Source organism: Trachypithecus francoisi, unplaced genomic scaffold, assembly GCF_009764315.1.
Source record: "Trachypithecus francoisi isolate TF-2019V2 unplaced genomic scaffold, Tfra_2.0 Lachesis_group17, whole genome shotgun sequence".
NCBI lineage: Eukaryota > Metazoa > Chordata > Mammalia > Primates > Cercopithecidae > Trachypithecus > Trachypithecus francoisi.
Genome location: NW_022681462.1, coordinates 45,139,388 through 45,283,566, shown reverse-complemented (window position 1 = coordinate 45,283,566; position 144,179 = coordinate 45,139,388). Strand labels below are relative to the sequence as shown.

The window sequence follows — 144,179 nt, the reverse complement described above, 5'->3', positions numbered from 1 at the left end:
AGTGTTGTGTCTATTTAACCAAATAAGGCAAAATGTTAACAGTTTCTGAACTTTACTGGTATATACACAAGTGTCTGTTACATTTCTCACTATTCTTTTTGTATATGTGCCTTATTTCATAATTAATAATTGAAAATATAAAACATAAACCCATAATAATTTCATTCGTTTGTGCAGTGGGGACGGGGGGAAATGTGTGGAAACAGACATGCAAGTCAAATCCAGTATAACCTTCCATGGTGTCTCTGCTGGATGGGAGCCATTACCACAGATTTCCAATATTCATGTTAATATATGATTAATGCCCTTCCTGAATTTCCTTTTCTCAACGGAAGTTAGATGGGAAGTGAAGTAATTTTCTTCTCCATTGTCAGACACTTCAGCGTTGTTTGGACCAAATTATTTAAGGAGGAGGAAAGCAACTGGTCTACTTTTGGCTGCCCTGGCCACCAGAATCTAAAGTAGGTAGGAGGCCAGCTGGCCCAAGATTCACATCTAAAGAGAATATTCCTGCAATGATTAATCAAATCCACCAAGAACTTGAGAACAGCTGAATCCACTTTACGTAACGAGGACTACCTATTTCTAGCTCCAAACCACAAGGAGGAGTGTCACCACGTCCTCTGCACACAGGGTCTGACTGTATTGCAAGTCTGGTCTGGGTCTTGTCCCACCAGCTCCTTGTCACACTTTTGTCCACAGGGACCATCCATTCTATACTGCAAGTCTTACAGGTGCTTCAGGGATATTATCTCTACAATCTTAACTCTTTTACCAAGATGTGTTTCACGCAGTCTTGACTACAGTCCACGGTCACTTGCCGGAAAGCCCCGGGTTCAGACATTTCCAGGACTAGAGTGTATGGATGTAAGAAAGATGATAGGATAAGTGTATCACATATTATGCAATCTGGTAATTATTTGTTTATTTTATTTTATTTTATTTTTTTGACGGAGTCTTGCTCCGTTGCTCAGGCTGGAGTGCAGTGAAGCCATCTTGGCTCACTGCAATCTCTGCCTCCTGGGTTCATGACATCCTTCTGGCTCAGCCTCCTGAGTAACTGGGACTGCAGGCACCCACCACCACGCCCAGCTAATATTTTTGTATTTTTAGTAGAGATGGGGTTTCACCGTGTTAGTCAGGATGGCCTCGATCTCCTGACCTCGTGATCCACCCACCTCGGCCTCCCAAAGTGTTGCGATTACAGGTGTGAGCCACCGTGCCTGGCCAATTGTTTAATTTTTTAAAGTATCAATTGATTTTTTTTTAATCAGGGCAGAAACCTGGGATGGTTCATATATAATATTTTAAAGGGCTCAATTTGATTCTACTTTGGGGATTAATTTTAATATATAACAGGGAATCAGCAATGTCTTACCTCAAGTCAAAGTAGTTTTTAAAAACATTTTGGCAATTTTTAAAGTTTTTTTTGTCAATTGTGGTTATTAAGATGACAATCTAAAGGCTGTAGAAAGGTGTGAGTCATAGTTTCTCCTGATATCTTTGTAATTATCATAGTCTTTTTTGAATTAGGGAATAAACAGTTGTTAATTATAGACTATATGTCTCCCATATTTATAAGAAAGTTGGCTGAGCGCGGTGGCTCACACCTGTAATCCCAGCACTTTGGGAAGACAAGGAGGGTGGATCACCAGAGGTCAGGAGTTCAAGGCCAGCCTGGCCAATGTGGTGAAACCCAGTCTCTACTAAAAATACAAAAAATTAGCTGGGCGTGGTGGTGGGCGCCTGTAATCCCAGCTACTCGGGAGGCTGAGGTAGAAGAATCGCTTGAACCCAGGAGGCAAAGGTTGCAGTGAGCCAAGATTGTGCCACTGCACTCCAGCCTGAGCAATAAAAGCAAAACTCCATCAAAACAAAAACAAAGGAAGTTAATAAATGTGTTTCCCACTGTCAATTGTACATGGGGCTGTTATGGGGCTATGATGACAGGTTGGCTAAACCATATACATTTAACGAAGTATAGGAGGAGTTATAAATATTTATGAAGGTGTTTTGAAAAACATGTAGATAACATAATACTTACGCTTACATTAGGGTGGAGACCTAATATTTAAATATATTACAATTAGGCCCTATACGTAAAACGTTATTTTAGGATCCAAAGTCATGCAAATGTATGATTTTTATGAACCAACCAGAACTAGTCTATGGTTCATGGTCTTTTTATTAGGAGAAAGTTACTGAAATCAGTCTATTGTCTAATTAAAGCCATAGCTATGGCTGTTATAACAGAGGCTGGGGGTCAGTTAGTCAGTATCTGGTAAAGTTTTAGTTAAATTGCTTTAATATTGTTTATTTTGAGGCCTGTATTTGGCTGTTAGAAAAAAGAAAAATCTGTGGCAGGTGGAACATAGTTTACTTTGTAAGTGTAGGATTGTGTGACTTAATTCTTGCCTGGCATGGCCTTAGGTCTTGTTTATAATTTGGAATTTTATTGTTAGAAAGAGTCTGTTTTGTCAGTCTTATGATTTGTATTTAATATTAATATTGGTAAGTTGTTGTGTCTAAACCATAAAAGGAAGGGGGCATAGCAAGGCGTGTCTGACTTCCCATCCCATCACGGCTGGGGAACTAGGTTTTAAAGGTTTTTATTCCCCTGGAGTTCCGTTGGAGTTCCAAAGACAAGACTTTGGTTAACTTGAGTTGGTATCAGATACTGGTGTCAACATTTAAGATTTGGCAGCAATTGGTGATTTTTTTCTTTTTTTTTTTTTTTTGAGATGAAGTCTTGCTCTGCCACCCAAGTTGGAGTGCAGTGGCAAGATCTCAGCTCACTGTAACCTCTGCCTCCTGGGTTCAAGCAATTCTCCTGTGTAAGCCTCCTGAGTAGCTGGAATTACAGGCGCACGCCACCATGCCCAGCTAATTTTTGTATTTTTAGTAGAGACAGGATTTTACCATGTTGGCCACGGCTGGTCTCAAACTCCTGACCTTAAGTTATCCTCCTGCCTCGGCCTCCCAAAATGCTGGGATTACATGTGTAAGCCATCATGCCCAGCCAGTTGGTGACTTTTTTGATGAAATATGTCAACTCAGGAGTCAAAACCCCGTAACTTAACAGCACAAGGATTAGTTAATAGCACCTGATAAGGACACATCTAAGTGGCTGGAGGTGATGATACCAGAGTCTATGATCTGACTGGAAGTTGTAAAAAGATTTTACAAGCTTGCAGTGACTAATTTTTATAGCTTTGAAAAGTCCCCAGTAATAAGTCTAGGTCAGAGACTTAGTTTAGAATTTTGATTTTGAGGACATTTATTAAAGATGTTAAAAGGCTCAAACCATTTGGTTGAAACAGAATTACAGGTTATTATAAAATGACAGTCATTTCTCTAACAAAGAGTGATAATTAAAAGACCACAAAGGCATAGAGAAGGTTAAACAAATGTGAAAATCTTAATTATTTTAAATCTCAGGTTTTTAAGTCGTCAAAAACTTAATAAAGATAATATAAAAATTATCTTGATAAAACACAAAATTTTGCTTTTCAAGCCAGTTATCAAAGAGGCAAAGAAAAACCTTTTGAAGTGTTACTGTTCTATTTTATGGGAAGTTGATTTAGATAACTGGGAAGTCAAACCTGATGATAAAAAGTACTTGAGTTTAATCAGACTCAGGAAGAATGTGTTTAAAGTTATGAATATAGGAGGGTAATACATTACTCTTAGAAATTGCCTAAGAAGTTATTTGATTATATCGAAAAATGTAGACATATTAAGAAAAGCCAAGAGTATAGAATCATGTTCTACTGGAAGAAAATATTGGTGTTTTAGACCTTTAATTTTAAGATAAAATATTTTAGCATCAGGCCACAAGTTAGAACGAGAGGGAAAACTTACAGGAGCTGATGTTTAAACATATTTAAACATGTACGTACACACAAAGATTTACCAGCTTTTACCCTGGAACTCTTGCCATGAGACAGCATCACAAAAATCACTGGCCTGTAAAAGACAGCTAGATCCAAATTATTTTTGATAAAATTGGGATCTGTCAATAGGCAATTCAGTGAAGACTGTGAACAAAAATTCTGGCTAAAGTAGTTTTTATGGCAATTCGATTAAAAAAAAAAAGTTTTTACCCTTCTATTTTTGTTTAAAACAAGTGTTTATTGTCTACATTTTGTCTTAAATGAGTGTTTATTGTCTACAGAACTGGTCGAACTGTATAAGAAAAACAAAATCTCCAAATAACCTTGAATTGGTGGTACTATAAAAAGGGAGTTTTATCTCAACACCAGGAGTTTAATAGCAGTAGATTCAAAGCAGGAAGGAAAAAAATAAAGAAAGAAATAGAGAGTTTTAGAAGACTCTATTTAACTCTATAGTTGTAGGTTAACCATTTGAACTCTGAAGTTTTCTTGCTGTAATTTGTCCATCAGTTCAAAATGTGTATAAAAATGGGCCATAATATGTAACCAGCTGGAGTCTCAGACAACCTGGCTTGCCTTTGAACTTTCTCATGTTTTTAAATACGTAAGCAAGAGTGCATGAAGATAACTGGCAGATAAATGAAAACAAACCAGTTCTCAAATTGGGTAACAGTCCAGCAACTATTTCCCTATCCAACAGGGTATGCCAATCAAAGACAAAAACAAAGTGGCTTCTTCAGAGGAAAAGCCCACATGGAGGGGAAGGGAGTTCCTGGTTATACAAACTGGAGCAACTTACCCATTCTTGGAGTCCACTGACTCCCCAAGACACTGCTGCTCCTTGCACCAATGAAGCATTGTAGGTAGCTGATGTTACAACCAGGAGAGAAGAGAGGATCCCCAAGACAAAAATATTCTCAACAGTTGCTGGGACATCCTGGAATCCCGTCACAAGATCAGTTAGTCACAAGCAGATGGCACTCAACAAGTGGTTGTTGCTCTGCCTGGTAGTGTAGCTCTGCCAGGTAGCAGCCCTGCTGCGCTGCTACAGCCAATTGCTCCATCCCTTGGAAACCAGGAAGGATAGACCACCTGAGGCACACAGCCCCATGCTGGGCTCCATAGTTTTAACCAAACCCAGATTCAGCTGCCAGCCACTCGAAAGAGAAACATGAGAGACAAGAGCTGGTGGAAGGAAAAGCAGATTTTTTTAAGAGAGCAAACAAACCAAGAAGATGCCATACTAGCATCCTAAAGTACCATCTCAAGTCACTACAAATTTTAGGCTCTTTTTATGTTAAGGGCAGGGGGAAGAAGAGAGGGTATGGCAATAAAGAGGTGACTGACAATCCGAGAGCCAGCAAGGGTCTGAGGAGGTTAAGAACGTTTTTGTCTTTGGCTAGGTCACAATGTTTTACAAATGTTTCAAAAAACATAGTTGTTAACATAGCTTTTTTTTAATCCCAGAGTTAGTTTTTAAAACTTCATGATGATTTTTTATATATTATCTCAGTACTCCAAAATTATCTTAGCCTACATATAAAATGAGTTAAAGGCCCCTTCAACAACAATAGTTAGTTATATTAATTCTTTTGCTATTTCACTATTACATGACCTCCTGCCTTCCTCTTATAAGAACACTTCTGATCACACTGGGCTCACCCAGATAATCCAGGATAGTCTCCCCATCTCAAGATTTTTTCACTCAACCACATGTGCAAAGTCCCTTTTGCCATGAAAGGTGACACATTCACAGTTTCCAGGCATCAGGACATAGACACCTTTGGGAGACATTATCGTGTCTATTGCTCCATTCTTCCCAGTGCTGTGTGATTGCAGAGGAAGTTAGTGAAAGAGGCCTGTTCCTTCCTGTTCAGAGGCCTCTGAAGGTGAAGTGTGTCCCGCTGAACACACACAGATGTCTTGATACTCCCCAGCAACAGGATTCAGCTGCAGCTCCACATTCCCTCAACATAGCACTGGTGGCATCTGGCCTAGGTCACAGGAGCTCCAGGGGTCTGCTGAAGAAGGGGTGCTAGAAGTCCTATTTCTGGTCACACAGGCTCTGCCTAGTTCCATTCATAAAATACCACAAGGAAATATGGTTTGGTACCAAAGTGATGAACAAGTAATAGGTGTATACTTTCCAATTCATAGGATAAGCTCTTTATATATTCTGGGCTACCTCCCTGGAACAGATAACATCTATTTTACTTTTTTTTTTGAGCTAAATAAATGACTTAATCCTTTATCTTCAAGAACATAGTGTCTAAACTGGAAATAGAGATTTTTCCAAATGATAACCATGCATTAAACGACATATGGTCAAAGTTTAGTAGAGTTACATTTTAGAGTGTTTTAAAGAATGTTACATTTTAGAGTGTTTTAAAGAACGGGTTGAAGATTGATTACCTAGGAGCATGGGCATAAAGACACAAAACAGGGTCATGAAAAGTCTAAGGTTGTTCAGGAGATTGAAGTCAGTTCAACGTCGAGAAAACACAGGTCATGGGGGCAAGGGAGTGACAGGAGATGAAAAGGAATGCCCATCAAGGACCAGATTATCTCTTCTTTGAGGCTTCCTTTGGAATAGTTTATAGATCACACTTCTGCACACTTGGAAAATCATGCCATCTTTTTAATATCTCTAAAATCTACCCAAACTTAGAACAACTTCTAAAATAACTCATTAGAACATGTCTTCCATTTAGGAGGAAGCAGTAGCACTACCAGGTACAGTGTTAACACCTGCCGTGATTGACTCCATTGGCCTGCAGAAACTCTCCACCTTTGCAATTGCTCCTTTAAGACCTACATCTCCATGGCCCTATTAAAGCTATCCTACTAGGTACTGGAAACCCATTAATTTTGTTCTTAAATGAGATCATGAATGCCACAGAAAATATGTGTGCTGGAAGCACATTACATATTTCTGAAACGTCAATTTTTTTTTTCTTCTTTTGAGATGGAATCTCACTCTGTCACCCAGGCTGGAGTATAGTGGTGCAATCTTGAATCACTGCAACCTCTGCCTCCCGTGTTCAAGCAATTCTTCTGTCTCAGCCTCCCAAGTAGCTGGGATTACAGGTGCATATCACCAAGACTGGCTAATTTTTGTATATTTAGTAGAGACAGGGTTTCACCATATTGGCCAGGCTGGTCTCGAACTCCTGACCTTGTGATCCACCCACCTCGGCCTCCCATACAGGCATGAGCCACTGCACCTGGCCTGAAGCATCAATTGTACTTGCACCTTCTGGGTAGAAGGAAATTATTTTTATATGAAACATTAATAAGTATATACTAAGATTCACTATAGTGAACTAAAGTGAACTACTCTGGGGACAATGATGACATCCCAAGCTAGTTAGAGTTCCTCCCCCAGCAAAGTGAAGTCCTTCCATAGCTGCCATATTGCTCTTCCGCAGAGATTTGGGCAGGCTGTGAGATCCAGAGTTGTAAACGTGCAGGGAAATTTCTACGTAACCCAGACTGCCAGACTGAAACCTTCTGAAGATCACTGTCTTATAGAGACCCAACATGAGTTAATGAAGCCTGTTCTGTACCTTCTCCCAGCTCTGTAGTAGACTGGGTCAGATGCAATCTAGAGGGCCCACCCCCAGCCTGCTTCAGTACTGGTTTGCACCCAACCAGTCTAAGCACTGACTGCCTGAGAGCCTTCCTTTCCTTGCTCAAACTTGACAAGTCTGTGAACTGAGTGGCGTCTCTGTCCCTGGGCTCCACGCCGGGGCCTCTGCTTGTGGCTCAGACCTCAGGCATCGCTGGTGAGCTAACACAAACCAGTTCCTGGCTAAAAAATCTCCCAGGTTTGTGGTCCTCCCTAGCATCCATCCTCATCAGAGGTGCACTTATTTCTTTACCATCTTTCTTTACCCGGAAACAAAGCTATTTGTAATGCTCAGGCTCCCATGGTTTTTACTTCTCTCACTTAAATTAACATGAAACACAGTAATAAATTCCCACCAGATGTCTCTTCTGACTGACTCAGTCAATAATCTTTTTTTAAAAAAGGACTGACTGTTCTAAGTATTAGAAATGATACAGCACACCTTTGTTTTAAGCAGCTGTCAAGTCCTCCCAGTAAGATGTCCTTGGAAAAGATGAAAGAGCTTCAGCTGGAGGAAAAATTTCTACACCCAGAAACTAGAGAAGTGAATGGAATCCTCATGGCCAAAATGATTAGTGATAATTGGGACAAAATCTGGAATTTCCAAGCAAAACCTGATGATCTCCTCATTGCAACCTATGCAAAGGCAGGTGGGTATAAGGAAATGGCAGGAAAGGCAGATTTAGCAGAGCACTGACACCTGGGGTGAGTTTCCCAATTTAAAAATACAGGTTGTCACCAGTGCTGGCCCTGGAAAAAAATGAAAACTAGACTTGCTCATGATCTCCAATCCTCTACAGTCCAAGATCTTCCTTTTATTTGGTCCCTGTAAAAGAGACTGCCAGAATCCCAAATCCCCAAAGGACTGAAGGAATTACAAAGAGCACAGAGGTTCTTACAGTAAACTTGCCGGCCAGCCAGTCCCTGCTCCCATCTGCTAAGCCCTCCTGGAATTAACCACAGTTCTTGCCCTTAAGAAGCTCCTCCCAGTGGAGACAGATGTGGAACTGAATGCTTTCACCCCACTATAAAAAGCACTGATAGAGTTGGGGCCAAAATGTATGTGAGCATGATGGGGAAGATGTGAGAAAGGGAAGGTGGCATTTACCAGAATCTTACGAAAGGAAGAGGAGTTTGTGGGAAAAGCAAGAGTCAGAAATGGCAAAGAGTGTCCTAGGCTTGTGCAGGTTGGAGGAATGGGAACATCACCACCAGCAAGACTGTGAGGATGACTCATAATCCCCCATGTTATCTGAATATATAATTTCAGGCAGTGTGACCAAGTGAGGTAAAGGACTTTAATGAGTTTGGGAAAGTCAGTGGCCACTTGACTGAACATGAAGAACACTAGATATCCATAACCAGAAAGATTTCAGAAAAGGGTCCCTTCACCACAGTTCATGGAAATGTGTTTCTGTCCTCTTTGGCTCCAAACTCCCCTCCTTAGCCTCACTGCCTTCTTACTAACTCAGCATTGGCTGGCCAGGGCTTTCTTAATAAACTTAGGTAGGGGCTTGCTATTAAGTTAAGTTTCAGTTTCTCTAGAATCTCCTTTCTGTTTGATTTGCATTGGAGACTTCTCTTTGTCCAGATGTGAAGGTAAACCTGTATTACCTAAGGGCAGAAATTTTGTTTCAGTTTGCATGGGACCAAGGCCCTCCATCCCAAGGCCTCAGTGCTTCCCCAGTCTTACTCCCCCATCTCTCCCAGCACCTCTCAACTTCCTGCAAGCCCTCCTTCCTCCCCAGTGTGGAATATGCATGCCTTTGTCTTAGCTCCTGAGGCTCCTCACCTAGGATGCTGTGCCTCCTTTGTTAACATGGACATTCTATTCCCACTTCAGCCCTTCATTTCAGAGCTACCATTCCCTTCCTCCACTGAGCCCTACTGACCCTTTTCGCAGTGAGTCCGCCCTCCTGTGAACTCCTAGAGCACTTTACACATCTTTACAGCCCTTCCTGGAACAGTTTCTCTTTCGTTTATCTGCATGTGACTCATGCTTCAGTTAGCATCAGGTTTGGCTGCAAGCCACAGAACCATCAAAAGTAGCAAGAAGAAAATGGATATTTGGTGGACAATTAGCTCTCTCTGCTTCAGTCCATCTTTTTGCCTACCCACACGTCCATTTACAGGCCTCTTCTCTATCAGTTAAGATTCTATTTGACTACAAGTGTTAGAAAACCCAAAATAACACAAAGAGAAAAGCAGTCAGGAGGCTGGTAGCCTGGGGCTGAAATAGCGGCTGCCTTGGTCATGAGCCACCCTGGTTCCTTCTAGCTTTCTGCTCCACCATCCTCAGGTGTGGCTTTTGAGTTTATGGTCCAGTATGACTGCTGGGGCTCCAACCACCACAGGCACATTCCAAATACCAGCAAGGAGGTAGGAAGGAATGAATAAGGTCATGCCCTTTCCTTTCACGACAGGTTCCCAGAATTTACTGGCATGGCCACATTTATCTGCAAGAAATAGTAGAAAATATAACCTTTAAGCCCAACAGCTATATGCCAAGCTAAAAACTGAGAATCTATTAATTTGAAAGGGAAGGGAAGAATGCATACTAGCTATGGCAAGAAGCACTCTCTGTCACATCTTATCTCCTCCCAAAATATTGTAAGCTTGTTAAAGCAGATATAATGGCTAATTCATCTTTGTATCTCCCTACTTTCATTTGCTTCAATATTCAACCATGAAGCTATATTCATTAGGTGCAAAGCCCCATGGTATGTACTAGGAACAAAGGAAAAAAAATTGAGTCCTTACCTCCAAAGAGCTCTTAGTGGCAAGGAAGCAATATATAAGCAGACCATGACAATCAAAGAGCACAGACAGGGGCTGGTGCTCAGAGGAGAGCCCCCACCCACTCTGGGTGGTATGCGAAAGCCCCACTCACCTTGGGGTTCATGTGGAAGAGAGGGCGGGTGAGCTGATCCTGCTCAACACTCAGCAATTGGGAGATTAACTAAATACATGAGTAACCATGAAAATAGAATTAAATTGTGCCACGAATAGGTGAAGATGAGAATAACCAATGCTTCTAGGCACAACCTGGACACAGGAGATTGTGGACATGATCCAAAATGATGGGGATGTGCAGAAGTGCCAGAGGGCCAACACCTTTGACCGCCATCCTTTCATCGAGTGGACACTGCCCCCACCCCTCAACTCAGGTAAGTTTGCCCGAGTGAGACCTACGGGGTTGGAACCACTGTACTGGGTCAGTTTTCACCTAAGAGGAAAATCATTTCTGCAGTTAGCCTTTTAGAAACTATGTCCATAAGGAACTGGCAAGGAGTTCAAAGGGGGTTCATGTCAAAATACCTGGGGAGAAAAGTACTGCCATAAATGATTACACTTTACACCAAATATACTAAGAAATGCAAGATATAGAAGGCACCCTTGAAGAGTCTGTAATCAAGTTGGGAATAAAGGACATGTTTTTATAAAGCCAATTGTAATAAATAGTAGTTTTCACAGTAGAAGACAAGCCTTTGTTGAGAAGGCATAGACATTAAAATCATACAGTCGAGCTTCAAATGCTGGTATGGATTTTTTTATCTGGGTACCTTGAGCAAGTCATTAAGCATTTCAAAGCTTAATTTTTCTTCATTTGTAAAATAATAATACCTAATATGTATTGAAGCCCTATTATTGATTGGGACAATTATTTCAGCAACACTTATTGAAAAATATTTTTTAATCTTTCCCCCCATTGAATTGTCTTGACCCTTTTGCCAAAATTAATTAACTGTTTATGTATGGGTATATTTCTGGATTTTCTATTCTGCTTCTCTCCTTGATGTATCAGTCTTTATGCCAATATTACACTGTTTTATAATAATTCCTATAGTCTTATAATAAGTTTTGAAGTTAAGTAGAAATAAGACCTCCCATTTCTTTCTCTCTTTTTTTTTTTTTTGCTTTAGCTATTCTAGGATCTTTGCATTTTCATATAAATTCTATAATCAAGTTGTCAGTTGCTACTAAAACCAACAAACAGAACCAAAAACCTCCTCATGTTTTGGTTGGCATTGCATTAAATCTATACATCTGTTTGGAAAGAATTAATATCCTAACAAAATTGGCTTTTCTGGCCTATGAAAGTGCTTTATGTCTCCAATTATTTAGAACGTTTTAAATATCACTCAGTAATGATTTATAGCTTTCATTATATCTGTCACATCTTTAGTCAACTTTAATCATAAGCATTTTTTATTATTTTGTTAAAATATATTTTAATATTGTTATATTTTAATTTATATGTTGCTGATATGTTAAAATATACTGATTTTTTGTTTGCCCTTGTATCTTGCAACTTGACTTATTAGTTCTAGATTTTTTGTACTTTTCAATTGGATAGTGGATTTTCTACACAGACAATGATGTCTTCTTTGAATGAAGACAATTTTACTTCTTGCTTTCTAGTCTTGATTTCTATTATTTCTTTTTCTTGCCTTATTTCACTATCATCTGGAGTCTCCAGTGCAGTGTTCAATAGAAATAATTAGAGCAAAATTCTTGCCTTGTCTCTAATCGTAGTGGAAAAAGATTCATTCTTTCATCATTAAGTATAATATTAGATGCAGATTTTTTTAGATACCATTTATCAGACTGAAGAAGTTTCTTTTTATTCCTTGTTTTCTCAGAGTTTTTAATAATAAACCACGGTTGCAATTAGTCAAATATTTTTTTGACTTGGGAATTCAATTAATGTATTTAAACTCATTCTTTGTTTAGGGTTATCAATTTTTGTCTGATCATCATGTTAAATGTACTTGTTTTTAATATGTAGTGTTTTGTTACATTTAATTTCACTACATTTTTCAGAATTTTTGTAATTTTATACCAGAGGTGTTTAGTAGAAGTTTTTAATTTCCAGATGAAAGTGCTTCTTTGGTTTTTGTCTTTGTTTTTGATTTCTAGTTTTATTGCATTGGGATAAAATGTCAATGCTATGAAATCTACTGATGTTTTACTTGTGCCTTAATATATAATTATTTTGTGAATTTTCTATGTTTGCTTGAGAAGAAAGTATATTCTCTATTACCCAAAAGATTTAATATATTATGTTGTTTAAATTCTCTGTATTCTTCTCTTTTTTTCCAGTTAACTTATTTTGCACTGAAAGTTAAAATATCCTATTATTAATGTGTTATGTTTGCATCTGCTGTGGTTTCTGTTTTGTGTAAGTGGTTACTTGATTATGTGGTACATAGATATCCATGATTACTATATTTTATTAGTATAATGGAATCTTTCACATTATGAAGTTTCTTCTTTGTGTCATACATATTTGGGGTTGAATTCTAATTTATCTTATAGCATCACAATCCTTGCTTTCTTTTTTAATTTTTAACATTTGTAGGTTCATAGTAAATGTATGTATTTACAGGATACATAAGATGTCAATACAGGCATACAGTGCATAATAATTACATCATGGAGGATGGGCTATCCATCACTGCAGGCACTTATGCTTCGTTTTACAAACAATCCAACTATACTCTTTTAGTTATTTTTAAATTTATAATTAAATTATCATTGACTATAGTCACTCTGTTGTGCTAACAAATAGTAGGTCTTATTAATTCTTTCTAACTAATTTTTGTACCCGTTAACCATCCCCACATCCCTCACACACACCCACACTACCATTCCCAGCTTCTGGTAACCATCTCCATGAGTTCAATTGTTTAGATTTTTAGTGAGAACATGCAATGTTTGTCTTTTTGTGCCTAGCTTATTTCGCTTCATACAATGATCTCCAGTTCCATCCATGTTGTTGCAAATGACAGGATCTTTTTTTTATGGCTGAATAATACTCCCTTTAATACAGCAAATTCCCTTCTGGCCCAAAGTGTGTGTGTCCATTCATCTGATGGAGACTTAGCTTGCTTCCAAATCTTGGCTATTGTGAACAGTGCTACAACAAACATGAGACTGCAAATAATTCTTTGATATACTGATTTCCTTTCTTTTTTTTTTTTTTTAGACGGAGTCTCGCTCTGTCACCCAGGCTGGAGTGCTGTGGCCGGATCTCAGCTCACTGCAAGCTCCGCCTCCCGGGTTCAGGCCATTCTCCTGCCTCAGCCTCCCGAGTAGCTGGGACTACAGGCGCCGCCACCTCGCCGGCTAGTTTTTTTTTTTTTTTTTTTTTTTTTTTTGTAGTTTTTAGTAGAGATGGGGTTTCACCGTGTTAGCCAGGATGGTCTCGATCTCCTGACCTCGTGATCCGCCCGTCTCGGCCTCCCAAAGTGCTGGGATTACAGGCTTGAGCCACCGCGCCCGGCCCTGATTTCCTTTCTTTTGGGTATATACCCAGCAGTGGGATTGCTGGATCCTATGGTAGCTCTATATTTAGCTTTTTGAGGAATCTCCAAAGTGTTCTTTATAGTGGTTGTACTAATTTACATTGCCAACAACAGTGTAGAAAAGTTCCCTTTTTTCTGCATCCTCACCAGCATTGTTTATTGCCTTTTGGATATAAGCCATTTTTACTAGGATGAAATGATATTTCACTGTAGTTTCGATTTGGATTTCTCTGATGATCAACGATGTTGTGCACCTTTTCATATGCCTGTTTGCCATTTGTTTGTCTTCTTTTCAGAAATATCTATTCAAACCCATTTTTGATTGGATTATTGGATTTTTTCCCATGCAGTTGTTTAAGCTCCTTATATATTCTGGTTATTAATCCCTTGTCAAATGGGTAGTTTGCAAATATTTTCTCCCATTCTGTGGATTGTCTCTTCACTTTGTCGGTTGTATTGTTAGCATTGCAGGACCTTTTTACCTCGACGTGATCCCATTCGTCCATTTTGGCTTCTGTTGCCTGTGCTTGTGGGGTATTACTCAAGATATTTTTGCCCAGACCAATGTCCTGAAGAGTTTTCCCAGTGTTTTCTTATAGTAGTTTCATAGTTTGAGGTCTTAGGTTTAAGTCTTTAATTCATTTTTATTTCATTTTTGTATACAGTGAGAGATAGAGGTCTAGTTTCATTTTTCTGCTTACTGATACCCAGTTTTCCCAAGCACCATTTTTTGAAGAGACTGTCTTTTCCCCAGTGTATATTCTTGGCACCTTTGTCAAAAATGGTTCACTATAAGAGTGTGGATTTGTTTCTGGGTTCTCTATTCCATTCCATTGATCTGTGTGCCTGTTTTTCTGCTAGTACCATGGTGCTTTGGTTATTTGAAGTCAGGTAATGTGATTCCTCCAGTTTTGTTCATTTTGCTTAGGATAGCCTTGGCTATTCTCGGTCTTTTGTGGTTCCATGTAAATTTTAGGATTGTTTATTCTATTTCTGTGAAAAAAAAAGTCATCAGTATTTTGATAGAGATTACATTATATATATAGATTGCTTTGGGTAGTACGATCATTTTAACAATATTGATTCTTCCAGTTCAGGGACACAGAATATCTTTCCATTTTTTGGTGTCCTCTTCAACTTCTTTCATCAGTGTTTTATAGTTTTTATTATAAAGATCTTTCAGTTATTTGATAAAGTTAATTCCTAGGTATTTAATTTTATTTGTAGTTATTATAATCAGGAGTACTTTTAAAATTTCTTTTTCAGATCATTTACTGTTGTCATATAGAAATGCTACTTATTTTTGTATGTTAATTTTGTATCCTGCTGTGTTACCAAATTTTTTTTATCAGCTCTAATAGTTTTTCTGTGGAGTCTTTAGGATTTTCCAAATATAAGATTGTATCATCTGCAAACAAGGATAATTTAACTTCTTCCTTTCTAATTTGGATGTCTTTTATTTCCTTCTCTTCTCTGATTGTTCTAGCTGAGACTTCTAGTACTGTATTGAATAACCGTGGTGACAGTGGCATCCTTGTCATGTTCTAGATTTTAGAGCAAAGGCTTTCAGTTTTTCCCCATTCAGTATGATACTAGCTGTGGATCTGTCATATATGGCTTTTTTTATGTTGAGGTATGTTTCTTCTATAGCCTGTTTTTTGAGGATTTTCATCATGAGTTCCCACATGCTCCAGAGGTGCCATCTGGGAGCCAGAGACTACAGTCAAAAACCTCAGAAGTCAGCCTGGTATTCTACTGTACTGTGACTAAACCAGCATTCAAACCACAAGATGTAGTCCTGCCCACTCTTCCTTCTGCTTTCCAAAGGCAGAGGAGCCTCATCCCAGGGCCGCCACCACCACAGGCCCATAGGGAGTGCTGCCAGACTACCACTGATGTTCCCTTAAGGCCCAAGGGCTCTTCAGCTTGTGGTGAATGTTGCCTGGCCTGGGACACACCCATCAGGGAAGTGGTCTCCCCTCTGCCCCAGGAAAGGTTCAGAAATGTCATCCAAGAGCCAAGTTCTGGAATCAGAGTCTCCAAGAGCCTACTTGGTGCTGTGGCCCACTGTGGCCAACCTGGTACCTGAAGCCAGCATATCTCAAGGTCTCACTCAAGGCCCTCAACATAGTACCTGAATGTTGCTGTTGGTTATTCAGGACCCAAGGACTTTTCAGTTAGCAGGTGATGAATGCTGTCAGGACTCTTTTTTTTTTTTTTTTTTTTGAGACAGACTCTCACTCTGTCAACCAGTCTGGAGTGGTGCAAAGATGCAATCTTGTTTCACTGCAACCTCTGCCTCCCAGGTTCAAGTGATTCTCCTGCCTCAGCCTCCCAAGTAGCTGAGATTACATGTGCATGCCACCACGCCCAGTTAATTTTTGTATTTTTAGTAGAGATGGTGTTTCACTATATTGGCCAGGCTGGTCTCAAACTCCTGACCTTGTGATCCACTTGCCTCAGTCTCCCAAAGTGCTAGGATTACAGGCGTGAGCCACCATGCCTGGCCAGGACTCATTCTTAAAGATCCTTCCCTTTAAGACAGCGGATTCCCTTCTGGCCCAAAGTGTGTCTAGAAATGTCTGGGAGGTCTGTGTGTCTAGGTCCTGGAAATGTCTGTGTGTCTAGGTCCTGGAAGGGAAGCCTCAAAACTCTGACCTGTGCCTTATCCTGCTGTGACTGAGCTGGTATCCAAGATGCAAGACAAACTCCACCCCACTCTTCCCACTTCTCTCCTCAGATGGAAGTAACAGATCTCTTTTGGGCCTATGAGTTGTGCGGCCTGGAAATAGGGGAGGGATGATGCCAGGACTCCCTTAGCCACACCCGCTGGTGTCTCAGTAGGTCTTGAACCCTGACCAGTCCATTGTCTCTGAGCCCAGTTCAGCACTAGGACTGTCCTAGGAGTGGCAGTCCTTGTCGCCTAGACTGCCTTTTGAGTTTATTTATAGCCCCAAAGCACTTTGGACCTCAAAGCTTGCAAGAACTCAAATTCCAACCACTGGAATCAGTGATTCCCCTCTTATTAGGGCTGGTTTAAATGCCCCCTCCGTGGGCAGGCACCTGCTGAGCTTGGTCCAGTTTTGCTTTCTGCTGTAAGTAGACAGCACTGAGTTCAATGCCTCACAATTGCTGAGCTCTCCCTACCCCAGTGCACAGAAACGCTCTCAGCACCACGCTGCCACTTCATGGGGGAGAAGGAGGGGTGTTGTTGGCAATTCAAGAGTCATGTTTTTTTTTAACTTCTTCGGTGACTCTTTCAGGGATACAAAGTTAAAACCAAGTACTGTGAGTGCTCATCTGATTTTTGGTTCTTATGAAGGAGCTTCTTTGGTGTAGATAGTTATTAAGGTGGCATTCCTTGTACAGCAGAGTGGGCAGAGAGGTGGCATGATCAGTGGAGCCTTCTATTCATCATCTTGCTCTCCACAATCCTTGCTTTCTTATAGTTTTCATTGTGTTTTATATATCTTTATCCATTCTTTTATTTTTACCTTATATTAATTATTGTGTTTCCAGGTATTCACTTGTATAATGCATATAGTTAGGTTTTCCTTTACAAGCCAATTTGAAAAATATTAATAGGTTATTTAAGCCACTCACATTTATTGATATGACTGGTATGCTTGGTCACAATTATGTCATATCATCATTTGTTCAAATTACTGTGGTAATAAGTAATATTTACTGTGTTTCTTTCCCTATTTAATGTGTCCTTTTTATTTTCCTTTTTGTTTTTAAAAAAAAGTGGGGGATTGTTTGTTTTGAAGGTGTATTTGGTATTTAGAAAAGTTTTTACTTTCATCATAGTGGTTACTTGTGTATTATTACCCTTTACAAAACCTTAATTCCTCCTTTCTCTTACTTAACATTTTACTATCTGATCTGCTGGTTTCAAAGGAATCCTGTGACTCCTCCTATTAATTATACAATAGCAAATAATAATATTTCAAATATTAAGTTGTATTATTACTACTTTGTGGGAACCTATAAGGTTTACACATTATTCTTCTACTCTCGATCTACCCTCATTAATTTAGTTGTAATATTATATAATGTGAAATATTCACCATCGATCCTTTTTGCAAAGATTTCCAAATCATTTATTGATTGAATGGAACCTATTCTAGCTAATTCATCAGGAAAGGCACATGTGTATTGTATTCCCTAGTCCTTGCACATTTAAACCTTTTTTTGTCTATCCTTGATACTTGAAGCACAGCCTGCCTGGGGATAACAACTTTTGTTCACATTTTCTGTCCTTAATTTCTTTAAAATGCTGATCAACAGTTTCCTTGCTTTTGATGATGTTTTCAGGAGTCTGATGCCAATTTGGTTCTATTGACCTTAAGGATTATTTCTTCTTTTGCATGAGGCATGAATTTTTTTAATCATAAAATATAATAATTTTACCATATATTTCAGAGTTGATCATTATGAATCAACTTTCCCGATATCCCATGGTTAACACATAAATTCCAGTCTTTTTCTCCAGAAAACTGTTTCAGATTACAGGTTTAAATACTAGTGTTATTCCACTGTTTTCATTTTATTCTCAGGGACTCCAACTTCTACTAGTGTTAGACCTTCTTTACCTGTCTTCAATGTCAGCCACTTGCTCTCTGAACCTTTTTACTTCTTTCTTTCTCTTGTGTCATTGTCTTAATTGTTTTAGTGCTTTTCATCAACAGCATTTATATTTTCACTTAAGTCTATTCCACATTATCCACTTTATAATTTAATTTTTAATGTTATTTTGCCTTTTTCTTCTACTTCTTTGTTGAGTTCAATAAAATCTTTTTCACTTTCCTTTTTTGTCCATGTTCTTCCTTACTTTTTGTACTTCTGATTTCAGATTTTACTTTTGTATTCTCAAATGTTTGTTTCAAGATATTTAATTTAGTTTAAAATGTTGCATTTTCATTTTCAGCTTTGTAGTTGATTTTGTGGGGATTTGATTTATTTTTTTATTTGACTCAATCTTTGTAATAGCTTTGTGTCAGTGAAATCTGTGGGTTTTTTTCTATTTTTATATACTTCATGAACATAGTTTCTAGCTTGAAAACATCCTCTTCTGTCTGTTCTATTTTCTTCTGTGCAGTTTTGTTTATAAGTATTTAGTACTGGTTAGTGGGGAGGAGAAGAAATTGGCATGCTTTTTTTCTCTCTTTTATGCAAAATTTTTACTTTAATTTTCTTCCTCTTGCTTCCTTCTATCCCTTTACTGCTGTGCCACCAAGGAGAACCTCCCTTTCCTTACATATCTCATTCTCCACCAGAAGCTACCTTCTCCATTACTCACACTTATGCTTTACTTGCAAGCCTCTCCCCGGAGGCTGGTGCTGCACATGGCTACATCCAGCCTATATTCAGCATTTTAACAGTTAGTGTTGGATTTTCTATTTCCAGGAATGATTTTGTCTATACTTTATCTAAGTCTTTCTTGCCTCTCTACTGTTTGTCACAAAGTTTCTCTTCCTTGACTCTCCACACTCATAGACTCACTGATTTCTAATCCTGGCTTTCACATTTACTAACTTGGAAAAATGACTTGATCACTATAAGGTAGTTTTTCAACTAAAAATACTTCCCAGCACAATGCTTGCACATGTCTGATAGCTGTTGTGGTTCTTGTCCTTGAAAGTAAAAGTTGAAAGAAAATCTAGCATGCTTTAGAGCTACTGGGGCTATTATAGAGCTGTTCTCACCAACCTCAAACATCTTTATCTGCCCACACAAGTACGCACCAATGCCCAACAAGCAAGGGAAGTAATGTGCCTCCATAGTTTTCAATATTTCATCAGTGCTTTCCTCTACCAGAAGGAGCAGTAAAGTTGTCATCAAAAAGGAAACATAGGCATAAAAAGTATTATTTTAGAGAGCTGACTATTGGGTCAATCTGATTTCAAATGATTGGCACAGTAGTAATATTAAATCTATGCAGCTGATGAGAAATATTTGGCTGAATGGTGTGGCCTTATTTCCCAGGTCTGGATCTGGCTAACAAGATGCCTTCTCCTAGAACTCTGAAGACTCATCTGCCTGTTCAGATGCTACCACCTTCCTTCTGGAAAGAAAATTCAAAGGTAAGAAGAGCCAACTCTTCAAACTGAGTTTGATTGGCATGGCCAAATAATGTCTCCAAGTAGAAACAGTCAAAGATACTAAAAGAAAGACAGCCAGTGGAGCCATAGGGCAGATGATGGCATTACCCCACATTCCCACACACTCCATTCTGGATTCATCTTCCTTCAAAATACTATTTTGGGGTACATGTTGGGAAATTTTCAGACAAAATTATTCTGACCATCTGCCATCTAAGCCACATTCAAAGAAGGTGATCAATGAAACAAAGCAGGTATTTCCTGAGGAAGAGTGATCTCTTAGATTGTGTCCTCTAAGGAGCTGGCAGAGTCAGACCTGAAAGCGAACTATTTAGAGGAAAACCTGTGAAAAGAGGAGTAAGACAAACAAGTATGGACAGCAATAAGACCATGATGCAAGTCTGATCCCTATGAAGGAGAGGCAAGGAAGGAGAGTTGAAGACTCACACTACAGTCATGAGTCATGATTCATCCAAGCTGATGGGGAGTCATCCAGCCAAAGTCAACCATCAGAGAGTCCCATATCTCATAGACTAAGCCTGCCTTAGCATGCCTGCTGTGCTTACTCATTAGCCAAGAGTAGCCGTTTGGAAATGTGGTCTTATAAAGAACATGGTAGTGGATTCAGAATACAGCACCTGAGGTCATCCATCACTTACTTTCCATATCCAGAGATCTGAACAGCCCATGTTCATGGCCACCATTTGGCTGCCCTGATGAGATTATGTACACCTTGGTATCCAAAATCTGCTCCTCTTCTTTTCAGGATGAGAAATATGATTTTGTCTTATTTTGGTCTGGCCCACCCTTAATGCTAACTGAGAGATCAACAGACTCTCAGAAAGCATATCTCATGAAGCAAGATCCTAGGTACTGTTAGACCTTTATTTCCTTCATTTTCAAAAAATATTTTTTTATTTTGACACTTTCTAATTCAGATCCTATAAGTGCAGTGTACATTGAGTGTAGCAGGGTTTCCTTTTGATTTCTGCTTTATAAGTTAGTCTTAAATTAATGAAATGTGTAATATAAACAAAATATCAACTTATACATTTGCAATGAAAAGTATAGCCACTCAGCAGAACCAAATGCTTATATCAGCTAGACCAGCACATCATCTCCTGGTGGGCAAGCTGCTTTGTAAACACAGTTGTCTGAAGATTGTTGAGAAAGTGAGTTGATGTTAAAAAGTGTTTTTCAGCTATGACAGTTGCAGTCTTTCAACCTTCTAGACTAAATTTACCAAGGAAACCATAATGGTCAAGTCTAACCAAGACTATCTCTCCTTGGTGCAGTGCTCAGATACATGATGCGAGTGATTGCTTTTGACTTCCTATTTGTTCTGAGCTTCCATGACTCACTAGCTCTTCATTTTGTCCATCTCCTATCTCCAAATAAGGTACAATACAATTGAATAGTTTTCCAAGTATCTGCTTGCTTTGCTCCCCCAATTTGCTGATTTGCTTCCCTGAGATCATGCCCAGATCACCTGGATTTGTGAAAACTTCTTCGTTTATTCCCATAGATAAATACCTTCCCTTATTGTATGTTAATTTTATTCCTCAAGAACCAATATTATTTCCAAATCTTGTAGACTCATTGTCAGAAGACACACTAACACTTGGTTAGTCATCATACTAACATCTTCTTTTTGTAACATCGGGTCTTCTAAATAATGTAAACATCTTAGTGGCAGCACTTCCATTTATCCACTTAGACTTGGTGTGAATTATTTGAGTAGCAAAAGACTATAGGGAACTTAGTCCAAGTTTTTCATTTTATGATGGTATGGTACGCTGAATAATAGTCACTCCAAGATAGCTACATCCTAATCACCAGACCTGGGAGTATTACTATATACTGCAAAATGGACTACACAGAAGTGACTAAGTTAAGGATCTTGAGATGGGGAGATTATCTTGGATTGTTTTGGTCTTAAATATCAGCACAAGGGTATTTAAAAGATGGAGACAAGCATATCAGAGGAGAAAATAGGAGCTGTGACAACTGAAGCAAGAATTTGGAGTGATTCAAGGAAGGGGTCAAGAGCCACGGAGTACAGGTGGCCTCTAGATACTAAAAACAAGAAAATGAATTTCCCCAGAGCCATTAAAGGAACCAGCCTTGCTGACACTTTGACTTTAGCCCAGTGAAATCTGACCTTCAGAACAATGAGAGAATAAATCTACATTCTTTTAAGCCATTTGTGGTAATTTGTTACAGCAGCAATTGGAAATTAATACAGATGAATCAAGAGGTTCTCAGAAATTTTATTTGACATTGGATCCCACACCTAATGTACATTTGAATATGTTCCCTGTTTATCCTAGGACTTCCCATTTCCATTTAGGCCTAGAAGGCAATAAGCAACATAAGCGTTAAGGAATATTACACAAAATATACGTACATAATAATAAGACTTTGTACTTGCATCATACTTTTTGACACCATAAATGCTTTCATAAATGCTGGATAGAAAGCCAGCAGCAAGAAAGGGGGCAGAAAAACAGAGTCATGCTGGGACTGTGTTCATCTGAGTGAGCAAAGATGGAAAGCAAGAACCTAGGGCAATTCATTTAGAGTAAAATAGGGCTGGATGATTGGTTGTGTTGGACACAGAAGTTCCGTAGTGAGACACAGGACAAAAATTCTTGAAAAACCACTGAGAATGGTTCCTCCCAAGCCCTGCTAAGATTGCATACAGCAGGGTAGGATGGGATGGGAGCCAGAGTAACAAGGGGAGGAAGGGGTCACCAGGACAAGAAGTCAAGAAGTCAGCTCCTTCTCACCAGACCATGCCTGCCCTCTGAGAAGACCATCACACACAGTTCCAAAGATGGACTTAGCACTGCTTCAAGCGTCCTTCAACCTAATCAGCAAATGAATGTAGGAGTGATAATTTATCACTAAGGCTGGGATTCGTACCATGGAAATTAAACCAAATGGCTAGCTGCTTTAGCTCCTCCCAGCCTAGAACCTACTTTAGATTCCTTGCTTAGTGAAAGCCAAGGGGAACCTTCATACACTGAAAAATATACCATATGTTATCGTCTACATTTGTCCCTTCAAAATTCATATGTGAAATATTATCACCTCAACAGTGATAATATTAGGAGGTGGGACTTTTGAAAGGAGATTAGGCCATGAGTGGAGAGCCCTCATGAATGGTATTCATATTTGTAACATATGGCTGTCTCAAGGCAGCAGATTGTCACCATATACCAAATCTGCCAGCACCTTTATCTTGGATTCTCCAGCCTGTAGAACTGTGAGAAATAAGTTTTTGTTGTTTATGAACCACCCAGCATGTGGTATTTTGTTATAGAACCCTGAATGGATGAAGACAACATGGGTAGCCTCCTTAACCTCCAGAAATATCACAGTTAGGGTGAATGTATTATGCACCATGCAAACAGGACACTTCTATCAGAGAAAAGGGGTGCTCTTAATGATCATGCTAAGACCACAGCTATAAATTCGAACTGCACCTAGACAAACTGGAAGGGATAGTCACCTTTGATCATAGAAAATGCATGAATATGCAATTATTCAAATAGGATAGTCCAAGATTCTACAAAGAGGCTTTCTAAGATTATGGTCCTCTGCACTGAATAAGGATATTTCTCTGTCTTGTTTACTCTCTGCGTCTCATTCCTCTTCCCGGCTGATTCCAGATTATCTATGTGGCTAGAAATGCCAAGGACTGTCTGGTCTCCTACTATCATTTCTCAAGAATGAATAAAATGTTGCCTGACCCTGGTACATGGGAGGAATATGTTGAGACATTCAAAGCTGGAAAAGGTGAGTGGAAGAAAACTGTGAGTTCATATTTCCTTATTCATTCACCTGCTGACAACAGAAAGAAAGATAATTTTCACTGAATGGCTGTATCCACCAAGGTCTTGTGAGGAAGTAGATGGCACTCAAACTGCGTCATCTGGGAAGACTCTAACAAAGAGACTATTTACAAGGCTATAACAGAGTTTAAGGAAACTGACAAGGGCTAGTGCAGTATTCTGGGGAGAGTACCAGCAGGGAGCCATATCTCTCCAGAGACAGAAGAGGACCCCTTGACAGGAGTTAAAGCCTTTGGTGGGGGAAGCAGTAAGCCAACAGGAAGGGCATCAGGTAAATAAACACAATGTCCTCCTCTCCTTCTGCCTCTAAATGCCTTCCTACACCTCTTGCTGACACAGTCCATCTGTAATCCTGAGAACAAAGGAGGTCATTGACAAAGTCCATGCAGGTTGCTTTGCAGGGCACCAAGCAGAGCACAAGACGATGGAAAGTGGAGTTGGCAGAGACAACAGAAAATACCCAGTGAGCCTCTCTATTTACCATCAAAGAGAGTGAAGGTTCCCAAATATCCAGTACTTATAAATTTTTCACAGTAAAAGTCTTCTTTTTAAAATCAGCCTGTTCAGAAACAATATTTATTGTGTAATATTGACCAATGCACTATGTGATGATGCAAGGAAAATAAAGGTGTTGAATCCCCGGCCACAAGACAATCTTTCATGGAGTAATAAGTTCAAGGCTGGAAATATAAACCCAGGGATCCAGAATACTTTTTATCATCACCCTAATTTAAAAAAAAATCCCTCTCTTCTGCAAATAAGAATTCTGCTCAAGGTCTTTGTCTTCTGGTTGTATTTATTAAATGTCCCCTTTTATTTGAAATATTCATATTTGTTTTACAAGTTTCATGCTGGCATTGACATCTCATCTCTCTCCTTCCCCTCAGTGCTGTGGGGTTCCTGGTATGACCACATAAAGGGATGGTGGGATGCAAAAGACCAGCACCGCATTCTCTACCTCTTCTACGAGGACATGAAGGAGGTGAGGGCAGTGTCATCTCCATCAGATCCTCCCACATCCTAGGATACATCAATCCCTGTTTAGAACCCTAGTGCATGGGCTTTCCTGCAGAAGAGCCTTCAGTGCAAGTCCATGACACTGTTTGCAACTCAGTTTTATCCTCAAAAGCTCTAACTACTTTTTTGGCATTCTAAATTTGCTTTGCTTTAATTCACAGTTTTCAAAATATTCTTCTTCCTCAGCAAATAGCACACGCTTTATAGTTGAATCAATCTGTTGGATCCTGACACTTACAAGCCAGATATCTTTATCTGCAAAATGGTATCATGTCTATCTCATGAGATCATTGTAAAGATTTACACTATCATATTTGTAAAGCGTACATAGTTGTGTTCAAGAAATTTAGCTTCCTTCTCCCTCTTGCACACCTCAACCCATTATAAAGCAAAGTTTAATCTGTATAAACACTGGTAGGATTAGTCCCACGTATTGGGACAGTGGACTGATTTCTGAATTTCAAACCATTGTGTATGAGTGGCTGCACAAATTCGCTCTCATGACCCAGTGCATCAGCATCCTGGAATTACAAAACCAGCATCTAAAGTGTCCTCAGAAACTTAATCAAAAGCTATAGCTTTCTTTCTTTCTGTATCTCTTTGATCAAAAAGATTCAAGAAATAAGGATTCATATTTCTGGGTCGACTTGAGATTCCTTTTATTCCTCCTCTTAGTGACCTTCTGTTAAGTTCATAGGTTCTTTTTGCCATCTGTTGTAGTCCAAATACTAGAGTTAGTCATACTATGCTTCACCACCAACATTGTTCCTCCTTCACACAGCCTTCCCTGTTCTCCCCCAGGAGATATTGTTGCTCCTTCCCACCAAATCTCCTGGCACTCTGTCTGTACACAGGCAGCATGTACTTTCTCAGCCAGCCGTGCAGTTGTTTGTGTTTGTGTTTAATTCCTTTCCTTCAAGGTAAGCCTCTTGAGGGCAGGGACAGCCCTCATCTTTGTGTTGCTACAGTATCTGGGACAGTACAGTGCCTGGCAGTAGGAGTCACTTCAGAAATATTTTTAAAATGTGTTTGAATTGATCCTTTAACTCATTTCTCTCCAAATCCTGTCCAAATGGAACATCATCCCCAAGGGAGACCCAACATGATTTGTTTGGTGTGACTGTTCCACATACAGGACCCAAAGCGGGAAATTGAGAAGATACTGAAGTTCCTGGAGAAAGACGTATCAGAGGAAATTCTGAATAAAATCGTCTATCACACCTCCTTTGATGTAATGAAGCAAAACCCAATGGCCAACTATACCACTTGGCCCACCAGCATTATGGACCACTCCATCTCCCCTTTTATGAGGAAAGGTAGATAAGCTTTGTAGTCTAAGACATCAAATGGAACTCTGTGGTCCCCATGGTCTGCTTAGATTTTCCAGTAATGTTTCATGCTCCATTATTTATTCTTTCCAGCAGCACCACTGTACAACCTTTGAGAGGCAAGTTGCCTGTTTCTCCCCATTCTTGGTGGGGTCCTAAGGGTGCATGCTTACCTCTCCCTGTACTCCTGCAGCAATCACTGAGAGTTTGCCTTGTTTCAGGGATGCCTGGAGACTGGAAGAACCATTTTACTGTGGCCCAAAATGAAGAATTTGACAAGGACTACCAGAACAAGATGGCAGGAAGCACCCTAACCTTCCGCACAGAGATCTGAGAGCAGTCAGGGAGTCTGCCCTGAACTTTCTTACCAGATTTTTGCCATTTGAGCCTCATGATCAAGGATACTTAAAACAAAGACACCCTTCCTCCAGTCTGGAGCTGTTACACACTAGCTGTAGATCCTATGCCACTATGATAATACTTCATCAAAATGTAACCAAATCCTGGGTAGAGTTTTTAATTAAGATACATGATCTCTCATTTAGACACCAACCACATAATGTACTCACCTGTCCTAAGGCAAAATAAAGGCAACTTAGTTCCATCACTAGTTTACAACAGTGAAATAAATAAAAAGATAAATAAGAGTAGAATTTCTATGTAAGAGAAAGTGAGCAAGAGAAGAATGAGGATGAGAAGTGGGCACTAGGGAAAATGTGAGGGGGAACTGGTTTTTATTTTTAAAGGTCGGGAATGAGAGGCAGAGGATAGTCTTACTCTTGAAGATATTAGATTAGGAGGTGCAGAGCGTGGCATGAAGGATGGAATGCTGTGAGCTGGTTTTGACTTAGGTGGCTTCAAGCTGAAATGGTCCCCCCAAAAAAAACAAAGGCCACAGGAGAGTGATGAGGAACACAAGAGGAACAAGAAACTCAGCCTACTTCCGTGGTCAACACAAGGCTGGAAAGCAGAGAAAGATTTTATCTTTCAGATGGACTTCTGAGAGAGAGAGGAAGTCTTCAGTGAGCTCAAGAGAAAAATAAAATAAAATAATCAGTGACTCATGCACATTAAGAAAACCTTAAATTTGACATCTCTGTGGAAAATCGTTTTTTATACTTTTTTTAAAAAGGGCTCTTAGCGAAACTGTCAGCATTGCGAAGTTCTTCAGCTGTACTAATGATTATGTTCTTTTGCTTCTTTTTATTAAAACCTGTACCAAGAAAATATCAGCCATCATTTATATGAGTTATACAAAGATCCATGTATTATTATTTTTTTAATGTCAGGAAGGTACATTTTGTGGGGTAGGTGATTTCCTTATCATTAAACCATAAAACACAAAAAATTATCTACTCCACCCACTAACAAAGTATACCCCTTTGCATTTTTTCATCATTCCCTCTCTAGGGTAAGCATGCAAATCATTAACCACATGACAAATATCCCAGTATAGTATTTATGCAGAGTTCCAGCCTGCACTGAGGAAAGATATGGTGAACTGAACCAGCGTGATTCAATAGCAAATAAATTTTTATCAGGAACAACCACACCAAATGTCTTGGGTTCATGTTCTGAGAGCTGCCTAACAATTTAGATAGCAAGCACATAATCACATAATGACTCCCTTTGTGGCTATGATAGAAACTGGACACATGGGCAGTATTGATCAGAATATAGGCAATAGGTCTAGAGTTTACGACTAGACAAAACTTGCTTTTCTTCCTTTATAAACTAATTTTTTTACTTTAATTATAAAACTATATCCCATTCTTATATTCTCTATAAATTTCAGCCACAGAAAATACTTCTAGACTCCTCTTTTACAAAACTCTGCTGTGGCCTTTTAAACAATGCTAAAAGTACTATGAAGAAGAATTAATGATTTAATTCAATCTTAAAATATCTTTGGTCCAGCTGCATAAAATAAACATGATGAAGATGACCATCCATGTATCCTAGATAATCTTGTGTTCTGATCACTTATTACATACTTAGAGAGAAAGAGAGACTCTTAAATATACCACAGACATAGAAAATCAAATTGTAAATGTTCAATTTACTTTGGAACCCTTCACGTAGAAGAAAATGAAAAGCAGCAATGGGAAGTTAGACTCATAAAATTTTAGAGTGAGAATTGCAAGAGTCAGAAAGATCACATCATTCAACAATCTTACTTTTCAGATGAGAAGACTAAGAACCAGGGAGAGAGGGATGGTCCCCATAAACAAGTCACGCAGACACGCTTAAATCGGGATCCCCCAGCCCCTGGCTAGCTCCCCACACACTGCAGGAGTCACGCAGATTGCGAAAGTCTTCTCTGCAGACTTCATCTTGCACTCACTCACTTCCTCTTAGCACTTGGAACTGCTTGGGTGTTCTATGGATTCTTTCTGATTACATAAATTCCAAAACTTTTCTAATGACCTACTTAGATACACAACAAAGCCTGATGGGAATCCACTTAGAAAGGCAGCTCTTCCCAGACAGGGTCTCTGCATCAGAGTGTCTTGGAGATGTCTGTGAGCAGGAGGGAGCCCCCAGCAGAAACTGCCCTTCCCCAAAGCTGAGTAAAGCCCAGTTCTGCCCTCCACCCCCGTCACGAGGCTTCTGGGATTTCTTTGGCTTGTAGGTACCAGGCAGACACCCCCTGCATCCTGCCCAATCTCACCACATCTCCCACAGGACCTGCTCTCAGTGGAGTGGACCGAGCTCCCTATGCAATCCCAAAGGCTATGTTCCACTGCCCTTTTCCTCATTTTACCCTTAGTAATCTAGTGTGGGATTTGTTGTTAAGGGAACTTCAAAACATCTGAGGCAAATTTTAGTCCATATAAACTCAAATATGGGGAATTCCAGGAAACAAATGACAGAGAGGAGGGTTAGGGACTGGAATGAAAATCCTTAACCCTTTCTAGGCGTTGTTAAAATGATCACCTGGGAGGCCATCAGACCTGAGTGCCTCAAGTGTCCCAAGTTCTTATGGAAGCAAACCAAGACCCAACTCAGTTACACTGAGGACGCAACCAGTCAGAAACCACCAGTCAATCTTGGACTAGGGACTTTTCAATTATTGCTCCACTTTGACCAATTAAACATTTCCCCTACCCTGCTTCCCATTCACTCTATAAAAGTCCCCCCACATGCTCCTTCAAAGGAGGCCTGAATCATTCTGGCTTGGAGTGCCAGATTCATGAATCATTGCCTGCTCAGATAAACTCTTCAAAATGTTAACCGGTCAGAGTTTACCTCTTAACAGTTCCTATTCTATTTTTTTCCAGCTTGGTAGAATTAGAGTTCATACTTGAGGAGTCTAATGATCAGTCTTCTCCAAAGAGGTTTTTCATCAGTGGAAGATCCTCCCAGCCGTTCTCTGTTATCAGTGCCCTTTCTCTCTCTACATTCGTAGATTGTTGGTCTAGGTTCACAGAGGTTGATCTAGGCCACAGAGGTGTCCTGTGGGCCAAGAATTCCAGCCATTTGGTATGGCTGGGAGCTATGAATAAACTTTTTATACTTTTAAACAGTTGTTATAAAAACAACAGAAATGACAAAGAAGAATATGTGACCCACAATGCCTAAAATATTTCCTATCTGATCCTTTACAGAAACTATTTTCTGACCCCTAGTTTAGGAGAACCCCCCAGCAGGCCTGTTCTGTAGACAGAGGCCCTGGATGACCATCAACCCAGCCCTGCTGTAGGCACCACAGCCATGCAGGCACCACTGTTGCACACCTGCTCCATGGAGAGAGGGCAGAGGAGGAGAGAACGGAACAAAAATTGAGTAAAGCCAAATTTGGTTTTACAAATGAATAAATATTGACAAACACCCTAGGCCCAGCCGTGGCTGGAACAGAGCATGCCGCAAGACCACCATGCATGGCTGGCACAAACATCCAGGCCCTGGAGTCCTCTCTTCCCTCACAGCCTGCCCCGTCAGCAGTGCTTTCTCCAGTATGTACATCTGGGCTCTCTCGGCACATGGTAATGTCTTTACTCTCACTGGGTGCTTCAGAATCCCTCCTCAGGAAGAAGAGGCAGTGCTCCCCAGAGACCTCTTTTCATCAAGGAGGGCTAAGCATTGGGCTGAGGGCAGCAGGAATCAGGGACCCTCCGATGGGTCTAAGACAATCAGGGGTCCTCAGCTGTCTGCAGGCCACCCTGGAGTGCTGTCTTTGTTGGCAATGTGGACTGTTTCCAGCAGAGTTGTCTCCTTCAGGGTCATTGCTCTTGTCAGTCTCTGGGCACCACCTTCCACCCAGGGGGCACATTGGGAGAGTAGAGGTGAAGTGGTCGCACCTCCTTGGTGGTGCTGGTTCTCTTCCTTCTCGCCCTCCACCCAGCTGGCCCTGGCCCATGATCAGTCTCTGCATTTCAGTGACTCCCAAGCACGCTGTGGCTTCCACTTTCCTCATTCTGAAGACTCTTCATGAGAACAATCAACCATTCATGTTCCATCTTCACCATAAGCCAAGCAAGAAAGAGACCCCTTGCCTTTCATGAGATTCTTGGCAGTCCTCTGGGAAATCTCCCTCCCCACGCAGCTTCTCTGCATGTGCCCAGGGCCACCACATCTTCTTGGGGACACACTCACATGGCCAGGTCCTGGAATTGTCTTACATTGGGTTGGCAACTCGTTCTTGGAAACCCCATGGAATGTGTCACACCAACTTCCTCCAAACTCTACCAAGCAGAACTCAGGGATTTTAGCCCTTTCTGTAAATCTCTATCTGCCTTGGTTGACCATCCCTGAATTGACTCGTCTGTGCCTTAACTGGGGTTAAGTGAGGAAGGCCCAGTCAGAGCAGAGCATGATTTGAGTTCAGACAAACAGAAGATGTGTCCGACCTACCCCAGCTGACTAAGGCAGCTGGCCTCAGTCGGTTCAAGTTGAGTTTCTGGGTCGGCTTACACTGGGTCTTATGTGGATGAATGAGAAGGCTCCTGAGGATCCATATTTGTGAATATAGGTGTCCTGGGTGAGGATCGCATGGGAGTCCCAGAAATCCAGATGTCATCAGACCCTCGCAGCCTTCTTCCCAAAGTTCTGAGGCGCACTCCCAACAGCGGGAGCCTGTGCATGGTAAAGGGCCTGCCTCCCTTTGAAACTTGTAGGGGAAGTACGCCCAGCTCTCCAAGCCAAGAGAGGTCCCAGGCCACCACAGCTCTCATCCTCCTAAGGCAGGAGTTTTTCTTCCACCCACCTTCCCATCTGGAAGCACCTCCTTGGAAGTGGTGTACCTGTTGTGGTCCCAGGAATAAGCAGGTGGACATAGAAGGGACCAGTGGTTTATGTGGGCCATGATAGCAAGGACCGTCAAGTCAGTGCAGGTGCAGTTTTCAGATGGTGACCTGAACATGGCCTCCAGCTGGAAGGTGAGGATCAAGAAGGGCTATGCATGGCTGATGGACAGCTCTCCACATGTTAGGTCATCCTCAGTGTGCAGCTGGATTGCTGTGGGCTTGTGGGTCATCAGGCCTCCAGGAGCAGTCATTAGTGATGTCCACTCACAGAGTTCAGCCCTAGGTGCAAAGTTTAGCAGAAAAAGGTGGACTAACTGACTAGTGTTTGGTCCACCCCTAGGTTTAAAACTCTAGAGTCCAGCATGTCCCTAACCAGAAGGCCACTGGCTGCCCCTCTAAGCTCCAAACTGATGGAGAACATCCCCGACCACCACCAGCACCAATCATGGAAATTAGTGAATACAGGTGCAGGGAGAGGCAGACCAGGCTGGCTTCCGACACAAGACTCAGTGTAGAATCAGCTGCAACAGCCAAATAAAAGTTCAGATGCCCTCCCCAGAAATTCATGTGGACATGAGCCTAAGAAACTAGCACAAAATATCTCCAGTCATGCCCCTTGAGGTCCCAGGGAGCTGGAATTTGAGGGAATGTCAGGTCACATCCTGGTTGTAATCAAGCATGAAACTGCAATCAGTCACAGCACTTTGGCATAACTGCACCCCAGGCTGAATGTCCAAAGGCTGTTTGCACAGGCAAAACCTTAGGAGCATCCTGCTAGGGGCTGGTGTGCCAGGCAGACATTATTGTGAAATCCCACAGTGTGCAAGCAACCTGTGCCATCCTGTATTTGGGTTTGGGTTGCCAGAAGCAGATCCTGGTATGAGGGTTTCTGTGCAAGTGATTTATTTAAAAATCTTCCTAGAGAGAATTATCAGGGTGTTGTGAGGCAGGCTGGAAAGGAAGTAGCCAAGCAAGGGTATGGACTTAGCACAGTCCTAGGTGCAGCATGATCCTCAGGGAGGCAATGCAAGGACTGTCCTTACTTTAGGAAGGGAACTGGGCTTTCCTGGGGCATCTCACAGTCACTCCCTTTGAGATGCCCTAGAGCAATGTCAGCTCCCAGACCTGTCTTCTCTGAGCCTGCACTCTCTAAGCCTCTGGGCAAAGCCACTCAGTCCCCAAGGTCCAGGCTCATAGAAGAAAGAGTAGGGGGTGAGGCGAGGACTGGTGGTGGGGGTCCGAGGGCATCTGGGCAGAGCACTAGGAACTCAGCTTCATTACGAGGGAGCATCAGTGAGGATGAACCCACTTCTGAATCCCACATGAGAAATCCAGCACTATGTGAGTGCCACTGAGAACCTTGAGCTCTGTATGGTTGAAAAGCTTCCTTCTGAAGCTGGAGCTGAGTAGTCGCTGAATACAGGGTGCACATGGGGGTTGAGGATGGCGATGAACTACAGTGGTGGCACATGTGGGACTGACTGATCTGCCAGGTCAGCATTGATCTGTGAGCTCTGCCCTGGTCTTTGCCAGCCAAGCTGGGGGCCTTCAGCCTTAAGGGGAAGTCCCCCTTCTTATCCCACCACACCCTGCTGCCCTGATACGGAGTGTGGCTACTTAGGTAGGAAACACCTAGAATGTGAGATGCAACATTCTAGCCCCTTTCCATGGGGCAGGGGGTACAGGTCCAAGCCAGGGAGGTCCTAGGACAGGCTGTTTCCTATTCAGGGCAGCAGGCCCTCCTGTAATTGAGAGACCTGGAGTCGGAATCGAAAGTCACAGAAACGAAGATGGAACCTGAGACCAGGAAGCTGGAAAACACACTCTGGGGAGGGCCCGTGGCATGTCTCACGACTAAAACACAACACTGAAAGCACAGGGGATGTGGAAGGAACAGGAGGAACGGGGAAAGTAAACAATCAGAAAGGATCCCTGGGAAAATGCCTGACTGCTGGGCTATGATGATGACAAAACTCATAGGCAGACTTGCTCCACTTAAACTAAAGGGACAAAATAATGGTTTGTTTTTTGAGTATATTAAATGGATCTTTACTTAATTTCTGAAAGCAAGCTGAAAATATAAAACTACTATACTTTTCCAGTGACGTTGAATATTATAATGAAATCTGATTGCGATATATCGATGATAGCTAGATATAGAGATAGAGATAGAAAGAGATAGAGATAGAGATATATACAGACAGAGCAAGAACTGGTTTTCAGTGTATTTAGCCATGTGAGTACACCTTGATGCCCGCACGCCATGGGATTTCACAGACATGTCTGCCTGGCAATCAGTCCCCAGCAGGATGCTCCTGTCTTCCAAGGGTTTGCCTTGGCAAGAAGGCTTTGTACATTCAACCTGGTGTGCCATTATGCCAAAGTCAATCTAAAGCTGAAAAACTACTTGGAAATAATAAAGCCATCTGAACACAAGGCTTTACATAGTGTGCCTATGAAGGTCTGTGGTTAAAAGCCTTGAATTTCAGCCTCGTTTCTGGAACATTGTCATAAATGTTAGTCGACAATCTATAGAACTGAAAGTCTTTTATTTCTCAGGCACAGGGACCTGACTCATGCTTCTCAAGCACACTTATACCTCTGTCAACCCATCCAAGGGCATTTCACTTTAAATATATTTCTGATTAAGAGATGGGGATTCAGGCTGGGCGCAGTGGCTCACACCTGTAATCCTAGCACTTTGGGAGGCTGAGGCAAGCGGATCACTTGAGGCTAGGAATTCAAGACCAGCAATGGCCAACATGGTGAAATCTTGTCTCTACTAAAAGAAAAATACAAAAAATTAGCTGTCCTTGGTGGTGGGTACCTGTAATCCCAACTACTTGGGAGGCTGAGGCAAGAGAATCACTTGAACCTAGGAGGCAGAGGTTGCAGTGAGACAAAATAGCACCATTGCGCTCCAGCCTGGGCGACAGAGCAAGACTCCATCTCAAAAAAAAGAGAGAGAGAGAGAGAGACGGAACATTATGTTTCCAGCTGAGTGGGAGATGGAAATAAGAAAACACTCTAAGGATCCTTCCAACCTAGAGCCTATGAACTTGAAATTCAAATGTGAATAGATCATCTTCTCCCTTCAAAAGCTCCAAATGGCACCTCTATGTGATTTCCTCCCACATCTAATTCTCTAGTTCCAACTATTCTGCAGGATTATTATGTTTTCAACTGCCCAGTGGATCTTCCCATCTCCACATGTAATATCCCTCCACAGTACCTCAGTGTTGGAAATGTTTAAAATGACCCTCCTCCTGCTGCTGCTTCTCCTCCTTAACCATTTATTCCTTGTAATTTCTGATTTCCAATTGCTGTTTATGAAAGCAGTATTGTATTGGGTATCTTTCAACTTGATGTCCAGTAACTTAAATACTATGATATAAAAGTAATAATACTTAAGCATTATAATTTAAAATCAATACATCTTCTGTTACTTGATGGGGATAAGAGAAGGAAGAAAACAAAGACTTTGCTTAATATACATTTATATATACACATTCATAACAAAAAATACTCATGACAATTACAGCCCTCACTTCTGTAAATGGTCATGTGGTCATAGCTGATATTTACAACTACCTTCTTCCACTATCCATTCCATATTCCCATGCTTTCAAAAAACACCTCAGCTAGTCATGCACCATTACCTGGTAAGGTTACCCAAGCCTTCATCCTGAAGGGTCTGGACCATAAGTATTCCTGCCCGAATTCAGCTGTAGTTTTCCACTGAACTTAATCACAAGGCATGGTATACAAACACTCAAAGTTATCTCCTGGATTCCAGACAACTCTTGCTTATTTCTATTGTGGAGCATGGGGGCCATGGACATTTGGGATACTTCTTTATGTAACTTACTTGTGCCTTTATGGCCTGCTCAGGCCCAATCATATATACATCACTTCTATTTCATGGTGAGTTGCTGCTCTGCACGCCCAAGTTTATGACTTTGTGGATTAGATAATAGTTCATGATGGGCATCTCAGGTCACGTGGTAACTTGGGGGTCCATGGTTAAGCATTCAGTCTCTACCTCGGCCCAATAGCAGTCCAAGAGCTGTCTCTCAAAAGGAAAGTAGTTATCTGTGGAAGATAGCATTGGCTCACTCCAAAATCGTAAACACCTGTGCTGTGATTCACCTGCCAAAGATTCCACACAGCATCCCTGTCTGCCACTGACACCTCAAGCACTATTGGATCTGCTTGGTCATGTGGCACAAATGGCAGAACAGCTTGTGCAGCAGCCTGGACCTATTTGCAGAGACTTCTGCTCTTCTGGGTCCTTCTTATAATGAATTTTCAGACTGCTCAGCAAATGGCCTGATGTAAGACACACAAAGAGGAAGATGATGCCTCCAAAATCCCAAGAGGCCTACTGAGCATTGTGCCTCGTTTTTGGTAATGGAAGGGAAAAGATGCAAGAACTTACCCTTCACATGAGAAGGGTATTTCAACATGCGCCACACCACTGGACGCTTATAAATTTCATGGAGGCAGAAGGCCCCTGAATTTTAGTCAAATTTATTTCTTATCCTCTGACACTCAAATGCTGAACCAATAAGCCCAGAGTGGTTGCTACTTCTCGCTCACTAGGTCCAATCAGCATAATGTCATCAATAAACAGAACAGTGTAATATCTCATGGAAGAGAAAGGTGATCACATCTCTGTGAACTAAATTATAACACAGAGCTGGAGAACTGATAGAACCCCAAGGAACAATAGTGAGGCGTGATGTGACCTTGCAGGTAAAAGCAAACTGCTTCTTGTGAGCGTTATGGACAGGTATGGAGAAAAATGAATTTACCAGATGAATAGCTACACGTCAGTTCTCAGGGATGTGTTAATTTGCTCAAGCAATGAAACCACACCTGGGGTAGCAACTGTAATTAGTGTCACCATCTGGTTAAACTTATGATAATCCACTGTCATTCTTTAAGATCCGCTTGTCTTCCACTCAGGAGAGTTCCATGGGGATGTGATGGGAGTCACCATCCCTGCATCTTTCAAATCCTTGGTGGTGGCAACAATCTCTGCAGCCCCTCTAGAAATGTGGATTTGCTTTTGATTTACCATTTTCCTAGGAAAAGGCAGATCTAGTGGCTGCCACTTGGCTTTTTCCACCTTAAGAGCCCTCACTCCACAAGTCAAGGGAATAATGTGATAATTCTGCCAGCTGCTGAATTGTGCATTTCAGAACTGGGGAAATACCCACAGGACGGGTTCAGGAACACACTGGACCCACTGTGAGAAGGACCTGAGCTGAATTCCATTGGTCATCTGACCACCATAAGCCCCTACTCTGACTGTCGTGGGCCACAGTGGAATTCTGGATCTCTGGAACTTAGTGTCAGTTCACGGCCCATGTGTTTAGTAGTGTCCCAAGGGTCTGATTATTTTCTTTTCCTCAATGCATGTCACCCTGGTAAAAGATAATAAGTCCTTCTGAGGAAGGCTGGAAGAAAGATTGTAAATGTTGGTGGTGTACTGAGGCCCATCCTCAAAGAAAGCACAAACAAAATTTAAAAGTAAGTAAATGGAGCTTCATCAAAATTACAGACTTTGGACTTCAAAAGATACTATCAAGAAAGTTTAAAAAAAAAAAAAAAAACCTGTAGAATAGAAGAAAATATTCATTAATCCTGTATCTGACAAGGGACTTCAGCCTAAAATATATAAAGAACTCTTACGACTCAAAATAAAAATGGACAAACAGTCCAATTTTTAAATGGGCAAATTTATATCAATCCTTCATATTTCTTTGATTTATGAAAGAACAAATATTGCAACATACAGAAGATCAGAGGAAGGAAAGGAAGAAGCAGAAGCTAGAAAAATCTAGATTGTCCTCATGAGCCAGACAGAGGATGGCAGAAGCTGGCCCAAGTCTGGAGCTGGCTGAAGATGATGCCAATCTCTTTGCAGCAAAGTCCCCAAAGCAGGTGGATTGTGTGGATGGATCTTTTCACTTTCTGCCTTGTCATTTAGTCTGACAACTGAGACTCAGATAAGAGCTGAGTAAAAGGTCTCAGTCAGGCCACATGAACCACCTTCACCTCCACTAATTCAAGGAACAGGAGGTGCAAAACCCATGCCCACCTGCGTAAGTGCTGCTGCAGGTTTGATAGAAAATCATGCTCAGTCACCAGCTATAGGCAATACACGTCTCTGGGAGCTCCACCCCCACACCTCCTCTACCAACTCTTCCATCTCCCCTGTCAATGTCTTCATTAGGAGCTTCAGTGACTTCAACTGCTCTCCACCAAGACCTCTCCCACCTCCGCCTCCACCTCCAACCACTGCCTTGGGAACTCCAGCAATACCACTTCCTTCAGCTCCTTTCCACATTTTCCCCAGCCCTCTTCACCCGGCTCCTCCTCCAGCTGCTCCTCTACACAGTGCTCTCTGTTAGGAGCTAGTGCTGTCCCAGTTCAACCATCCCACAAGACATCCAAGGCTACCTCCACCCCCACCCTACCTTCTCTGTCTCCACTTGGTATTCAGCCATCATCATTTGTCATAGTTGCAGTCCTGCTCATCCTCCCTCTGGCAACATCCAGCTTCACCTACTGCTGTCCCAAGTCCCCAAGCTCCATGAATGACCCCATCTCCTCCAACACAAGTTACTTCATGAGCCAAAGTGTCATCTCCCAGCCATACCTATAGTCTGGGTTGCCAAGAGTGTACTTCTGCAAGCAGTAAGGAAAGGTGTCCAGTTACACAAAGTAGAAGAGCAGGGTGAAAAGAAAGCTCACCATGAAGACATTGAAAATGATGTTGCCACCATCCTGTCTTGCCATACTGCTGTGGAATCTAGTGATTCAGAAAATGTTTCCAAATATGATGAAGTAGCCTGATTGGAGAAAGAAATATGCATTGATAAATATTAAAAATTCAATGTAAGTGTCCTTTGTGGTGCTTGTTCTTTGAAAATGTTTGCTCATTCTAGGGTTTTACTTTATTTTCCTTATGATAAATAACTTTTCCTGCATAAATTTTTATTTCTAAGAAAAATATTAGCATCAATTTTAAACTAAATGCTTTACAGTGGTTCATTTTCTTCCCCTAATAAAATCCAATTTGGTCAGATAAACTACTAAGTGTTAAGCATGGACATCTGTTAGAGTAGTAGATTCAGTTTTTTGACACATTTTAATTGTGCACTTCGTGAATTTTAATTTACAGAAAGCCATCGAGATTGAAATCTTGAGGGCAGCTATATCTGTTAATGAGTATTTGTCCATTTCATGATGTTTGAAAAGAATAAACTGCCTTGATGACAGAATCATTCAAAAGTACATTTAACTTGTAGTGTTGAACTCTCATAAAGGAATCTTGAATTGTTTTAATATTATTTTGTTTTAAATGCTTAGCTCTTAGTTGAATGTTTCGTAGTACCCCCTTCCTCCTTATATACTGTGATGCTGCTAGCCCATAAGAGTTAAAAATTTTCCACATTAAATGCTCTGGCTTAAACATACATGTAATTATATAACTGTTAAAAAAGATTTTTGTAATGGGCAAAGGACTTGAATAGACATTTTTTCCAAGGAAGATACAAAAATGGCCAAAAGATACTCAGCTTAATGAGTCATTAAGGAAGACAAATTAAAACCACCATGAGATGCCATTTCCTACTCTTTGGGATGGCTATGATATAAAAGGAAGATGATAACAACAGTTGGTGGAGGATGTAGAGAAATTTTATCCCTCATACACTGGGGGTAGGAATGTAAAATGATGCAACTACTTGGGAAAATAGTCTGGCAGTTCCCCAAAAAGCTCAATAGAGTCACCATTTGACCCAGCAATTCCACTTCTAGGTATATACTCAAAAGAAATGAAAAGATCTGTCCACACAAAAACTTATACTGGATGTCTATAGTGGCATTACTCCCAAACCTAAAAGAAGGAAACAACCCAAATGTCCATCAACTGATGGAAGGATACACAAAATGTAGCATATTCTTAGAACAGAATACTATTCAGCCATAAAACGGAATGAAGTGCGAGACAGGATACAACATGGGTGAATCTTGAAAAGATAACGAAATTAAAATGTAAGATTGAGAATATTATGAAAGAAGCCTGTCATAAAAGGCCACATACTGTGTGATTCCATTTATATGAGATGTCCAGACCAGGGAAATCTACAGGGATATAAAGTAGAATTGAGATTGTGAGGGCTGGGAGCAGGAGGCTGGAGGATGGCATCTAAAGAGCGCAGCATTTTGGGAGGGTGATGAAAATGTTCTAAAATTGATTGCGGCACAACTCTGAATATGCTAAAAAAAAAAAAAAAAAAACACTGAATTGTACATTTTAGGTGAGTGGGTGAATTGTATAGTGTGTGAATTATATCTAAATAAAGTTGTTACAAAAAGAAAAAAAGATCAGCAATATGGGGCCTTCAGGATGACACTGGCAACTCACATGAGGAGAATGATCACAAAGAAGCCAGAGGTGCAGGGAGGAAAAAGTTTACTGAAAGTGACTTTTATGTCAAGTTCAAGAGTTTCCTCTTTATTCTATACAGCAGAGTGGGCAAGTCAAAGCTCACTGCCTGTTTTGGTAAATAAAGTTTTATTGGAACACAGCCCCAACCATCTGTGTAATGTTGTCCGTGGCTGCTGTCACAAATCAGCGGCCGACTTGAGTAGCTGCAACCGACACCATGTGATTGGCAAAGCCTAAAGCAGTCACCACTCGGCCTCTTAAAAAGAAAGCTTGCTGATCCCTGCTACGCACAAGGTGAAGCCTCTGGGATGTTTAGGAAGGTATCTCTGCTGGCTACTTGGAGGGTGGTTTGATGGAGAACAAGGAGAGCACACTTGCTCCAGTACCGTATTCTTTCTTCTCACAGGCCCCCAAAACTTCGTAAGTCTCTTTCTCTTCCCCAGAGCCGTCAGCTCCTGTTGGAACCTCCTGCCTCTCTCTCTGCTGGGGACTCCACGAAGGGAAGCATGGCCCAGCATTCTACTTCCCCCTGCCCCTAAGACTGGGGTTGCAGACTCTTTCATTTTGAGATTTTTGTGTCTCATCACTATAAGGAAATAAAGAGGGAAGTAGCAAAATCCACAAGTGCTAAATTCCATAAATCATATAAAGCTCTCATAAAGCTCTTATGTCTTTGTTTTCTCATTTCCTAACGCAGTGCCTGGTGATCAATGAATAGTGAATGAATGAATGAATGAATGAGTGAATGAATGAATGGTGATCCTTGCTAGTTTACTATGGAAATCTCAGTATCTCTGTATGCCTTCTCTTTTATTTCTGAGGGGAGAGTTCTTTGTGTCATTCTGTGTGTTTTTATAGAATTCCTAGGCTCCCTCCAAGTTTCTGGCTTTCTGTAACAGTATCATGATGCCAGCATCAACATTTAAACTAGTGCCAGCCCCATGAGAAGGAGATTTAAGGGCAGACCCCTTAAATCTCACAGGAACTGAGAGCACATGGCCCTCTCTCTGTGGCCTGATTTTCACAGAAGCTGTTCACTCAGTGATTTCCTCCCACTCTGGAGAATGAATTCACCCTTGGTGTGCTTATCCCCAGAGGACAAAAATCCAACTCTGATTTTGTACCTAGGTGTGGCCAGTGCTATCAAAGGTAAACTCATTAATCAACATCCTGATAAGGTTATCCCAGAAAATGAGTTATTGGAGAAGAAAGCTGTAGCAACATAGGAGCTGCAGCTCTGCCAGGATGTGGCCACACACCTCAATGGTGGGGCCAATGGCAATCGGGCCTTCATGCTGCCAGTTAACCCTGAGTCAGGGTTCTCAGATAGCCCATAAGCAGGACCTGACTAATGGCCCTTTCAGCAAAACCAGGACCTGAACCCTAACTTCCTCACCTTATGATACACTACTTGTCCCTAAATGCCGAGTGTAAGTAATCAGAGAGACAAAGAGACAGACGGAGAGAGAATGTATTTGTAACTTTTCGTTTTTTTCGTTTTGTTGGAAAAAAATATATATGCATTTTAATATATTCAATCAGATTACCAAAGGCCCTTCAAACTGTACCATTTTATCTCTTACTAATAGTATTTTTTTATATACTTTAAGTTCTGGTATACATGTGCAGAATGTGCAGGTTTGTTACATAGGTATACACGTGCCATGGTGGTTTGCTGCATCCATCAACGAGTCATCTACATTAGGTATTTCTCCTAATGTTATCTCTTCCCTAGCCGCCCACCCCCCAACAGGTTCTGGTGTGTGATGTTCCCCTCCCTTTGTCCATGTGTTCTCATTGTTCAACTCCCACTTATGAGCTTTTCTTTTAGTCCTTTAAAAGAAATGGATTAAAACATTAAATATAAAATATGCTATTAATTTGATACGTGTGTGGAATTCTTAGCCCTTTAAAAGACAAGAATACATTTCAGATGACCTTGACCTTGGCTAGTAAGAAAAATGTCTTCAAAAAGTGATATTGCTCCACACCTTCAACCATCAAATTACCCTTTGCACTTAACATGTGAGACCCCAAGGATGAGCGAACTTCCACAGAGGAGAGAGTGAGTTATACCTGTTTTAAACATGTGGCCAGAGCACCCTCAGGTATTTGGGGAGGGGATTCAGGGTTAAGCTCTGCTGTGAGAAAGTAGCTGAGGCCTTTTGCCTCCAGAAATCCAGCCTGGAGGCCTAGCCTTGAGAGAAATGACTCAGCAAGGAATACATCTCATGTTGGTGCCAATCCCACTACTCTACATTCACCAGGAAACAAAGCTAGATAGCAGGTGGCCTTAAAATGGAGAGTGATGTGGTATTCAAAAGCCTCAATTAGAGAAGCAGCCTGCTGGGGTTCAAATCCGCACTCTGCAGCTGTAATCTGGAGCAAGGTATTTACCCCTCACTGTCATCATGACAGGGAAATAATAATAGCAGCCACCTCACAGGGTTACTAGAGGTCTACGTGATGTAATAAAAATGTGAAATTCCCAGAATTGTACCAGTTATATAGTAAGACATATTATATCATTGTTAATATCATACAGAGATATTTTGACTTAAAGAAAAGCTTCTAAACAGTAAAATGCGGAAGTTTGTTTACCGAAACATGGATACCTTGAAGAACAATAACTATAGTGTCAAAATAACCCACTTGGATTGGCTGATATCTATATCTGGTACATAGACCTACAGATAAATATGGACTTTATAAGCCCGCTGTGTACTTGGATGGCCAAGAATTATAACAATTTCTGGAGAGAAGTGTATTAGATTAGGAAGTCCTGGAAGAACTGATGCAGAAGAAACAGGCTCAATCACCAAGACCCTGTCATTGGCCCCATAAGACTATTACAGTTCAGTGGGACAGTGAACTACCCAATGTCACAGTCATCTACACTCTACCTGCTGAGAGGCTGCAACCCAGAGTCTGTGCCTGCTGAAGTTCTTTTCAGAAGTCAAAAATTCTGCCCCTTCAATTACCCTCTACAACCTGGTTCTGTATTGCCCCATACCCTCTAAAGAACCAGTCTAAAACCCACCAGATTTATTTGGATATATCTTTCAGTTCCGCCCATCTTTTGGTTTTAGTTGCTGAGCTAGAAAGCATTAAGAAAACAGGAATCTGCTCTGGAGAAAAATATCATTATATTCTGATTGGAGAAGAACCTAAATTGAGTAGAAAACGTGGAAAACATAGAAAGACAGAAAGAAAAAGCAACTGTAATTGGATCCTAGCTTCTCATCATCACTAAAATTTTATATATCCTGACCTTTTGATTTTAGACATTCTGGTGGTTGGGTAGTAGTGATATAATTGTGATATAATTTTCCATTGAATTTATTTAAAATAGCATGAGCCGGATGCAGTGGCTCATGCCTGTAATCCCAGCACTTTGGGAGGCTGAGGCAAGTGGATCACTTGAGGCCAGGGGTTCGAGACCAGTCTGGCCAACATGGTGAAACCCCATCTCTACTTCTAATACAAAAAATTAGCCAGGTGTGGTGGTGTGCACCTGTAATCCCAGGTACTTGGGAGGCTGAGGAAGGAGAATCGCTTGAACCCAGGAGGTGGAGGTTGCAGTGAGCTGAGATTGCACCACTATACTCCAGCCTGGGTAACAGAGTGAAACTGTGTCTAAAAAATAACTAAATACATAAATAAAATAGCTTATTTAATTACTTGATTTGATGTATTTATCTGGTAATTACTGATGTTAGCATCTTCATGTATTTATTGGTCAGATCATCATTTGTGAAGTACCTGTTCAGGTCTCTTGCCCAGTTTTCTATTTAACTGTCAGTCTTTCTCTCATAGATTTGTAGGAGTTCTTTATATAATCTGGATATAAATTTTTTAACAACTTCTATGTTACAACTATCTTCTTCCACCTTGTAGCTTGCCTGGTGGGAGGTGGTTGAATCATCGGGGCAGGTTTTCCCCATGCTGTTCTTGTGGTAGTGAATAAGTCTCACGAGATCTGGTGATTTTATAAAGGGCATTTTCCCCTTCACAGGCTCTCTTGCCTGCTGCCATGTAAGATGTGCCTTTGCTCCTCCTTTACCTTCTGCCGTGATTTTGAGGCCCCCCCAGCAATGTGGAACTGTGAGTCCGTTAAATCTCTTTTTCTTTATAAATTACGCAGTCTCAGTTATTTCTTCTTAGCAGTATGAAAATGGATGAATGCAATCACATTCAACAAGCAATTCCCACATCCTTCCCCCATTCCCACCCCCAGTGACACATCCCATCCCAAGAGATGAGTACGGCTAACACAGGGATAGAGACTTTGGTGTGTCTTTTTCCATACAGTTGTTGATGGACAAAACATTTTTTACAAAGACAGACTCACACCGAACACATCATTTTGTAATATGCTGTTTCGCTCACTATATGATCAGTTATTCAGTGTCCTAACATATGTATAAAACATTATTTATTAATCTGAGAAAGCCTAAAAGTGTGTGGGACTATCATGGGTCTACTTTTCTATGTTTTTGAAAGGTTCAATTATCACACATCATAGACCCAGAAACTTGCACAGGAAGGCCCCAGTTAAAAATTGACTGTGCTCAAAGGATACTTTCAGTCTTTTGAAACTTGAAAGATATTTTCCCAAGAAACAATGCTGAAATGAGTACTAGGTTCTCAAGATTAGAGTAATATCTACAATGAACTCACAAGGTAGCTGAAATACCAGGCACTCCAAATGAAACATAAGTAAAAAGATAACACTACTGCAAAACTAGCTATCAAATAAAACAGATTACTGCATTTACTTGAATGTCTGTGCCTTAAAACAAAGTGCCAATTTAGGTAGAGAAAATGGTAAATGAAGTTGAAAAGTACTATGGAATTTTGAAAGAAACTTCTATTTTTTCAAAGCTCCAAAAACTGATATTAGTGTGGTATGGGTTGCATTGAGTCCCCCTCAAAAATGTTGAAGTCTTAACTCCCAGTGCTCGTGAATGTGACTTTATTTGGAAATATGGCATTTGCAGAGGAGATCATTAGGGTGAACCCTAATCCAATATGACTGATATCCTTATAAAAGGGGGAAATTTGGACACAGACACACACAACACATGAGGATGAAGACAGAGATTGGGGTGGCGCCTGCAAACCACCAGAAGCTGGGAAAGAGGCATGAAACAGAGCTCCCCCACAGCTCCAGAAGGAGCCCATACTACACCTTGATCATGGACGTTTACTTATCAGAGCTGTGAAACAAGAAGTTTCTGTACCTTAAGCCACTCAATTTGTACAGAAGCCCTAGGGAACTCATGCAATGTGATTCTTCATTATTTCTAACTTTGCGTCAATCACATCTCAGAATTTCTCTCTCCCTTAATACAAATGTGCCACATCCCCATGCCAACAGCCATCAGCCATGCCTGGAGTGGGGCCGAGGTCAGCAAATAGAAGGATGAGTAGGAGAATATGAAGGGAAGGAGACAGCAGAAAGTGAGGGAGAAAGAGATTTGTTCCATCTTTCCCTGGGTGACTGGACAAGAATTAGATAAGAAAAGGGAAAGGGAGAATTAAAGCCAATGAGCATTGCAAAGTGAGAAAAACAGCTTGAGAGACATGTAATTCTGTGAATTGTGGATGGTCAAAAACAGAAGCAACAATTTTAAACAACAAGGGAGCACAGGCCAGGAGAATGCTGAGCCAGTTTCCTGGATAATAAGTGAGATCCATGAAGTTACAAAGGAGTCTGAGTTTGCCCACCTAGTACTACAGGACCTGCAGGAAACAACTCATCTGCTCTCTTGCAGACTTGGTCAAAGGATCTGTGTGACTGAGGCAAGTGTTATAAAGCTTGCCCCAAGCAGTTGCAGCTGTAGGAGGTAGTGCACCCAGAAGGGATGGATATGTCCAGCGGGGAGACCTTTGCTCCCGCTGCTCCTCAAAGCCAGCCTGTTGGAACGCAGGCACCTTCCACTTCGTGCCAGTGACACAAAGCAGCTTGGCTACTTTTCCCAGTTGTAAATCGTGATCAGATCCCTCACAAAACTCTTCCAGGAGGCAATGGTGGCTTTGGTCTTTCTAGTGGACAGAGTATGCTTTGTAGACATTTCCCTAACTCCAAAGAGAGCACACTTTACCTGGTTCTCAGAAACAGCTTAGAAAGTTCCAGAGCTACATGAATCACAAATCAGTGAAAATCCATGTGGATGGATTACGTATAAAGCAGGGCAGGGACTAGGGGGAGGTAAGGGCACAGCATTGAAGGAGGCACTCATTGTCTTGCACAGCCTTGGAGTGAGTGTCTCCTTACATTTTGCCCCTTAGTTCCCTCATCCAAGTCCCAGTCCTGGTGAAAACCAAAGTTTTTGTTTCATTCATTTGTTTATTCATTCAATAAGTACATCAATCCAGTTGAATGAGTACATGGTGACAGACTATTCATTGAGCTCGTACTATAGCCCATTCTGGTTAAAATATGTTCATTAAAAAATGGTACAGGTGGTCTTAGAGACAGGCCCCAGTTGACACACTGGGAGGGTAGTTGATTTCCTCATTAAAGTAAAAAGAGAAAATTTGCTGTAAGAGAAGGGCAAATTAATCCTATTGACCACACACTGTTTGATCCAATTTATATAAAATGTCCACAATAGACAAGTCTATAGACACAAAGTAGATTTTTGTTTCTTAAAGCTGGACATGGGGGTAGGAAGAATGAGACATGACTATTAATAAATATGAGGTTTCATTTTGGGGTGATGAAAATATTACAAAATTGATTGTGATGATGGTTGCACAACTAAAAACACTGAACTGTACACTTGGGTGAAGTGCATGGTATGTGAATTTGATCTCAATAAAACTTATTTTTAAAAAAGCATATGGTAGTTCACAGTAGAGATTGCTTCCAGCTATATAACCTAAGGAGAGGCTTCAAGGAAAAGATGGGTTCAAAGCTGAAGAATTTGACTCTGTGGAATCAGAGTAAGAACATTTTTTTAGAGATGGGATCTCACTATGTTGCCCAGGCTGGACTCCAGTAACTGAGACTACAGGTGCACAGCAGTGTGCCAGGCTAAGAGTAACAGCCCTTTGGCAGGGAGAACAGCAAGAGTGAAGCAGGGAGGCAGGAATTCATAGGATGCATATAGGGGACAGTAAGTCATTCAGTTCACCTGGTGTGTGGGGTCCATGGTGAGGATGGTGTTGTATCCTCAAGAAGGCCTTGAGCCAGGCATTCAGGAGGTTTGAGGTGGGAGGATCACTTGAGCTCAGGAGGTCAAGGCTGCAGTGAGCTATGATCATGCCTCTTCACTGAAGCCTGAGCAAAAGAGTGAGACCCTGTCTTATAAAAAATAAGAATTAATGAATTTAGAAGGTCTTGAATTCCAAGTGGAAGTCCAGAATCTGAGCCATAAACAACCAAAAGATAGCCTGATCTGAGCTGAGCTTAATTTATATGCTGAAAATATGAGAGACTAGTAGGGAAGAGATGAGAAATAAGGAGACTGCTAGAAGATTGTGCAACATCCCAGTTCATCTGCCACAAATGCGGAGGAAGCAGATACTAGCAGTGGTTACTAACTGCAAATTGTAAAGACTGTGGCCCACGCAGACGGCAAAGGCAGGGAGATGCAGCATGCAGCGCAGTGTGGCACCGATACTGGCAGACACCTTAGCAGACTTAGGGAGTTTAACTGCAGAGAAAATGAGGTTGCACTAAGAACTGTAAATCAGCCCTATGGGGCTAAAAATTGACAGCATTGGGATAAGTGGAACTGGGAAGACAGCAGAAGTAGAAAAATGAAGTTCAATTTATTAAAAAAAATAAATTGGAAACGAGGAGGAAGAAGAAGTGTTGGCAAAAAGCATCATGAGGTACAGGGTCAAACAAGACAAGGAAAGCTTTGGCAAGAAGGGCAGATGGGGTGCAGAATTATGCTTCAATTCCAGAAAGGAAAGCACTGGGGTAGATACAAGGTTAGTGCTGGCAGAAGAGTAGCAGCTCAGAGATCATTAACACCTGATCCATTTAATTTCCTAGGTAACCAAAGACACCATGGAATATAATTTGCCTCTTCAAAAGTATACCTTTTATACAATATGGCAAGGTATAAATAAGTACACACCTAAGCTCTAGACTTTTGTTCTATCCTCTCTGCATTTCGGTGCGGATGAACACAGTTTGGGAAGAAAGGAAAGAAGAACCAGGAGTTTTAAGCACTTACTATGTGCTATGCAAAGTGTGTCCATTAACATTGTTGCTTTCAATCCTAAAGCATGGATTGAAGACAGGCAGTATTACCCACACTTCACAGATGCAGAAAGTAAATCTCAGGCTAAGGAGGGAGGAAAAGGGAGTTCACCAAATAAGCAGGAGCCTATCTGAAGCCTGATGCAGCTGGTCCTAGAGCCAGCTTTCCATTTCCCCCCAGCCTCTACCTGTTTAAGCTTCTAGACCAGCAGGAGGAGGGAGGGGTCAGAGCAGCTGAGGGCCAGGAGAGATGTGAAAAACTCTAGGTGGAGATCAAGGGGAGGAGCAGAGTGTGCCCTCAGTTCGCGTGCACTAGAGGGAGATGATATTTGCACAGCAGTCAGAGTCACATGAGTGATCATGGTACAGCGAGAAGTTCTCCCTCCCAGGGCCAGGTCACAGGGTTTGTTTCTGTCCAATCTGGATTCTTCCAGTAAAAGCTTCAACTTTCCACAGTGAAGCTGAGAGCCTCCCAAAGTGCTGGCTACCTGCTGAGCGCCCCTGTAACTTTGACACAGTAGTAATTTGAGCCTCTCCAACTGCCGTCTGCTTCCTGTGAAAGTCCTTTCCGTGCCCACTGACCCTTGAGTGGGCCTTTGAGCTGCTGACTTTCAGCTGGAACTTGAAGGTAAGAATACAGCTTAAAAGAAATTCTGTACCTAACTCGTTAATTGATTTTTTTTAACCTTTAGCCACATAGGTGTGACTTTATAGATGCATTTACTCAAACCAGAAAAGATCCTAAGAATCTGATAAAAGAATATAAAAGAGCTTTGTAAACAACAGCCTCCAGCCTAAAAATTCAGATCTAGATTCAGGACCCCAGGCAATCACCTCCAAAGGCTCTCTCCCCTCTAATACTATCTCTGTCTTCCACCCTGATCTTTTCCCAGATATCCTCCCTGTCCCATCCTCCTCCAGGGCCAGCTCAACTTCTCTGGCCAAGACTATTTCTTCTTCCATGAGAGTCCTTCTCTTATGCCAGTCATTGACTAAGACAAATGCTGGGCCTGCAAGGGGACTGAACCAGATCCTGTGCTCCAGGGGTCTAGACTTATAAGCAAGTAACTATAGGACATGGAATAAGAACTATAAAATTTTGCACACAAAATACTATAAGATCCCATGGAAAGGAGTGATTACTTCTGTTTACAGAGTCAGAGATGCCTTCAAAAAGGAGGCCACAGTGATCCGGCCTGATAGGGAAAAGGTTCCTGCTGGCTGCTCAAGGGAAAATGTGTGTGTCTAAATGCCTGACTCTTCAAGGGCAGGAACCATGTGCTGATGTGGCCCAGCAATGAGGGGCTTGGGGAGGGTGAGAAGGACTTGGGACTTCTCCTGTGGGAACTGGCAGATCCCTCTGCTCCCACTGCACTACCCAGCTGCCCCAATCTCTTGCTCCATCTCCTTCTCCCAGCTTTAGCCAGCTTCTATCACTCCCCGTGCAAGCCTCCAACAAGAGCAATACAGTGGGATCCATAGTACACTGGACAGCCAAGCCCTTAACTGCCCTGGTCCTCAGCAGCAGGTGCCCTTCTGCACACACTCACAGCCATGCCCACGCCCTCGGTCATCAGCTACCTGCCCAGAGCACAACGCCTACCACAGAGTTGGTCAATGTGTTACATGAATGATTCTCAAGACATTATTTCCAGGCCAGAGCCCTAAGCTCACATGTACACCTGCCTACAGGTGTACATTGGGAAGTCCCACAAATATATCCAACTCAACCCCAGAACTGGACTCACCATTTCCCTCACCCCCACCCTAAGAAGAACCTTCTCACTGTGTCCTTACATGGTCTTTCCTCTATGTGCACACATCCCTGGTGTTGCCTTGTGTGTCCTAATCTCCTCTCATTACAAGGATACCAAATTGGAATGAGTCTCATCCTAGTGGCCTCATTTTAACTTAATCACCTCCTCAAAGACATTATCTCCAAATACAGCCACGTGCAAACATACTATGGATTAAGACTTCAACATACGAACTTAGAGAGACACAATTCAAACCATGATAACATCCGTCTTAGACCATTTTGTGTTGCTATAACCAAATACCTGAAGCTGGGTAATTATAAGAGATTTATTTTGAATAAATATAAGTTTATTTTGAGGCTTATTTTGAATCATGATTCTGGTGGCTGAAAAGTCCAAGAGCATGGTGCTGGCATCTGCTCAACTTCTGGTGAGAGCCATGCTGCATCAAAACATGGTGAAGAAATAGAAAGGCAGCCGAGCATATGTGCAAAGGGACCAAACTCACCCACTTCTGGGAGATGGCATTAATCTGCTCATGTGGAATCCACCCTTAAGGCCCAAACACCTCTCACGAGACCCCATCTCCCAGCACTGCCATACTGGCAGTTAAACCTCAACAGAGAGTTTTGGCGGTGACTAACCACATCCAAACCACAGCAGTATCCAAAAAGTATAAAATTTTGTAATTTTACATTTTTATATATGTATACGTTTTGTTCATAACTATGTATAAATAGTTTTTTATAACTATGACTACCATAACAAATTATCAAAAATTTAGCAGCTTAAAACAACACAAGTTTATTATCTCACACCTCTGTAAGTCAGAAGTCCAAACAGGTGTCTCTGGGTAAAATCAAGGTGTTGGCAGGGTTGTGTTCCCTTCTGGAGGCTCTGAAGAAGAATCCCTTCCAAGCTCATTCTGGTTGTTGGCAGAATTCAGATTCATGTGGCTGTAGGACAGAGGTCCCTTTTGCCTGTTGATTGAGGTTCATTCTCAGCCTCTGGAGGCTATGCTTTGTCTTGTGTTCCCCTTTGTCTCTAAGACATCAATGGCAAGTTGAGTCCTTCTCATGCTTCCAAACTCTTCAGTCACTTCTTCTGCCACATGACTCTCTGACTGGCTCCTCTGCACCCTTGCCCACTTTTTTTTTTTTTTTTTTGAGGCGGAGTCTCGCTCTGTCGCCTGGACTGGAGTGCAGTGGCCGGATCTCAGCTCACTGCAAGCTCCATCTCCCAGGTTTACGCCATTCTCCTGCCTCAGCCTCCCGAGTAGCTGGGACTACAGGCGCCGCCACCTCGCCCGGCTAGTTTTTGTATTTTTAGTAGAGGCGGGGTTTCACCGTGTTAGCCAGGATGGTCTTGATCTCCTGACCTCGTGATCTGCCTGCCTCAGCCTCCAAAGTGCTGGGATTACAGGCTTGAGCCACCGCGCCCGGCCCTTGCCCACTTTTAAGTGCCCTTGTGGTCACATTAGGCGCACCTGGATATACAGTACGTGCTCATGGCCTTAAGGTTCTTCTCTTTTTTTTTTTTTGAGATGGAATCTCGCTCTGTCGCCCAGGCTGGAGTGCAACCTACACCTCCCGGGTTCATGCCATTCTCCTGCCTCAGCCTCCCAAGTAGCTGGGACTACAGGCATCTGCCACCACGCCCAGCTAATTTTTTTTTTTTTTTTTTTGTATTTTTAGTAGAGATGGGGTTTCACCATGTTAGCCAGGATGGTCTTGATCTCCTGACCTCGTGATCTGCCTGCCTCAGCCTCCCAAAGTGCTGGGATTACAGGCGTGAGCCACCACACCCGGCCCTCCTTAAGCTTCTTAACCTAAATTCCACATGCAAAGCCCTTTGCCACACAATATAATATATTAGGAATTAGGACATGGACATCTGTAGGGCCATTATTCTGCCTACAACAATATACATTTGAAAAAGACAGAAATACAACTCTGTGTGATAGATGTTTTCCTTGTACATTTGAACTGTTTCCAAATTTTCTGCAATGTATACCTTTAAATTCACAATAAAAAAAAAGAGGCAATTTTTAAAGAAGGAACATAGGATTTGTATACAGATGTTGGCTGTGATCCTGGGCAAGTTATGGATCATGTAACTCTCAGCTTCCTCACATTTATGAGGGTGATAATCATTCCTTCCTAACAAAATTGTCATATGAATTAAGAGAGAAAAAGAAAAGTCCATGAAGGACCTAATATAGAAGGCCTGCAAGAAATGTTTGTTCTTATCCCTCCTCTTCTGAATTTGATCACACCGTAATCTCAGGAGTATTGTCCAAACTCCACCTTCTTTGATGTATTATAAATACAGCTGCTTCTCATATTTGAAATTTTTCAGAAATAATTTGTCTTTCATTTTCCGAAAATTGTCTTCATCTTAAAGGGCTCAGCTCAATCTGGAAGCAGAAGCCACCATGAAAACTGGCCTCGCTAATCTGGGCACCTGGTTTTCTCATCTATTCCATGAAGCGGCTGGGCCAGAATATTTTATTCAACCTCTAGCAAGCATGTACTGTTACATTTTCTGTAAGGACCCTTTCAGTTCTGAAGTTCTATCATTCATATTCAGCAAAAGTTAAAATAAATTAATGTATACAAGGCACTCAGCCCAGAGATGGTAAATTGAAGTGTTTGATAAATGTTAGCTTTTAACTACTATTTCATTAGTAGTAGGAGTAAGAAATGTCTTCTGGAACCCCAGTAGCCAGTTATCCTTAAGTAATAGTGGCTTACTTCTTCAGCTTTCTCCTTTTGGTGCATTTAAAAGTCTTCCCTCAATATAACAATGACAAAATCATACACACACACACACACACACATACACACACACACACACACAATGCAAAACTGGGCAAAGGAGATATTTCTCCTACAAATGGCCAATAAGCACATGAGAAGATGTTCAACATCATTAATCATTAGAGAAATGCGAATCAAAACCCCAATGAGCTATTTATCACCCTACACCCATTAGGATGGCTATTATCAAAAACAAACAAACAAACAACACAGGAAACAACAAGTGTTAATGACAATTTGGAAAAACTGGAACACTTATACACTGCTTGTAAAAATGTAAAATGGTGCAGCTGCTGTGGAAGATGCTGTAACATTTTCTCAAAATATTAAACATAGAATTACCAGATGATCTAGCAATCTCACTTCTGAGTATATACCAAAAAGAATTGAAAGCAATAATTCAAACAGATATTTGTACATCGATGTTCACAGAGACCTAATTCACGACAGCGAAAAGTTTCCATCAATAGATGAACAGATAAACAGAATATAGGCTGGGCATGGTGGCTCATGCCTGTAATCCCAACACTTTGGGAAGTCAAGGTGGGTGGATCACACTTGAAGTCAGAAGTTCACGACCAGCCTGGCCAACATGGCAAAACTCTGTCTCTACTAAAATTATAAAAATTAGCCAGATATGGTGGTGGGCACCTGTAATCCCAGCCACTCAGGAGGCTGAGGCATGAGAATCGCTTGAACCCTGGAGGTGGAGGTTGCAGTGAGCCAAGATCATGCCATTGCACTCCAGCCTGGGCAACAGAGTGAGACTCTGTCTCAAAAAATAAAAATGGTATATACCTACAGTGAACTAAGCAAGGAAATCCTATCACATGCTATAACACAGATGAACCTTGAAGAGGTTAAGCTTTAGATCAAGTTTTCAATTAAGCATAAGATTAAGCTTAATTAATAAGACATTCACAAAAGGACAGATATTATGTGATTTCCACCTAAATAAGGTATATAGAGTCCATAGAGAAATAGAGTAAAACGGTGGTTGCCAGGAGCTGAGGGAGGGGGAATGGGAAGTTATTGTTTAATGGATACAGAGTTTCTGTCTGGGAAGATGAAAAAATTCCAGAAAAGGATGGTTATAATGATTGCACAACAATGTGAATGTACTTAATGCCTCTGAACTGTACGCCTAAAGACAGTTAAAATGATCAATTTTGTATTAAGTGTATTTTACCACAACTTCTTTAAAAATCTCCTCTATTCTTTTCCCATAGGGACCCCCAACGCTGAGACACCATGGCCCTGACCTCAGAGTTGGGGAAACAGATAAAACTGAAAGAGGTGGAGGGGACCCTCCTGCAGCCTGCAACTGTGGACAACTGGAGCCAAATCCAGAGCTTCGAGGCCAAACCAGATGATCTCCTCATCTGCACCTACCCTAAAGCAGGTGACTGTAGGGCAGGAGGGACAGCAAAGACCTGCTGAGCCAGCACCGGCTTGTCACTTAAGTTAGATTTCCCCTTGATAGGAACCTGCTCCTTCTTATTGTTCCACAGTGGGGTTCAGAGCTCAGGACTCATGCAGGATGCCTGACATCCCTGGGTTTTCCAGGAAAGCTGCTGTGCTCTGCCATGCACTGGTCCTGGGCTGGGGGAGCCTTGCCTGTGCTGCTCCACTCCCTACAGAGATCCAAAGTCCATCCCTCATGGACTTCCATCACTCATGGTTAACAGGATCCTGACTCGAGGGGAGGTTGATGCAAACACCAAGCTCTACATCCCCTTTGTTTGCTCGGGACTCTTCAGGGAAGATTGTCCAGCAGGTTTCTCCTTCTCACCCTTCCTTTCTGAGCCTCAGGGACAACATGGATTCAGGAAATTGTGGATATGATTGAACAGAATGGGGACGTGGAGAAGGGCCAGCGAGCCATCATCCAACACCGCCATCCTTTCATTGAGTGGGCTCGGCCACCCCAACCTTCTGGTGAGAGCACCTCCCTCTTTCTTTCTTCCTGCTTTCTTTCACTCTCTCTTCTGTTTTCCCGTCTTTTCTCACTTTTCTCTTCTCTCCTCTCTCTCTCTCTCTCTCTCTGCCCCCTCTGTCCTTCCTCTTCTCTCTCCCTCCCTCTCTCCTTACTCTTCTCTTTCTCTTTCTCTCTCATTTTCACTGTCATATGTTTCTTCCTTTTATCTTCCTCTCATCTTCTGTCTACATATTATTTAAGATTTTTTGCCAAAAGTGAATCACCAAGTGAAAAGGGTGTGCGCTAGGGTCAGATTCTGCCTTATTTTCTTCTTAAGCCCTCCCTCTGATCATGTGCAACTGTAGGACATACTGAAGATGTGAGAAACTGTAAGCCATTTATTTCTTCTTCTCTCTGTACCCCAACCTGATAAAGCCCAGTGCAGCCAGGAGAGTATCCAAGAATCAATAATTCACACACACAAACACACAAATACACACCCCATTGCATTTGGAACCAACTATTTCTATTCAACAGAGAAGACTTTTCAGGTAATGCTCAATCTGGAAGTGTTTCTCTTCACATCAAAAAATAAAGGAAGCTAAAAAATATAACCAGAAGGCTATATTTCAGGTAGCTAGAGCTGCTGGAACTATTTTGCAAAATAAGGATAGGAGGAAGGCCTACTTCCCTAAGTTGCAGCACTGCAGAGATCCATGTGATAGAAAACTGGAAGCACAGTAGCTGAAGCTATGAAAATGTAGTCAATGCAGCTCTAGCATGAAGTCTAGACTTGGGGCAACTATAGACAGAGGTCCGAAAAATCCCTAAAAATGTCCTGAGATAGAAAGTCCCCGACCTGATGCATACAAGACACTTGTAACCTGTACAAGGAGGTGTCTCCAAGTCAGACTAGCCTTAAAGGATTTTGCTCTCCCCTATGATCCTACCATCCAGCCCCTGTGGCTCCTCTGGCTCTCAAAGAGGAGAGAATGGTCACTAGGTAGGTAACCACTGGCTTTGTAACCCAGTGTCCTGCTCTGAACTACCTGTGGGACTCTGACCCCATAAACAGGCCAGACTCTGCCTGCTTAACCACGGTCTCACTCCATGTGCCATCAGGGCTTGCTGTTTTGTGTGTGTCTGGTCTTCTGCTCCTTGAGCAGCAGGATGGTATAATAGTTAAGGACTACCAGGGTTTAAATCCTGACTCCATCACTCACCTCACGACGTTTGAATCTTGACTCTGTCACTCACCTCACAATGTTTACATCACCTCTCTGTGTTACAGTTTCCTTAGCTGCAAAGTGTGGATAGAATCAAGGCCTATCTCAAAGAGTTGTTGTGAGCATTAACAAATCCAATACAGGTAAAAAGCCTGAAGCATTGCCTGACACTCAGAGGATACTATCTATGTGTTAGGTATCTTTACTAACCATCTCTCTAGGCCCCATGACCGCATGTGTTCCCTAATTATCTAAGACCAGCATTTTTTGTTTATTTAAAGAAGGAGGCTAGCTCTGTCACCCAGACCAGAGTGCAGTGGTGCCATCATAGGTCACTGCAACCTAGAACTCCTGGGCTTAGGCAATCTTCCTACCTCAGACTCCTGAGTAGCTGGGACTACAGGTGAACACTGCCACACCTGGCAAATTTTTTAATTGTTTGTAGAGATAGGGTTTCATTATGTTTCCTAGATTGGTCTCAAACACCTGGCTTCAAGCAATCCTCCTGCCTTGGCCTTCCAAGCCACTGGGATCACAAACATGAGCCACCAGACCCAGCCCAAGAACAGCTTTTGATCTTTGTTCTATCTCCTGCCCCTCCTGCTGCCCAATGTCTTACCTCTGACAGTGTGAGAGATTAAAGAAAGAGGAGAGGCCTAAGCAAGATTTCTAATGAAGTATTCTTAGCAGTAGAGAGCAGAGTGTTCAATCACTAAATCAGTATAAAAACCAGGATAGAGCTATATAATCTGGAGAAAGAATGGTAATCAAACAGCCAGCTTGGCATGTTCTACAGAGGAACCCTGGCCTCTTTATGAACGAGGGTGCCCTGTATGAGAGTAACAAACAGTCTCAGCCTTTATGATCTGCCAGGCCACAGACAGCTGAATGCTGGCTGGAGACTCAGCTGTGCAGTGGTTGTTTGTTTGTTTGTTTGTTTGAGACAAAGTCTGGCTCAATTGCCCAGGCTGGAGTGCAATGGCGTGGTCTCGGCTCACTGCAACCTCTGCCTTTTGGGTTCAAGCAATTCTCCTGCCTCAGCCTCCCAAGTAGCTACAATTACAGGCACCTGCCAGCGCGCCTCGCTAATTTTTGGTATTTTTAGTAGAGTCGGGGGGGGTTTCACCATGTTGGCCAGGCTGGTCTCGAACTCCTAACCTTGTGGTCCACCCGCCTCGGCCTCCCAAAGCACTGAGATTATAGGCGTGAGCCACCACGCCCAGCCAGTGGTTTTCTTTCAGAGCAGATAATCCCTGCCAGCCAAGGTGAGGAGCACCACTGGGAGGAGACCAGGTGCTGACATAGACTCATGGCTGTTGGCCAAAGGTCTCAACCACCCTTGGAGCATTCTGGAGTGGTCAGGCACTACTGGACAATGGACGAGCTTGTGCTCTACATGGTCAGTCTCCCTTCCAGGCCCCCCTTCCACTCCTCCATCAACTCCTAGCCTCATAGACATTCTGTGACAAAAGGGATTACATCTGTGACCCACAAAGAATTGGTTTGGAAAGACTTTGAAAAGACCTGTGTGCATGTGTGTGCATGCATGCATGTGTGTGAACTGTATATAGGTGAAATCTAGGAATGATCCACTCTATTTCAGCAAACATCTATGCTCAAGGGCCTGTGCTGCTCATAAGACTTCACACCTACTTGCCCTCAATAAGTTATGGTCCCATGGAAGAAACCAATGCAGATGATGTAACAACAAGCATGAAGCGCTATTGGCAGGGTGAGGGGAACATGGCCAAAGAACAGTTTCTGGAGGTGACACCTGAAATGATAAAACTGCTGTCATTACTAATTTTCTGCCTCTGTCTCCTGCCAGACCACAAACTCTAATGGCAAGAAACAAGTTCTGTTTGACTTTGTACTCCCATGGGGCTGTTTCTACAGTATTAACTGAACTGATTTATCCCACACAGTCACATGCAATTTGGCTCAAATCCCAAGGCTAAAATCTTAGTGCAGCTGATGATGGCCAAAAATGACCTCGTTTGCCCCCTTCTTCTCTGCTAGTGGGCTTGGGAATGGGCCCCGCAGCCTGGGCTGTGTCATGCACACTCTCCATGCACACTCTCCACCCTGAGTCTGAGCAACCATCATGGTGTTCCTGGTGGGTGAGGCAACCCCATGGGGCTTTTCTGAATCACTGATGAGAGAGAGGTGGGGCAAGGGTGTGGTAGGACAGAATGTACAATGTACCTATGTTCGTAAAAGAAAACACTGGTCAACTGCTTTATGTAAAGCCCCAGCTCCACAGGAGAGAGTATCTCTCTCCTGTAGGGGTTTTTTGGCAGAAAAATTTGGAGCTGGAGCTGGGCTGAGTCCACCAACAGGGCTGGATCAGGAGTAGGAGCGGGCCTTCTTACTTGTCATAGGCAGGAAGGATGACTGTGAGCCATCAGAGGACCATAATGACTGAGTACAGATTTCCCAATTAGAAGACTGGGTCTCTTTTAGGCATTAAGTGGTTACTGCCCACAGGGCATTAAATCAGGTGTAACAGGAAAGAGAAGAGCCACGAGTGCCAGGAAGGAAATCAACCGGCCTGCAGATCTCACTTTCTGGCAGATTCCCTGAATTTGCTCCCCAGCTTGGGACTGACAGTCCAACTCCACCCATAACCTTCCCTTCTGTCCTCTATGTCTGCTAAGGTTTCTTATAGTTTTCATCTCTGTGTTTCTCTACATTGTGCTTCTTTAGCTCTGCTACTGTTTTTCTTTTCAGCTATGTATGTTCTGCTATTTAACCCTACTCATTGTAGGTTTTCTTTTTTTTTTTTTTTTTTTGAGACGGAGTCTCGCTCTGTCGCCCAGGCTGGAGTGCAGTGGCCGGATCTCAGCTCACTGCAAGCTCCGCCTCCCGGGTTCCCGCCATTCTCCTGCCTCAGCCTCCTGAGTAGCTGGGACTACAGGCGCCCGCCACCTCGCCCGGCTAGTTTTTTGTATTTTTTAGTAGAGACGGGGTTTCACCGTGTTAGCCAGGATGGTCTCGATCTCCTGACCTCGTGATCCGCCCGTCACGGCCTCCCAAAGTGCTGGGATTACAGGCTTGAGCCACCGCGCCAGGCCATTGTAGGTTTTCATGTCCAAACACTTTATAAATCTTCCCAGTCTTTTTAGTAGTCTCTTGTTTCCTTGATCATGTTTTCAACTTTCTCTTGCATTCCTCTGCACTTTTTTTTGAGACAGGGTCTTACTCTGTCACCCAGGCTAGAGTGCAGTCGTGCAATCACAGCTCACTGCAGCCTCAATCTCTCGAGCTCAAACAATCCTCCCATCTCAGCCTCCTGAGTAAGTAGCTGGGACTACAGGTGTGTATCACGGTGCCCAGCTAATTTTGGTATTTTTTTTTTTTAAGAGAAAGGATTTCACCATGTTGCCCAGGTTGGTCTCGAACTCCTGAGCTCAAGCAATCCACCTGCCTCAACCTCCCAAAGCGCCAAAATTACAGACGTGAGCCACTGCACCTGGTCTTCTTTGCATATTTTAAACATAGTTATTTATATTCTCTATTAGGTACCCAATAACGGAGGTCACTAAGCATTTAGTTCTTCCACCTGTTTTTTTCTGGCTCTTGTTCATAAGGCTTTTCCCTCATTTGTTTTGTAATTTTGTATAAAAAGCTCTTTTCTCCCTCTCTTGATCTCACACCTACATTGGAATATTTCCAATCTACAATAGTTTAAGTTAACTTCTGGTCCAAGCAGGTAGTATGATTTCATATCCATGCATGTAGTATGTAAACAGGATTGTGGTTATGAGTTCTCAAGAAAGCCTTTTTTTCTGCACCCAGAGGTGAGGCAAGGAAATTACTTTACCTCTCTTTGTCAGTAGGTGCTGTTTTTCTCTCTCACCTTTCACTGAGGTAGCAGGCATTTGAGTTTCTCCTGCCAATGCATGGGTCTCTGTTCCTAATCTGTGCCTCATTAAATCCCAGGCCTACCAGCCTCCTCCCTGAGCAGGGGTCACTGAACTGAGGACTGGGTGTCCGGTGGGTGAACCCACTCCGGGCAGCTGTCATCAAAGCCTTTGCCCACTTCTCCATCTTGCAGCGCTTCACTTTGGTCCCTGGAGGCTCCCCTTATTTTCTTATGAGCCTGATTCTGCACTTAAATAGTGTTCGGTGTTTTAATCAGAATCTGCAGGTGCGTGATTAACAGGAAAGATCTTCATAATGTTCAGCCCACCATGTCACCAGCACTGAAAGTACTGGAGAGACCCTTGAAGAGTGAGCAGGATTGACCAGATGTGTAGAGATGAGGACTGGAGGGAGGCACAGGGGCCTGGGGCAGCAGGACCAGATGTGTAGAGATGAGGGTTGGAAGGAGGCACAGGGGCCTGGGGCAGCAGGACCAGGGCACGTGAAAGGACCGAGTGTGAGCTGGCGTAGAGGTGGAGCTGAGGAAAGAGACTAGAGGCAGGACAGCTTTGCAGGTCTTCTAAGGAATACGGACTTCAAAAACAGCTAAAGGTGGTTTTCCAACTTTTCTTTTTAGTGCCCAAACACTTTTTTATTTAACAAAAATTACCATGACTACATGATCCAGCAATTCCACTTCTGGGCATATATCCCAAAGAAATAAAAACATGGTCTCAAACAGATACCTGCACACCCACATTCAAAATAACATTATTCACAATAGCCCAAAGGTGGAAACAAGCCAAGTGGCCACCGATGGATGAATTGATAAACAAGATGTGGATACACATACAATGGAACATTATTCGGTCTTAAAGAGGAAGGAGATCCTCAGCACTAGCTTAACCCAGCTCCTCTGACATGATTTGCATGAGCCTCTGATTCCCACACCAGAGTGGAAGCTCCTTAGGGAGAAGGTCTGTGTTTTTCTCGTCTTTGTTGCCTTTTCCCCCAACCTCTCAGCTTAACACAGCGATTGCACAAAGTGCTCATTAAGGCTTTTAAATGAGAGAGTAGAAATCATGACTCACAGGCCAGCAAGTATATATGTTTTTAGAAATGAAACAAGTGACTGCAAACAGGCCAGGTACACGAGAGAGCCTGCTGCAGGCACGTGGGGGTCATCTCTGGCTGGCAGGAAGGTGAGGGAGGCCTCTGCTGTCTGGTCCTGGCTGACTGTGCCTCAGCAAGACATCACCTGCCCTTTCTCAGCTTCATCCTTAAAGTGACAGAGTAAATTAACTCTAAGGCCCCATCCAGGATTCAAGCTGTGTGATTCCACTAAAATGAAAATTATATCAATAATCCCATTGTACAATCCCAAAAGAAAGTCAAGAGACTAGCAGAAAGATAGGTGGGTGATGGGATATCCTGGACAGAGCCGGGATCATGAGGTCCCCGGGTAGTGCTTGTACTACACAGATGTTTCCTCTTGAACTATTTTAAAGGTGTGGAAAAAGCCAAAGCAATGCCCTCTCCACGGATACTAAAGACTCACCTTTCCACTCAGCTGCTGCCGCCATCTTTCTGGGAAAACAACTGCAAGGTAAGATATCAACAGCTCCCTGTGACAGAAGGGAGAGTAAGCCAACCAAAGTGAGTCCTGCAGACCCCAACGCAGAACATTCGTCGTCACCTTTGCCTCTCCACTGTCTCTGATGCTTACCAGCAAAGAGAAAAAGTAAAGTTCTACACTTAGCAGGACATTCACCTGAACAGTTTCAAATAGGACATGAAGGCAGGAGCCAGACTAAATATTTGGAGGAAACTAGAGAAATGAGGAGGCAGTGAGTACAGTAAGTGTAGCTGTGAAATGAAGGGGAGAAGATGGTGATCCCAGGCTGCAGGCCATGGGGAGGCTCTCTAACAGACCAGGGAGGGAAGAATGAGAGGAAAAGAGCTAAAGATCTCACCAAATTGTAAACAGATGAACAGACAGAGCAATGCTCTTGAGGACACCCCACCTCAGCCTCTGGTAGACTCTGAGTTCCTTGTTTTATTTATTCTGCGACTTTATTTGTATGCACCGCAGTGCCTAATAAGCTCCTGCCATGTAGAGGGCATTAGACACGTACTTTCTGAGTAAATACAAAAGCAGCTGTAGAGCAAGTAGAGTCAAGGGTGCAAACTGAGATGCCAGCCTTGGTGAGAAAGTGGGGCACTGTTTCCTTAAAGGCAGGAAGGAAGGGGAAAGAAGGTCTAAGAAAGATACATTCTGGGGGACTGGAGTGAAGTCAGAGGACTCACATCAAATGACTTCAGTCCTTTCAGTAATGTTGGATAACGGGACAAAAACTTCCATTTCCAGAACTATGGCAAACTAGGTATTCTGAACCCCTGAAGCACTTATATGTAAAACATTCAGGATTACTGCTTTAAAAAAATCACAAACTTCCTTTTAAATGCATAACTGAGATCAAAATAAAGTCCCTAGGTTTATAAACTGCAGAGGGAACTGAAACTCAGAGAGGCAAGTTGAGACTGGGACTCTCCTGGGGAAATTTGATGACCTGGATAATCCAACAACTTGAGTTTTAATGGCTGCACAGGGTCAGGGTCAAAGACCAGGGCACAAGGAAGCAGAAGAATGAGGAGCCAAAGCTGGGACCAATGAAGGGCTACATCCTCAATAGATGGGTGGAGGAGGCAGAGGAAGACCTTGGGGAACCGCTCTGCCTTGACCTAGGCTCTCAGCTCCCTTGAGAATGTGTAGCCACAGGTTTCCTCTCTCAGGGTTTGAAATTCAAAATTGCACTCCTTGCATTGTGCAAGAAACTACAGGCAGAGAAGTTACACAAGGTAGTCCCCACAGCCAGTGTTTCCAGGTCCTCTCTGGAGGGACACAGCTGCAACTCAGACCCACCATAGGATCCCCACTTGAGCTCACCATCCCACATTACAAAATACACAAAAGAACAAGTCACCATGAGACACAGTCTTCAGAAAGAACCCGTGGAAAAGTCAGACCTCAGGAACTTCAGACAATATAATTATCAGCTGTAGAAATAAAAGAAGGTTCAAGCTGTGTGAATAAATGAAAGAGTGAATCAAAAATAAAAAAGAAATAAGATGCTACTTTTAGACACAGAATTATTAAGTGAATAAATGGAATTTCTATAACAAAAAATATAAAATCATGGAAATTAAAAACTCAAGCATAGGTTAAAGTGCAGAACAGCTGCATAGAGAATTAGTGAACTCAGACAGGAAGGTTTGAGGAGAGAGGACAGACCTGTGGCTAGAGCTAAAAGCCAAGAGATGGAGAACGGGAGGGATTAATACAAGGATTACCAAGCAGCAATGAAGAGGAAGAAAACTGAGGATAAAAAATTTAGAAACTTGGGGAATTTTTTAAATCAACATTTCTTGAAACCTTCTTTACTGATGCTTGGCAGCTTGGTAAGTTGGAGAAGAGAAGATGGGCAGTAGGACTTAGTAGACACTAATAGAGTCAGCACTTTCAGGAGCAGTGTTTCTCAACCTTAGCACTTGCTCTAAAGGGCCTGGGACTTGATATAATCAGGCATGGCAAGACACACAGGTACAGTGGTGACTGTCATAAGGAAAAAGTGTATCCTCACAGATCCCTAGAACGGGAGGCATGGCATGTCACACGGAGCCTCACAAGGAAGCAATGGGATAGGTCAGGAGGCAGAGAGAGTGAGTAGGAGACATGGGCAAGAGCCTTGATGTGGTTTATTTGGGAAGCAACAGATGAGACAGGGTAAGGAGGCTTGGGATTGGCCAGTTTGAACCATTGCAGCAGGCTTTCAGCCACAGGGGCTGGGCCTAGTCATCTGGTATTTGACCCTGGGGTGATCAGGGCAGGTGAATAGTGGCCCAGTGTGTAAGAGCCCAACAGTGGAGGTGTTGGGGGAGTAGGCTCTGGGGTGTTGTAGGCAGTTCCTCCAGAGTCAGCAAAGCCCTAGGATGTCAAAGCATCAGATACAGAATATAAAAGACATAATTAATACAGCACTCCTCACATTTGGGGCAGATTTTTCTTTCTTGTGGGTGGGAGCAGGGGGACTCTTCTGTGTATTGTAGAATGTTGAACAGCATCCTTGGCCCCTGCATGGATGCCGGTAGCACCACCACTCCAAGTTGTGAAACCAAAACTGTCTCCAGACAACCATCCCACCATCCCCAGTTGAGAACCACTTAAAAGCGAATGAATGAAAAAGCACAGCATTGAAATAGCTGCTCATAGATCTGAGATGTGTAGTCAAGAGGCCCATTTGGGATTGGTGCTGTTAAAATGTGAACTGAGTACTGGGAAAAAAAAGTCAGATTTGGTAAAATGAAAGGTTGGGAGGGTGGAGGGATGTGAAGTTGTGGGCAAAGTGGAACTTGAAGGAATGTTTGTAGGGGCAGAGCTGAAATGATTAGAGATGGAAATCAGTCAAGCTGAGGAGGCCAGGAGAAAAATAGGAGCTATTTTCTTGCTCTGTGACTCAAACTCTTAAACATGAAGCTTCTGTGAATCTTTGGGAGAGTGCACGAGGAGTCATCAGTTTACGCTGATACTGTGGAAGTCTCCTGTTCACGTGTCAGGTCATAGTTTATAGAGAAAGATTTTGCTCCTGATACCAAAGGGGCAATCGGGCAATCTAATCCTCAACAATCCCTAATTGATTAGCTAATTAAAAGGACTGAGTTTGAAGTAGAGAGCAGACTGGTGACAAAGCAAAGACAGAAAGAAGAGAGAGGTCACAAGGCCAAGTCATAGACCAGCACCACAGAACTGAGCCAGAGTGCACAGCAACACACAGGATGGCTCTGCCTAAGGGAACTCTGTGAAAGTCCACTTTTTATACCATCTTTTACCCACCTCTTTTCTTACCCTAAAGTTCCTTTATGTAGCTCGAAATGCCAAAGACTGTATGGTTTCCTACTACCATTTCCAAAGGATGAACCACACGCTTCCTGACCCTGGTACCTGGGAAGAATATTTTGAAACCTTCATCAGTGGAAAAGGTACAGGAACATCCTTCACACCCTTGCATTCTCACTTCAGCTAGGCTGGGTCTAGGGAACCACAGGTAGCCTTTTATCCCCTAGAATGCCTGCACCTCATCAGGTGTGTCCTACCACAGACTGGGACTGGGCAGGGCAAGCTGGCCACTTTCTAAGTATATGCCCACAGCCCTCAGCAAACATCTTCCACCTAATTCAAAGCTTTTAATTAGAGTCATCCTCTTCCAAAGGGTGTCCTTGTCCCTATGTGATTGCACATAATAGGAAGCCACTTTAGGGAAGATGCTGGGGCAAGTAACTCCAAGGCTGTCCCCATCTACATCACCCTCAAAACCAAACAGATCAGAATCCTTAGGACATATCTAACCCAGAATTTGGGTTTTCTCTCTCTAACTCACAGGAACATCCCTAACACTCAGAAGGCTTTGTTCGATGCCTATATAGACCATTCTGTTTCTTGTGTCTATTTCAGTGGTTTGGGGTTCCTGGTTTGACCATGTGAAAGGATGGTGGGAGATGAAAGACAGATACCAGATTCTCTTCCTCTTCTATGAAGACATAAAGAGGGTGAGTGAAGGCTCTGCAGGAGAACCATTTTAAAGTGGTTCTTCAGGGGCAGAGAAACTCAAAGTTGTTTCAAAGGACATCCCAGAGAATTGTAGTATTTCTTTCTGATACTCTCATTCATTCCAGTCCAATGTTACCCTTGCCACAGGACCCAAAGCATGAAATTCGGAAGGTGATGCAGTTCATGGGAAAGAACTTGGATGAAACAGTGCTAGATAAAATTGTCCAGGAGACGTCGTTTGAGAAAATGAAAGAAAATCCCATGACAAATCGTTCTACAGTTTCCAAATCTATCATGGACCAGTCAATTTCCTCCTTCATGAGAAAAGGTGTGTGGGGCCTCTTTATCACACACTCAGATTGTCTGATAACATCCTGCCTGCCTCTTAGCATACAATATTGAGTTTTATTAATTCCAAGACAATGCACTTCAACTATTCCTAATATGTGTTTCTAATAAAAGCAGGGATTTGATCCTGCTGTAAAAGAGAGCTTTCTAGGGTATTGCTCCATTATTTGGTTGCAAGGAACAGAGTCCCTCAAGCCAGCCCCAATGAAAGGGGCTTACTGTGAGGATTCACACTGGACAATAAAGGAAATGCAATCACATAGAAAACTAGGAAGACGAGCCACCACTGGTCCAGACCTCCCAGGGGCCCCTGGGTCTCAGGGTCCAGGAATCAGCAGCAGGAGGGATGGGTCTTTGCTCCAATGCTCCACCACTTACAGGACTCGGCTGCTTTTCACGTATCTATCAGGCATGGCTTCCTCTGCTGACCAGCTTCCCGTCTCTCCACCCATCACGACTTTCTCCCTCTTTATAACTTCTGATGACTCAGTTTCTGCTCATAACTTGGTCTTGACCCTTGCCCAAACCTGCTCTACTTCATGAGTTTCAACAACTACTCTTGAGAACTGCCTCATCCTCAGTATTTCTTAGTTCCAATTCCCAAAAGAGGAATTCTAATTGGCCCATCTAATATTTTTTAAGAAAAAATCTTTATCACTTTCTAATTTAAAAAGTAAAACATGTCATTGTTAAATATTAAATTGGGCTGGGCAGATTGGTTCATGCCCATAATCCCACATCTTGGAAGGCTGAGGCATGAGGATTGCTTGAGGCTAGGAGTTCGAAAGTAGCCTGGGCAACAGAGCAAGACCCCATCTCTACAAAAAAAAATTAACTAGCTGGGTGTAGTGATGAATCCCTGTATTCCCAGCTTCTCAGGAGGCTGAGGTGGGAGGATCACTTGAGCTCAGGAGTTTGAGAATGCAGTGAGCTAGGACCTTGCCACTGTACTGCAGCCTGGGTGACAGAGCAAGACACCAGCTCTTCTTAAAAACTAAATTAAATTGGCTGGGCATGGTGGCTCATGCCTATAATCCCAGCACTTTGGGAAGCCCAGGCAGGCGGATCATGAGGTCAAGAGATCGAGACCATCCTGGCCAACATGATGAAACCCTGTCTTTACTAAAAATACAAAAATTAGCTAGGCATGGTGGTGCACACCCGTAGTCCCAGCTGTTCGGGAGACTCAGGAAGGAGAATCACTTGAACCCAGGAGGCAGAGGTTGCAGTGAGCCAAGATCACACCACTATACTCCAGCCTGGCAACAGAGCGAGACCTGTCTCAATAAATAAATAAATAAAATCAATATAAAATTATATTTTTTAAAAGTCTCTCCACCAAAACTCCACCTCCAAGAAGTAACTACCAACAGTATGGAAGTCCCTTTCTCTCTCATTTATAACGTACACATTTTTTATTCACAACAGTGAAATCATGGTATACACACCACTTTGAAACATCTTTTCTTCTTCCTCTTTGATTTTGCATGTGCTTGAATTTATGTTGTTGCATTTTCCAATCTACAACAGTGTTCCATACCAAACCAAACAAACCAAAAAAAATCTACCCCTTTTCTCTTTGGATAATCAGTGGTAATGATTTGTCAAGGTGCCCTTCTTCAGGCTCATACATAACCATCTTTCTATACACCCTACTTCTTCAGACTCATACAGACATAAAGATATGTAACCATAACGAAAGCTTGCTCCCTAAAATGCAGAATGGGGTCATATTTTATACCTTTACTTATCAGGATATGAGAAACCCCTCTAGGACAAGGCATATAGACTCATACACCTCATTGATTTTTTGGTCCAATGTTATACCAAGCTAAGGATACATCATAATTCATCCAACTATTCCCTTAATGATAGACACTATAATTATTATTGTTTTCAATGTTTGTTTTTATGCATAATGTTAAAGTAAATATCTTTGTGCATAAATTATTATTTCCTGATGCTTTTATTTCTGTTGCATAATTTTCTAGAAGAGGCATTGTGGGGAAAAGAGTATTTCCCCTATTTAAAATTAGTTTAAGTTGTTGTTTGGTGAAAAATAGTATCTCATTCATGTTTTTCCAAAATTGTTTTTTATCGAGATATAATCAAAATACCAAAAATGCACAGATCTTAAGTATACGGTTCAACCCATTTTGATAAATGTATACACCCACACTACCAGCACCCCAATCAAGATATGAAACATTTTCATCACCCCAGAAAGTTCCCTCTTCTGCCCCTTTTCAGTCAATGTCTACCTCCAGAGACAACCATTTTTCCTATTTCTATTACTCTAGATTGATTTTGCCTGTTGCTGGACTTCACATAAATAGAATCTCACAGTATTTACTTTCTTGTGTCTGGTGTCTTTTGCTCAACATAATGTTTTGAGATTCCTCCATGTGGTTGTGTGTCTGTAGTTCATCCTTCTTTTATGTCTATGTAGTAATCCATCGGGTAAATACACTACAGGTAGGGCCAGGTCATGCAGGCCACTAGCTGCCTTGGGTCAGTTGTCCAGCTGACTTAGAAGTCCATCCCCTGCACAGAGTCCCCTAGGACTGCTTCTTATTGAAGAGCTGCTCATGGACAGGTGTCCACTGAAGGGGGAGTTGGGTGAGTCAGGTACGTGGACAGGCCAGATTCAGTATGGGCACTACACCACTTTACTCAGGGACACCACATCTTTCAATCAGAGAGTGACATTCCTGTCTTGGCTTCCTTTTTCTAGGAACTGTGGGGGATTGGAAAAACCACTTCACTGTTGCCCAGAATGAGAGGTTTGATGAAATCTATAGAAAAAAGATGGAAGGAGCCTCCATAAACTTCTGCATGGAACTCTGAGCAAGATGTAAATACAATTAAAAGGTGGATGGCAAGAGTGCAAATCCTATCTTCAATCCTTCAGTCCCAGCCAGAAGAATCTCTGAAAGCATATTGTGAATGTATATGATGTAGTACAAATGATCTCTGTGATGATTAACAGTGTGTCACTCCTTCATTTTTACAAAGGGATCATGTCTAATGCCCATTTTCCCAACGATTCTTTCCAAGTAAGATATAAGATAGCTTAATAAACTAAGTAAAACATATGACTTGAATACAAAAAGGATTGTTTTAATTTTCATTATTCTGGAAAGTGTGTCCTAGTCTCCCAGTCTATAATATCATGCTACCTTGAGTGTAAGTCCAAATATTAGGTTATATCTATATTGATAACAAAATTTCTGGCATCTGTCCTGACAATTCAGGCACCTCCAGCCTGGTTTCAATCCTGGAGTTCTGTCTGGTCACTATCAGAAGGAACACTACACTTTGAGGGCAACCCTGGTGCAGCCAGCCCTGAGGAAACATGGCCTGAGTGCCCTCACGGGTGGGTGGGAATAAAATGGAAGTGCCCAGAGGAGATGTCAGAAGACCAAAACCTGACTAATAGTTCTAGTGGTAGGTCATATAGGAAACAGAAAGCATGATGGTGGCCTTTTGGGAACCCAAGTTGTGTCCTGGTGAAAGCAGAAAGGTGGAGACAGGATGGCTGTCAACAATGTCAGCATGGGCATGGCTCCCAGGCATGAAGGTAATTGGGTCTTGGCTTCAATGCCACCCTTTTGGGAAACCCTAAACCAAATGAGGTGTTCTTTTCCTCGCTTCCCATATTTGTCCCAGTTGCAGCCCTGTTGTTATGTATTTACTCATCAATTTCTTATCTATACCTCTCACTTAATTATTAATTTTGGGGGGTTCAGTCTCATGCAGTATTTACTCCTAGTATCTAATGCAGTGCCTGGCACACAGCAAGTGCCCTTGAGAACTTGTAGAGGGAGTAAAAAAATGCATGGATAAATGACTGTGACAAATCACAGATTTTCAACTTTGACCCTTTTAGTCCCAAATAGTGGCATTCCATAGCTGAGGGTAGTAGAAGCAGTTCACCCTGGGAGCAGGCAATAAGAGGAATAAATGAAGCCAACTAAAATTCTGACTGCTGGTTGTTGGATTTCGTAGGGCATTTTTTTTTTGAAATTGGGTCTTGCTATGTTGCCCAGGCTGGTCTCAACTGACTGCTTTTTATTTTTACCATGCACTGGCAATTCCAAACAATGTCAGTGTTAAAACACTTCTCCCTGAAAAAAAAAGAAAAGAAAAGAAAAAAAAAGAAAAGAAAAGTGAAAAGAAAAGAAAAACTCCTATTGGCCTAAGTTCTAAATAATAGCTAGGTTACTACTGAGTTTTAACTATAAGCATGTGAGCTTCAAATAAGCATCTTTTTATTATGTAAATAAATAAAAGTGATCTGTATCCCCACTAGATTGTAAAATTTTTGTTGTTTGTTTTCATGTCTTATTCACCTGTGTATGGAAATTAATTCAGAAACCCAAGGCATAGAGTCTACCTCTATAATTCCGGCAGGCAGATGTAGTTCTGCCTGCTTCCTTCCAAGGTTAAGTTCATAACAATTCAGAATCCTTGAAGCTCATTTCAGGTATAACCTGTGTCTCCAACCCTGCAGTATTTGGATATTGCTGTTTAAACAGCAGATTTGGCATAGATGATGGTGGCACAATGGTTGTAAAGGAAAAGAAGCAGAACACCTGAGTTTGTTCAATTCTCTCATTCTCTGAAATGACTTGGGGTTTTCAGTCATATCCAGAATTTAAAACAGTAAAATTTAAGAGTGTGAACAGCAACATTCACACCTTTGTTTAGTAAGTACAAAGTTGTCCTCATACAGGAAGTTTACTGACTTTGAATAATAACTCTAAAAACAAAATTTACTCTTTTCTAAGTGTTATTTGTTTTACAATTTAAGAATGAATCAAGAAAATAAAACATTACACCAGTGGTATGATTTAGTAATTGTCTGACTTATACTTTTTGTAGACATTTTAGTTTTATTAAAATTGTCATTCTGATTTTTTTACTGATGTGAGTCTATACAAAAAGTTGAATACAAGTTTCACTGACTAAATGTCTTTACTATTATTATTATTTGTCTCTATTCATGATTAACACTAAAAACAATTTTGTTGTATAAAGAAGTAATGTTGATATGGTTTGGCTGTGTTCCTACCCAAATTTCATATTGAATTATAGTTCCTGTAATTCCCACATGTTGTGGGAGGTACCCTGTGGGAGATCATTGAATCATTGAGGCGGTTTTCCCCATACTGTTCTCATAATAGTGAATAAGATTGGATGATTTTATAAGGGGTTTCCCCTTTCACTTGGCTCTCATTCTCTCTTGCCTGTCACCAGGTAAGACATACCTTTTCACATTCTGCCATGATTGTGAGGCCTCCTCAGCCATGTGGAACTGAGTCCTTTAAGCCCCTTTTCCTTTATAATTTACCCAGTCTTGGGTATGTCATTATCAGCAGTGTGAAAAGAGACTAATAAAGTAAATTGGTACTGGTAGAGTGGGGCGCTATCATAAAGATATCCAAAAATGTGGAAGTTACTTTGGAACGGGTAACAGGCAGAGGTTGGAACAGTTTGGAGGGCTCAGAAGAAGACAGGAAAATGTGGAAAAGTTTGGAACTTCCTAGAGACTTGTTGAATGGCTTTGACCAAAGTGCTTATAATAATATGGACAATCAAATCCATGCTGAGGTGGTCTCAGGTGGAGATGAGGAACTTGTTGGGAAATGGAGTAAAGGTGACTCTTGCTATGTTTTAGGAAAGAAAGTGGTGGCATTTTGTCCATGCCCTAGAGATCTGTGGAACTTTGAACTTGAGGGAGACAATTTAGGGTATCTAGCAAAATAAATTTCTAAGCAGCAAAGCATTCAAGAGGTGACTTGGGTGCTGTTAAAAGTACTCCATTGTAAAAGAGAAACAGAGCATAAAAGTTCAGAAAATTTGCAGCCTGACAATGCAATAGAAAAGAAAAACCCATTTTCTAAGGAGAATTTCAAACCAGCTACAGAAATTTGCATAAGTAACAATGAGCCAAATGTTAATCACCAAGACAATGGGGAAAATATCTCCAGGCCATGACAGAGACCTTCCTGGCAGCCCCTCCCATCACAAGCCCAGAGGCCTAGGAGGAAAAGATGGTTCCACAGGCTGGGCCCAGGGTCTTCACTGCTGTGTGTACCTGAGGGACGTGGTGCCCTGTATCCCAGCCACTCCGGCCATGGCTGAAAGAGGCCAACATAGAGCTCAGGCCATGGCTTCAGAGGGTGCAAGACCCAAGCCTTGGCAACTTCCATGTGGCGTTGAGCCTGCAGGTGCACAGAAGTTGAGAACTGAGGTTTGGGAACCTCCACCTAGATTTCAGAGGATGTATGGAAATGCCTGGATATCCAGACAGAAGTTTGCTGCAGGGGAAGGGTCCTTATGGAGAACCTCCTCTAGGCCAGTGCAGAAGAGAAATGTGGGGTTGAAGCCCCCACAAAGAGTCCCTACTGGGGTACTGCCTAGTGGAGCCATGAGAAGAGGGCCACCATCCTCCAGACCCTAGAATGGTAGGTCCACTCACAGCTTGCGCAGTGCACCTGGAAAAACCACAGGAACTCAATGTCAACCTGTGAAAGCAGCCTGGAAGGAGGCTGTACCCTGCAAAACCAAAGGGATGGAGCTGCCCAAGACCACAGGAACCTATCTCTTGCATCAGAATGACCTGGATGTGAACATGTAGTCAAAGGAGACCATTTGGAGTTTTAAGATTTGACTGCCCCACCAAATTTCAGACTTGCATGCAGCCTGTAGCCCCTTTGCTTTAGCCAATTTCTCCCATTTGGAATAGCTGTATTTACCCAATGCCTATACCCCCACTGTAGCTAGGAAGTAACTAACTTGCTTTTGATTTTAAGGCTCATGGGTGAAAGGTACTTGGCTTGTCTTAGATGAGGCTTTGGACTGTGGACTTTTGAGTTAATGCTGAAATGAGTTAAGACTTTGGGGAACTGTTGGGAAGGCATGATTGGTTTTGAAATGTGAGGACATGAGATATGAGAGGGGGAAGGGGAGGAATGATATGGTTTGGCTGTGTCCTCACATATATCTCACCTTGAATTGTAGCTCCCATAATTCTCACATGTTGCGGGGAGGGGACTGGTGGGAGATAATTGAATCATGGTACAGTTTCCCCCATACCGTTCTCTTGGTAGTGAATATGTCTCACAAGATCTGATGATTTTAAAAGGGGTTTCCCCTTTCACTTGGCTCTCATTTTCTCTTGTCTGCTGCCATGTAAGACATGCCTTTCACCTTCCACCATGCTTGTGAATCCTCCCACTTCAGTTTCCCAAAGCACTGGGATTACAAGCACGAGCCACTGTGCCTGGTCTTTTCCATTTTAATTGCAGACACAGTTCTTTAGTACTTGCATACTTGTGAGGCCTCCCAAGCCACGTGGAAATGTGAGTCCATTAAACTCTTTTCTTTATAATTTACCCAGTCTTGTGCATGTCTTTATCAGCAGCATCAAAATGGACTAATACAAAGATGGTTAAAAAAAAGAAAAGCAGGCCGGGCGCGGTGGCTCAAGCCTGTAATCCCAGCACTTTGGGAGGCCGAGACGGGCGGATCACGAGGTCAGGAGATCGAGACCATCCTGGCTAACACGGTGAAACCCCGTCTCTACTAAAAAATACAAAAAACTAGCCGGGCGAGGTGGTGGGCGCCTGTAGTCCCAGCTACTCGGAGGCTGAGGCAGGAGAATGGCGGGAACCTGGGAGGCGGAGCTTGCAGTGAGCTGAGATCCGGCCACTGCACTCCAGCCTGGGCGACAGAGCGAGACTCCGCCTCAAAAAAAAAAAAAAAAAAAAAGAAAAGCATTCACCCCAGGGTGAGCTATGATCCCAAATGATAAAATGAGTTCTGACTTTTAATTGGTTGGTTGGTTGGTGGGTTGGTGGTTGGTTGATTGGTTGGTCCTGCTAAAGAAAAAATTATTCACTGACACTTATTAAAGCACGGTAGGCCAGATTTTAGTCAGGACCATCTCCATAGGTGTAGGGACCATGGCAATGGGGTCTTGCAGTGGAAGAGATTGTGTGCAACTCTTAATATAACATGGGCAAGTGGGAATTTATAGTCATGTAGAAGGGTGGAGAAGGAAGGATAGAAAATTCCTAAGAGGAAACATCATGGGTAAGGAAAGGGATGGGTTCTGGCTATAGTGATCCAACAGGATTCTTGCTAAAGATAGACCAGGGTGATTAGATATCACCTGGATGGTGATGGAGGATGAAGAATCTGATCAGATGTTGAGGGTAGGAAGTTCCTGCTACATTGACCTAATAGTTTTCTTGCAAAAACTGGATTTTTCAAGGGATTACACAGAGGGGTATAGGAGATACGTTAAGAGCCTTACTAAAGTTTCGTCAAGAAAATAATCTTTGTCATTTGATTTAAACTCTTTCTACTTCCTTTTTCTTCACTAGCTAGGATCTAAACATGCCGACTTTGAGGTTTAGTATTTCAAAGAGCTTTGAAGTTTAATGCTGTGAGATTACATGGGACTATGAGTTTTTCAAACACCCACAAATCACATTTAAATTCAGGCTTCCAACAACCAGTGGAAACTACGCAGCAACTGGAACACGTTAGAATCGGGGTCAAGAATGAAAAGCCACCACAGTGGTAAAGCACAGTGTTTTGCAACTCGACCAGCTGTCCACAGCTCAAGCAAGGAGGGACCAATCTAACAGGAACAGAGACGCAAGAAATAGAATCAGCCCCAGGAAATTCAGTATTCAAGCTAACATGCAGAAGGCCCTAGCACACCCTGTCCCCACATAGGCCTGCACCATAAGTATGCACTAACAGCTAAAAAGAAATGATTTTATGTTTCTTTCCTCCTAGAGTTACAGCCATCCTTCATTTATCCATTTATTCATTTGTTCATTCTCAATTGTACAAGTACTATGTGCCAGGTACTGTGTGAATGATGGGGATACAGCGGTGAGCAAAGCCCTTCCCCTGTGGATTTTATGGTCTAGCATGTGAAGCAAAAGTCCACTAACTCATGACACACGGTCACCAATCGAGGAGAGTGCCATGTGAGATGGTTTCAGGCTTCAAGAGGCCAGAACATATCAGCTGAGACTGGGGCCTGAGGCACAGCTTTCCTGAGAGGACATGGTCCTTCCCAGGTGTGAAGCATGTGCTGGCTTTAACTAGGCAAGAGATTGGGCAGAGAGAAATAGAGCCAGGAGCAGGCTTGGTGAAGGGGGCCTGTTTGAGGGCCAGGAGGAAGGGCTGTGAGGGCAGGAGCAGCAAGCTCAGGGAGAACTGACAAAATGAGGCCCCAAAGAAAGGCGGGCATGTCACATGGGGTCATGGCAGAATGTTAGACTTTATCCTAGGAGCATCAGGAAGCCCCTGCAGGCTCCAAGAAAAATGGTGAAACACTCAGACTACCATGTCAATCTGTCCACTGGGTCTATGCCAATACACACAGCACAAGGGTGGGAGTCACACTGATCCAGTTGAAAGGGCTGGGAATTGTTCATGGGTGTGGAGACTTTCAGGGTTAAGGTAAGAGGTAGGAAGCTGGCCTCCTCCCTCAGCCTCTCACACCTGGTTACAAAAGCCAGAAGTAGAATTTCAAGTTGACCAGCATTCCTTGAAAAAAAAAAACAAAAAACATATATATATATATGTAAGACAAGGTCTCACTCTGTTGCCCAGGCTGGAGGGTAGTGTCACAATCATGGCTCACTGTAGCCTGAACCTCCTGGGTTCAAGCAATCCTCCCAGCTCAGGATCCTGAGTTGCTAGGACTACAGATGTGTACCATCATAGCTGGCTAATTTTTATTTCTTACTTTTTGTAGAGACAGGATCTCACTATGTTGCCCACGCTGTTCTAAAACTCCTGGCCTCAAACAATCCTCCTACCTTGGTTTCCCAAAGCACTGGGATTACAGGCATGAGACACTGTGCCTGGTCTTTTTCATTTTAATTGCAGACACAGTTCTTTAGTACCTAGGATGCTAAGTACCACTGGTGACTCATGAGAAAAGAAAGAGTAATACGAAGAGATAAGGGTTACCAAGCCTCAGATCAGCAAGCAAACTATGAGAGAGTCACAGTTCTCTCTGAAAAGAAAAATATGGCCTGAGGTATTTAACAGATTCTCTATCAGGACCGTTTCTCATATGCAGCAATATGTCTGACCCAAAGGACACAATTTAGTTAATGTCTTAATAATACAGAACTAGACTCACCCAAGCAGGTTGTTGCAAGTCAGAGATCTCAGAGATTAGCCCAATGCTGGTCAGGTTGTCAAGTGCTTGTGAGAGTGACTGGTGTGGTATTCTCTGCCCTGCCTGTGGCAGGCCAGGTCTCATTAACAGCTGATAATAACAACTGTTTCAGCACTCACTGACTGGTTAAATATTAAAAGCTGAAAGAACCAGTGCCCTTATACAAAGGCTGGAATGTAACAAAAGCCCACAAAGAGTTTTGCCTGGGTCTTTCCTGAGCCTTGAAGCATGACAAATAATGAAGGAATTCTTAACAGGACCCATAAAGGATTAAACAAGTTTTTATTGGGGGCCTAAAGAAACTCCCCAGACCTCCACAAACAAGTTTTATTGGGGGTCTAAAGGAACTCCATAAACCTCCATGATTTAGCAGGAGACAAGATAAGGTTAATTACCCCAGCATCTGGACCCACCTAGATTAAGTAAATTTACTGAGGCTCCAGAGGAAAGTCTTCAAAACTCAGACCTTCATTATAGATTAGAAGATGTTAATCACTTATGTCTTTAGATGAATGTACACTTACATGTAGACATATAGCTTAGAAGGTATATAATCCCTGGAAAACTGTAATTTTGAGTTGGTCTGGCAATATTTTCCAGGCCTTCTCCTAGTACCCAGTTACAGAATTAAACTCTCTTCTTTCCTAGTTCATCTGCATCTCATTACTGGGCCGTGAGAATAAGCAGCCTGACCCTTGGTTTGGTCTGGGAACATGCCTAGTCAAGGGCATCAATAGGATACAGAATAGAGGTTGGTCCATGGCCATTCAGCCTTGCCCTTTCCTGCCTCTCTTCACCCAGCCACACCTTTCCCGCTCCTTCTTCCCACCTCTCCCACTCATCAAAGGATGAGCTGGCCAATCATTTCGAAATGGGGAATATTAAAAACACAGGGGAAGTGCAGTTAACTGTGCAGTTAACTTCTAGCATTTCCTGTCCCCTCAAGAGAATACTTAACGTAGATTTTCAACAAAAGACTACCATGGCCTAACTGTTTGAGATATTAACGGAGGTTAATGTATACAAAAGGAGGAGGAAAGCTGTGCTTGCTTTCTCAGCAGGGAAGCCTATGGACTGAGCCAGGTCTGAGTTCTGTGCACAGGCTGCCTGGATCTAAACTAGGCGCTGTGAGCAAGGTGCTGCAGGAGCGAGACTGATCTCACCAACTGCATGGGAGCTGGGTGAGGCCTCTCGCTACTGACTATCCCCCACTCCCCTGACGAATTCTACTGCACAGCAGAGACAGCCATACTCCCCTCTGGATCATAATCCCATTGGCCTGAGAACCACCCCTGCATCCCCCACAGTGGCCGCATCAAGCCCCGCCCAAAAGCTCAGACCCACCTAACCCTGCCCCTAACTGATGGTATTTCTCTACCCACCCTGCCAGCAAAATACAAAAGACATCAACTCTTGGGAGCTTTATGGTCCCACCCATCAGCTGAGAAACAAGAATACTCACCCTAGTCAACTTAGAGCAAGCTTATGTCCCACTACTAGTACTGCAGCAGGTGTTCTCTTGCAAATTCCACCTCCTGGCTGGAAGCCATCCAACTCAGACCATTACAGCAACTCTTGGCAGAAAACCACTGCTCCCAGGAAGAAAAAAACAACAGCTAACACCACTGTCTGTAACACCCTGGTCCTGAGTCTGCCCACATGACAACTTCACTGCTAGCATAACCAACACTTGAGAAAGCCAGCACACTAAACATACTCTACAACCAAGGAATCTCAGAGTCTACATCACTTCCCTGCCACTTCCACCCCTGCAGGTGCTGGCATCCACTGCTGGGAGACCTGAATATGGGTCGCATCTTTGTAGATGTTCCCCAGCACCAGACAAGAGCCTGGCAGCCCTGTTGAGTAGTTAGACCCAGAAGAGCAATAATCATCACTGAAGTCCAGCTCTCAGGAAGCCCCATTCTCAGGGGAAGGGGGAGAACACCACATCAGGTGATCACCTCATGGGACAAAAGAATCTGCAGAGCAGGCCTTGAGTTCCAGATCCTTCTGCTGGTGGGAAGTTTCTTACATCAGAGACACAGCTGCAGTGCTGGGCACAATAGGGAAAGTTTAGGTGAGCAAGATCAACAATATCACAAATATCAAGATGAAGAGAACTGAAAGAACTTCTCCCAGATTTGGCTTCCTGGCTGTCCCTTGTTCTCTCCCCCAGATCCCCTAATGACTACTTGTTGCCCTTCCCCCACCCCATAGAACCCAAAACATGAAGTTCAAAAGGATAATGGAATTTATGGGGAAGAAACTAGATGAAGAGACTGTCAAAAGAATTGCTCAGCACACATCATTTGAAAGGATGAAGAAAAACCAGATGACCAACTATGTAATGATAACCTGTGACATCACGGACCACTCCATCTCCCCGCTCATGAGGAAAGCTGCCTGCCAATCATCATGAATTTCTTTGAGAACAACATTATTACATAACTAGTATTTTGAGAAAGAATATTAACACGCCTGTTTCCTTTTGTATTTTATTTTATTTTTTTAAAAACAGGATCTCACTCTGTCACCCAGGCTAGAGTGCAGTGGTGCAATCACAGCTCACTGCAAACTTAAACTCTTGTGTTCAAGCAGTCCTCCCACCTCCAGCCTCCCAAGTAGCTGAGACCACAGGTACACACCACCATGCCCAGCTAATGTTTTTTATTTTTTGTATAGACAGGATCTCACTATGTTGCCCAGGCTGGTCTTGAACTTCTGGGCTCAAGCAACTCTCCCACCCTGGCCTCCAAAGTGCTGCGATTACAGGCATGAGCCACCATGGCTGGCCTTATTACCTTTTTAATTAACATGATGCTGCCAATAATTCTGAGGTTTTCTCAAAATATTAATGTCTTTGAAAGAAAATAGATTGTGATGTGTACCTGTAATAAGAATTCACACTTTTTAATTATCTCTAAAGTTTCACTTTATGGAAAAAACATTCAGAATAGACTTCCCATCCAATCTCTCAAGCACAACTGCATTGCTTTTCAGGGACCATTGGAGAGTGGAAGCAATACTTCTCAGTGGCACAGAATGAGAGATTTGATGAAGACGAAGGAGGAAAATGGCTGACTCTTCTCTTCCACATGGAGCTCTAAAGAGAGACAAAGTCTATACTACACAGGGCCAATTTTATTATCCTGTCTTCCAGTTTTTATTCCCCCTTATCACTGCTTTTCCCTAGAAATGACTTCCTGAGCTTGCTCAAATTGTTCAGGCAAGAACTATAAATTACCTTTTCCCCTCTGCATGCACCTAGAAAATAAAATCATTTTGTTAGCTAAGGAGCTGGGCTCAACATTCTTCACAAACTGACTGAATAGTTGTAACAGAAACTGTGGAACCTTTTTCAAAAGTCTGGTGGTTAAGTCTCCAAACAAAGTTTCGAGGTCCTCAGATCAGCTGGCCACGTTCTTCCACCCGTCACCGGGCCCTGTCCTTCCCAGGAGGGGCATCTTCTCTGATGAACGATTGGCAGGAGAACCCCCCGACAGCTTTGCTCAAGTTCTCTGAGAGCTAAACCAGTCTAAGACTTTGCCTACCCAGCCTTCCTTCCTTCCCTCTTTCCTGCCCTTCTCCACAGGGGTTACTACGACACCGGGCTCTGACAGCCCTGCTCATTTATCCCTCACAAGAATTGTCCCCCAATAAATCTCTTACTCTTACTCTTACTCTATCTCAGTGATAGGCCAGGCATCTTCCTGTCACTGAAAAGGGAGCAATATTCTCCCTTTGTTAGAGTGGCCATTATATTTATGATTTACTGTTAAACTCAGATGTGCAAGTACTAAGTTAAGTACTTTGAAAGTCATTAAGTTAAGGTTAAGTCATTTGAAACTGGTATCAAAAAAGAAAGCAAACATTCAGGTATCACAGAGGCAGCAACTTCAGAAACGTGAGAATTACCGAAACAGGATCTTGGAGGAGGAGCATGTGGAGAAAACCCCCACTCCTGGGCAAGGAGTGCAACTTGGCCAGGGCTCTGTCCCTGAGGACACTGTGAAGACGCTGACTCTGAAGTGATCTGCCCACTGGACTCTGCTGCTGCTACAGGAAGTGAATTATCTCGGGAGTATCGCTCGCTGGAGCAAGAAGGCAGCCAAGAGAGCGACTCCCTTCTCCTCCTCTCGTCTCTCAGTCTCTCTGTGAGCAGAGACTCAGAGAAGAGGCACCAGCTGGCCCAGTGGAAACACGGATGGCAGAGTCCCAGCCCAGCATCTCAAAGAAAACCTGAGACACGTGAACTAGGACATGAGAGGCAATAACTTTATAAGCAGGCCAGAACTTTTTAAGCTCAAAATGGCCATTTCAAATAGTTCAAGCTAATTTGTGTGTCTGTGTGTGTAAATATAAATGTATATATGCAAATAGATGTGTGTGTGTGTCTGTATATATATATTCTCATGTAAAGAAAAAAAAAACAAAACTCAGGCCAGGCACAGTGGCTCACGCCTGTAATCCCAGCACTTTGGAAAGCCGAGGTGGGAGGATCACCTGAGGGTGGGAGTTCGAGACCAGCCTGACCAACATGGAGAAACCTCATCTCTACTAAAAATACAAACTTAGCTGGGCATGGTAGCGCATGCCTGTCATCCCAGCTACCCGGCAAGCTGAGGAGAATCGCTTGAACCCGGGAGGTGGAGGTTGCAGTGAACCGAGATCATGCCATTGCACTCCAGCCTGGGCAAAAAGAGTGAAACTCCATCGCAAAAAAATAAAAATAAATTTAAAAAAAAATCTAAACTTACCTTAAATAAATAAATCAATAGACTTCCTATTGTTGGCAAACACTCCCTCTCCTCCTTCTGTTGGGGACTCCAGGTGGCAGGTCTTCTCTGAAGTCTCAACTCCCCTGCACGGGCTCTCCGGGGCAGTGGTAGTGCCTGCAGCTCAGGCTGTGAAATGACGGAGAGTGGGATGCAATCCCCTGCAAGGGCTCTCCGGGGCAGCGGTAGTGCCTGCAGCTCAGGCTGTGAAATGACGGAGAGTGGGATGCAATCCCCTGCAAGGGCTCTCTGGGGCAGCGGTAGTGCCTGCAGCTCAGGCTGTGAAATGACGGAGAGTGGGATGCAATCCCCTGCAAGGGCTCTCCGGAGCAGCGGTAGTGCCTGCAGCTGAGGCTGTGAAATGACTGACAGTGGGATGCCACAATGGCTGTTGTGAGCTTGGAAGAATTCTCTCCGTCTGACCAACTGAGGCAATGTTTCTCTGATGACCTTTATAATGGTTTGTTTGAAATGTGTGGTTAATGCCAATGCCCAGCATGCCAGATGACACATTCTAGAAAGTAAATGAACAGTATGAGCTCTAAAATCCCTCCAACGTGACGGAGGGAAGCACCCTTCCTTGGGTTGAGTCAATCTCAATGCTGAGAGAAATCCTGGCAGAGGTGGTCCCTAGAAAAGCTTGCCTCTCCAACACAGTGACAGGGGCCCATTTGTTCAGTGGCCCATTGTTCAGCGGCCACTCACTTCAAACTGAGTGGAACTTACAGCCCCGATAAGGCAGACACCTGGCTGAGCCAGCAGCTAAGTGATATAAATAAGGGGCTGCCAGTCCTCCCACACTACCAAGGAACCAGAATCTCAGAATTAGAAAAAGCACTTAGAGATCATTCAGACAGGTGGTCAGGTAGCTCTTTTGATGTCATTAACTGAAGTGTCACTGTCTATGTATGGAGAAACTGGAAGTTTCTACTATGGTTAAATATACCAGTGATCCGGCAATTCAAATCATAGTCATACACCCAAGAGAACAAGAGAGAATGCATCTGGCTCCCACCCCAAGAAAACAAAGTGTGAAAATCTCACAGAAAGCTCTATTCATAATTACGAAAAACTGGTATCAACCTGTATGTCCATCAAAAGAAGAATGGATTAAAAAATTCTGGTATATTCATTCAGTGATATAGTATATGGCAATAGAAATAAATGAACTACTGACACTTGCTGCTGATACTAGATGAATTTCAAAGACATTACGTTGAAAGACCAAAGCCAGACACAAAGGAGGACATAATGTATGATTCCATTAATATGAGGTTTAAGAATAGGCAAAACTAAACTATGGTGACAAAAGTCAGAACAGCCTCTGCCTTGAGTGTGGGGCATTGGTGCAGCATTGACTGGGAAGCAGCATGAGGGAATTGTCCGAAGCAATGGGAATGTCCTGTATCTCAATCTGGATGGTGGTTATGTGGGTGCATATAGAAGTATAAATTCATCAAGACATAAGCTTACACTTTGTGGGTTTGTCTGTATGTAAACTATGCCTCAATATAAAAAAACTCGTTGCAATAATGGTCCTCAAATATTGCAGTCTAACCTCTCACAGAACAGAAACAGACCTGAGATTTAGGTAACTCTCTAAGTCAGTCTTGGAAGTTGGGATGGAATTCCCAGCTGGACTGTCCCAGCTGGCAACATGTGCACCTAACATGGGCACCTAGCATGTGATACCTAGCATGTGATATGTCAATAGAAGCATGAGTCTCCTCGGGTCTGGGGAAGGTGTTTCTCCAAATCTCCATAGATAACCAAACCCAGAAGAGAGAATCACTTTCCTTTCTGTAGGAAGAGTAACTCCAGGTGAAGAGAAGGAAGAAGGAAAGGAATTCCTGGAGACTTGCTCTAGGCATTCCTTCAATATTTCCTCTCAATTCCCCATCTCTATGGGCATCCACAGGACCAGGAAGTGACCTCCTGGACTTGGGCAGACCCCTGGACTGGTGCCCCACTGCTGTTCTTCTTCCTGGCAGTACGGAGGTGCAACCCTGCCAGAATCTCACTGGTAGAAAGAGTAAGGCCTATTCTGGCACAATGCTGAAGATTTTGTTCCAGTTCTACCCAGGAGCCATGCAAATTGTCTCTTTGTTTGCCTGAGCATATTTACCTGTAATGAATTACCAGAGCTCTGTGCCTAAAACACTGAATACATAAAGCCCGAGTGAATCTCGACTTTCATTTACTTTTTACTTTCCCCTGCTGGTGCCCAAGACCATGGCAGAAGGAATAGCTAAGGATAAGGTGGAGGAGACAAGTGAGTTAGAATGGGGCTTGTTACCCCCAGAAGAATTTTCCCAAGTGAATGGAATCATTCTTCAAAAGAAAACATGCGATTCCTGGGAAAAGATCTGGAACTTCCAAGCCAAGCCTGATGACCTGCTCATTGCTTCTTACCCCAAAGCAGGTAGGTACATGGACATGAGAGGAGGGAAATAGAAGTTGGAGCATGTATCAGCACCTTATAGGGTCATGTAGTAAAGTCAAAGAGCAGAGGAAGGAAGTGTCCTTGTCTATATCAGACAGAATGGCAAAAGATCTAAGATTTTTCTATAAAACCATAGGGATTTTTTAGAGATAGAGTAATTGGTTTATCAAAAATATGTAACTAGTCAAAGCCGATTTTTCAGGTTAAAAAAATCCATGTTATTCATTTTTTTCTTTCAGTTAACAATCACGTATCAACAATCTTCTAAATGCCAGAGACTGGCACCGAGCATAGTGATGGGTAAATGTTCGTTATCTTTGCCTTGCAGGGATTTACAGTACAGTCGAGAGAAGAACATTAAATCATTAAACAAATCATTTCACAGATCTGTGATTACCTGTGATAAGACCTTAGAAAGAAATGTAGAGGGTATAATGAGAGAACACTGGGGGTCCTCATTTGGATTAAGGAAGTAGTACTCTGAAATTCTGAGCCACTGTGATTATTACAAAGGGAATGTATTATCAGTTTGCTATGGCTATGAAACAAAGTACCACTCGCTCAGTGGCTTAAACAATGATATTTATTGTCTCACAGTTTGGGAGGCCAGAAGTCCAAAATCAAGATACCCGCAGGCTTGGTTTCTTTCGAGGGCTGTGAGGAAAGGCACTGTTCCAGGCCTCTCTCTTTGGGAGGTATATGGCATCTTCACATTCACATTGCACTCTCCATGTGTGCACATCTACCTCCAAATTCTGCCTTTCTGTATAGACATCAGTCATACCGGGTTAGAGCCATCCTAATAACATCATTTCTATTTGATTACCTCTATAAAGATTCTATCTCCATAAGGTCACATTCTGTGGTACTGTGGGTTAGAACTTCAACATATGAATTTGGGGAGCACACAAGTTAGCCGGTAACAGGGAGCATGGAGAGGAAGTGTTTGCATATGCAGACAGGAGCAGTAGGACTTACTGATAGATGATAAATGGGGGGTGAGGGAAAGAGAGGAGAAAAGATTTGGGGCTAGAATGATGAGGTGGATGCCAGTGCCAAGCAGTGAGTCAGGAAAGTCCAGAGAGGAACAGTGCTGAGAGGGGCCAGGGCATCTATTAGGCAGTTGAATGGATTGGAGGGGGTCAAAAATGGACTGGGGAACACAATATGTGTGTGTTGCCATTTCCAGATGAGAAAGAAAGTAGCTTGGACTAAGGGGGCAAGAGTGCAAATGGAGAGTGAGAAAAAAAATTGAGATGTATTTTGGAGGTAAAATTACTTGAGATCCGAGAGGAAGGGATGACTCCTGGGTGACTCTCTTCTGGCTCTATCAATTGAGTGGCCCCTTGGGCTGGGATGGGAAAGCCTGGGGGAGGGAGAGGCATGGAGCCTGTGCAGGAGGTGGGCAGGTTAAACTACAGCTCAGTTTGGGACATGTTAAGTTTGAGATGACCTTTAGACCACGAAGTGTTGATGTCAGGGGGCTGTCAGATATAGAGCACAGAGGGAAGCCCACTCTGACTGGAGTTGCTGTAGATAGTGAAATCTCAGGTTAAATGCCCTAAGGCAGAGCCTGAGGCAAGGATTCAGGTACACATGATTTATTGGAAGGGTGCTCTTCAGGGGAAAAAAAAAAAAAAACAGTAAGGGTATGTACAGGATAGGGAAGGAGAAGGGGCCAAGCAAAGATGTGGCACTGAGTAAAGCCTTGCCCTGATGTGGTTAGGGCAGGAGGGGAAGGAGTGGAAGGATGGTCACTTTCTCCATTAGGAGCCCCGCTTCAGAGGAGGATACTTCTCTAGCAAAGCAGGGAGCTGAGAGACATGAGCGGCCAATGCTCACAGCAGTGGAGGAGATAGGGGGTGCAAGAGGCTGGTACAGAAGATCTGATGAAGTCACCAAAAGTGTCTACTAAAGATGATGTTTAAAGCAGTGGGAACGAATGGAATCACATGGGAAGAAAGCATAGAGGAAAAAGAGGGCACAGGACCAAACCCCAAGAAGCTTCCTCACTTAGACGTTGGACAGAGAGGAAGCCAGAAGTGAGTGGTGTCCTGGTGGCCAGTGGAGTGAATCTTCGAGCCAGAAAGATCTGAACTGAGTGCCTGTTGTGATCGAATTAATCATGTGGCTGTCAGATGGGCACTGCACTTGGTGCCTGTAAACAGCCCCAGCCACAGCCTGGAATGACTGCTGGGTTTTCTTTCCTCAAGTTGTCAGTTCTATCAACACGGATTGGATTCTACTTGAATCTCCTAGTGGCAAGATTATGCCCTGGAAACTTAAACTGCCTTTTTTACAAAGCAAGTCAAGTTATCCAGGGTCACACTCTTAGTAACTTCCCTCTAGGATAACACTTATCAATGTGGAACAAGAAATACTGTGCTACAAGTGGGAAATCATTATGAAAAGAGAACTTCATTTGAATGAGAAGTTTATCTCCCTGGGACTCATGAGAACTGAGCATTTTCCCAGCTCAAATCTGGAAAATGAGAAAGAACATTTTTTCTGAGACTAGCTACAGGGCATGACAGATACTTGAGACATGCAGGAAACAGCTGACCTTATACTGTAGTGACTTCATCATTTATCCTCCAAACTAAGTCATCTGAAATAGAAAGAGACACTGTTGATAATTAATCTGGGACAACAGAATCAACCTGTATAGACCTGGGCAAGTTGGAAGGTTACAGTAACCCTATAAATCACAACCCATCCCAGATGCTAAGTTCCAGGTCCCATCTACTACTTACCTAAGTCAGCGTGTCCTGACCTGAAATCATGATCCTCACTCCCAAACCAGCCCCTTTTCTTCCCAGGAAGCAGATACTGAGTTGAAGATAAGTATGTGAGATGTTTATTAGGGAGTGCTCCTGGGATCACTCCCCCTGGAAGTGAAGGGAAGAAAGTAGGATTGTCTAGAGGGAGAAGTTGAGCGTCAACTCAGTCCCAGCAAAAAGCCTCATATGGGACGATCTGAAGCTGGGATGGCCCTGCAAAGTTGGATCCATCCCAGTTGAAGAGAGGGGAACAGGGTGTCAGTCAGTCCCTGGATGGAAGATGTCCCAGGAAGGGAACTGGAGAGGGCTGAATAGCTGGGGGCCATCTGCCAGCAGCATCCCCAGCAGCTGGTGGAATAAACAATTCCATTCAGAAGTAAAATCTGGGCTGTGTATCCAGCACCTTTTACAATCTCCATGAATAGCTGTAGAGCACAGCCCTTGCCACAGCTTGCCTGAGCTATGCCATGGCTTGCTGAGTTGCCATTCAGGTCAACATCTGTGCCTGGAATTGCCACCTTGTAGGTGGAGTCCATGGAAAAGCAGACATCAGCACGTGCTGGAAACCAGGCCATAGTGGTGACTGAGAAGCACAATCTAGTGGAACTCAGCTCCCCAGGGGAAGAGGGGAACAGTTACTGGTGAGTACGAGTCATGATGCAAGGTGCCCTGTCTGCAGGCTGAGTTGGAAGCAAGTCTGGAATATGAGGCAAGGAGGTCTGACAGAAGCCCTTGCATAGTGTGGACCAACCACACAGGAATAGGGTCAGGGGCCACTGAGGGAGCCCAAGTTTCCTGAGATGCTCACAGCATCTACGACAGCAAAGTCAAGTACAAAGGTGGAGTCTGGAGGTAGAGGCACCCATGACTTCCTCTGAGAGGCTCCTGGCAACAAGGCCCAAATTCCATGCTCAGAGTTGAGGGGGAAAAGCAGAGCTAGCCTATGTGGAGAAGGGGGAGAAGGGCTCTCTGGAACTGTCAAAGTAGCCTGGATTCGGAATTAGGACAGCACATCATCAGGAGACAACAAGCTTTGAAGACCAAGCCAGTGCTGACCCCCGAAGGGCAGAAAGAGAAATTGGTTTTAGTGCGGAGTAGGATAGGAACTGACCAGGAGCTGAGCAGCTGGCACAAGGGCACAGTCTACAGGAGGAGCCAGAGCCATGGCACTGCACCCAGGTACCTCCATCAGACTACTAGGGAAAGGAGACCAAGATCACAGAAAATTGACATGGGGGAGCCACAAGGAGAATGGCACCGTCTTCCCCAGGGCTTCCCCAAGCACGGTGGTCCCATCTACTCTAGCTCCGGCCCTCAGGATGTACACCAACACCATCGAAACATGAAGACACCTACTACTTCTTTAGTGCCTGTGACAAGCTGAATTCTGCCTATTTTCTCTTCCAACTTGTGAAACCACATGAGAATCATTAATGTGCATCAGGTTTACATAATTCATCCAAAACCACCCGACTCATACATCATATATAGGAGTGGAGCCCATTTAATTCCACAGCCCCACACACATCAAATCCATGCTTCCCCCAGAAAAATAGGACCAGGTCAGCCAAGGGTCCCAGGAGCCAAACAAGGATGCACTTTCTGAGCACAAATACTGCAGAGGCCAGCGCCCAGTCCAAGGAAGCCCCAGAATCAGGAAGGAGATTGCAGACAAGACCGTGAAGAAAAACAAATTTAACCCTCAAATGCAGCAAAGGTCATTTTTTCATTTATAAGGAGTTCACCTTTCTTGTAGAAGCCACTGTTTAACTTTTCTTTTTTTTTGAAAGAGGAATTCATTTAATCTCATTTTTTCAGTTTGTGGATTATTTGAAATTCTTACTTTTCCTTCCTTTTCGTATTATCGACATTGTGTTAGTTCATTGGTTCTAAAAAAAAAAAAAAATTTTTTTAAAGTAATCAAAGGAAGAGAAACTAGACTACTTATTAGCAGCCAGAACTTTTAATGGCAAAAGTTAGGGTTTGGGAATTTCTGTGATTTTTTTCAAATGGAAATATTTTAAATAATCCCTGTTGTTACAAACAATACAATAGTTATTTGTATTATCATTTTATAGAAAAACCAATGTGTATTCAGATTTTTTAAGTACATCATTGGAGTACAAAAATAAAGAAGTCACATTTCTGTCCTTAACCTTTCTGGTGAGAAAAAGATAATCTTAATAGTTGGTTTTAAATCAATGTCATAGGCAACATAAGTGAGGTATTAACAGGCAAATTAATTTTTTATAGCATGTTTCTAAATTCTAAGTTGCAGAAAATCAATAATCAGTTCCTCAGATCTCTATTCTACTTTCTTTCAGGAACCACTTGGACACAGGAAATTGTAGATCTGATACAAAATGATGGAGATATTGAAAAAAGCAGGCGCGCTTCCATTCAACTTCGACACCCTTTCCTGGAATGGATACGAATGACACACTGTGGTAAGTCTTCCATTTACAAACTCATAGTCCTCGTATAAAGATGAACAATTCAAGAGTAAACAGTTTGAAAGTTGAACATATTCTGGTGGGGAAAACCTCCCATTAATCTCTAATTCTAAGTACTGGATGAAAAATAACTTTTCTTGTGCATGTGCAAATCTAGATAGATCCTTTCGCCTAACGTATTTCGCTTCAACACTTAACAATAGAGAGGTATGATCTCTCTATTAAACAAAGTGTTCAACCAGTTATAAGTGCCAAGCATTAGTTACACAGTTCTCACCCAACAGAGTCCCTGCTTGCTCATGTAGCACCCCCGTGTCAGTGCCAAAGACATCTGGCACTAAGAACCACAGATTCAAATTTGAGATGCACCATGCACTTCCCATGAAAAAATAATAAGTGTCATAGTCATAGCTAAGACTTTCATAGTACACATCAGGTGCCAAGCATTATTCTTTTTATATATATATATATACTTTAAGTTCTGGAGTACATGTGCAGAACGTGCAGGTTTGTTACATAGGTATACACGTGCCATGGTGATTTGCTGCACCCATCAACCCGCCATCTACATTAGGTATTTCTCCTAATGCTATCCCTCCCCTAGCCCCCCCACCCACTGACAGGCCCCAGTGTGTGATGTTCCCCTCCCTGTGTCTATATGTTCTCATTGTTCAACCCCCACTTATGAGAACATGCAGTGTTTTGTTCTCTGTTCTTGTGTTAGTTTGATGAGAATGATGGCTTCTAGCCTCATCCCTGTCCCTGCAAAGGACATAAACTCATCCTTTTTATGGCTGCATGGTATTCCATGGTGTATATGTGCCACATTTTCTTTATGCAGTCTATCATTGATGGGTATTTAAATGGCTGACATTATTCTAAAAACTTTTTGTATATTAACTCACTTATTCTTCACAACTTGTGAGGTAGCTGCTAGGTTATATGTGAAGAAATTGAGATACAGAGGGATTATGATTGCTCAAGGTCCACAATTAATAGGTAGTAGACCCAAGATTTGGACCTAGGAATTTTGTTTCCTAAGTCCATGCTCTCAACCACTAAGCTATGCAGTGTGCGTGAATGTGTGTGTGTCTCCTATGTGGACTCCAGGTATAGGTATCTGAGGGATAGAGTGGAATGAAATAGTCCCATGTTGGACCAGCATTGGTACGTGGTCATCTTTAATTAGATTTTTTCTACAGAAATCTATTCTAGTTCCATCTGAACAACTGACTTGTGACCTCATCTTGGGAAATACATGAACAAACTAATGGCCTAAAACCAAATCTTGCTCATTGTCTTCTCTCTCATTCCCTTTTTGTGGGAAGAGAGGTAGGGTGGGGGGAACTAGAAGAACATGTGCCAGTTTTCCCAAACCGCTCATTTGGTGTCATACCAGTGTGCTTGAGAAAAATCACCAAAATGAGGGTTAAACATAACGGGGAACAGGTTTTGAAAAGTGTTCTAGTCCATACTAAGTGATCTTGGTTTTACCCTGGAGGCCATCTGTGGACATATTTTTGAGAGTCCTAAAGACCTCTACAACAATTTCTTAATTATGATTTTATTTTCATGGTAATTAAAAAATATAAAGTAAGCACATTCTAGGTCACCTGGATGATCACCATGTAACCAGAATTCCACCAATGTAGTCTCATTGTTCTCATTTGCATTGATGCCAACAATCCCCTGTTGCCAAGTGGAACTGTGGTAATTTCTAAAGGCTAATGGGATGAGAAATGGAGAGGACACTTAACAGTAAATAATATACCAAATGAAGGCCAATGTAGCAAAGAATCAGAGGTACAAAAGGACATACAAAGTGCTAAGCACTAAAAAAAAAAATAGGGAGAAATGGTTTCTTATCATTTAGGAGTGAAGAAGGCAAAACATGGCACAAAACCCAGAAGCCATTAGGAAAAAAACTGATAAGATCAACTGCATAAAAATTAAAACTTTTTAAAAAATTAAAGAATAAGCCAGGAAAATTTTTGCAGGGATTGACCACGCTAACGCAATGCCTTCCCCAAGGACCCTGAAAACTCATCTTCCTGTACAACTACTGCCTCCATCCTTCTGGAAGGAAAACTGTAAGGTAAGCTTAAAACAAAGTATTCAGAGACAAATTTTCCTCATGAGAACATAGGGAGCAGTTTATTGTGTCATAACCATTGCCCAGCCATCCCTACAGTGTGTCTGCCAGAAGCAGATTATAGAACCTACTATCATCTTCTATGTTCTTAATCTCTCATTGATAAGGATGTGCTTAGCATACACCTATATCAAGAAGAGGGAGAGGATAAACATATACTAAGCTCATTTCTTAGCATCTTAGCCCCTTAATAATGCTATAAGGTGGAGGTATCTGAGCCATTGTAGCTCAGAGGTGTTACATAACTTGTCCAATGACAAACACATGGAATGTGGAAGAGATGGGCTGCAAATCCACCTCTTCATTACCCAACAGCCCATGCTCTTTCTGTTACTCTACACCACCTACTCTACGCCTCCTATAACCACAGAAGTCTTCCAAAGCTTCTATGTAGTTGGCCTCCCACCAGTCTTAAGGTAATGAGTATTTAAATGATCAGATAGTGGCACTGAAGGAATCTTAAAAACTATATGCTCTACTGTCCTCTCACTTTATCTCACTTGCAGCTCAACGGTCTCTTGCAAACATCTAAAGGTGCCTACAAGCTGCAAGACCTAGTCATTCTGAGACCTGATGAAAGTCAAATTTTTGTAAACATCAAATTTATTTTCCATATTGAAGCCTACAGGGGTGCAGATGCATTTTCATGTATGTCTTAAATTGGTCACTAAGGAATTTTTTTAACTCTTTCAGAGCACCAAGAGACCATTATTGCTTCCCTCTACAGGTAGGGTCTACAAATGGGCCTTGGCACTAAGCCAAAGCAGTCCCCACCTTCCCTTTCCATGTGGTGTTCTGTTCCCTCTGACAGCTTGTCAAGATCCACACCTTTACTGTCTCTGGTTCTCCAGAGTACATCCAGGGTCTTACTCTACCTTACTGACCCTATTGGATCTTCCTATGTAGATCTGGAGTTTGGGGGCAGGGGTGGCTGAATGACTGAAAGCAAATGGAAACATATTGTTAGCACAGATAGAGCCAGGTCTGGGCTAGGAGTATCAGTAAAATAAGAATAACTATAACAGCAATCTAGCAAGTACCAAAAGCATGCTCAGGTACCTCCACCTTATCGCATTATTAAGAGGCTTAGAGGTTTAGAACTGAGCTTAGTAGATGTTGGTCCTCTTTTCTCAAAGTGGGTATATATTGAGCCCACCCTTATCAATGAGAGCTTAAGAACCAGGAAAGGTGTCATGGGAGCAGTAAGTGGGGAGTACAAAACTTCTTGACAAGGAGGGTCAACAAAAGTGACAGAGGAGTCAGGGCATGAGGAACAGACATAAATTTGTTAAGTGATAAGAGAGGGAAGGACATTCCATGTTACTGAAAGAGCAGAAGCCAAGACTTAAGAAAATAGGTCCAAGGCCAGAAAAGAGGCATGAGAGGTGGAAAGGAGCCAGAGATGCCCTGTTGCACAGCTTTGCCTTCTAAGATGTTTGGACTTAACCTGTAGGCTACTTGGATCCCACTGAAGAATGTGAAGTGAACAAGAAGTGACATGATCTCATTTACATTTTAGAAAGCTCCCCTGGGGGATGTGGAGGGGTGAACAGAACTGAGGTAAGACTGAAAACAGGTATCAGTGAGGAGATGGTGGCAATAGTCCAGGAAAAGAATTTAAAAGGCTTGGGTTAAGGCAGAGGCAGTGAGAAAATGAATTCCAAATGTAACAACAGACAGAATTTACAAGATCTCTCAAGGACTGGCTATAGAAGACATGGAAAAAGAAGCATCTCATATGATTTTGTCATTGTAACTGTTGATGGTGGTACCATTAATGGAAAGAGATCATAAAAGAAAAGCAGTTAGTTTGCGTGAACATGGATTGAATTTTGAATTCATCGAGTCTAAAATGCATGCAGAACATTCAGGTAGGGATACAGATACATAAGTCTCTAGCTCAGGAGACAGACATGTACTAGAAACAAATTTGTGAGTCATAAACATATGAAATTTATCGCAATAGAAAAGAAAAAAAAACGGAAAAAATAAATACAGTGAAAATAAAAGTAGGCCCTAGGCAGAGCACTAAAGAAGGCCAACATTTAAAGATTTCAAACTTTTAGTGATCATAAGCTCCATCGAGAATCTACAGAAAGTTGTGACTCCACTCCTGACAAAGTGCACATCTATAAAAAAATTTTGCATACACTTTTAGAGAGAGGGACAGACCTCTTGAAGGTCATCATTTTAAGACACTCTGATTTAAGAGCAAAATGGCAGAGCAGGACACACTAAAGAAGGACAACCAGAAACACTGTAGGACAACCACGAAATCAGCACTACCACAGAAGAAGGGAAGGTAAGTGTGACTGGGGAAGAATGAGCAAAGGGAATCAGAGGGTGAGATTACACAGACCCTGACCACCAGGTTGAGAACTTTGAACTTAATCATAAGAACAATGTACAGAAATTGAGAAGTTTTGCACAAGGAAGCAACGTCCATCTGATTTGCATTTTTATAAGATCATTCTGGCTGCTGGATGATGAGTGGAAGAGAACAAAGATGCATTCATGACCTTTAGGACATGGGTACCAGAACACATACGCTCTGCATACTGAATGCCCGATTTCTAACTTGTCCTATTGTTTATTTTGTTTCTTCTCATCACTTTAGATCATCTATGTGGCCAGAAATGCCAAGGATAATCTGGTGTCCTACTACCATTTTCAAAGGATGAACAAAGCACTCCCTGACCCGGGAAGCTGGGATGAGTACTTCGAAACATTCCTGGCAGGCAACGGTGAGCCAAGTGCATGAAACCAGCCTTCACCTATGTCTGCAGAGGATAAGCTTTCCCCATCAAATTCTCCTTCTTGGGAAACAAAATTCACCCATAGAAGAAGCTCAGATTTTCTTGGAGGGAAGGACTAGAGGCAACATCCTGAGAGATGTGGCATAGCCCTGGCTGTAATCTGTGGTCAGTGGATTTGCTTCCAATTGCAATATATCCTCTGAATGAAGTCAAACCAGTATTACAGGCAAGCCAGCTATAAGAGAAGGTCCCAACTCTAAGCCTATGTTAAATGTTTTATATGCATTAACTTGTTTAATCTTTAGAACAACCTCATAAGCTTGGTAAGAATATTCATCATTTGTAGGTGATGAAACTGAGGCTCAGTGAGTTTGAGTAACTTGCCTATGATTACCCTGTTAGCGAGAGCAGTGGCTAGAATTTGAACATAGGCAGGTTTGGTTAAGCTCAAACCCTGTGTGCTTGGCAGTTGAAGTCTTGACTGGCTGGTAACCATGTCCAACTGCCTACATGTTCAACCGGAAAGAAAGAAAATGTTTAGTGTGCATGCAAGTTTTCCAATCACAACCATCATTTGAATTGGTGGTGCAGTGGTGGCCCCTGACACTGCAGGCTCACAAACTGTCACGTGCAAAAATGTATGATCTTTCAGTCATGCTTCCAGTGTCAAAACTGAGTCTTCACAAGTTTCTTGACGTTTTTCTAAGTCTCAAATGCTGCTATATCTTTTAATACATCAACTGTTCTCCTAAAGAAGCCTAAAGGGTACGAAAAGGTGATGAGATTATTGAAGCTGGATAATCGGTTTATGGAAATTCATTACACTATTTCCTCTACTCTTGCATATATTTGAATACTTTCATAATTAAAAGATTTCTCAAAAGTTTTCAAAAATGGTAATTTAAGGAAGCTTTACAAGGTTATACTTTTGGGGAAGTACAATATAAATATAACATCAAACTGGTTTGCACCATGAAGTTGAATTGACAGCTTTGCATGATTAAAACCTAAATATTTGCACCAAAGCACTTTTTATTATTCAAGTTCAAAATTTATAGCTGAAACACCTTTGCTAATTATTTATATAGTCCTATGGAGAAACAACTGCCTTGTCACCTACATTTTTTTCTCTAAAATAATTATAAATACATGTAATAAAGTAGTCCTTTCCATTAGTAACAAACCACCAGTAATGCAGGAAAATATGATACCTTTGATTGCCATTTGACTTTCATAATCTTAAATGACAAAAATTACTATTATTATTATTATAGTCTTCTCCTTATGAGATATACTTTGAAAATGATCCATTGTACCCCAGGGTAATTTCACTGGTTGAATGTCTCCAGTAAATTTCCTTGTAGGTGTTCTAACAATGATGTCAGAATGTCTTTGGACAAAGAGTGATCCCTAAGAAAGTGACCTCATTGACAAGTTGAGACATTGGGCTTGTGCAGGGCCAGGACTGGGCTGGTGTAGATGACTGTTCCTAAATCAGAGAGCTGAGAGGATAGTCCCAACTCCTTGCCCTGCATCAGGCAAGTTGCACACCAGAGAAGAGAAGCACTGACGTCAAACACAGCCTTAGGGCTACTCCTCTACACACACACACACACACACACACACACACACACACACAGAGAGAGAGAGAGAGAGAGAGAGAGACAGAGACAGAGACAGAGAGACAGAGAGAGAGAAACTCCTGAAGAAGCATCTTCAGGGCCAATAGCATGGAACATGGGTAGAAGGAATCAAGAATAAGAAGTAGAACAATAGCAGCTCCCCCTATTTATGAGGGGCAGTGCCATGCTGAGGCATTTCACCCAGCTGGAGTAGCACAAGTGCTTTCTGCCAAAGTGCAGATATTCTGGCACTATGTCTCAGTCATCTACCCATACAGCTTGCCCTGACCTAAGCAGTTTCTTGCAGCTTAGGATTCTCAGTAATTAAACTGACACAGCCCTATACAGAATAGAATGTCTGGTCACCCTATGACTACATTGCATGCCAGAAGAGAGAAAGGGGTTGAACAGATACTCCCTAATGATTGGAAGCTATCACTGGGGGTGGGACCGAAGTGCTCCTAGACATCCTAGTATCAAAGAGACTTTTAGACACATCCTACCTAATCTTTACGCTGTGTGAATGAAACATAAGAAAGGCAAATTTTGGCAGAAGGGATAATATAATAGAAGAAAGGGGAAAATATTACTGAATTTTTTACTTAAATTTTCAAATGACTTTTGTTGAGTAGCTACTATGTGTCAGACACTTACTATTATACTGTGTCCTAGGCACTACCAGACTAACGCTTTTATATGTCTTAGCATTGGCCCATACTATTATTTCTCCCACCTTAAAATAAAATAACATTTAAAAACCACTCTGTTGACGCTACCTCCCCAATCCCAGTTACCTCCCCCATCTTTCCCTCCATTTACTGCAAACACCTTGTAGCACTGGCTTACACTATTATCCTCAGTTTCTCTCCCACCACCACCAAACCTGTCCTGCCAGGGTCACCATGACTTCCACATCACTAAACCCAATGATCAATATTCTGTCCTCATCTCATTTAATCCATCAACATCATCTAACGCAATTGGTCACACTCTCTCTTCCTTGAAATGATTTCTTATTGGCTCCCAGGACCCCACCCTCCCCTGACATTCCTCCTACGTCTCTGTTCCTTCCCAGGCTCCTTTGCTGGTTTCTCTTTATCTCCCAGATGTCTACAGTTGGCTCCTTTCTCTCTTCTGCCTACATCATTCCTTGCTCAATATCACTCACTTTGCAGTTTCAGATGTCACCTATCTGCTGATGACTCCAAGATTTGCACTAGTCCTGGCCTTGTTCGTGGGCTCCAGGTGCATAGACCCAGCTGCCTTACCAACGTCTCCACCGGGATGTTTACAGGGCATCTTACACTTCATATGTCCAAATCTTAACTCCTGCCTCTCCTCCAGAACCTGCTTTTCCTTCAGCCTCTCCTTCTTGTAAACTGTGACTCTGTCCCTTAAATTACTCAGGCCCAAAATCTTGATCTTATCTTGAGCCTCTTTGTTTCTCATATACCCCATCCAGCCTCCGAAAGAAAAACCCCACGAGAAAATCTGTCAACGCTAAGTGTGATTAGATTGCACACTTCCGGAAGTGTGAGGTTTGGTCAGATTCTGGACTTAGTTTGGGCCAAAGTATCATCAGATTTTCCCTGGATGAATGAAACAGCCTTTGCCCCCACTTTTGCCCTTGCCAACCTACACTCTACTCTCAACAGAGAAACCAGAGAGATTCTACTAAAAGGGAAGTCAGACCATGCAATGCCTCTATCGGAAGCCCACGACTGGCATCCCATCTCACTCAGGGTAAAGTCAGAGTACTCAGGGCATCGCACAGGCCCATAGGGCCAGGCCTCACACTTCTTGCATCTCTCCCCACTCCACTGGCCTCACTCACTCTGTCCTGGTCCCCCAGGCACACCCAGAACCTCCTACCCAGTGCCTGCCCTGGCTGTACCCTCTGCCCAGCAGGGATCCTCCTTTCCCTTTTTTGGGGGTTGTGCTCAATAATCCCTTCTTCTGACCAGCCTACCTAACTGTCAGCCTCCTATGTACTCTCAATGTTTTCCCTCTCCTTCCCTGGTTATTTGTTTTGTTATTTGGGTTATTTGTTTTGCTAAGCACACACTGTGTTCTAGCATTCTGCATATTTCACATCAATCTCATTTGTCTCCCCCATAAAATGTACTTCCAAAAGCAGGGCTTTCTGCCTATCTTGTGTGCACTGCTCTGTCTCTAATACCTAGGACAGTGCTGAGCACACAGTAGATGTTACAGAATATATTTATACAAACATTACCTTACAAGATAGTTACTATTACTAACCTCCTTTCAGAAGATTGTTTTTAAAAAGCACAGACTCGGAGAGGTTAAGTAACTTGCCCAGGGTCATGCAGCTCTAAGGGTCAAAGCTAAGATTCAAGCCTAACAGGTTCTGGAGACTAAGAGAGTAATCTTGCCAGCTTCCAAACGGAAGAAAAGTTGTGCTGAAGCAGAGACAGGAAGTGTGATAAGAAAGTTCTCCTGATTACATCTTCCATTTGTATCTTATGGAAACAGCTTAGTTTTTTTCCCTGGGTTTTTCTACTCTCAGCTTCCCATGGCCCAAATATGTATGTGTCTTTCTTTCAGTGGTATGGGGGTCCTGGTTCGACCATGTGAAAGGCTGGTGGAAGAAGAAAGACAGCCACCCCATTCTTTATCTTTTCTATGAAGATATGATGAAAGTAAGAATAATATTTGAATTTTAATTTCACAGTATTTTGTCTCAGAGTTAGAGCTCCATGATAGAAGAGAAGGCAAGTCATTTTTGAAAGTTTATCTATGCAAAATATTTTGCATGTCAACTCCAACTTCTCCAACTACCTTGCCATGTAGCATACAAAATTCCACACAAAATACCTTATATATGGTGTTCCATAGTAGGCAGCCTGCTTCCTCCTGCAGTCTCACTGCACTCTGGAGTCGATTCCTACCTCATCCAAAAGCATAGAAGACGTGTCCTTTTTGAGCCAGTTTTCTTCCTCTCTAGGTCTCTAGATTCCTCCTTCCAAAATCTCTACCTCCCACCATAACTTGCTCTGACTTCTGAGGAAAAGAATTAAGAACCCTAACAGGAAAGAACTAGTGAGGAAGAATATAGCTGATTTGATTTGTATGCTTTCTTAAAATACTAAAATTTTGTCATTTTAAACAAAAGATCCTCATCAGCAATATCTTTTGCATGTGCAATTCCTGATTCAAATCTGTCTCATAAGTTTCTCTATGTAAAATAAATAATTATGGCACAGTGTTCCTGACTGGTCTCCAAGCCTTGATTTAGGACTGGGTTCAATAACCAACGTGTGTCCTTCACTGACCATGGCTTCTATTTCCTCTTTCCCCTCTGGGTAGACAGAATCCTGGCTTCCTTCCTTCTATCTATTCAGGTATTTCTGTTCAGGTAGTGTCAAAATTCCTCTTTCTGTTTGTCCTTGCTCTATACGGCTTTGTAGGTGCTAGCACAGCCCTCACCTCCCCTAGCCCTGTGTCTGTGCCAGGGAGCAAAGGAGCAGGACGGGCTGGGCAAGCTAGGCAAGAAGGACAGACATGAGACAGAACTGCTAGTGAGGAGAGAGGAGGCCTGCAAGGCGAGCCTGGAGATCTCCAAACCAGGTGACTCTCACACCAAACTGAACCCCTCTTCTTCACTTCTGGATGAGGTGGGAACTTAGAGAGTAAGGGGCTTTTGTGAGGTCTATGTGCCAAGAGGTCTTCCCAGGAGGCCCACAGTCAGAAATAAGCTCAGATGTAGAGTCAGGAGACATCAAAAGCAGCAACAGAGACAAAAAGGCACCATGCTGCTTTTGTGCCATGCCAGAGCAGTGAGGATGCCATATATTTTTGTTTCTCCAATCAGAAGGAGGAAATACAGCTTGCTTATTTTGAAAGATATCCACCTCTTCTCCCAAGTACCTTCTTTTTTTATTTACTTATTACTATTATTATTTCAAAAGTTTTGGGGAAACATGTGTGTTCAGTTACATGGATAATTTCTCTATGTGTGATTTCTGAGATTTTGGTGCACCTATCACCCAAGCAGGGTACACTGCACCCAATGTGTAATCTTCTATCCCTCACCTCCTCCCACACTTCTGCCCAACTCCCCATAGTCCTTTATATCATTCTTATGCCTTGGCATCCTCATAGTTTAGCTCCCACTTATAAGTGAGAACACACCATGTTTGGTTTTTCATTACTGAGTTACTTCTAATGGTCTCCAGGCTGGGTGCAGTGGCTCACGCCTGTAATCCCAGCACTTTCAGAGGCTGAGGCGGGCAGATCACAAGGACAGGAGATTGAGACCATCCTGGCTAGCACTGTGAAACCTTGTCTCTATGAAAAACACCAAAAATTAGCCAGGCGTGGTGGTGGGCGCCTGTAGTCCCAGCTACTCAGGAAGCTGAGGCAGGAGAATGGTGTGAACCCCAGGAGGTGGAACTTGCAGCGAGCCAAAATTGCACCACTGCACTCCAGCCTGGGCAACAGAGTGAGACTCCATCTCAAAAAATAAATAAATAAATAAAAAGGAATAATGGTCTCCAACTGCATCCAGGTTGCTGTGAATACCATTATTTCATTTCTGTTTATAGCTGAGTAGTATTCCATGATATATATATCACATGTATCCACTCATTGGTTGATAAGCATTTAGGCCTTTTCCATATTTTTGCAGTTGCAAATTGTGCTGTTATAAACAGTCATTATATGAAAAAGTGTCTTTTTCATATAATGACTTCATTTCCTCTGGGTAGATATCCAGTAGAGTTTTACTAGTTTGCTGGATCAAGTGGTAGTTCTACTTTTAGTTCTTTAAGGACTCTCCATACTGTCTTCCATAGTGGTTGTACTAGTTTACATTCACACCAGCAATGTAAAACTATTTCCTTTTTACCATATCCATGCCAACATCTATCATTTTTTAATTTTTTAATCATGGTCATTCTTGCAGGAATAAGCTGGTATCACATTGTGATTTTGATTTGCATTTCCCTGATAATTAGTGATGTGCATTTTCATATGTTGGTTGGCCATGTGTATATCTTATTTTGAGAATTGTCTATTGATGTCCTTAGACCACTTTTTGATGGGTTTGTTTCTTCTTGTTGATTTCTTTGAGTTCCTTGTAAATTCTGGATATTACTCCTGTATCAGATGCATAGTTTGTTAATATTTTCTCCCATGTTGTGGGTTGTCTGTTAACTCTGCTGATTATTTCTTTTGCTGGGCAGAAGCTTTTCAGTTTAATTAATTCCTATCTATTTATCATTGTTTTTGTTGTGTTTGCTTCTGGGGTGTCTTGGCCATAAACTCTTTGCCTAGGCCAATGTCTAGAAGAGTTTTTCCAATGTTATCTTCTAGAATTTTTGTGGTTTCAGGTCTTACATTTAAGTCTTTGATCCATCTTGAGTTGATTTTTGCATAAGGTTAAAAATGAGAATTCAGTTTCATTCTTCTATATGTGGCTTGCCAATTATCCCAGCACCATTTGTTGAATAGGATGTCCTTTCCCCACTTTATATTTTTGTTTGCCTTGTCAAAGGCCAGTTGGCTGTAAGTATTTCAGTTTATTTCTGGGTTTTCTATTCTGTTCCATTGGTCTATGTGCCTGTTTTTATACAAGTACCATGCTGTTTTGGTAACTATAGCTTTGTAGTATAGTTTAAAGTTGGGTAATGCGACGCCTCCAGATATGTTCTTTTTGCTTAGGCTTGCTTTGGCTATGCAAGCTCCTTTTTTGTTCCATATAAGTTTTACAATTGTTTTTTCTAGTTCTGTATAAAATAATGACAGTTGGGCACAGACACTCATGCCTATAATCCCAACACTTTGGGAGGCCGAGGCAGGTCAGGAGTTCAAGACCAACCTGGTAAACATGGTGAAATCCCATCTCTACTAAAAATACAAAATTAGCTGGCCATGGTGGCACATGCCTGTAATCCCAGCTACTTGAGAGGCTGAGGCAGGAGAATCACTTGAACCCAGGAGGTGGAGGTTGTGGTGAGCCAAGATCACGCCATTGCACTCCAGCCTAGACAAGAGCGAGACTCTGTCTCAGAAAAAAAAAAAAAAAAAGATGGTAATTTGATGGGAATTGCATTGAATTTATAGATTGCTTTTGGCAGTATGATCATTTTCACAATATTGATCCTACCCATCCATCAGCATGGGGTATGCTTCTATTTGTTTGTGTCATCTCTGATTTCTTTCAGAAGTTTTTTGTAGTTTTCCTTGTAGAGGTATTTCACCTCTTTGATTAGACATATTACTAAGTATTTTATTTTTTGCAGCTATTGTAAAGGGGGTTGAGTTCTTGATTTGATTCTCAGCTTGGTCACTGTTGGTGTATAGCAGTGCTACTAATTTGTGTACATTGATTTTGTATCCTGAAACTTTACTGAATTCATTTGTCAGATCTAGGAGCTTTTTGGATGAGTCTTTAGGGTTTTCTAGGTATGCAGTCATGTTACTGGAAAACAGCAACATTTTGACTTCCTCTTTACCAATTTGGATGCCCTTTATTTCTTTCTCTTGTCTGGCTAGGACTTCCAGTACGATGTTGAATAGAAGTGGTGAAAGTGGGCAACCTTATCTTCTTCCAGTTCTCAGGAAAAATACTTTCATCTTTTCCCCTATTCAGTATAACGTTGGCTGTGGGCTTGTCCTAGATGGCTTTTACTATCTTAAGGTATGTCCCTTCAATGCCGATTTTGCTGAGGGTTTTGATCATAAAGGGGTACTGGATTTTGTCAAAGGCTTTTCCTGCATCTATTGAGATGATCGTATGATTTTTGTTTCTACTTCTGTTTATGTGGTGTATCACATTTATTCACTTGCATGTGCTAAACCAGCTCTGCCTCCCTGGTATGAACCCCACTTGATCATGGTGTATTATCTTTTTGATATGCTGTGGGATTCAGTTAGCTAGTATTTTGTTGAATATTTTTGCATCTATGTTCACCAGGGATATTGGTCTGTAATTTTTTTTGTTATGTCCTTTCCTGGTTTTTATATTAGGATAATATTGGCTTCACAGAATCATTTAGGGAGGACTGCCTCTATCTTTCGAATAGTTTCAATAAGATTGGTGCCAATTCTTCTTTAAATGTCTCATAGAATTCAGCTCTTAATTCATCTGTTCCTGGACTTTTTTGTTGGCAATTTTTTTATACTGTTTCAATGTCACTACTTGCTATTGGTCTGCTCAGAGTTTCTATTTCTTCCTGGTTTAATCTAGGAGAGTTATATACTTCCAGGAACTTATCCATCTCTTCTAGGTTTGCTAGTTTGTGTGCTCAAAGGTGTTCATAGTAGTCTTAAATGATCTTTTGTATTTTTGTGATATTGGTTGTAACATCTCCCATTTTCTAATTGAGCTTATTTTGATCTTCTCCCTTTTCTTGATTAATCTCACTAATGGTCTATTGATTTTATCTTTTCAAAGAATGAGCTTTTTGTTTCATTTATCTTTTTTGTTTTAATTTCATTTAGTTCTGCCCTGATCTTGGTCATTTCTTTTCTTCTCCTGGGTTTGGATTTGGTTTGTTCTGTTTTCTCTAGTTCCTTGAAGTGTGAGTATACATTTTCTATTTGTGCTCTTTCAGACTTTTTCATGTAGGCATTTAATACTATGAACTTTCCTCTTAGCTCCACTTTTGCTGTATCCCAGAGGTTTTGGTTGGTCGTGTCACTATTACCATTTTATTCAAATAATTTTTAAATTTCCATCTTGATTTCATTGTTGACCCAAGGATCATTCAAGAAAAGAGTATTTAATTTCCATGTATTCGTATAGCTTTGTGGATTCCTTTTGAAGTTAATTTCCAGTTTTATTCCACTATGGTCTGAGAGATTGATATGATTTCAGTTTTCTTAAATTTATTGAGGCTTATTTTGTGGCCTATTACAAGGTCTGTCTTGGAGAATGTTCCATGTGCTGATAAAAAGAATTTATATTCTGCAGTTGTTGCACAGAATGTCCTGTAAATGTCTGTTAAGTCCAGTTGTTCTAGGATATAGTTTAAATCCATTGTTTGTTTGTTGATTTTCTGTCTTGATGACCTGTCTAGTGCTGTCAGTGGAGTATTGAAGTGCCCCACTACTATTGTGTTGCCATTTATCTCATTTCTCAGGTCCACTAGTGATTGTTTTATAAAATTGGGAGCTCCAGTGTTAGGTGCATATATATTTAAATTTGTGATATTTTCCTATTTGGCTAGTCCTTTTATGATTGTATACTGTCCCTTTTGTCTTTTTTTATTATTATCATACTTTAACTTCTGGGTTACATATGCAGAATATGCAGTTTTGTTACATAGAAATATATGTGCCATGGTGGTTTGCTGCACCCATCAACCCATCACCTACATTAGGTATTTCTCCTGATGTTATCCCTTCCCAGCCCCCCACACCCACAGGCCCTGGTGTGTGATGATACCCTCCCTGTGTCTCATGTGTTCTCATTGTTCAACTCCCACTTATGAGTGAGAACATGCAGTGTTTGGTTTTTTGATCTTGTGGTAGTTTGCTGCGAATGATGGTTTCCAGCTTTATCCATGTCCCTGCAAAGGACATGAACTCATTCTTTTTTATGGCTGCATAGGATTCCATGGTGTATATGTGCCACATTTTCTTAATCCAGTCTGTCACTGATGGACATTTGGGTTGGTTCCAAGTCTTTGCTATTGGAATAGTGCCACAATAAACACATGTATGCATGTGTATTTATCATAGAATGATTTATAATCCTTTGGGTATATTCTCAGTAATGTGATTGCTAGTTCTAGATCCTTGAGGAATCGCCACACTGTCTTCCACAGTAGTTGAACTAATTTACATTTCCACTAACAGTGTAAAAGTGTTCTGTTTTTCCACAACCTCTCCAGCATCTGTTGTTTCCTGACTTTGTAATGATGGCCATTCTAACTGGCACGAGATGGTATCTCATTGTGGTTTTGATTTGCATTTCTCTAATGACCAGTGATGATGAGCACTTTTTCATATGTCTGTTGCCTGCATAAATGCCTTCTTTTGAGAAGTATCTGTTCATATCCTTTGACCATTTTTTGATGGGGTTGTTTGCTTTTTTCTTATAAATGTTTTTTAAGTTATTTGTAGATTCTGGATATTAGCCCTTTGTCAGATCAATAGATTGCAAAAATTTTCTCCCATTCTGTAGGTTGCCTGCTCACTCTGATGATAGTTTCTTTTGCTGTGCAGAAGCTCTTTAGTTTAATTAGATCCCAAGTGCCAATTTTGGCTTTTGTTGTCATTGCTTTTGGTGTTTTAGATATGAAGGCTTTGTCCATGCCTATATTCTGAATGGTATTGGCCTGATTTTCTTCTAGGATTTTTATGGTCCTAGGTCTTATGTTTAAGTCTTTGATCCATCTTGAGTTGATTTTTGTATAAGGTGTAAGGAAGGGGTCTAGTTTCAGTTTTCTGCATATGGCTAGCCAGTTTTCCCAACAGCATTTATTAAATAGGGAATCTTTTCCCCATTGCTTTTGTGTGTCAAGTTTGTCAAAGATCAGATGGTGGTAGATGTGTGATGTTATTTCTGAGCCCTCCGTTAGGTTACATTGGTCTATATATCTATTTTGGTACCAGTACCATGATGTATTGGTTACTGTAGCCTTGTAGTAAAGTTTGAAGTCAGGTAGCATGATGCCTCCAGCTTTTTTCTTCTTGTGAAGGACTGTCTTGGCTATACAGACTCTTTTTTGGTTCCATATGAAGTTTAAAGTAGTTTTTTTTCCAATCCTGTGAAGAAAGTCAGTGGTAGTTTGATGGGGATAGCATTGAATCTATAAATTACTTTGGGCAGTAAGACCATTTTCACGAGATTGGTTCTTCCTATCCATCAGCATGGAATGTTCTTCCATTTGTTTGTGTCCTCTTTTATTTCGTTGAGCAGTGGTTTGTAGTTCTCTTTGAAGAGGTCCTTCACATTCCTTGTAAGTTGTATTCCTAGGTATTTGATTCTCTTTGAAGCAATTGTGAATGGGAGTTCACTCATGATTTGGCTCTCTGTTTGTCTGTTATTGGTGTATAGGAATGCTTGTGATTTCTGCACATTGATTTTGTATCCTGAGACTTTGCTGAAGTTGCCTATCAGCCTGAAGAGATTCGGGGCTGAGACGATGGGGTTTTCTAAATATACAATCATGTCATCTGCAAATAGAGACAATTTAACTTCCTTTCTTTCTATTTGAATGCGATTTATTGCTTTCTCTTGCCTGATTGCCCTGGGCAGAACTTCCAATACTATGTTGAATAGGAGTGGTGAGAGAGGGCATCCCTGTCTTGTGCCAGTTTTCAAAGGGAATTTTTCCAATTTTTGCCCATTCAGTATGATATTGGCTGTGGGTTTTTCATAAATAGCTCTTATTATGTTGATATACATTCCATCAATACCTAGTTTATCGAGAGATTTTAGCACGAAAGGCTATTAAATTTTGCCAAAGGCCTTTTCTGCATTTATTGAGATAATCATGTGGTTTTTGTCTTTGGTTCTGTTTATGTGATGGATTACATTTATTGATTTGCGTATGTGGAACCAGCCTTGCATCCCAGGGATGAAGCCGACTTGATCATGGTGGATTAGCTTTTTGATGTGCTGCTGGATTTGGTTTGCCAGTATTTTATTGAGGATTTTTGCATCAATGTTCATCAGGGATATTGGCCTAAAATTCTCTTTTTTTGTTGTGTCTCTGCCAGGCTTTGGTATCAGGATGATGTTGGCCTCATAAAATGAGTTAGGGAGGATTCCCTCTTTTTCCATTGGTCGAATAGTTTCAGAAGGAATAGTGCCAGCTCCTCTTTGTACCTCTGGTAGAATTCAGCAGTGAATCCATCTGGTCCTGGACTTCTTTTGGTTGGTAGACTATTAATTATTGCCTCAATTTCAGAACCTGTTACTGGTGTATTCAGAGATTCACCTTCTTCCCAGTTTAGTCTTGGAAGAGTGTATGTATCCGGGAATTTGTCTGTTTCTTCTAGATTTTCTAGTTTATTTGCGTAGTGGTGTTTATAGTATTCTCTGACGGTAGTTTGTATTTCTGTGGGATTGGTGGTGATATCCCCTTTTATCATTTTTTATTGCGTCTATTTGATTCTTCTCTCTTTTCTTCATTACTCTTGCAATTGGTCTTTCTATTTTGTTGATCTTTTCAAAAAACCAGCTCCTGGATTCATTGATTTTTTGAAGGGTTTTTTGTGCCTCTATCTCCTTCAGTTCCACTCTGATCTTAGTTATTTCTTGTCTTCTGTTAGCTTTTGAATTTGTTTGCTCTTGCTTCTCTAGTTCTTTTAATTGTGATGTTAGGGTGTCGAATTTATATCTCTCCAGCTTTATCTTATGGGCATTTAGTGTACTATAAATTTCTCTCTATGCACTGCTTTAAATGTGTCCAAGATTCTGGTACATTGTGTTTTTGTTCTCATTAGTTTCAAAGAACATCTTTATTTTTGCCTTTATTTTGTTATTTACCCAGTAGTCATTCAAGAGCAGGTTGTTCAGTTTCCATGTAGTTGTGCAGTTTTGAGTGAGTTTCTTAATCCTGAGTTCTAATTTGATTGCACTGTGGTCTAAGAGACAGTTTGTTGTGATTTCTGTTCTTTTACATTTGCTGAGGAATGTTTTACTTCCAATGATGTGCTCAATTTTAGAATAAGTGTGATATGATGCTGAGAAGAATGTATATTCTGCTGATTTGGGGTGGAGAGTTCTGTAGATGTCTCTTAGGTCTGCTTGGTCCAGAGCTGCATTCAAGTCCTGGATATCCTTGTTAATTTTCTTTCTCGTTCATCTGTCCAATATTGACAGTGGGGTGTTAAAGTTTCCCATTATTATTGTGTGGGAGTGTAAGTCTCTTTGTAGGTCTGTAAGAACTTGCTTTGTGAATCTGGGTGCTCCTGTATTGGGTGCATATATGTTTAGGATAGTTAGCTCTTCTTGTTGAATTGATCCATTTACCATTATGTAATGGCCTTGTCTCTTTTGATCTTTGATGGCTTAAAGTCTGTTTTACGAGAAACCAGGATTGCAATGCCCTGCATTTTTTTTGCTTTCCATTTGCTTGGTAAATATTCCTCCATCCCTTTATTTTGAGCCTATGTGTGTCTTTGCACATGAGATGGGTCTCCTGAATACAGCACACCAATGAGTCTTGACTCTTTATCCAATTTGCCAGTCTATGTCTTTTAACTGGGGCATTTAGCCCATTTACATTTAAGGTTCATATTTTTATGTGTGAATTTGATGCTGTCATTATGATGCTAGCTGATTATTTTGCCTGTTAATTGATGCAGTTTCTTCATAGCATCAATGATCTTTATAATGTGGCATGTTTTTTCAGTGGCTGGTACCGGCTGTTCCTATCCATGTTTAGTGCTTACTTCAGGAGCTCTTGTAAGGCCACCCTAGTGGTGACAAAATCTCTCAGCATTTCCTTGTCTGTAAAGGATTTTATTTCTCCTTCACTGGGGAAGTTCTCCTGGATAATATCCTGAGGAGTGTTTTCTAACTTGGTTCCATTCTCCTGGTCACTTTCAGGTACACCAAGCAAACGTAGACTTGGTCTTTTCACATAGTCCCATATTTCTTGGAGGCTTTGTTCATTTCTTTTCACTCTTTTTTCTCTAATCTTGTCTTCTCACTTTATTTCATTTGATCTTCAATCACTGATATCCTTTCTTCCATTTGATCAAATTGGCTACTAAAGGTTGTGTATGCTTCACCAAGTTCTTGTACTGTGGTTTTCAGCTCTGTCAGGTCACTTAAGCTCTTTTCTGCACTGTTTATTCTAGTTAGCCATTCATCTAATCTTTTTTCAAGGTTTTTAGCTTCCTTGCAATGGGTTAGAACATGCTCCTTTAGCTTGGAGAAGTTTGTTATTGCCCACCTTCTGAAGCCTACTTCTGTCAACTCATCAAACTCATTCTCTGTCCAGTTTTCTTCCCTTGCTAGTGAGGAGCTATGATACTTTGGAGGAGAAGAGGCCTTCTGGTTTTTGGAATTTTCTAACAGGCCTCTCAGCTGCAGGTCTGTTGAAGTTTGCTGGAGGTCGGCTCCAGACCCTGTTTGCCTAGGTATCACCAGTGGAGGCTGAAGGACAGCAAATATTGCTGCCTGATCCTTCTTCTGGAAGCTTCATCCCAGAGGGGCACCTGCCTGTATAAGGTGTCTGTCAGCCCCTACTGGGAGGTTTCTCCCAGTCAGGCTACATGGGACTCAGGGACCCACTTGAGGAGGCAGTCTGTCCATTATTGGAGCTCGAACACCATGCTGGGAGAACCACTCCTCCTTCAGAGCTGTTAGACAGGGATGTTTAAGTCTGGAGAAGCTGTCTGCTGCCTTTTGTTCAGATATGCCCTACCCCCAGAGGTGGAATCTAGAGAGGTATTAGGCCTTGTTGAGCTGTGGTGGGCTCCACCCAGTTTGAGCTTCCCTGCCACTTTGTTTACACTGTGAGCATGGAATTGCCTACTCAAGCCTCAGCAATGGTGGATGCCCCTCCCCCTACCAAGCTACCACGTCCCAGGTCAATCTCAGACTGCTGCGCTAGCAGCAAACACAGCTCCATGAGTGTGGGAGCTGCCAAGCCAGGCACAGGAGGGGATCTCCTGGTCTGTGGGTTGCAAATACAGTGGGAAAAGTGCAGTATTTGGGCAGGAGTGTACCGCTCCTCCAGGTACAGTCACTCATGGCTTCCCATGGCTAGGAAAGGGAAATCCCCTGACCCCTTGCACTTCCTGGGTGAGCTGACACCCTGCCCTGCTTCAGCTCACCCTCCGTGAGCTGCACCCACTGTCCAACCAGTCCCCATGAGATGAACCAGGTACCTCAGTTGGAAATGCAGAAATCACCCATCTTCTGCATCGATCTCAATGGGAGCTGTAGACCAGAGCTGTTCCTATTTGACCATCTTCCCCTTTGTCTTTTTTAACTGTTGTTGCTTTAAAGTCTGTTTTGTCCAATATAAGAATAGCTACTCCTGCTCACTTTTGGTTTCCATTTTCATGGATTATCTTTCACCACCCCCTTACCTTAAGTTTATGTGAGTCTTTATGTGTTAGGTGAGTCTCTTGAAGACAGGAGATACGTGGTTGGTGGATTTTTATCCATTCTGCCATTCTGTATCTTTTAAGTGGAGCCTGTAGGTCATTTACATTCAATGTCTGTAATGAGATTTGAGGTGCCGTTCTATTCATGATGCTAGTCGTTGCCTGAATACTTTGTGCTTTTTTCATTGTGTTATTGTTTTATAGGTCCTGTGAGGTTTATGCCTTAAGGAGGTTCTATTTTGGTGTATTTTAAGGTTTTGTATCAAGATTGAGAACTCCTTTTGGCATGTCTCGCAGAACTTGCCAGCTCTCTGCAAGCGCTGAATTCCCTGAGCATTTGTTTGTCTGAAAAAGAGTTTATCTCTCCTTCATTACAAAGCTAGTTTTGTTAGATACAAAGTTCTTGGCTGTTAATTATATTGTTTAAGGAGGTTAAAGGTAGGACCCCAATCCCTTCTGGCTTGCAAGGTTTCTGCTGAGAAATCTGCATTAATCCAATAGGTTTTTCTATATAGGTTAACTGATGTTTTTGATTCACAGCTCTTAAGATTCTAGCCAAGAATGGTGGCTCATGCCTGTAATCCCAGCACTTTGGGAGGCCAAGGCAGGTGGATCACCTGAGGTTGGGAGTTCAAGATTAGCCTGACCAACATGGAGTAACCCCATCTCTACTAAAAATGCAAAAGTAGTGGGGCATGGTGGTGCATGCCTGTAATCCCAGCTACTTGGAAGGCTGAGGCAGGAAGGAGAATCGCTTGAACCTGGGAGGTGGAGGTTGCGATGACCCAAGATCATGCCATTCATTGCACTCTAGCCTGAGTGACAAGAGCAAAACACTGTATCCAAAAAAAAAAAAAAAAAAAAAATTCGTTACTTTGTCTGGACTTTAGATAACCTGATGACTATGTACCTGGGTGAAGATCTTTTTTACGATGAATTTCCTGGGTATTCTTTGAGCTTCTTGTATTTAGATGTCCAGATCTCTAGCAAGACCAGGGAAATTTTTCTCGATTATTCTCTTAAATAACTTTCCCAAACTGTTAGATTTCTCTTCTTCCGGAACACCAATTATTCTTATTTTTGTTTAACATAATCCCAAATTTCTTGAAGGCTTTGTTCATTTTTTGGTTCTTTTTTGTCTCTGTTGAATTGGGTTAATTCAAAAGCCTTGCCTTCAAGTTCTGAATTACTTTTTTCTACTTGTTCAATTCTATTGTTGAAATTTGCCAGTGTATTTTCCATTTCTCTAAGTATGTCTTTCATTTCCAGAAGTTCTGATTGTCTTTTCCCTAAGATATCTATTTCTCTGGAGACTTTTTCATTCATATTCTCTAATTTTTCAAATATCTTTAAATTGGTTTTTATCTTTCTCTGGTATCTTCTTGAGTAGCTTAATAATCAACCTTCTGAATTCTTTTTCTGGCAATTCAGAGATTTATTCTTGGTTTGGATTCATTGCTGGAGAGCTAGTGTGATCTTTTAGGGGTGTTACAGAACCTTGTTTTGTCATACTACCAGAATTACTTTTCTGGTTCCTTCTCATTTGGGTAGACTCTTTCAGGGGAAAGATCTGGAATCCAAGGACTGTTGTTCAGATTCTTTTGTCCCACAGGGTAACTCCTTGATGTGGTGCTCTCCCTGTTTTCCTCTAAGATTAGGGCTTTCTGAGAGCCATACTGCAGTGATTGTTATTGCCCTTCTGGGCCTAACCACCGAGTAGAGCTACCAGGCTATGGGCTGACACTGGGGAGTGTCTGCAGAGAGTCCTGTGATGTGATCCATCTTCAGGTGTCTCAGCCATGGATACCAGCACCTATTCTGATGGAGGTGGCAAGGGGGTGAAATGAACTCTGTGGGAGTCCTTGTTCGTAGTTTTGTTTAGTGCACTGGTTTTCTTGAATGCTGGTTATGCTAGCAATGAAGTTGTCACATGGACAGACTCAAGACCTCTGGTTAGCCAGGGTGATGCAGGCAGTGGAATTAGCTGTTGCTTTTCCTCCTTCTTTGGAGCAGGGTTGTTCTGTTATGAGTTGCTACAATGACTTGAGTTGCATGGCCTCCAGCCAGGAGGTAGAACTTTCAAGAGACTACCAGCTGCAGCAGTAGAAAGGCAATATAATTTTGTCCTACATCTTCCAGGATGAGTACTTGGGTTTCTCAGGTGACAGAGCTCCCAAGAGTTTGTGTCTTTTGTCTTCAGAGTTTTTCAACTGTCTTGTGATGTTTTTTCCCAAATAACTTCTTATCTGCTAACAATGAAAGTGAGTAAAATATTAAACTTCCCAGTAAAATATTAAACTTCCCAGATGAAACCGTTCTCAGCATGTCCTCTTAACATCAGCTACAGCACAGAAACAAACACACTTGTTTGCATATCACTGCACTTTAAGATTGCCATATTTGTTGAACTGACATTTACAGATCTGCATATGTTAATAAGCAAAGCATTTCAAAATTACTTTTAAACATAAACTGACATTGTTTAAAAGATTTTAACCATTATTCCCATAATTTTTTAAGGTTTGACTGTTGTTATATTTTTTCCTTTCTTAGAGAGCTCTCTTTTCTTCTATTCTCCCCAACAGGATCCAAAACGTGAAATCAGAAAGATAATGGAATTCCTTGGGAAGAACCTAAAAGAAGAGATTTTAGACAAAATTGTCTATAATACTTCATTTGATGTAATGAAAAAGAACCCCATGACCAACTACATAAATGAAATTAAAATGAATCATCATCTCTCTCCATTCTTGAGAAAAGGTGATGTATAGTTGCTTTCTCTTTCTTCTAACAGAATAAACAATATCAATTTATCAATGTCTTCTCACGTTCAAGCTAGTTGAAACCACTGTTTACAGTGTTTCCTGAAGTGAGTTGTTTAAAGCTTTATTCTGAGAGCATGTGCTTCACCATCAGAGAAGTGTGGGACACTACACACCTTGCCCTACACCCTTTGAAGCATATTATAGTTTCTGCAAGGAAACTGGTTTAACTCTGCATAACGCAGAGCTTCAAAAATGTATGTGACCAAAAACTCTTTCTCCAGTAAAGCCTATTAATCTCCATGAAACAAGTGTTCCTCTCAATACATTCTGGGAGACAGTGGCAAATATTGTTGGCCGTAAGAGTCAGAGGGTGGTGCTTTGAGTGTTACTCAATCTGTGTCATCTCACAGAATGGCCAAGGTAGGACTATGAGTCATCATTGTCAGAGTCTAGCCAGACCAGGATTCAGCCTCCAGCCCATTGAGCACCCTCCACTATCCAATGGTTGGCTCCTTAAATGAAGAAAAATTTTGTTTCATTCTCTTTATTTTGGTAACTTTTTAAAAAAATTATCTAATACCTTTTTTAAAAAAAAAAGTAAGCAAAAATCCAAGGCTTATTGGAGAAGTATCCAACTCTAATTTAATCAATTAGCCTAGTTTTCTTTTAAACCAACTGGTAAGGGATATGATGGTATTACTCATAGACAATTAAGCACATTTACATGACACACATGAAAATTATGTTATACAGCTCAAAGTGCCTAAATAGATTCAATACTATGGGGTAAATAGAAGAAAAATAGCTTGCTGTCAGCTGTCTGACAATTTTTGGCTATTGAAGCCAAAAAAAAATTTGAATACTCTATTGCATAAGTATAAAACAAAGTTAGCCAATCCTACCATTCCTTCATATTCTATTACTTTAATTTAATGATATGTTTACAGCAATGAGAATTTAGATAGGAAAGTAGAATTCTCAGTTGTGTTCAACTGAGAATTTTGCCTGAACTAGAGGCACAGATGGAAGGAGCATATGATACTCTGAGAATGTGGTCATTCGGTGACCTCTGAAGAGAGGGTAAGAAAATTAGGTCTCACTAACTTGAATAGAATATTAGTATTGAGGTTTAAGAAAGTGCTGGTACAGTAGAGAAGTGCAGAAAATTAGGGAACCTGTGATCTAGAGTTCAGGCTTTACTGAAACACAAAACTTGCTATTTACAAATACCTCACCTATAAAATGCAGTAATCATACCTGTGACTTCTTTTCTCACTTCAATGTCAGCAGGACAATGTGTTAATATCTATATAAGCAATCTAAGTATTGAGAGGCATGAGATTATCTAAATCCAAAATGGTAAAAGTTTATGAAAATATCATTGAATATGCTCTATATTACTCTTCACAGGAGTTGTGGGAGATTGGAAAAATCAGTTCACTGAAGCTCAGAACAAGCAATTTAATGAATACCATGAGAAAAATATGGCTGACACTTCACTGTCATTTTGCATGGGACTCTAATAAACACAGCAAGAGGATAAAACTTATTCTCTCTCTAGCCTCTGTAAAGTGAAAAGGAAATCTGTTTCCAAGTACCACCAATGGTTTGTCTGACTCAGTGTAAGAGTTTTTAAACAAAGGCATGAACATTCTTTATCCTTGAATTTCTGATCTGCTTTTTGGATTACCACAATCTGACTTGTGATATAATTATCATGCTTTGTGTTTTTCTCCCTTCTCCACAGATTTTTAGGGTTTAGGTGAATTTCAATATCTCAACATGTAATATATATACAACATATTTAATCATTTCTGTTCCATTTATATATCCTCCTTCTGTATTTTAATTTTATTTGAATTAAAACAATTATTTCATTACTTGCAAAAGTTCTATGCAATATAATCTTACTTAGCAAAAATTCCAGCCCCATTCATTTGAAAACAGACATATTTTGAGCACCTTATTCATGCCAGGCAATGGGCAGCACCAAAAGATGATAAGAATAAGATCCTTACCCCTAAGAAAGGTACAGCCTAATAAAAGATCACAGCAAGAGCACAGCCATTATTACCAGGTAAGCACTACACTAGACTGTTGGTGCAGAGGGATCAAAGAGGAGAATAAACAAAGTTGTATGGCATGGAGACCCAGGAAAGCAACAGTGGAAATTAAGATATGCAGCCTCAGATATTTTTCAACAGTCCATGCTCCAGCCTCAAAGCACACATTCCACATTCAGCACAGTCAACATTCATGTCTCCTCTTCCTCAAGAGTTCAGGTTTGCCCTACTTAATAGTTTACTTTTAAAAACCTTAGGGATACCCATTTCAGAGGTCTCTCCTGAGACCCAGAAATCCTTTAAGGCCCAATGAAGTAAGTCTCCAGTGACAAAACCCAAAGGCAGCAAGAAGCAGAGCAATATTTAGGAAAAAGAGAATGAAGCTCTATCATCTCCCCCAACCCCTGTGTCAGAGGCGTGTAAACCAAGGCAACTGCATCTTGAATAGGGGCTGGGTAAAATGAGGCAGAGACCTGCTGAGGCATTCTGAGTCACAGGATGAGATAGGAGATTGGCACAAGATACAGGTCATAAAGTCCTTACTGATAAAACAGCTTGCAGTAAAGAAGCCGGCTGAAACCCACTGAAAGCAAGATGACCACGAGAGTGACCTCTGGTCGTCCTCACTACACTCCCACCAGCGCCTTAATACACTCCCACCAGCACCGTGACAGTTTACAAATGCCATGGCAACATCAAGAAGTTACCCTATTGGTCTAAAAAGGGGAGGCATGAATAGTCCACCCATTGTTTAGCATGTAATCAAGAAATAACCATAAAAATGGGCAACCAGCAGATGTTGGTCCTGCTCTATGGAGTAGCCATTCTTTATTCCTTTGCTTTCTTAATAAACTTACTTTCATTTTATTCTATGGACTCGCCCTGAATTCTTTCTTGTGCAAGATCCAAGAACCCTCTCTGGGGGTCTGGATCAATACCCCTTTCCTGTAACGTCTTTCTGGCAACCATGGAAGCGACAGTAGTGCCAAAACCACCAACTCAGTGACTTAACTTTTGGTAAGTGATGGGCTCCAGCAAAATCTTTCTGGCTAACCTTAAAGGGATGATACTGTGAAGACCCCTCCTATCTAAAGGAAATAGACTGCAGCACTGATTGGCCAACTTTGGATAAGTGGTGCGGTAGCTAGGTAAAGGATGGGATTGGGTTAGAGGCCCCACTTAGGGGAGTTACAGTCTCTCCTAAGACAGAGCGGGTTAGAGACTCTTCTTAATAAAAGGCATGGACACTTGACTGACCTTGGGTTAGAGGTCCAACTTAGGGGTTTAGAGGGCCCTCTTGGTAAAGTCCCTTTCAGCTAAGAACAGGTTTGGCACTATGGGATGTTAACTGCTATTCTCATCGGATTAATCTGCCTTGCACTGCTTGCTAATGGCTATAGGTTTAGGTGGATTAGGTGTGGACAGGACCATGGGACATGGAGAGCTTTTTCCTCCCTAAAAGATGAAACTTGAGAGCTAATGGGTGACGCAGGAAGTCAGGGACCCCAAATGGAGGGACCGGCTGAAGCCACAGCAGAAGAACATGAATTGTTAAGATTTCATGGACATTTATTAGTTCCCCAAATTAATACTTTTATAATTTATTATGCCTGTATTTACTGCAATCTCTGAACAGAAATTGTGAAGATTTCACGGACACTTAAGCTGAGGAGGATGAATGTCATTTCAGAACCCTGTGATGATTGTGTTAACTGCACAAATTGTTTGTAGAGCATGTGTGTTTGAACAACATGAAATCTGGGCATCTTGCAAAAAGAACAGGATAACAGCGATGTTCAGGAAACGAGAGGTAACTTTGAACTGGCCACCGGTGAGCCTGATGGAACAGTGCTATATTTCTCCTCTTTCAAAAGCAAATAGGAGAAATATCACTGAATTCTTTTTCTCAGCAAAGAACATCCCTGAGAAAGAGAATGTGCCCTGAGGGTAGGCCTATGAACAGCCCCCTCAAGGTGTGCCATCTTTTATGGTCGAAGCTGAAGGGATGAAATAAGCCCTGGTCTCCTGTAGTGCTCCCAGGCTTATTAGGAAGAGGAAAATTCCCACCTAATAAATTTTGGTCAGACAGGTTGTCTGCTCTCAAACCCTGTTTCCTGATAAGATGTTATCAACAACAATGCGTGCCCAAAACTTCATTAGCAATTTTAATTTCGCCCCATCCGGTGGTCCTGTGATCTTGGTCCTGTGATTTTGCCCTGCCTCCATTTGTTTTGTGATATTTTATTACTTTGTGAAGTATGTGATCTCTGTGACCCACACCCTATTCATGTACTCCCTCCCCTTTTGAAAATCGCTAATAAAAACTTGCTGGTTTTACAGCTAAGGGAGAATCATAGATCCTGCCGATATGTAATGTCTCCCCCGGACACCCAGCTTTAAATTTCTCTCTCTTATGCTCTTTCCCTTTATTTCTCAAACCAGCCGAGACACCTAGGAAATAGAAAAGGACCCATGTTAAACATTGGGAGCGGGATCTCCCAAAAAATGGGACTGCTGGAAAAGATCCCTTTGCTACCGTACTGACAAGCAGCTGCCTGAACTTTTCAGTGTCAGCTACAATGGATGGGTCTTTTCTCTGGCCTTCCTGAGTGCCTTGCCTTCCCCACTCTGCCTCAGGCAATGCTTTCCTCTTTCTCAGTATCTCTCTATCTCTCTCTCTCTCTCTCTGTGCAAACTGGTTGAATAAATGGGGAAAAAAATCACTGGTTATTTCCTGTAATGTTTTAATTAATGGGAAAAAGGACTTATGAGGCTAGTCTTAAGCTGCAGTGAATTTGGTGTGCTTTTTGTGTCTTTTTGTGTTCTGTAATGGAAAGGAGTACCTTGTGATAGAATGTGGGCTTAGGACACCTATAAGCCCACTTTTCAAGATGGCCCAGCAAACTGATCAGTTACAAACTTTGCTGCAGATCCCTGAAAAAACTGTATGAGGTTTCCCTCTTGTCTTGTATGTCCTTGGGAGCTTGCCCTTGTAACCATGGGGCCATGCTTTCTCTTTTTACAATGGTAGCCCAGGTTCAGGGTACAATTCTTGGTTTAGAGGATGATCCTTTATCTTTTGTCTGTGTATTTATACGTATTATCTGTGTGATGTTTATATATGAAAGAGTTTTAATTAATTGCTTTATATAATAATAAGATTTTAAATGAAATATTTTGTCAGAAAAGTAAAAAGTGTAATGCCTTTTGGTCCATGTGACTTAAGTAATCTTTGGGAAATAAAGACAGTTTTAAAAATTATTGATAAAATATAAATATCCTCAAAAATGTAAACATTTGGTCTAAATTTTTCAGGTCAAATATTAAGTTTATTAAATGCTTTCAGGTCATAAACTACTTATTTGACTTTTAAAAATTTTTTTTTTATTATTATTATACTTTAAGTTCTAGGGTACATGTGCATAACGTGCAGGTTTGTTACATATGTATACTTGTGCCACGTTGGTGTGCTGCACCCATCCACTCGTCAGCACCCATCAACTCGTCATTTACATCAGGTATAATTCCCAGTGCAATCCCCCCCCCGCTCCATGCTAGGCCCCGGTGTGTGATGTTCCCCTTCCTGAGTCCAAGTGATCTCATTGTTCAGTTCCCACCTATGAGTGAGAACATGCAGTGTTGGTTTTCTGTTCTTGTGATAGTTTGCTGAGAATGATGGTTTCCAGCTGCATCCATGTCCCTACAAAGGACACAAACTCATCCTTTTTTATGGCTACATAGTATTCCATGGTGTATATGTGCCACATTTTCTTAATCCAGTCTGTCACAGATGGACATTTGGGTTGATTCCAAGTCTTTGCTATTGTGAATAGTGCTGCAAAAAACATATGTGTGCATGTGTCTTTATAGCAGCATGATTAATGGGTATATACCCAAAGGATTATAAATTATTTGACTTTTAAAACTTGTTCAATTTATTTGGGAGAATTGAAGTCTAGATAAGACCTTGGAACATGTGGATTATCCATGGCCCCTAGCTATGCAAAGAAAGTTATAAAGAAAAGAAATTTATTATTGGGGGAACCCACCCCCAATATTTCAACATAGGTTCTTTCTATTTTCCATAAGTGTTGGCCAGCTGAGAAAGAAAGACAGTACAAAGAAAGGAATTTTACAGCTGGGCCACCAGGGGTGACATCACATATTGGTAGGACTGTGATGCCCACCTGAGTCTCAGAACAGGATGTTTTTATTAAGGGTTTCAAAAGGGGAGGGGGTGTAAGAACAGGGAGTAGGTACAAAGATAACATGCTCCAAAGGGCAAAAAGCAGAATCACTAATAAGGGTGTAACAAAGATCACATGCTTCTGAGGTAACAGGACAAAGGGAAAAAGCAGAACCACTGATAAGGGTCTATGTTCAGCAGTGCACATATTGTCTTGATAAACATCTTAAACAACAGAAAACAGGGTTCGAGAGCAGAGAACTGGTCTGACCACAAATTTACCAGGGCAGAGTTTTTCCCCTCACTAGTAAGCCTGAGAGTACTGGAGGAGACCAGGGCATATCTCAGTGCTTATCCCAACAAACATTCCCAGAGCGGCCATTTATAGACCTCCCTCCAGGAATGCATTCCTTTTCCAGGGTATTAATATTAATATTCCCTGCTAGGAAAATAATTTAGTGATATCTCTCCTACTTGCACATCTGTTTATAGGCTCTCTGCAACAAGAAAAATATGGCTATTTTTGCCAAACCCCTCAGGCAGTCAGACCTTATGGTTGTCTTCCCTTGTTCCCTAAAAATCGCTGTTATTCTGTTCTTTTTCAAGGTGCACTGATTTCATATTGTTCAAACACACATATTTTACAATCAATTTGTACAGTTAACACAATTATCACAATGGTCCTGAGGTGACGTACATCCTCAGCTTCCGAAGATAACAGGATTAAGAGATTAAAGACAGGCATAAGAAATTATAAAAGTATTATTTAGTACAAAAAATGAGCTGGGCGAGGTGGCAAGCGCCTGTAGTCCCAGCTACTCGGGAGGCTGAGGCTGGAGAATGGCATAAACCCAGGGGGCGGAGCTTGCAGTGAGCTGAGATCTGGCCACTGTACTCCAGCCCAGGTGACAGAGCTAGACTCCATTTCAAAAAAAAAAAAAAAAAGTATTATTTGGGAACTGTTAAATGTCCATGAAATCTTCACAATTTATGTTCCTCTGCCGCAGCTCCAGCCAGTCCTTCTGTTCAGGGTCCCTGACTTCCTGCAACAATTTATATAAGAAAAGATCTTGTATAGTAAATTCTTGTCCTAAAGTAAAATGACTGGTGGTTTAAAAAGAGGGATGTTTACACAAGTCAGAAAGTCTAAATATATCTTACATGGCCTGTGTAAGTCATAAAAGAATTTATGAAAGCGAATTTATGCAAAAATGCCCAATTTAATGATTAGGCTTCCTAAATGCTTCAAAAATGCCACTATGACTCTTAACAGTACAACTTGCATGCTTTACAGCTAGGTAAGGGACACGTGGAGTTAGAAGCTCGAAAGAGAAGGCTTTGTCTGCACTTTTGCCTGGTGTGTCCTAGGCTAGACTCCACAGCTAGTACATAATTAAAATCCCAAACTTACCAAGGTTTCCACCAAAAGTAAAAGTTGCTAAGAGTTAATGTTGTAACATGTAATTCAGACTACTGAAGAAACAATTCTATGTGCAAGGCGTGTAAGGAAAGTAGAATATATTAATACTTTTGGTAGAAGATTGTAAGAAGGCATGGGAATGTGGATTTTTTTTTTTTTTTTTTTTTGCCTAAAGGGTTAAAGGATTGTTTTAAGTCAAGGTATAGCTAAAGGTTTAACGAAGTTGTGGAAGGTTTGTGAAAAATTAACCTTGTAAAAGAAATTCTGTGTGTGAACATATTGGCTAAAGTTAAAGGGGTATTCTTCAGTTTTTCTGTAACTCAACATTGGAATAAAAGCATAACAGGTTTTTCTTAGAGCAAAAACCTAATGATGATATACTCTTTAACAAAAAATTGTAAAAGATTATAAAGGTTTATAAAAATCTTACCTTACGGTCAAATTAATTAAAATTGGATACTTTGGCTCCAAGGTTTTATTAAGAATTAGGTTAGACATCAATAATGCACTAATGTAACCATGACATTTAGCTTATTTTGTATAAAAATCATACAGGAAACATTGTCAAATATGAAATGGTGTTTGGCTTTCTTTGGGCTATATTTGCATAAATATGTTATTGGTATGTGCTACAAAATTATAAGAAACACCTATAATTCTAATATGACAGCATAAGTTATTAATAATTGATGCATTAAATCATTGTATGCCACAGAGGTAACCAAATTTCTTTGTCAATCGTGTTTTTGACTGTGGTTATTCTAAGATGTTTTGTCATCCACAGACAATTGTCTTGTTTTGATCATCTTTAAAAGGTGGTTTATAATCAGCTATGGGACTCTAACAAGTGTTCTTGAATGCAGGTGTCTGATAACTTTGAAGATTGTGACATTAGAATAGAGGAAAAACTTTCAAGACTCATGGAAAGCTCAAATGTTCATGAATATCAAGCAGAACAGGAGTTAACTGCATAAACTAAAGAAGTCTGAAGTAATCTTTTTAACTTTGCTTAAAACTTTGCCAATCTCTTGTTTTGTTTTTCAGAGTCAATAAAACTTTTCTTTTGAGCTATTTATAGCTCATAGCAATTGAATAAAGTATATACCTGTGAAAAAAATGTGGAGCATATTTCTTTCTCTCCAACTAATTTCTCTAGAATTTGAAAACAATTTGTGAGTATTCTTAATTTATGGTAATATAGTTATTTACATAAGTGCAATAAGAATATGCTTTCATTTATAACAGTACACAATTAGAGAAATTGGTTATTTTACAAGGCTTTGACTAGAATTGTGTGCTTTCCATTAAGGAATCAAACTTGACTTGTAAAGCCAATAAAAGGCTTTTGAGAAACTGGCCTCATACCTTGCCTACACAGTACCTGTACAGGTTTTCTGACTGATAGTAAGTAAAGAATGTCACTTTCTAACAGGTCCAGAATGCCCAGGTTATCCTGAGACCTCAGAAGGAGAGGAATTTATTCAATTCATAGGTATTTGAGGGTACAAACCCATGGCAGGGCTCAGCTTTAAAGTATTATCTGAGATTCCTTCCATGGAACAGAGTTCCATCAAAGCCAATTTACAAAAAGCTTATGTAGAAAACAATTATTCTTGCTGCACTGTATGCAAATAATCAGGCCAAGTATAATAAATCAAATTGCTCTTGCTATGTCTTTGTAAAAATGGGAAACTAGAGAAAGAAATTATATTTCAAGAATTATGGAATACTTGTTATTAGATTCTAGTCTGATCAGTTGTTTTTAAAGTTGTTTCTGCAATTTAGGCTAACCCTGCCTATTCTTGTGAACCAACCATTGGTCTCTGACTGCTGCTCAGAAGAAACAAGAAGGATAGGTAATGCAAAAATCCAGATCAGTATTCTAATTCTGGGCACACTGCAATCAGCTAGCAATCCTGTATCAGTTTAGTCCCAACAGTTGCCCATTTCATTGAAAGCCTTCTAATTTAGTTTACTTGGGATAGTTTTGCTTATTTTGCTTTACTCTTGTGGAATATATTGCTGTTGTGCTCTTTGTATAGCAATGCAGGATAAGCTTCCTGAATGTTTTCTTTAATTGAATATTTATTAATATTCCAGATATCACCTCTTGTCAGAACTCAAGAGTCATGAATGGTACTTGCCATACTGATACTTTCTGACTGAGTTCCTCTCTACCCCGAATACAACAGACCCTAATGGTTAGGTAGGAAAATCATCACCTCTACTTAGTCTGAAAAAGTTACAGAAGATGGATCTTCATCCCTCTACAACTCTTAGGATTAAGGGTTCTCTTATAAAAGGGAAAGGGAAAATATGTCAGAGGTATGTAAATCAGGACAACTCCATACTGAATAGGGGCTGGGTAAAATGAGGCAGACATCTGCTGGGCTTCATTCCCAGATAGTTAAGGCATTCTAAGTCACAGGATGAGATAGGAGGTCAGCAAAAGATAGGTCATAAACACCTTGCTGATAAAACAGGTTACAGTAAAGAAGCTGGCTAAAACTCACCAAACCCAAAATGGTGACGAGAGTGACCTCTGGTCATCCTCACTGCTGCACTCCCACCAGCACCATGACAGTTTATAAATGTTATGGCAACATCAAGAAGTTATCCTATATGGTCTAAAAAGGGGAGGCGAAGATGGCTGAATAGGAACAGCTCCAGTCTCCAGCTCCCAGTGCGAGCGACACAGAAGACAGGTGATTTCTGCATTTTCAACTGAGGTACTGGGTACATCTCACTAGGGAGTGCCGGACAATCGGTGCTGGTCAGCTGCTGCAGCCCGACCAGCAAGAGCTGAAGCAGGGCGAGGCATCGCCTGACATGGGAAGCCCAAGGGGGAAGGGAATCCCTTTTCCTAGACATGGGAACTGAGACACACAACACCTGGAAAATAGGGTAATTCCCACCCCAATACTGCGCTTTACCACAGGTCTTAGCAAACGGGCACACCAGGAGATTATATCCCAAACCTGGCCGGGAGGGTCCCACGCCCACGGAGCCTCCCTCATTGCTAGCACAGCAGTCTGCGATCTAACAGCAAGACAGCAGCGAGGCTGGGGGAGGGGCGCCCGCCATTGCTGAGGCTTAAGTAAGTAAACAAAGCCACTGGGAAGCTCGAACTGGGTGGAGGTCACAGTAGCTCAAAGAGGCCTGCCTGTCTCTGTAGAGTCCACCTCTGGGGACAGGGCAGAGCTAAACAACAACAACAACAAAAGCAGCAGAAACCTCTGCAGACGCAAAAGACTCTGTCTGACAGCTTTGAAGAGAGCAGTGGATCTCCCAACACGGAGGTTGAGATCTGAGAACGGACAGACTGCCAGCTCAAGTGGGTCCCTGATCCCTGAGTAGCCTAACTGGGAGACATCCCCCTCTAGGGGCAGATCGACACCCCACACCTCACACGGTGGAGTACACCCCTGAGAGGAAGCTTCCAAAGCAAGAATCAGACAGGTATACTCACTGTTCAGCAATATTCTATCTTCGGCAGCCTCTGCTGCTGACACCCAGGCAAACAGGGTCTGGAGTGGACCTCAAGCAATCTCCAACAGACCTACAGCTGAGGGTCCTGACTGTTAGAAGGAAAACTAATAAACAGGAAGGACACCCACACCAAAACCCCATAAATACGTCACCATCATCAAAGACCAGAGGCAGATAAAACCACAAAGATGGGGGAAAAGCAGGGCAGAAAAGCTGGAAATTCAAAAACTAAGAGCGCATCTCCCCTCCAAAGGAACGCAGCTCATCAGCAACAGATCAAAGCTGGACGGAGAATGACTTTGATGAGATGAGAGAAGAAGGCTTCAGTCCATCAAACTTCTCAGAGCTAAAGGAGGAATTACGTACCCAGTGCAAAGAAACTAAAAATCTTGAAGAAAGAGTGGAAGAATTGATAACTAGAATAATTAATGCAGAGAAGGCCATAAACGAAATGACAGAGATGAAAACCATGACACGAGAAATACGTGACAAATGCACAAGCTTCAGTAACCGACTCAATCAACTGGAAGAAAGAGTATCAGCGATTGAGGATCAAATGAATGAAATGAAGCAAGAAGAGAAACCTAAAGAAAAAAGAAGAAAAAGAAATGAACAAAGCCTGCAAGAAGTATGGGATTATGTAAAAAGACCAAATCTACGTCTGATTGGGGTGCCTGAAAGTGAGGGGGAAAATGGAACCACGTTGGAAAACACTCTTCAGGAGATCATCCAGGAGAACTTCCTCAACCTAGTAGGGCAGGCCAACATTCAAATTCAGGAAATACAGAGAACACCACAAAGATATTCCTCGAGAAGAGCAACTCCAAGACACATAATTGCCAGATTCACCAAAGTTGAAATGCAGGAAAAAATCTTAAGGGCAGCCAGAGAGAAAGGTCGGGTTACCCACAAAGGGAAGCCCATCAGGCTAACAGCAGATCTCGTGGCAGAAACTCTACAAGCCAGAAGAGAGTGGGGGCCAATATTCAACATTCTTAAAGAAAAGAATTTTAAACCCAGAATTTCATATCCAGCCAAATTAAGGTTCATAAGTGAAGGAGAAATAAAATCCTTTACAGATAAGCAAATGCTTAGAGATTTTGTCACCACCAGGCCTGCCTTACAAGAGACCCTGAAGGAAGCACTAAACATGGAAAGGAGCAACCGGTACCAGTCATTGCAAAAACATGCCAAAATGTAAAGACCATCGATGCTAGGAAGAAACTGCATCAACTAACGAGCAAAATAACCAGTTAATATCATAATGGGAGGATCAAGTTCACACATAACAATATTAACCTTAAATGTTAATGGACTAAATGCTCCAATTAAAAGATACAGACTGGCAAACTGGATAAAGAGTCAAGACCCATCAGTCTGCTGTATTCAGGAGACCCATCTCACATGCAGAGACACACATAGGCTCAAAATAAAGGGATGGAGGAAGATCTACCAAGCAAATGGAGAACAAAAAAAAGCAGGGGTTGCAATCCTAGTCTCTGATAAAACAGACTTTAAACCATCAAAGATCAAAAGACACAAAGAAGGCCATTACATAATGGTAAAGGGATCAATTCAACAGGAAGAGCTAACTCTCCTAAATATATATGCACCCAATACAGGAGCACCCAGATTCATAAAGCAAGTCCTTAGAGACTTACAAAGAGACTTAGACTCCCATACAATAATAATGGGAGTCTTCAACACTCCACTGTCAACATTAAACAGATCAACAAGACAGAAAGTTAACAAGGATATCCAGGAATTGAACTCATCTCTGCAGCAAGTAGACCTAATAGACATCTACAGAACTCTCCACTCTAAATCAACACAATATACATTCTTCTCAGCACCACATCCCACTTATTCCAAAATTGACCACATAATTGGAAATAAAGCACTCCTCAGCAAATGTACAAGAACAGAAATTATAACAAACTGTCTCTCAGACCACAGTGCAATCAAACTAGAATGCAGGACTAAGAAACTCAATCAAAACCGCTCAACTACATGGAAACTGAACAACTTGCCCCTGAATGACTACTGGGTACATAACAAAATGAAGGCAGAAATAAAGATGTTCTTTGAAACCAATGAGAACAAAGATACAACATACCAGAATCTCTGGGACACATTGAAAGCAGTGTGTAGAGGGAAATTTATAGCACTAAATGCCCACCAGAGAAAGCAGGAAAGATCTAAAATGGACACTCTAACATCACAATTAAAAGAACTAGAGAGGCAAGAGCAAACACATTCAAAAGCTAGCAGAAGGCAAGAAATAACTAAGATCAGAGCAGAACTGACGGAGATAGAGATACAAAAAACCCTCCAAAAAATCAATGAATCCAGGAGTTGGTTTTTTGAAAAGATCAACAAAATTGATCGACCGCTAGCAATAAAGAATAATAAATAATAAAGAAGAAAAGAGAGAAGAATCAAATAGACGCAATAAAAAATGACAAAGGGGATAAAAATGACAAAGACGCAATAAAAAATGATAAAAGGTGCTGATGAGTTGATGGGTGCTAATGAGTTGATGGTTGCTGATGAGTTGATGGGTGCAGCACACCAACATGGCACAAGTATACATATGTAACAAACCTGCACGTTATGCACATGTACCCTAGAACTTAAAAGTATAATAATAATAAAATAAAATAAAATAAAAAAATTATGTCAACTTAAAAAAAAAAAGCGGGGGGAGGCATGAATAATCCACCCCTAGTTTAGCATATAACTAAGAAATAACCATAAAAATGGGCAACCAGCAGCCCTTGGGGCTGCTCTATGGAGTAGGCACTCTTCATTCCTTTACTTTCTTATTAAATTTGCTTTCACTTTCCCTGAATTATTTCCTGCATGAAATCTAAGAACCCTCTCTGGAGGTCTGAATCAAGACCCCTTTCCTGTAACACCTGCACCTACTCTGTGGCCAAAATGTCAGAGACTCTTTCCATAACAGATACTAGTTAATTCTGAATGAATAAAACTGAGACATTGATCACTAATACTATTAAAATTGGGAGTTCAAAGACTTGTTGACAAAAGAGTCAAACTCTGTAAAATATTTTGAAGAGATTTATTCTCAACTAGAATAAATCAGCCCCCAGGAGGTCCTCTGAACGTGTTCTCAAGGCCGCCGGGGTGTAGCTTGGTTTTATACATTTCAGGGAAGAATGATATATCAATCAAATACATTTAAGAAATACATTGGTTTGGTTCAGAAAGGTGGGACAAGTCAAAAGGCAGTGGATCTTCAAGGATGTAGGTAAATTTAAACATTCTCTGGTGAACAACTGGTTGAGTTTAAGACCTGAGATCAATAGAAAGGAAATGTTCAGGTTAAAAGACTGTGAAAACCAAGGTTCTTTTGAAGTCTTATATGGCTGCCCTTAGAGAGAATAGATGACAAGTGTTTCCCATTCATACCTTTAAAAGGTGTCAGACTCTTAGTTAATATCTTCAGGACTGGGAGAGCCTGGAAGAAAAGCTATAGCTATGTTAATAGAGATTCTTTACAGATGCAAATTTTCCCCCACAAAGGATAGCTTTGCAGGCCATTTCAAAATATGGCAAAGAAACATGTTTTGGGGTAAAATATTTTGACCTTCTTCTTTGTCACATAATGTTATGTCAGAGTCAGATTGGAAAGTAAGTCACAATATATAGGATTAAATAAAACCCATCGATGAGAATTTATGGTTTGTATGGCATGACTCTCCAGATCTCTTAGATAGGAATTTGGGCAAGATGAAAAAAAAAAAAAAATCAGAGCTTAGTCCTCAGGCTCTTGCTAATACTTTGACTTAGAAGGAAAGACATAAATAGGAGGAACAATATAGTTTCCTCTGAAGTATCGATTTTTTCTTTCAAGAGGTAGTCACACCAGTGTCTCCAGTAGGTGCCCAAGAAGCAGAACCTGAGACAGAGATTCATAGGCACTGTGGTTAACTGAGGCAATCCAGGACAGGGAAGAGAAAGGAACCGCAAGAATAGGATTTCAGAGAAAATGAGGGTCGGGGGCTGCAGAAGCTGTCATGATTTGAGGCAAGAAGACTTCTGTACAACCAACGCAAGGAGGGAGGATTTCCTACTTTAACTTCCAGGCATCTTGAGGCAAAGTAGCAAAAGGGTGAGATCTGAACCAGGAGCTGAAGCACCTGAAGTAGCTGCAAAAGGGGCACAGCACCCTAACCCAGAGGCATGAGCCTAGGGGATCTTGCAGGGCAGCCTATGCTATGATCAGATATTCCTAAAGAAAATAAAGTATAAGGAAGAATTGTGATCAGAAAGGGAAAAGTACATCAGTAAAAAGGAAAATAAAGTGAACCCTGAAAGCTTTCTGAATAGGTACACAATAAACCCCATGCAGAGAAATGGAAACAGACTCTGAATGAGCCATGTGTGAGAGTGTATAAGCTTGATGGTTCAAATGCTGCCAGCCCTAGATTTCAAAGGTGGGCCATAAATAGTCATTAGCAGCTTTCAACTATGGGCATGTCTGCCTTAGCTGACCTTAACCACAATGAATTACAGGAGGAATGCTCTCTAGTGTATCAAGAAAACTTTCTGTTATTACTGTCATATTTCTTCATCTCTCCCACTAAAGCGATCCCTTTGGCAAGTCCTGCCAGCTTCCTGTGGGTACATTTTCCCCATCAACCCCATAACCCCATAACCCACACTCTTCCCTAATGCATATGCCTATGTGATGTCCAAAACCCACATAGGAGTAATTGTTTGCACAATACTATTGTGTGTTTCAATAAAAGCTCAAAATTCATATTGTGAAGCAGGAAATATAATCACACAAAGCAAAGGCTAAGAATAGTTCATGTGATTGGTCAAATCTAGCTCTGGGTTTATGGAAATCAAGGCAAAAAGGGAAGTAAGTGTCCAGGGACTTTTGAACAAATAGGAACTCTAGGTCACTAAGGGAGACAAGGCTTTTTGATCCATTTTGTCCTGTTTCACTTTCTGGTTGTTGTTTTGGCATAGAACACTCATAGGAGTCTAATATGCACACATTACAGACTTTGGCCAATTTCATAGGCATGTGAACTGGTGAACATAACCCACTTCCATTTTCTCTGGCCACCTATGGGCTTAGGATTGGCATGAGGATAAAGGGAGTTAGCATCGGATCCCAGGAGAAATCAGGCACCCCTTTACGGCAGTGGACTCACCCTGCCATGCATTAGAATCATCTGAGATGGGGCCTGGATATAGATGCACTTCTAAAGCTCGCCAGATGAGTATTTTTTTTTTTTTTTTTAAGTTCCAGGATACATGTGCAGGATGTGCAGGTTTGTTACATAGGTAAACACATGCTATGGTGGTTTGCTGTACCTGTCAACCCATCACCTAGGTATTAAATCCAGCATGCATTAGCTGTTATTCCCGATGCTCTCCCTCCATGCCCTCCTAACAGGTCCCAGTGTGTATTGTTCTCATTCCTGTGTCCATGTGTTCTCATCAATCAGCTCCCACTTATAAGTGAGAACATGCAGTGTTTGGTTTTCTTTCCCACATTAGTTTGCTGAGGATAATGGCTTCCAGCTCCATCCATGAGCCTGCAAAGCACATGATCTTGTTCCGTTTTATGGCTGCAAAGTATTCCATTGTGTATATGTACCACATTTTCTTTCTCCATTCTATCATTGATGTGCATTTGGGTTGATTCCCTGTCTTTGTTATTGTGAATAGTGTTGCAATGAACATATGCAAGAATGTATCTTTATAATAGAATGATTTATATTCCTTTGGGCATATAACCAGTAATAGAATTGCTGGGTCAAATAATATTTCTGATTCTAGGTCTTTAAGGAATCACCACACTGTCGTTCACAATGGTTGAACTAATTTATATTCCCACCAGTAGTGTAAAAGTGTTCCTATTTCTCCACAGCCTTGCACCTTCTGTTGTTTCTTGACTTTTTAACAATTGCCATTCTGACACGAGATGGCATCTAATTGTGGTTTTGATTTGCTTTTTTGTAATGATCAGTGATGTTGAGCTTTCTCGCATGTTTGTTGGCTGCATAAATGTCTTCTTTTGAGAAATGTCTGTTCTTGTTCTTTGCCCACTTTTTAATGGGGTTGTTTTTTTCCTGCAAATTTGTTTCAGTTCCTTGTAAATTCTGGATATTAGGCCACTGTCAGATGGATATATTGCAAAAATTGTCCCCCATTCTGTAGGTAGTCTGTTCACTCTGATGATAGTTTCTTGATCCCATATGTCAATTTTTGCTTTTGTTGCAATTGTTTTTGATGTTTTTATCACGATATCTTTGCCTGTGCCTATGTCCTCAATGGCATTGCCTAGATTTTCTTCTTTGTACCAGTATCATGCTGTTCTGGTTAAGATAGACTTAAAGTATAGTTTGAAGTCAGGTAGCACAATGCCTTCAGCTTTGTTCTCTTTGCTTAGGATTGCCTTGGCTATTAGGGCTCTTTTTTGGTTCCATGTGAATTTGTAAACACTTTTTTTTTTCAAAGTCTGTGAAGAATGTCAATGGTAGTTTAATGGGAATAACATTGAATGTATAAATTGCTTTGGGCAGTATGGCCATTTTCACAATATTGATTCTTCCTAGTCATGAACATGGAAAGTTTTTCCATTTGTTTGTGTCCTCTCTGATTTCCTTGAGAAGTGGTTTGCAGGTCTCCTTGAAGAGGTCATTCACTTCCCTTGTTAGTTGTATTTCTAGGTATTTTACTCTCTTTGTAGCAATTGTGAACAGGGTTTTGATCGTGATTTGGCTATCTGCTTGTCTATTGTTGGTATATAGGAATGTTAGTAATTTTTGCACATTGATTTTGTATCCTCACACTTTGCTCAGTTGCTTCTCAGCTTAAGAAGCTTTTGGGCTGAGACAATGGGGTTTTCTAGATAAAGGATCATGTCCTCTGCAAATAGAGACAGTTTGACTCCCTCTCCTCCTATTTGAATACCTTTTATTTCTTTATCTTGCCTGATCGCCCTGACCAGAACTCCAGAACTTCCAATACTCTGTTAAATGGGAGTGGTGAGAGAGGGCCTCCTCGTCTTGTGCCAGTTTTCAACTGAAATGCTTCCAGCTTTTGCCCATTTAGTATGATATTGGCTGTGGGTTAGTCATAAATGGTTGTTTTTATTTTGAGGTATGTTTTATCAATACCTAGTTTATTGAGAGTTTTTGACATGAAGGGATATTGAATTTTATCAAAGGTCTTTTCTGTGTCTATTCAGAAAATCATGTAGTTTTTGTCTTTACTTCTGTTTATGTGATGAATTATGTTTATTGATTTGCATATGTTGAGCCAGCTTTGCATCTCAAGGAGGAAGTAGATTTGATCGTGGTGGATACACTTTTTGACATGCTGCTGGGTTTGGTTTGCCAGTATTTTATTGAGGATTTGTGCATCAATGTTCATCATGAATGTTGGCCTGAAGTTTTCTTTTTTTCTTGTATCTCTTCCAGGTTTTTGTATCAGGATGATGCAGGCCTCATAAAATGAGTTAGGGAGGAGTCCCTCCTTTTCAACTGTTTGGAATAGTTTCAGAAGAAATAGTATCAGCTCCTCTTTGTACCTCTAGTAGAATTCACCTGTAAATCCATCTGGTCCTGGGCTTTTTTTGGTTTGTAGGCTATTAATTACTGCCTCAAATTCAGAACCTAATTTTTTTTTTTAACTTGTGAAATCTTTATTTTTTAATCTCATATTGAAAATGCAGCCAGGCGCGGTGGCTCAAGCCTGTAATCCCAGCACTTTGGGAGGCCGAGACGGGCGGATCACGAGGTCAGGAGATCGAGACCATCCTGGCTAACACGGTGAAACCCCGTCTCTACTAAAAAAAATACAAAAAGCTAGCTAGCCGGGTGAGGTGGCGGGCGCCTATAGTCCCAGCTACTCGGGAGGCTGAGGCAGGAGAATGGCGTAAACCCGGGAGGCGGAGCTTGCAGTGAGCTGAGATCCGGCCACGGCGCTCCAGCCCGGGCAACAGAGCGAGACTCCCGTCTCAAAAAAAAAAAAAAAAGAAAATACAGCTTTTTTTTTTTTTTGCTGTCTCTGCTTTTGCAGGTATTTTATTTTATTTACTTATTTATTTATTTTTATTATACTTTTAAGTTCTAGGGTACATGTGTACAACGTGTAGGTTTGTTACATATGTATAAATGTGCCATGTTGGTGTGCTGCACCCATTAACTTGTCATTTATATTAGGTATATCTCCTAATGCTATCTCTCCCCCCTACCCCCTCCCCACAATAGGACCCAGTGTGTGATGTTCCCCTTCCTGTGTCCAAGTGATCTCATTGTTCAATTCCCACCTATGAGTGAGAACATGCAGTGTTTGGTTTTCTGTTCTTGCGATAGTTTGCTGAGAATGATGGTTTCCAGCTGCATCCATGTCCCTACAAAGGACACAAACTCATCCTTTTTTACGGCTACACAATATTCCATGGTGTATATGTGCCATATTTTCTTAATCCAGTCTGTCACTGATGGACATTTGGGTTGATTCCAAGTCTTTGCTATTGTGAATAGTGCCACAGTAAACATATGTGTGCATGTTTCTTTATAGCAGCATGACTTATAATCCTTTGGGTATATACCCAGTAATTATTATTCTATTCAGGAATGAATTACTGCCCCAAATTCAGAACTTGTTATTATTTTATTCAGAGATTCAACTTCTTCCTGGTTCAGTCTTGGAAGGGTGTATGTGTCCAGGAATTTATCCATTTCTTCTAGATTTTCTAGTTTATTTGCATAGAGGTGTTTACAGTATTCTGATGGTTGTGTGTATTTCTGGATCTTTCTTTATCTTTTTTTTATTGTGTCTATTTGATTCTTCTCTCTTTTCTTCTTTATAAGTCTAGCTAGCAGTCTATCTATTTAATTAATTTTTTCAAAAAAACAGCTCCTGGATTTATTGATTTTCATGGTTTTTCATGTCTCTTATCTCCTTCAGTTCTGCTCTGATCTTGGTTGTTTATCTTCTGCCAGCTTTGGGATTTGTTTGTTCTTGGTTCTCTAGTTCTTTCAGTTGTGATGTTATGGTGTCAATTTGAGATATTTCTAGCTGTTTGATGTGGGCATTTAGTGCTACAAATTTCCCCCTTAACACTGCTTAGCTGTGACCCAGAGATTCTGGTACATTGTCTCTTTGTTCTCATTGGTTTCAAAGAACTTCTTGATATCTGCCTTAATTTCATTATTTACCCAGGAGTCATTCAGGAGCAGGTTGTTCAATTTCCATGTAGTTGGGTGGTTTTGAGTGAGTTTCTTAATCTTGAGTGCTAATTTTATTGCACTGTGGTCTGAGAGACTGTTATGATTCATCCTAATTTTGCATTTGCTGAGGAATGATTTACTTCTGATTATGTGAAGTATTATTGATTTTAGAGTAAGTGACAGGTCGTGCTGAGAAGAATGTGTTATATATTCTGTTGTTTTGGGGTGGAGAGTTCTGTAGATATTTATTAGGTCCACTTAAACCAGAGCTGATTTCAAGTCTGGAATATCTTTGTTAATTTTTCCTCTCAATGATCTGTCTAATATTGACAGTGGGGTGTTAAAATCTCCCACTACTGTTGTGTTGGAGTCTAAGTCTCTTTGTAGGTATCTAAGAACTTGCTTTATGAATTTGGGTGCTCCTTTACTGGGTGCACATTTTTTGGATAGTTAGTTCTTCTTAAATTGAACCCTTTACCATTGTGTAATGCCCTTCTTTGTCTTTTTTTATCTTTGTTGGTTTAAAGTCTGTTTTGTCAGAAACTAGGATCACAATCCCTGTTTGTTTTCTGCTTTCCATTTGCTTAGTAAATTTTCCTCTGTCCCTTTATTTTGAGCCCATGTGTGTCTTTGCATGTGAGATGGGTCTCTTGAGTACAGCACACCTATGGATCTTGATTCTTTATCCAGAGTCCCATTCTGTGTCTTTTAATTGGGGGCATTTAGTGCATTTACATTTAAGGTTAATTTTATTATGTGTGAATTTGATTCTGTCATCATGATGCTAACTAGTTATTTTGGAGGCTTGTGATGTAGTTGTTTTATAGTGTCATGGGTCTTTGTATTTCAGTGTGTTTCTGTAGTGGCTGGTAATGGTTTTTCCTTTCTATATTTAGTGCTTCCTTTAGGAGCTCTTTCAAGGCAGGCCTGGTGGTGAATTCCCTCAGCATTTTCTTGTCTGAAAAGGATTTTATTTCTCCTTTGCTTATGAAGTTTAGTTTAACCAGATATGAAATTCTGGGTTGGAAATTCTTTTCTTTCAGAATGTTGAATATCGGTCCCCAATCTCTTCTGGCTTATAGGGTGTTTCTGCTGAGGGGTGTGCTGCTAAGTCTGATGGGCTTTCCTTTGTAGGTGTCCTGGACTTTCTCTCTGGCTGCCCTTAACAATTTTTTCTTCATTTCAACCTCAGAGAATCTGATGTGTCTTGAGGTTGATCTTCTCATGGAGTACTTCCTGGGGTTCTCTGAATTTCCTGAATTTGAATGTTGGCCTATTTCACCAGATTGGGGAAGTTCTCCTGGAGAATATCCTAAAATATGTTTTCCAACTTGGTTCCATTCTCCCTGTCTCCTTCAGGTACCCCAATCAGTCATATGTTCGGCCTTTTTACTTTATCCCATCATTCTCAGAAGTTTTGTTCAATCCTTTTCATTCTTTTTTCTCTAATCTTGTCTGCCTGTCTTATTTAAGTAAGATAGTCTTCAGGCTCTGAAATTCTTCCCTCCACTTGGTCTATTCTGCTATTTATACTTATGGTTGCATTGTGAAGTTCTCATGTTGTGTTTCTCAGCTCCATTAAGTCATTTATGTCCCTCTCTAAACTGGTTATTCTGGTTAACAGCTCTTGTAATGTTTTATCATGAATCTTAGTTTCTTTGCATTGGGTTAGATCATGCTCTTTTAGCTCAGTGACTTTCATTACTACCCACCTTCTGAAGCCTACTTCTGTCAGTTCATCCATCTCAGCCTCAGTCCACTCTGTGCCCTACCTGGAGAGGTGTTGCAATCATTAGGAGAAGAAAAGAAAGACACTCTGGCTTTTTGAGTTTTCAACGTTTTTTTCATTGATTCTTTCTCATCTTCATGAGTTTATCTAACTTTGATCTCTGAGGTTGCTGATCTTTGGATGGGGTTTTTGTGGGAACTTTTTTGTTGATGCTGTTGTTTTTATTGCTTTCTATTTGTTTTTCATTTAACAGTCAGATTCCTCTTCCATAGGGCTGCTGTGGTTTTCTAGGGGTCCACTCCAGACCCTATTTTCCTGGGTCCCTCCTGCACTTGGAGGTGTCACCAGCAGAGGTTGCAGAGCAGTAAAGATGGCTGCCTGCTCATTCCTCTAGGAGCTCCATCCCTGAGTCTGAGTGGCACCACCCTGATACCAGTGGGAACACTCCTGTAAGAGGTATCTGGTGAACCCTGTTTGGCGGTTTCACCCAGTCAGGAGGCACAGGATCAGGGACCCACTTAATGAAGCACTCTGGCTGCCCCTTGACAAAGGGGGTGCACTGTGCTGGGTGGAATGCCACTCATCTGAACTGTCCAGATTCCTCAGAGCCAGCAGGGGGAAAAACTAAGTCTGCTGATACACTGAGATCACAGCCACCCCTCCCCTGAGGGACTCTCTCCCAGGGAGATCAGAGTTCAGTCTGTAAACCTCTGGCTGAAGTTGCTGAAATTCCCACAGGGCGGCCCTGCCTGGTGAGGAGAGATGGGTCCAGGTCCATCCTAAAGAGGTAGTCTGGCCATGATGTGCCACAGACAGTGTGCTGCACTCTGGGGAATTCCTCCTGGGTTCAAATTGCCCAGTCTCCCAGGCACCAGCAGGGGAAAATGGCAGACTGGACCTGCAGCAGTGGCCGCTGCCCCTCCTCGCAGGAACTCGGTAGCCTCAGGCAGTCTCCAGCCCAGTGGCTGCAGAGAAATCTGCATAGATCTGTGCTTGGGTCCCAGGGCCCTGGTAGTGTGGGCTCATGAGAAGATCTCCTGATCTGCGGGTTGCACAAATCCATGGAAAAACTGGTTTCCCAGGCAGGGTAGCACAATCTCTTTACCACCTCCCTTGGCTGGGGGTTGGGGCTCCCCTTGACCATGCAGCTCCCAGGTGGACCATTGCTCAACCCCGCTTATCCTCATTTTCTGTGGGTCACGCCAACTGCCTAGTCAGTTTCGATGAGAGAACCTGGCTACCTCAGTTGCCAGTGCAGGATTCACTCACCATTTTTGTTCTTCTCAGTGGGAGCCTCTGACCACAGCTGTTTCTAGTCAGCCATCTTGGCCCCTCCTCCACCAGATGGTTTTAACAAGAAGCCAGAGTTGAGAAAGTGGTATTCATAGTAATGAGGAAAGAGAGAGACCCTCTCATATCGTTTTACATTGTTTTATATTCAGTACCTCTTTTAAGAAAAAAACAAGGAAGTAAAACCAAAGACAGGCAGCCCGATGCCAGGCCCAGAACCAGGCCTGGGTCTGCCTGGCCTAAACCCAGTAGTTAAAAATCAACTCATGACTTAGAAACCGATGTTCCTGACATTGTATAGAAGAACACTGTGAAACTCGCTGCCCTGTTCTCTTTCTCTCTGACTACCAGTGCATGAAACCCCTGTCACATATCCCCTAGATTGCTTAATCAATCACAAGCCTTTCCTATGAAATCTTTAGTGTTGTGAGCCCTTAAAAGGGACAGAAATTGTGCACTCAGGGAGCTCGGATTTTAAGGCAGTAGCTTTCCAATGCTCGTAGCTGAATAAAGCCCTTCCTTCTACAACTCGGTGTCTGAGAGGTTTTGTCTGCGGCTTGTCCTGCTACAGTAATGCTTCCTGACACTTTCCTTTTGGGAAAGAGAGGACATAACATCTGTGGTCACAGAAGAGGAAGAAAAAGAGAGGAAAGAGGAGCCTGTTCCTTAGGTCCTTTCACCTCAACTTAGAAGACATGGAGACACAGCCTCACACTTCAGCTAACAAGGATTCTGCTTAGTAGATCCAGGGAAAAAAAGCCACCAGTGAGGACCACAAACCCATCACAAATATAAGAGGAAGTCCACATAGAGATGTTGTTTTGAAATGGAACTACTGGTTTCAGTACAAACTAAAATACTATGTTGCTACCGGTTAACCTTATAAAACTATAAACCACAACAAAGATTTTTTTTAAACAAATGAATGTACAACCATTTCCTTATTCAAGCGCACATTTTACACTGGCATCCTGCCCACCTGTCTACCAGTGTGACCACTGGATTATTCCTCTGAACAAAGGCCAAAGCCAGAATACCAGAGCTGTAGGATCAACATGTGGACAGGCTAGGTAGACTCCTAGTGATAAAACGCTCCAAAAATGAAAGCAAAGGGTTTACATCTGGGTCACAGGTTTGGTTCCCCTTTGGCATATTAGGCTAAAAACTCAGGGAAGCAGGCTTGGTTTCTAGAGAGAATAGGCAGAGATGAAGAGAGAGATGGTGGCGGCACCAGGCAGAAGGGCAGGAGAGGAAGTGGAAATCTGGAGAATCAAGATGTTAAGGACTTGGCAAGATGTGCATGGACAAAAGAGGTAGCTGAGGACAATGAGAATCAGGAAGATCCAGGAGAGAGTCAAACCAATAAGCAAGCAAAAGAAGTCAGGAGGAAACATTTAGCCAGAACAAGCAAATAAAGCACTGTTGAACAGCCATCAGGAAAACACCTTGGTGAGCAGTTGTGGTGGAGGAGGGACAGGAGGTTGGGGGAAGTAACAGGGGAGTCCTGTTAAGACTTGGTGCCTTCTATACTCCCATATTCCTCTGTGCGTGCAACTATGGAAAAAGCAGAAAATAAATAGTCACAACTCAAAAGAAGAAGGAAGTCTAGAGGAAGTGAGCAGAACAAGATTTGGGACTCCAGCTTCCCAAATTGAGAAAGGAAACCACTGCTCTAAGGCCAATGCTGGAGTAAGAGAAGAATCCTCAGACCACATAGAAAACGTCGGGGAGGAGGTAGATGGGCACTAAAGAATGAGGTCAAGGATCCTAAGCAGGACCCAAGATTAATACAATGAACACCTCACAGATAATGGCTTCACTCATTCTGCCTCTTTTGCATCTCAGTCATCTGTCTAAAGGGAGTGTCTCACATGGTGCCACTGACAAGAACAAGGGATTCAGGGGGAGAAGGAGAAACACACAGAACAGCTATAATACATAGATAAGAGGGAGAAACAAGGTTAAAAGGAAAAGGAATCATCTGACTTTTTAAGTTTTATTTTGTTTCTAATTGACACATAATTGTACATATTTATGGGCTACAGGGTGACATTTCAATATATGAATATATCATCTAATGATCAAATAAGAGTAGTTAGGATATCCATCACCTCAAACACTTGTCATTTGTGGTGAGAACATTCAAAATCCTCTCTTCTAGACATTTTGAAATACACAAAACATTGCTGTCCACTATAATCACCCTACTGTGCAACAAAACACCAGAACTTCTCCTATCTAACTGCAACCTTGTTCTCGTTGACAAATCGCTCCCCAAGTTCCCCTACCTCACCTTCTCACCAGTTTCTGGTAACCACTATCACACTCTCTATTTCTATGAGATGAACTGTTTTAGATTCCACATTTGAGTGAGATCATGCAGTATTTGTCCTTCTGTGCCTGACTTATTTCACTTCACATAACGTCCTCTAGCTAATCCATGTTGTCACAAAGGACAAGATTTTATTATTTTTATAGCTCCATAGTATTCCATTGTGTATATATAACACATTTTTAAATCTATTCATCCATTAAAGGACACTTATGTTGATTCCATATCTTAGCTATTGTGAATAGTGCTGCAATAAACATGGGAGTGCAGCTATCTCTTTAACATATTGATTTCATTTCCTTTGGCTACATACCCAACAGTGGTATTGCTGGATCATATGGTAGCTCTATTTTTTATTTTTTGAAGAACCCCCGTATTGTTTTTCATGATGGCTGTACTAATTTACATTCTCACTAAAGGTGTGGAGAAAGGGGAACTACTCTGGCTCTTGGTAGCACTGTGATGCCCATCCCCACCCCAGTCTCCTCACCTCCTGCTCCTCCCCCATGCTGGAGTTTCCCCAATCTGCCTGAGCCTGGTTCGTCTTTCTCCACATCCCCGCCAGCATTTGTTATTTTTTGTCTTTTTGGTAATGCAGTGAAATCGAAAGGGTGAAGTGAAAACAAAAAGAAAATGGCATTCACACAGTCAATCTTTATTTGTCTACTGCAGTAAAACTTGATGAACCTGCTTTATAGAGTAGAAGACAGGTGGGTTCTAGTATGGACTCTCCAATGTTGAACATGTAGTCTTCAGCTGGTGCCTTAGCATCTCCAGTCCTAGTTTTCTCATTTCTGTGCAATATCTGGTAGCCTGAATGTAATCGGGGGTCCTTCCCAATGCTACCACCCTGTGGGTCTACAGAACTACAGCTACTTACTTCAAACACTTACCACCCCTCTTCTATTGTACCAATGAGTTCATTCTATTCCCATTTTCTAATTTGCCCACATTCAACCAAGGATAGACCCAATAAGTCATTCAGGCACTGAGGATTACAGTTAGTAATATTTTTATTGTATACTATAAATTTGCTAAGAGAACAGATTTTAGGTACTGTTTCCACAATAATTTTTTAAAAGGTTCCTATGTGAGACAATTGATATGTTAATTTGTTTGACTGTAGTAACCACTTCACTATGTATATCAAAATATTATGTTGTATACCTTAAATACATATGACAAAAAAGAGAGAGGGGAAAAAAGTAACTCATGCAGGGAGATTCATTTCAAAGTTCACTTGAAATTCCTTAGTCAAAGTTTAGGATACAACACAAGGTTATCTAATCTGGAACAGAATGAGGCAAAGCAGTATTTCCATGGAAGCTAAAGACTTTTTGGTTTTTACCCTCATCTTTCTAAGAAAGGAACTATGGGAGAAGCTGAAAGCAACTGTGGCAGCATAAGCAGAAGAGAAAGAGAAGCTCAGTATTTATCATTTCAGATATTGTGTCTTCAACACATGACCTTTTCACAAACCCTGGTGTAATGCAGCATGTTCCAGATGCGCCTGGTTGGTTTCCAATTCCCACCCATTTGCCTCCCTCCAGACAGACTGAATCTGACTCTCAGGGAAGCCACCTGGGTATGTCCCTAAGCACCTGAGAGGATACCCATGCTCAGGCAGACTGGGGAAACACAAGCATGGGGAAAGGGCACGAGATGAGGAGAGTAAGGATGGGCAACGCAGTGCGGCCAAGAGCCTGAGGATGCTGGCAGGTTACCTTGTCTCTCCACCTAGGTTTCTCCTGCCAAAAGACTGTGAACTCTAAGAAAGCAGGAACTGTGTCTGCCTTTTCACTGCATTATCGTCCTCTGCATTTGGCAAGTTTTCAGCAAGCACCTGTCAGATGGATGGATGGATGGATGGATGAATGGATGGACGGATGCAGGGACGCATGATGAATTCATGGGTGAGTTAGTGAGAAAGCACATCAGATGTCTGTATGCATAAAAATTGAGACGTCTCATGGATGAGTATAATCTGGTCACTGGGCCTCTGGCAGAGGAGCAGCAGAGCCATCTACAGATGGTGTGGTGTCTGACATTCAGAAGTGTGTCCCACTAAACCCCAGCTTGACTCACCCAAAAGCCCTGTGGAAGGCAGCGCTCTGACCATGGGGTAGGTAGAAGCCAAAGCCAGCAAAATGCAAGTCACTCAAATAGTCCCATTAGAACACAGAAACAAGTGAGACTTGTCATAATTTAGACTGGTACACTTAGGACCTGGCTATATCTTGATTCAAGAAAAAATAATGATGACATGAAAGAAATATCATGAATAACACAAGATATGCTGGCAAATATTAATATTTTAGGGTCTTTGCTTGAGTCAAAATATATAGGAACTCTCAGAATCAGTAGTTCCTGGCACTTTCCATCCATGATACACCAAGAAAGAGCCAGAGAAAACAACTCACCTTCTACTTCTCCTCAGAGAGAAAGAGAGCTAAATCCAGGGCAAAGAATTGCCCTGTTTTCCAGACAGGCTCAGCAGACAGTTCCACAGACAGGAATATCAAAGGACAAGAATCCAGGGAGGTCTTGTGGGTCTGTGGTCAGGCTGAGGCTCTCAGAAGCAGCAGGATATGGTGCTGAACCGGCCTTCCAGGCTCCAGGGCAGTTGTCTTTCCCCACTAGGTGGCATCTTTGGCTAGATTATCCACCTCGTAGTCCTTCTACACCATCTAGAAGTAGGTTGGTGATTTACCTTATCACTGGGTTGTTGGAGGCATTAAATAAGTTAATGTGTATAAAGTGCCTGGCACAGAATATGGGCTTAATTGGTATAGTTGTTGTCAGATTTTTTTCTTTTTGAGACGGAGTGCAGGGGTGCAATCTTGGCTCACTGCAACCTCCATCACCCAGGTTGAGTCAGAGTGTGATTCTCCTGAGTAGCTGGGATTATAGGCATGCACCACCATGCCCGGCTAATTTTTTTGTTTGTTTGTTTTGGTTTGGTTTGGTTTGGTTTTTTGAGATGGAGTCTCGCTCTGTCACTCAGGCTGGAGTGCAGTGGTATAATCTCAGCTTACTGCAACCTCCGCCTTCTGGGTTCAAGTGATTCTTCTGTCTCAGCCTCCCAAGTAGCTGGGATTACAGGCATGCCCCACCATGCCTGGTTAATTTTTGTACTTTTAGTAGAGACGAGGCTTCACTATATTGGTCAGGCTGGTCTGGAACTCGTGACCTCAAGTGATACACGCACCTCAGCCTCCCAAAGTGCTGGGATTACAGGAATGAGCCACCGCGCCTGGCCTAATTTTTGTAGTGTTAGTAGAGACAGGGTTTCACCCTGTTGGCCAAGCTGGTCTCGAATTCCTGACCTCAAATGATCCACCCACCTTGGCCTTCCAAAGTGCTGGCATTACAGGTGTGAGTCACTGTGCCCAGTGTCAGATATTTTATTCATGAGAGACATTCTTACATGCTGGAAACACTGTAGGTTTAAAGCTGACATTCCTTGGTTTGAAATAAAACTGACATTAGAAGGCTATTTTGTATTTGGAAAATTGTTTAACCATTATTTTAAATAACACTGCTTAATACACAGGGTTTAAATTTGGAATAATGTAAAAGAAAATAACTCAGGCACCCATTACGCATGACAGGAGATCCAATATTCTCCTCAATGTATTAGTTTTGTCTGTAGTTAATAGAAAATCCAGTGGTTATACCAAGATAAAAGTTTGATAGAAGTTTATTCATCTCTAATATTAAATCCAGATTTAGTTGCCCAGGGTTGGTCTAAACAGCCCCTTACGAAGATGTTTCAAAACCGACAATTTATTCCTGTCCGCAACAATAAAATACCAAGGAAAAGAAAACAAGGATGCTCAACAGGCAAACCTCTCTGAGACTTCCAAGGACTCCACTGTAGAAAATAAGAAGTGGAGATGGAGAGAGTTGCTATTCTGCTGGAGGTGGCTCTTCACCTCCTGCTCTCAAGAGTCTCGCAGCCAATTCAATCCCCAATCCCCTTTGCCTGCCTGCCACTTGACCTACATAGTTTGGACCACATGCCTTGCCGCTCTTAAGCCAAAGAGAGAACAACCTCCCTGCACTGCCAGGGAACCACAAATGACAAGACTATTATAGCAGACCCTTGCTGAAGATTGGGACATATCTAAGGTACTTGCATCAAATAAGAAGAAATAAAATCTAACACAGACCTCATTATTCTTCAATTTATCCATCAATAATTGCTGGGAAATCTCCTTACCCAGTCCTCTTCCCCTTGGTTCCCTGGCTTGCTGCTGCTTTCTCTCACTCTGCTAAGACCCTCTATTCAGTCTTTCTTTCCCAAGTTCAGGGCCCCAGTCTTCTCCCTTTCTTGTCAGAGTATTTTGAGGTAAGGTAAAACGTCTATGGCTAATTATATACAACAGAAACAAGGCCAAAGGCTGGCAAATATAAAGGAGAGGGTTCCAGAGAAGGTGGCTTTCACCCAGAGAAATTAAAGATTATTGAAATATGATCTCTTAAGATAAACAGACCCATGTGGGAACATCTTTCTGCAAAGAGAGAACCCACAACAAATCTCAGGGGTTACACCCAGCTGCCCCAGTTAGACAGGATGCAAGCTACAGACTTTCTCAATTTATCCTGGCAAAAGAGGTGCTCATGGGAGGAGACAGGACAAGGGCAGCTGAACTGGAAGTGGTAGCCTGGGCTGATGAAACTTTGTTTCTCTGCGGTCTGCCTGGCTCCCTTTCACTGCTGCTTCCAGCCAAGTAGGGATTCCATTTTCCTCTTGCTCCTCCCCAGCTATTTCTTCTACTTTTTCCTATTTTCTGCCTCCTCAACACTTTCCTTAGATGGGCCATTTTCACTAAAAATTGACAAGCTCTTTCTGTATTTTTGCTCCAGTGCCCAAGAGGGAGAATGTGAGTCCTACTTCCCTGAGATCATCCACTCCCATCCCATCTTATTACGGCTAGGGTATGGCAGGTGTGGCAGAGGGATGGACGAGAGGAGACGACAGAGGGGAAAAAAAAAAATCCTGTTCACCCAGGTCAACAACAGAAGAAATACAGAGGAGAAAGCACCAGGAGGGTGTAGCAGGCATACCTCGAGATGATGAGGGTTTTGGGCAAAGCTGGATGTGCAAACAACTCAACCCCACCACCACATGAAGGAGGCCACTGTGTGAGCACAGGGCCTGGAAGAGCCTTGTCCCCATTCAATATGTAACTGAATGAATGAATCAATTAATTAACAATCGTGGAAACTGCCTATCTTGAGGAGGTGGAGTAGCACTCTACAGTGGGTGTAATGAGTTACTGCCACATCAGAGAAATTGGTTGCTCCTGTTGATATGGTTTGGCTGTGTCCCTACCCAAATCTCATCTTGTAGTTTCCATAATCCCCACATGTTGTGGGGGGGATCCAGTGGGAGGTAATGGAATCATGGGAAGTTACCTCCATGCTGTTCTCATGAGAGTGAGTTCTCATGGGATCTGATGGTTTTCTAAGGGGCTTTTGCCCTTTTGCTCAGCACTTTCTTTTGTTGCCACCATGTAAAGAAGGACATGTTTGCTTCCCCTTCCACCATGATTGTAAAATTGCTGAGGCCTCCCCAGTCATGCGGAACTGTGAGTCAATTAAACCTCTTTTCTTTATAAATTACCCAGTCTCAAGTATGCCCTTATAGCAGCGTGAGAACAGACTAATACACCTGTCAATGCCAAAATGATATATTTTGGTGAATTTAAAATTAGCAAAGCCAGCCTGCCCAACCGCAAACACCTCCATCTCAGGCAAATGGTACTGCTTTAAACAAATATCAGCAGGACATGAAAGGGTGGGTCTGAAAAGTCACCACCCACGTAACTTCCTCAGATTCTTACCTTTTTTTATATTAAATCTTGAAGCTTGTTCTCCCTATCTAATTTTGTACAGATCTAGGAAGGTTAAAGTGTGTGGATAGGCTGATGCTATAGGTTGCTTCCAGGGGGAAGAATCTGCCAAGAGATACTGACCCCTGACCATAGTCATAGACTGTTCTCACTTCACGGTAAGTCAATAAAATGATAGCCTTCCTGTTTGAGGGATGCCCAAATTCTTTGCAAAATCTAATTACAAGTCTGAGTAAGCAGTAAAATTTGTTCTTGCTATTTATAGAACTGTAAATTTTGACTCAGAAATGGACACTACAAGCTGTTCTCAGAATATCCAAAGGATCAGTTTGGCACCAACAGGTCCCAAGTAAGTCGGGTTTTCTTCATCCCTCCCTGTGTCCCACTGGAGACTGAGCACATCCAGGAAGCAAGCAGCAGACTAGTCAGCAAAATGTAAAATGTAGAACCTGTCTTAACCTGAAAGGTGGGGCTCTCTTATCCACATTTGGCTCCTCACCTCTGAGCTAACTTCTGATTAAAGCTGATCTAAGGAAAGGACTGTGGTCTTCTGTGTGTTGGGAGTTCCCTGGTCATGGCAGCCTACCCACACACTGATCTATACAAAGTCAGATGGGGGGCTTTGAAGATCTATACAAAGTAAGATGCGGGGGCTTTGAGATCCATCGGAGGCTTCTATGGCAATGGATGCTGTGAGACAGGTCAAAAAGAGCTTAAGGACACTAGCCTCAGATAATACTTCTAATAATGAGTACTAAAAATATTAATAGTATTAAAAATGAGTATTAAAAGTATTAATACTTTCAATAATGAGTATTACAGATTCACAGCTGACTCTGTAGACCTAGTGCCACATACTGGAGAGGAAAGGAGGAATCAGACACAGCCCCTACCCTTGAGGTGCTTCTGTGGGGAGACACAGAATGAACTCTAAGTCTTGTTCTTGCTTTTATTTTCTCTCTGACCACTGGGCA

At 41.8% G+C, this 144,179-nt stretch overlaps 3 protein-coding genes and 1 long non-coding RNA gene across 4 annotated transcripts; 3 read left to right on the top strand and 1 right to left on the bottom strand.

The window, feature by feature from the left end:
• The first annotated feature begins 7,603 nt into the window (after nt 1-7,603).
• Nucleotides 7,604-26,765, top strand: LOC117062249 (sulfotransferase 1C1). The gene is made up of 7 exons (XM_033175548.1): nt 7,604-8,171; nt 10,560-10,688; nt 19,818-19,915; nt 23,608-23,734; nt 24,678-24,772; nt 25,943-26,123; nt 26,357-26,765. The coding sequence occupies exons 1-7, from the start codon at nt 8,000-8,002 to the stop codon at nt 26,467-26,469; spliced, it is 915 nt and encodes a 304-aa protein (XP_033031439.1). The 5' UTR covers nt 7,604-7,999; the 3' UTR covers nt 26,470-26,765.
• An 8,624-nt stretch (nt 26,766-35,389) lies between these two features.
• Nucleotides 35,390-77,336, bottom strand: LOC117062248. Its single transcript, XR_004428272.1, has 3 exons — nt 77,285-77,336; nt 38,144-38,241; nt 35,390-35,473 (listed from the first exon to the last, which is right to left on the bottom strand). It is a non-coding gene; the product is annotated as an uncharacterized LOC117062248 (long non-coding RNA).
• On the top strand, nt 48,262-68,696 carry LOC117062247 (sulfotransferase 1C2). The gene is made up of 8 exons (XM_033175547.1): nt 48,262-48,694; nt 53,872-54,044; nt 54,455-54,580; nt 61,159-61,256; nt 64,561-64,687; nt 65,160-65,254; nt 65,403-65,583; nt 68,338-68,696. The coding sequence occupies exons 2-8, from the start codon at nt 53,894-53,896 to the stop codon at nt 68,448-68,450; spliced, it is 891 nt and encodes a 296-aa protein (XP_033031438.1). The 5' UTR covers nt 48,262-48,694; nt 53,872-53,893; the 3' UTR covers nt 68,451-68,696.
• A 5,469-nt stretch (nt 77,337-82,805) lies between the features above and the next one.
• Nucleotides 82,806-113,436, top strand: LOC117062246 (sulfotransferase 1C2-like). The gene is made up of 7 exons (XM_033175546.1): nt 82,806-83,022; nt 88,148-88,270; nt 90,274-90,371; nt 93,046-93,172; nt 97,375-97,469; nt 111,435-111,609; nt 113,025-113,436. The coding sequence occupies exons 1-7, from the start codon at nt 82,833-82,835 to the stop codon at nt 113,135-113,137; spliced, it is 921 nt and encodes a 306-aa protein (XP_033031437.1). The 5' UTR covers nt 82,806-82,832; the 3' UTR covers nt 113,138-113,436.
• The last annotated feature ends 30,743 nt before the right edge of the window (nt 113,437-144,179 follow it).

Coding starts and splice junctions, on each gene's coding strand:
- LOC117062249 (XM_033175548.1), top strand. CDS start 8,000: ATGTCCTTGGAAAAGATGAAAGAGCTTCAGCTGGAGGAAAAATTTCTA. Junction 19,916..23,607: donor TCTGGAAAGAAAATTCAAAG/GTAAGAAGAGCC, acceptor GGCTGATTCCAG/ATTATCTATGTGGCTAGAAA. Junction 24,773..25,942: donor TCTACGAGGACATGAAGGAG/GTGAGGGCAGTG, acceptor TTCCACATACAG/GACCCAAAGCGGGAAATTGA.
- LOC117062247 (XM_033175547.1), top strand. CDS start 53,894: ATGGCCCTGACCTCAGAGTTGGGGAAACAGATAAAACTGAAAGAGGTG. Junction 54,045..54,454: donor CTGCACCTACCCTAAAGCAG/GTGACTGTAGGG, acceptor TCTGAGCCTCAG/GGACAACATGGATTCAGGAA. Junction 54,581..61,158: donor TCGGCCACCCCAACCTTCTG/GTGAGAGCACCT, acceptor ACTATTTTAAAG/GTGTGGAAAAAGCCAAAGCA.
- LOC117062246 (XM_033175546.1), top strand. CDS start 82,833: ATGGCAGAAGGAATAGCTAAGGATAAGGTGGAGGAGACAAGTGAGTTA. Junction 88,271..90,273: donor GATACGAATGACACACTGTG/GTAAGTCTTCCA, acceptor AAATTTTTGCAG/GGATTGACCACGCTAACGCA. Junction 90,372..93,045: donor TCTGGAAGGAAAACTGTAAG/GTAAGCTTAAAA, acceptor TCATCACTTTAG/ATCATCTATGTGGCCAGAAA.